Genomic DNA, 144,179 nt, shown 5'->3' with positions numbered 1-144,179 from the left:
TGTGGACTCTGACCGCTGCTGGTTTAACGTCTGTGGACTCTGACCGCTGCTGGTTTAACATTTGTGGACGCTGCTGGTTTAACGTTTGTGGATCCTAAACGCTGCTGGTTGGGACGTTGCGAGCCCAATAAGCCTACAAGCTGCTTTCACAGCGATGCGCCGTCACAGACGTGATCTGGTGTGTCTGCAGCCGGCGTCTGAGTTTCTGTTTCCACGATTACCAACTAGCGTTTAGCCAGTGCAATAATTTACAACAATAAGTCTGTTGTTTTATAGGTGTCCTATAACACTTTTTAACAGACACCCTACAGCAGGGGTGTCCAACTCCGGTCCTCGAGTTTTCATTGTTTCCCTGATCCAACACACCTGACAGAAATTAACGGCTTATGAAGAAGTTGACAAGAAGCTGTTGGATCCATTTGATTTTATTCAGGTGTGTTGGAGCAGGAACATAACTAAAACCTGCAGGATAGTGGCCCTTGAGGACTGGAGTTTGACACCCCTGTCCTACAGCCAGTCAGAATCGAGTATTCACCCAGACCATGGTATAAAGGGAAAATAAATTAGATTTTGGGGTTATTGTTTTTTTTTAGTTATTTTTTTTAAAAGATTTTTGAGTATGGGGAGATGGGGATCATTTTGCCATTAGAGATTCTAACCAAAAATAATTCACACAGTCAATGGCAAAAAATAAATAATACGATGGCTTGGCAGAGGTGTGCGCTCTGAGTGCTTTAGTTGAAGGTAAATTCTTCCTCCTCATCCTCAACGTCTCAGGTTCCAGCCTCATCTCTGGGTAGCAGCCGCTTTGTTTACGTTGCTTCTGATCCAGATGTTTTCACATCCTTTTTAATGCAGGTTGAATCTGGTGTGTTGAGGTTTCAGCTGTTGATGTTCTTGAGGCGATCAGTTATTCAGATGTTCCCCGAAAGTTTTTAGGAAAATTTCAGCCGTCAGTTTTGCTCTTTGTCATTCAGTTTCCTGTGTGCAATTCACAATGCCTTTTTTTTTTTTTATCCAGTTATTTAACCAGACGTGTGTCCACCATAAACTCTGCCTGTTGACTCTATGATGGACAGTGTTAATGCTGCAGTGAGCTGGACGTTCACCCTTATGAAACAGCGTGTACAGAGACGTCTTTTGTTATTTAAACTGTAATGGTGGCTGAAGACGAACTGAAATAAACTTCTGAACTTCCAGGTGGTGTCACATTGGAGTATTTTTATAAACAGTTCTGTTTTCATGTCAGAGTTGTTTCTAAGCCATAGGGCTTAAAAAGAAGAAGAAAAACGTGCCCCTGGTGGTCCATGACTCCATAATATAACAGGCAAAAATACAAGAATTTCCTGCATCCGCCCGCAATGGAAAACCAGTTAAATCTGGTGGAATCCAGTAAAAATTTGAAATACAGCTACTCTTCTTCCAATTGAGATGCTAGCATCAGAGAATGAATGATTTTAATCTGGAATGACTGAGATTTAAAATATGTAGTTTCAATGGAAGTCAATGGGGTGGTTTTAGCCTCAAAGGTCACCAAAGGGAGGATCTGGACCACGTAAAAAATATGAAGGCAATCAAATCAGAGTTGCTGCTAATCTTTGACATATCCATGACTCTAATTACCACCAAAGCTCCATCTCTGTAATATATATTTTATAGAAAATAATTCATGTTTTCTATGTTTTTAACTTAATAATTTAAATAAAAAAATGCATTTAAATAGTTTGAATATTTTGAATATATTGAATCATTTTTGTACATGTACATTTTTGCCACAAAGGTTTCCAGAAGTATCTGACACTACATAAAAAATATTAACACAATCCCATTAGCTTTGCTGCTAATTAGACCCATCTGTATTTATTATACGAAAAATAATAGTTTTTTTTCTTAATAAGGTAATAATAAAAATATTCAAACTGGCATTTAAAAGTTTAAAATCCTAATAATGACTGAGTTGTTGGTATTTTTAATCGAGTGGAAAATAAAAATAAAAGCTAACAATATTGATGTTTGATGATTTCATAGCAGTTTTTGTGCATGGACATTATTGGCCACAAAGGTCATCAGAGGAGGGCACAAGGTTACGTTTTTGTTGGGTTAAGAGGTTTTAGTTAATTATTCAGTCCATCTTCCATCAGTTAGAACACAGACGGCAAGATATGAAGATTTTCATGAACGTTTGAATGCACGACAGAACTTTAGCAGATTTTGTCGTCACCAGGTTACAGGACGACCGCTCTACCCACTGAGCCACATCACACCACATGTGATGCCGAGGCTTCTTGCAGTGTCCCGGAAGAAAAAGTCCCGGTTCCTCAGCAACTGGATGCTGCTGGACAGCGACAGGAGTGTGAATAATACTCGTCACTGCTATCAAATGAGTCCAGATTGTGGAGTTTCAAGGTCGAAAAATTACGTACTGCACCTTTAAGAACATACCTGAACAGTTGGTGATTGTTCAAATTTGTTAGCGCGTGATGATATTCTCTGTTAAATATAAGGAAAAAATAAATTTCTCCTCTGTTTTATTGTATTTTACTCAGGCAAAGTAACAGAAACAACAGGTCCCTGAACGTTGTGGAGACATTCTTCATTTACTTAATTTTCTGATATTAACTGGGATTAAAGGGTTAAACATTTTGATGCTGCAGAAGACTGAAAGGTGTATTAGCGTAGCAGGGAGGTCACAGTGTGATGAAGGTACATGCATGTTTTTATATGTGTGTGTTAAAGCTAATTAAACAGGAGAGAAACAACTCCACTTGTAATTAATGCACTCCCGCCGAGGCGCTTGTATTTGTACTTCCTGTACTCACCCTACAGATAATTATCTTTTTTTTATATTTATTCAACTATAAAGTAACTTGTGGTCTAAAAGCTTCAGAATTCTGCAAGTAGAAGTTATTTATTCAGAGTTCCCCAGAAGCTGCAAAGCTCATTTTTATGCCTTGTTTCTATGGTAACTCAGAACAGACCGCTCGATGTTGCTCCTCCTCTCTGCAGCCAGGTGTCACCAAATCCTACAAACTACTTCTTTATCATTACAGACAGATTTTCTGTTTCTCTGACAAGTAAAACTTAGCTAGTTTTTCAAACCTCTACTGCCTCTTAGGTAATAAATGATGCCTTTAGTAAGACCTCCAGCAACACTGTCAGGGGCCCTTTGCAGGTCCCAGAACCCCAATTTTGACCACCACGGATCAAGATGAATGATGCGTGTAAATTGTGCTCACTGGTAATTTAATGGACGATATATAACAGAGCGTGTATTTATTTCTATGCTTCAGCATCATCAAAAACAGTCACTTAACAGGGCAGGATTTATGGTGTTTGGCTAGCAAATTGGCCATTGATGGTTCCCACGCAGGGCCGGCTGCATCCCTGCGGAGCCTAATGGGGTCTGGTCTAATGGTGCCCCTCAATCATCGCAGCAAATATGAAACATGAGATCACGGGATGACAATTAGTAAAACAACACACAGATGCAGGGGCATGAAATGTGAGGAACGAAGGATTTACAAGGATTTTTCAAACCCGTCTAACAAAAAAAAAGAAAAGCAGGAGTTTTTATTTTTTCCCACCTTCTGTTTCTCTTTCCTCCTTCCAGAGGTGTGTGGTGGGGGTGGAGGGCTGGAGGGGGGGTTAAACTGATGAATTAGACCTCATTTATTGAACAGCAGTTTGAGTCGATACTCAGGGGCCTCTGCTGGGCCGCGTGGACCGGCTCCACAGCCGCTAATTGGTTGGCTGTGTTTGGATGGAGGGGTGTTTGTTGAGGTGGGGGGTGTTTATAGGAGCCGGGGGTCGCAGTTGTCTTGCAGCCGACGTCCACGGCACACGCCATGAAAATGGAGGAGATGAGCGTCTGATCTGACAGCTCGGCCTGAGTCCGGTATGGATTTTTGTGTCTGTTGTTTTGGCTTATTTGTGTGCTTCTTTTACTCAGTCAATCAAATTTAATTGACACTGCTGGGCTATGGCCGGGGGCCCCGCGGCATGCTGGGATGACAGGCATTTAATGCCAACAAGAGGAGAGGAGGTTCTTCTGCCTGTGAAGGATGGAGGGGAGGCGACGGGGGAGGACACTTCCACGGCCCGTCAACAGCATTAATTGATGTAACGGCAGCGATGATGGATACTAATAACACAACCTTTAAGAAAAAAGGTAATTAGATGGCATCCTGAGCAAAGCGCTGACTCTGATAAACACCATTTATCTTCTGCAGAGGTCTTCAGACAGACACGAGCCATCGTTAATATGCAGATCAAACTCTGCATTAGCATCTGGCTGGATCACAGATTCCTGTCAGGAGGACCAAGCCGCCTCCTTCTGGATGGTCCAGATACCAGAACATAAGTCTCATCACTGTCCATCAGATCCTCCACTTAGTTCCAGATTGAAAACAAATCCCACAAATTCTGGTGGTTTCCTCCACTGGCGATGTAAGAGGAGGGCCACTGTGGCCACCCCAGCTCTGATTGGTGGCTTGACCAGTCAATCATCATGGGAACGAAGTGGGCTAAATTCCTGTTGTCTTGTTTTCAATCAATGGCAAGTTGCTTTTATAATTGTCAATGTTTAATCTGTTGTTGAAGTTTTGTTAATCATCACCTTCTTTTGCACTTTCAACTACTATAAGCACTTATTGTATTTTATGTAATTTTATAATAATATGTATTTTACAAAGTGCTGCAATAAATCTCTGGTAAACTCACAACAGGCCAAAATTCTTGCTTCAAATGTTGGAGCCCTGAAACCAGGGATCCTCAGTCCTGGTCCTCGAGGGCCGCCGTCCTGCAGGGTTTAGACGTTTTCCTGCTGCAACACATTTGAATAACATTTATGGGTAATTAGCTGAGTTGTGCAAAGCTTCTGAGTCTGAATCAGGTGTGTTGCAGCAGGTAAACTTCTAAAACCTGCAGGCCACCGGCTGTTGAGAATCCCTGCCTTAAACAATGACACCAGGCAAAGCCTGAAGAAAACGGAGCTTTATTAGGTTTTCAAAAGTCCTTTGAAACTGAGGCGAGTAGAAAGTGTTCCACACTCCAGGACACTTACTGTTCCCAAACCAATCCACGCCAAGCCACAGCGCCAAGCCACAGCGCCAAGCCACAAGCCACAGCGCCAAGCCACAGCGCCAAGCCACAGCGATAGCCACAGCGATAGCCACAGCGCCAAGCCACAGCGCCAAGCCACAGCGATAGCCACAGCGCCAAGCCACAGCGATAGCCACAGCGATAGCCACAGCGCCAAGCCACAGCGATAGCCACAGCGCCAAGCCACAGCGCCAAGCCACAGCGATAGCCACAGCGATAGCCACAGCGATAGCCACAGCGCCCTCTTCTGGAGCCACGGCTAAAAGTCACGTGCAGCTTAAAGAAGCACTACAGAACATTTTCTCAGTGATGTCCCCCATCAACGGTTAATCCAGCATCATCTTCATCTTTCTGTTTAATCCAGCATCATCTTCATCCTTCCGGTTAATCCAGCATCATCTTCATCCTTCCGGTTAATCCAGCATCATCTTCATCCCTCCGGTTAATCCAGCATCATCTTCATCCCTCCGGTTAATCCAGCATCATCTTCATCCTTCCGGTTAATCCAGCATCATCTTCATCCTTCCTGGACTCTCTCCGGCCAGTTAAATGGTCTTATCTGGACTTTTGTTTTTTCTGTTGCTCTGTCGTTTTTTCTTCTCCTCTCTTCATATGATGCCTTCTTTCATTTCTGTTCTGAATCATCCCCACGGTGGCGTTCAGTCGGTGTGTTTATATCCGCTTGCTACGCTTTAAGTTACGTATTACGCCTTAATCCTGGTACACACATAAAGATTTTCGGGCTTTTTTGTCCAGATTTTCTCCTTCCCAACCAAGAACGGCCAACACTGATTATCTTAAGTCTCATAAGATTTTCCTATAAATCGACCCTGTGGTCTGTGTTACGTTAAAAATGTTCAATATTTACGACCAAAAAATCTCGACGTGAGGAAAGCCGACGACTCCTGAGTTGTGACTGTGTGGATGGTGACAATGATGCAGCCAATCAGAGAGCGAGCTGACTGGGGAAGAAGGAAGGATATAAAGTCTGAGTTCATGCCGTCTCAGTATTGGATTTTTTTTTTACTATCATCATGTATGTCTGCCATGCTGGGGGTTGTGTTTTCCAGTTGTTGCCATGGTTGTTCGTTTTTGTTGAACCACGTTTGGTCACGTGACACTTCTGGCTCGGAGGACTAGATTGCAGATCTATGTGGAACAGCATCATTACATGTGTGTTGTTCTGGGCTGAGATTATCGGAGACACCACATACAGCACCATCAACACTTCAACACATCAAAACCTGATTTTATCTTCATGTGTGAGGTCTCTAACAGATAAAAAATCTCTTCAGATTCAGAAAATCCTTATGAGTGGACCAGTTTTACCCTCTCACTTGGACTCAGAACCTCCCACGAACACTTCCCTCCCAGATAAAGATTTATCTCTTTACTCTCCTGACTGGCGAAACACTCATCCATTAATTGTGCACACCTGTGCTCAGGTAAGTCCCACCCAGTCACTTCACCGTACCACATAAATAAAGTTGAGTTGAATTTAGGTTTGACACAGAAATCTGTCTTTTCTGAACGAATGACAGAAGGTGGCAGCAGTTATTAGACATGTTCATGTAGAACAGGGGCGTCGTTGTATGGGTGGCTAAGCAGCGTGTTACTGACGTGTTACTGACGTGTTACTGGATTTGTTACTGGACATGTTACTGCAATGTTACTGACGTGTTGACATGTTACTGACGTGTTAATGACATGTTACTGACGTGTTGACATGTTACTGACATGTTACTGACGTGTTAATGACATGTTACTGGATTTGTCACTGGACATGTTACTGACATGTTACTGACGTGTTGACATGTTACTGACGTGTTAATGACATGTTACTGGATTTGTTACTGGACATGTTACTGCCATGTTACTGACGTGTTGACATGTTACTGACGTGTTGACATGTTACTGACATGTTACTGACGTGTTGACATGTTACTGACGTGTTAATGACATGTTACTGACGTGTTGACATGTTACTGACGTGTTAATGACATGTTACTGACGTGTTGACATGTTACTGACGTGTTACTGACATGCTACTGACGTGTTACTGACATGCTACTGACGTGTTGACATGTTACTGACATGTTACTGACGTGTTAATGACATGTTACTGACGTGTTGACATGTTACTGACATGTTACTGACGTGTTACTGACATGCTATTGACGTGTTGACATGTTACTGACATGTTACTGACATGTTGACATGTTACTGACATGTTACTGACATGTGACTGACGTGTTACTGACATGTTACTGACGTGTTACTGACATGTTACTGACGTGTTGACATGTTACTGACATGTTAGTGATGTGTTAATGACATGTTACTGACATGTTACTGACGTGTTAATGACATGTTACTGACATGTTACTGGACGTGTTACTGACATGTTGACATGTTACTGACATGTTGACGTGTTACTGACGTGTTACTGACATGTTACTGACGTGTTGACATGTTACTGACATGTTAGTGACGTGTTAATGACATGTTACTGACATGTTAGTGACGTGTTAATGTCATGTTACTGACATGTTACTGACATGTTACTGACGTGTTGACATGTTACTGACGTGTTAATGACATGTTACTGGACGTGTTACTGACGAGTTACTGACATGTTACTGACATGTTACTGACGTGTTGACATGTTACTGACATGTTAGTGACGTGCTAATGACATGTTACTGACGTGTTAGTGACGTGTGAATGACATGTTACTGACATGTTAGTGACGTGTTAATGACATGTTACTGACATGTTACTGGCCGTGTTACTGACGAGTTTTTGGGCGTGTTGCTGTGCTGCGCTGTGATTGGCTGATCATTGGTCTTTCTGTGTATTTACATGAATCCTGGTTAAAGCCATTCTCTCTTTGGGAGATCAAGGATTCTTTTGCATATTTAACTAACTGGTATCAAAAACATATAAAGCTCTTATTTAAGGGTTTCCAGACACCAAAGAATCCCTGGATATTCCACACAACAATCCTGCTGGGCTTGTGGTTAGCGATGTCTATGCATCGGCCACCCCGCACTTCTGGTTTATCTTGGCCACCGAGGTAAAAATTCGATCTGAATTTGCCCCTGATTTCCTACACTTACAATATCAATTTGTTCCAAGGTCCCGACTGCTGAGAGATCTCTTCAACCCTCCAGAACTCTTGGATTTCAATTCCCACAAGCAACGAAATCTGACTCTGACAGTTTCCAAACTGTGTTTATTATAAATCTAAAGACCTAAATACAGTTGCATCAGAATTACGAGGAGAAATGTTTTATCTGCTCTGGACGACTTGTTGACGAGCCGATGCTTAAAATAACCTGGAATCAGCAGGTCGGGTGTTTGAGACGGACAGACCTGCAACGATCCTTCAGCTGTGATGCAGATATAAGCCCCACCCACCACGGTGTTTCAGGTGAGTTGTCATCATTGGAAACAGAAAGTAGTAAAAGATTTCCAAAAATGGAACATTCCCAGAGATAACATTTCCAGACATTCCCAGAGACAGAAGAGGGAGTTTTCTATGGATATTAAAAACATCTAGAATAGCTGCAAACCTGCCTGACGGGAAGAAAGCCTGGAATTTCATCAAAGGTTTAGCCAGTCGAGACAACGAGGAGAAACGTGACTGATAGACTACTACAGGATCACCTGGGTAAGGCTGGACTGTTGCTGAGCAGGAACTGGGAATCTGTAACCAGGGTTCCCAGGAATAGCAGGTCAGTTTAGAGAGGACTGTGACGCCTCCTGTTAACACATGAGCTTTCAGTGGCTTCCTGATCTACAAGAGGTCAAATAATCTAAGAAAGTTTAAAGTTTGGTTCTGTTCTGGATTATCTTCCGTGTTTTATTATTAAACTACAAATCCTCCAGATTCTACCCGAGTCTGCTCAGACCACAAAGCTAAAGGTCTATAAGGAGGTCTACTGATGCTCCACGCTGTTTAGAAGAAGTTTCTGTTGAAGACCTTTCAAATGATAAAGTCTACACTAAAAGGTAGATTAACATAGAGTGCCCCATTCTGGATGGGTTGTTTAGTGCAACACACCTTTTTGAAGCAGCAAGTTACAGGAGCTGCAGCAGAAAGTGTTAGAACCATGGACCGATGGATGGATGGACGAATGGATGAACCGATGGATGGACGGACAGATGGATGGACGGATGGATGGATGGATGGATGGATGGATGGATGGACGGACAGATGGATGGACGGATGGATGGATGGATGGATGGATGGACGGACGGACGGATGGATGGATGGATGGAGGGATGGATGAACTGATGGATGGATGGACGGATGGATGGATGGACTGATGGACGGACGGATGGATGGATGGATGGATGGATGGATGGATGAATGGACGGATGAATGGATGGATGGATGGATGATGAATGGATGGATGGACTGATGGATGGATGAATGGATGGATGGATGGACTGATGGATGGATGGATGAATGGATGGACGGACGGATGAATGGATGGACGGATGAATGGATGGATGGACGGATGGATGGACTGATGGATGGACGGACGAATGGATGGATGGACTGATGGATGGATGGACGGATGGATGAATGGACGGACGAATGGATGGATGGATGGATGAAAAGTAATGTGGTTTTGTTTTAGGAGGTTATATTTACATGTTCTGCTGTGTTCCAGGTGAATTTACTCACGGTGACGTTAGCGTGTAGAAATCTCACGTCTCAGCTTCCTGTAGCGATGATCATTTTATCTTGTTGTTGTGAAGATAAACTTCATTTCTTCTGGGTAAACAGGAGGCAGAGAAATGACGAAGAGGTTAACGGTTTTTATCACTGAAGGTTTACAGAAAAGCAGGAGGACCACTAGAACTGTGTCCCTGAACTGTTCTGCAGGAACCGGGTGTGCAGCAGCTCTTTGGGGAAAATCAAACCAGTTCCGTTCTGGTTCTTCATAGAACCAACAGACCCAGCTCTAGCTGCATGCTTGAACCATCTCTTTGTTTAAAAGTTGTAGCAGAACTTTGGTTTTAGTCCAGGAATGTGAACATGTCTGGACGGTTGGAGAAGTTTTTAGACTCTCTGGCTTCACGTGATCCCAGACTGACTCCACCATGGTGGTACCAGTTACTACATATGGATCGCTCTTCATGACTCTGGCTGGTCGTTCTGCTGCAGGATGATTTCAGGGACGAAGATGAGAGCTTCAGGATCACCTGCATGGCTGAAATTATACTTTATTTGCTTCGGATTAGTAGCTCTGCTTCCACTTTGTACAGTTTCTACAAGAAGCAGTGACATCAGAGCAGAGAAGCAGCAGATGAGGTGCCACGAAGAGGAATGAAGTCATTAGTTCTTTGTTGTAACTGGCATTCTGTAATAAAAGAGATAACATAGCTGAGAGGTGTGTGTTTGTTCCTGCTTGGTTCTCTGTGACCTGCAGCTAAAACAGAGACTCTAGAATCCAGGTCTACATATCTGGTCTGCAGGAAAAACGTTGCTGGTCTGATGAGTCTCCATCTCAGGCTCAGAATCTGCTGGAAACATCATGAAAACATAGTTCATCACAGAATGCGCAGTTCCTCAGCTGGGCCAGCAGGGGGCAGCATCACCGTTTTAAAGCCAGGGGCAGCATGCCCTCCAGCAGCAGTAGCAGCTCTGCTCCTCGCAGCCATTTGGCATTTAACTCGTCCGTCACACAGTCGATGGTGTTGATCCTGAGCGAGAAGCAGCAGCGCTGCCTCGTTAAGGAGTTTGTTCAGCCTTCAGACTGTCTGTCCCCGGAGGATCTGAGCGCACACATCAGGAATAACCTGCACTACACCGGCGTTTTAATTTCCCTCCCTCTGTAATTGACAGAAAGAGTTTGGGACTCCGGAGATGAGCTGATGCTTCGGAAAATGCCAGAAAAACACTTAAAAAAATCAATCATATGTTTTTCTTTTACCTCCCATGTTTGTTCAAAGTTCTGTGAGTGGAGGCGAGAGGCTTCCCGCCTTAATGAAGGGCGGCTTTTCCCTCCAAACCTGAAGCACACATCTCCATCCTCACTGTAAGCAGAAAGGTTTGGACACGTCTCTTCAGACCGAACTGGCATCACCTCCAGGAAATCTTCTCTCACTGACATGAAAATCAAACCAGTGAACATAAAAACTGCTGAATGAACCAGCAGAAGAAATCCCTTTACTCCAGTTTTACCTTCTCTTATTGACATTTCTTCTCCATCTCGACTCACTATGATATATATATATATATATATATATATACTATGAGCTACACCTAAACCCGTCAGGTGCTTCCATAGAGGAACAGATGCTGCAGCCAGAAGTTTTCAGGCTCTTCTTTGAGGAACTCTGCCTTTAGGATTCATGGTAAAACCTGGCGTGAGGTGCGGCTCAGGTGGCCCTGAACCACCTTTTTACCTGCGTGATGTTCAGGGTGCTGGGAAATCTGATTTGTTGTTTGTTCTGGTACTTCTGTTCCTGATCTCGGGTTACTGTCCAGTTCTCCTGTTTGTTTTTTTCCTCTAACCTCATTCTACTCGAGGGCTTTTGTTGGAGTTTTCTTGCTGTTAAAATGAAGTTTTTCCTCTTCTTTTTTGGAGCCGTTGAGATATTTTATTCTGGATCTGAGACAGTCGCTAAAATCCACATTTTAATGTCGATGTGCATTAGATCAGTGGTTCTCTACCTGGGGTCCAGGACACCTCCAGGGGATCCCAGAAAGAGCACAGGGGCTCCTGGAGACTTTCAGAGCCATTGTGATTAATATCCACACAATGTCCTCATTTTTTAAAAAGTAAGAGTGTATGTTGTTAATTTAACTTTGGCTCTATCAAAGGACGAGACTCAGCCAGAACACAATGATGAGAATCTGACTTTTGAAAGCATAAAACCGACATGGTTTCAGCACGGCGTGGGTTCCCAACCTCTTTTCCCCCCAAGGAAAAGAGGTTGGGAACCCCTGCGTTAGACCACAAAAACCTCCAGTACTGACAGGCGGTATGTCACAGGCCTAATCCAGCTCTTACTTTCACCTAAACACAGCAACAAAGAGTTCAATCCTATAAATCAGTTTGTGTAAATTAATTAGAAAAACACTGTTTTCTTTAAAAAGAATCTGCCTGTTTAATGACTTCGGTATGAAACGCTGCGAGGCTGTAATAAAACATCCTTCACTACATTTAGGAAAACGAGACTCTGTGGGCTTAATTACAGAGCAGCAGCTTGTGGACGTGAACCAGACGCACCGTTTGTCACCAGCACGTTTCACCGTGGATTTAATCTGATTCAACTGACAGCAAACGTCTTCACGTCATGAAAGTTTGAATGGTGTGGCTCAAACCTCCGATCACTCTTTCTGTCTCTCCATTATCTCTCCCTGAATGGTATAATAGTCAAATAAAACTCCCTCATTTCGCTGAAGGGCCCTCTGGGAGCCTCTTAATGGCCCCTGAGGGTCCCCAGACCTCAGTTTGTGAGCGGTCAGGCAGTCTTACCTTTTCAGACTGCAGTAATGATGCTTGTTTGTCCTGCAGCCTGTAAATCACACAGACATTAGAGATGTTACAGGATCCACTGGAGACCCAGCCGAGTATCATGAACCCCCCAAAAACCTCTGAGATGCTCTCCCCAAAAGAATAAAACCGACCAGAAAAACACAGCAAGCAGCCTGCCGAGAAGAAAGCACCTTAAAATCCACAGAGCATCTTTAACAGGAAAGTCTGAACAGCACAGAAACCAAGACGACACAGAAAATGATTCATTTTTATCCAGGCAGATTTATTTCTGCTGCACAGTTCAGCAACAAACCAGTTAAATGGAATGAAAAAGGAACGAGGAAATCCACGTTTGGATTTTAACATCACAGACTGAAGCCGGGGAAAGATTTTTAACTCTTCTTTCTTTGCACCGAATTCCATAACTGCAGTTTTGTCTTTAAGTGACTCTGGAACATCAAGCGTATTTGTTCAGTGATTGTCTGGAAGAGATTATAATATCCTGGAAATCAGCTGGAAATCGTGATCCTGTATTTAAATAAAATGACTAAAAAAAAAAAAAACAATTATATGCACTGCACTAGCACTACATGACAGCACCTGGGTCCAACTGGACTCAAAAGCGGTCTGACTATCACTTAATTATGACGTCCCATCTTGTTTGAATTCATGCTTGTGTTGTTCTTCCTCTCAAATGTAAGTCGCTTTGGATAAAAGCGTCTGCTAAATGACTGTAGAATAGAATAGAATAGAATAGAATAGCTCACTGTCATGTGTTTAACCACGATTTCATATTGTTTCTGTGGTAGCTGGTACCGTACTGTAGGTGTTGAATAAAAAAGGTCCCGGAACAGAACCCAGAGGAACGTCTCTTATCAGAGGCTCCGACATGGAGCCCTGAGGAACTCCGTCATCATTAGAAAGAAGCTGGTTTACAATTTTCTTTTTCAGTCAGCTTTTCTCTGACTTGAGGGTCAGTTTACAATAAATTTTAGCCAAGCCAGGTATGCTCATCACCCTCAGCAGCAAAGCTATTTAATGGAAACCTGTGAGGTTTGGCAGGGTTGTGGAAGGAAAAGCAGACTCAGCTCTTCAACCCGCTGCTACTTGTCTTCACTAATTTACTCACCAGCAGAACGACAGGTGCCCCTGTTCCAAAGAGCAAATCTCATTAGAAAAATAGTAAAAAATACTAATAACCAAACTACAAAAATCTTCTTTAGGAGCTGTACGATGCCATATCACACATTAGGTGCTTAGCTGTAAATGAATCTTGTGTCTGTAGCTTCGCCTCAGCTTTATACTGGAAGCCCCTCCTACAAGACAAATCGTTAGCTGACTTCACAATTAATGCAAAACGCAGACACACAACGTGGATGTGCATCGACACACCAACTTATTTTAGTCAAGACGATAAAATATTCAAAATGGCTCCATATGTCGGTCCTTCAAAAACAATTAGCTGCCTCAGTAGGAATACCCCTCCAAAGTACCTACACATGGTACATGCCGTGCCACCCTATCTATTAGAAGACATGATCCACACCAGGACACAGCCCTCCAGTGTTACCGAACATGATGTTCTGCCCTGAAACTCCAGACCAGGTGCAGCAGCAGCAACTTATGGTGACAAACAGGAGACTCTGTAGTATCTCTGTGTCCTGGTTTTAGTGATTAAACCGAGACTAGCCTCCTCCCAAAATGTGGCCATGAGTCTTCCCACACACACACTCAGAGCCTTCACACATGCTCAGAGCCTTCACACACACACGCTCAGAGCCTTCACACACACACGCTCAGAGCCTTCACACACGCTCAGAGCCTTCACACACGCTCAGAGCCTTCACACACACACGCTCAGAGCCTTCACACACGCTCAGAGCCTTCACACACACACGCTCAGAGCCTTCACACACGCTCAGAACCTTCACACACACACGCTCAGAGCCTTCACACACGCTCAGAGCCTTCACACACACACGCTCAGAGCCTTCACACACACTCAGAACCTTCACACACACACGCTCAGAGCCTTCACACACACGCTCAGAGCCTTCACACACACATGCTCAGAGCCTTCACACACACATGCTCAGAGCCTTCACACACGCTCAGAACCTTCACACACGCTCAGAGCCTTCACACACACACACGCTCAGAGCCTTCACACACACGCTCAGAGCCTTCACACACACACACGCTCAGAGCCTTCACACACACACACTCTCAGAGCCTTCACACACATGCTCAGAGCCTTCACACACTCTCAGAGCCTTCACACACACACACGCTCAGAGCCTTCACACACACACGCTCAGAGCCTTCACACACACACGCTCAGAGCCTTCACACACACACGCTCAGAGCCTTCACACACACACACGCTCAGAGCCTTCACACACACACACGCTCAGAGCCTTCACACACACTCAGAACCTTCACACACACATGCTCAGAGCCTTCACACACACATGCTCAGAGCCTTCACACACGCTCAGAACCTTCACACACGCTCAGAGCCTTCACACACACACACGCTCAGAGCCTTCACACACACGCTCAGAGCCTTCACACACACACACGCTCAGAGCCTTCACACACACACACTCTCAGAGCCTTCACACACACACACTCTCAGAGCCTTCACACACACGCTCAGAGCCTTCACACACACTCTCAGAGCCTTCACACACACACACGCTCAGAGCCTTCACACACACACGCTCAGAGCCTTCACACACACACGCTCAGAGCCTTCACACACACACGCTCAGAGCCTTCACACACACACACGCTCAGAGCCTTCACACACACACGCTCAGAGCCTTCACACACACACGCTCAGAGCCTTCACACACGCTCAGAACCTTCACACACACACGCTCAGAGCCTTCACACATGCTCAGAGCCTTCACACACGCTCAGAGCCTTCACACACACACACTCTCAGAGCCTTCACACACACACGCTCAGAGCCTTCACACACACACGCTCAGAGCCTTCACACACACACGCTCAGAGCCTTCACACACACACACACGCTCAGAGCCTTCACACACACACGCTCAGAGCCTTCACACACACACGCTCAGAGCCTTCACACACGCTCAGAACCTTCACACACACACGCTCAGAGCCTTCACACACGCTCAGAGCCTTCACACACACACACTCTCAGAGCCTTCACACACACACGCTCAGAGCCTTCACACACGCTCAGAGCCTTCGCACACACGCTCAGAGCCTTCACACACACACTCTCAGAGCCTTCACACACACACGCTCAGAGCCTTCACACACGCTCAGAGCCTTCGCACACACGCTCAGAGCCTTCACACACACACGCTCAGAGCCTTCACACACACACACGCTCAGAGCCTTCACACACACACGCTCAGAGCCTTCACACACACACGCTCAGAGCCTTCACACACGCTCAGAACCTTCACACACACACGCTCAGAGCCTTCACACATGCTCAGAGCCTTCACACACGCTCAGAGCCTTCACACACACACACTCTCAGAGCCTTCACACACACACGCTCAGAGCCTTCACACACGCTCAGAGCCTTCGCACACACGCTCAGAGCCTTCACACACACACGCTCAGAGCCTTCACACACGCTCAGAGCCTTCACACACACACGCTCAGAGCCTTCACACACACACGCTCAGAGCCTTCACACACACACACGCTCAGAGCCTTCACACACACACGCTCAGAGCCTTCACACACACACGCTCAGAGCCTTCACACACGCTCAGAACCTTCACACACACACGCTCAGAGCCTTCACACATGCTCAGAGCCTTCACACACTCTCAGAGCCTTCACACACACACACTCTCAGAGCCTTCACACACACACGCTCAGAGCCTTCACACACGCTCAGAGCCTTCACACACACGCTCAGAGCCTTCACACACACACGCTCAGAGCCTTCACACACGCTCAGAGCCTTCACACACACACACGCTCAGAGCCTTCACACACGCTCAGAGCCTTCACACACGCTCAGAACCTTCACACACGCTCAGAGCCTTCACACACACGCTCAGAGCCTTCACACACGCTCAGAGCCTTCACACATGCTCAGAGCCTTCACACACACGCTCAGATCCTTCGCACACACGCTCAGAGCCTTTTACACACACTCAGTGTCTTCCCACACACACTCTCAGAGCCTTCACACACACACACGCTCAGAGCCTTCACACACACGCTCAGAGCCTTCACACACACACACGCTCAGAGCCTTCACACACACACACTCTCAGAGCCTTCACACACACGCTCAGAGCCTTCACACACTCTCAGAGCCTTCACACACACACACGCTCAGAGCCTTCACACACACACGCTCAGAGCCTTCACACACACACGCTCAGAGCCTTCACACACACACGCTCAGAGCCTTCACACACACACAACGCTCAGAGCCTTCACACACACGCTCAGAGCCTTCACACACACTCAGAACCTTCACACACACATGCTCAGAGCCTTCACACACACATGCTCAGAGCCTTCACACACGCTCAGAACCTTCACACACGCTCAGAGCCTTCACACACACACACGCTCAGAGCCTTCACACACACGCTCAGAGCCTTCACACACACACACGCTCAGAGCCTTCACACACACACACTCTCAGAGCCTTCACACACACACACTCTCAGAGCCTTCACACACACGCTCAGAGCCTTCACACACACGCTCAGAGCCTTCACACACACACACGCTCAGAGCCTTCACACACACACGCTCAGAGCCTTCACACACACACGCTCAGAGCCTTCACACACACACGCTCAGAGCCTTCACACACACACACGCTCAGAGCCTTCACACACACACGCTCAGAGCCTTCACACACACACGCTCAGAGCCTTCACACACGCTCAGAACCTTCACACACACACGCTCAGAGCCTTCACACATGCTCAGAGCCTTCACACACGCTCAGAGCCTTCACACACACACACTCTCAGAGCCTTCACACACACACGCTCAGAGCCTTCACACACACACGCTCAGAGCCTTCACACAGACACACGCTCAGAGCCTTCACACACACACACGCTCAGAGCCTTCACACACACACGCTCAGAGCCTTCACACACACACGCTCAGAGCCTTCACACACGCTCAGAACCTTCACACACACACGCTCAGAGCCTTCACACACGCTCAGAGCCTTCACACACACACACTCTCAGAGCCTTCACACACACACGCTCAGAGCCTTCACACACACACACGCTCAGAGCCTTCACACACACACGCTCAGAGCCTTCACACACGCTCAGAGCCTTCACACACACACACTCTCAGAGCCTTCACACACACACGCTCAGAGCCTTCACACACGCTCAGAGCCTTCGCACACACACGCTCAGAGCCTTCACACACACACTCTCAGAGCCTTCACACACACACGCTCAGAGCCTTCACACACGCTCAGAGCCTTCGCAGACACGCTCAGAGCCTTCACACACACACGCTCAGAGCTTCACACACACACACGCTCAGAGCCTCACACACACACGCTCAGAGCCTTCACACACACACGCTCAGAGCCTTCACACACGCTCAGAACCTTCACACACACAACGCTCAGAAGCCTTCACACATGCTCAGAGCCTTCACACACGCTCAGAGCCTTCACACACACACACTCTCAGAGCCTTCACACACACACGCTCAGAGCCTTCACACACGCTCAGGAGCCTTCGCACACACGCTCAGAGCCTTCCACACACACGCTCAGAGCCTTCACACACGCTCAGAGCCTTCACACACACACGCTCAGAGCCTTCACACACACACGCTCAGAGCCTTCACACACACACACGCTCAGAGCCTTCACACACACACGCTCAGAGCCTTCACACACACACGCTCAGAGCCTTCACACACGCTCAGAACCTTCACACACACACGCTCAGAGCCTTCACACATGCTCAGAGCCTTCACACACGCTCAGAGCCTTCACACACACACACTCTCAGAGCCTTCACACACACACGCTCAGAGCCTTCACACACGCTCAGAGCCTTCGCACACACGCTCAGAGCCTTCACACACACTGGCTCAGAGCCTTCACACACACACACGCTCAGAGCCTTCACACACGCTCAGAGCCTTCACACACGCTCAGAACCTTCACACACGCTCAGAGCCTTCACACACGATCAGAGCCTTCACACACGCTCAGAACCTTCACACACGCTCAGAGCCTTCACACACACGCTCAGAGCCTTCACACACGCTCAGAGCCTTCACACATGCTCAGAGCCTTCACACACACGCTCAGATCCTTCGCACACACGCTCAGAGCCTTTTACACACACTCAGTGTCCTTCCACACACACTCTCAGAGCCTTCACACACACACGCTCAGAGCCTTCACACACGCTCAGAGCCTTCGCACACACGCTCAGAGCCTTCACACACACACGCTCAGAGCCTTCACACACACACACACTCAGAGCCTTCACACACACACGCTCAGAGCCTTCACACACACACGCTCAGAGCCTTCACACACGCTCAGAAACCTTCACACACACACGCTCAGGAGCCTTCACACATGCTCAGAGCCTTCACACACGCTCAGAGCCTTCACACACACACACTCAGAGCCTTCACACACGCTCAGAGCCTTCACACACACACGCTCAGAGCCTTCACACACACGCTCAGAGCCTTCGCACACACGCTCAGAGCCTTCACACACACACGCTCAGAGCCTTCACACACGCTCAGAGCCTTCACACACACACGCTCAGAGCCTTCACACACACACACGCTCAGAGCCTTCACACACACGCTCAGAGCCTTCACACACACACGCTCAGAGCCTTCACACACGCTCAGAACCTTCACACACACACGCTCAGAGCCTTCACACATGCTCAGAGCCTTCACACACGCTCAGAGCCTTCACACACACACACTCTCAGAGCCTTCACACACACACGCTCAGAGCCTTCACACACGCTCAGAGCCTTCGCACACACGCTCAGAGCCTTCACACACACTGGCTCAGAGCCTTCACACACACACACGCTCAGAGCCTTCACACACGCTCAGAGCCTTCACACACGCTCAGAACCTTCACACACGCTCAGAGCCTTCACACACGCTCAGAACCTTCACACACACACGCTCAGAGCCTTCACACACGCTCAGAGCCTTCACACACACACGCTCAGAGCCTTCACACACACTCAGAACCTTCACACACACACGCTCAGAGCCTTCACACACACGCTCAGAGCCTTCACACACACATGCTCAGAGCCTTCACACACACATGCTCAGAGCCTTCACACACGCTCAGAACCTTCACACACGCTCAGAGCCTTCACACACACACACGCTCAGAGCCTTCACACACACGCTCAGAGCCTTCACACACACACACGCTCAGAGCCTTCACACACACACACTCTCAGAGCCTTCACACACATGCTCAGAGCCTTCACAACACTCTCAGAGCCTTCACACACACACACGCTCAGAGCCTTCACACACACACGCTCAGAGCCTTCACACACACACGCTCAGAGCCTTCACACACACACGCTCAGAGCCTTCACACACACACGCTCAGAGCCTTCACACACACACACGCTCAGAGCCTTCACACACACACACGCTCAGAGCCTTCACACACACTCAGAACCTTCACACACACATGCTCAGAGCCTTCACACACACATGCTCAGAGCCTTCACACACGCTCAGAACCTTCACACACGCTCAGAGCCTTCACACACACACACGCTCAGAGCCTTCACACACACGCTCAGAGCCTTCACACACACACACGCTCAGAGCCTTCACACACACACACTCTCAGAGCCTTCACACACACACACTCTCAGAGCCTTCACACACACGCTCAGAGCCTTCACACACACTCTCAGAGCCTTCACACACACACACGCTCAGAGCCTTCACACACACACGCTCAGAGCCTTCACACACACACGCTCAGAGCCTTCACACACACACGCTCAGAGCCTTCACACACACACACACGCTCAGAGCCTTCACACACACACGCTCAGAGCCTTCACACACACACGCTCAGAGCCTTCACACACGCTCAGAACCTTCACACACACACGCTCAGAGCCTTCACACATGCTCAGAGCCTTCACACACGCTCAGAGCCTTCACACACACACACTCTCAGAGCCTTCACACACACACGCTCAGAGCCTTCACACACACACGCTCAGAGCCTTCACACACACACGCTCAGAGCCTTCACACACACACACACGCTCAGAGCCTTCACACACACACGCTCAGAGCCTTCACACACACACGCTCAGAGCCTTCACACACGCTCAGAGCCTTCACACACACACGCTCAGAGCCTTCACACACGCTCAGAGCCTTCACACACACACACTCTCAGAGCCTTCACACACACACGCTCAGAGCCTTCACACACGCTCAGAGCCTTCGCACACACGCTCAGAGCCTTCACACACACACACTCTCAGAGCCATCACACACACACGCTCAGAGCCTTCACACACGCTCAGAGCCTTCGCACACACGCTCAGAGCCTTCACACACACACGCTCAGAGCCTTCACACACACACACGCTCAGAGCCTTCACACACACACGCTCAGAGCCTTCACACACACACGCTCAGAGCCTTCACACACGCTCAGAACCTTCACACACACACGCTCAGAGCCTTCACACATGCTCAGAGCCTTCACACACGCTCAGAGCCTTCACACACACACACTCTCAGAGCCTTCACACACACACGCTCAGAGCCTTCACACACGCTCAGAGCCTTCGCACACACGCTCAGAGCCTTCACACACACACGCTCAGAGCCTTCACACACGCTCAGAGCCTTCACACACACACGCTCAGAGCCTTCACACACACACGCTCAGAGCCTTCACACACACACACTCTCAGAGCCTTCACACACACACGCTCAGAGCCTTCACACACACACGCTCAGAGCCTTCACACACGCTCAGAACCTTCACACACACACGCTCAGAGCCTTCACACATGCTCAGAGCCTTCACACACGCTCAGAGCCTTCACACACACACACTCTCAGAGCCTTCACACACACACGCTCAGAGCCTTCACACACGCTCAGAGCCTTCGCACACACGCTCAGAGCCTTCACACACACACGCTCAGAGCCTTCACACACGCTCAGAGCCTTCACACACACACACGCTCAGAGCCTTCACACACGCTCAGAGCCTTCACACACGCTCAGAACCTTCACACACGCTCAGAGCCTTCACACACACGCTCAGAGCCTTCACACACGCTCAGAGCCTTCACACATGCTCAGAGCCTTCACACACACGCTCAGATCCTTCGCACACACGCTCAGAGCCTTTTACACACACTCAGTGTCTTCCCACACACACTCTCAGAGCCTTCACACACACACACGCTCAGAGCCTTCACACACACGCTCAGAGCCTTCACACACACACACGCTCAGAGCCTTCACACACACACACTCTCAGAGCCTTCACACACACGCTCAGAGCCTTCACACACTCTCAGAGCCTTCACACACACACACGCTCAGAGCCTTCACACACACACGCTCAGAGCCTTCACACACACACGCTCAGAGCCTTCACACACACACGCTCAGAGCCTTCACACACACACACGCTCAGAGCCTTCACACACACGCTCAGAGCCTTCACACACACTCAGAACCTTCACACACACATGCTCAGAGCCTTCACACACACATGCTCAGAGCCTTCACACACGCTCAGAACCTTCACACACGCTCAGAGCCTTCACACACACACACGCTCAGAGCCTTCACACACACGCTCAGAGCCTTCACACACACACACGCTCAGAGCCTTCACACACACACACTCTCAGAGCCTTCACACACACACACTCTCAGAGCCTTCACACACACGCTCAGAGCCTTCACACACACGCTCAGAGCCTTCACACACACACACGCTCAGAGCCTTCACACACACACGCTCAGAGCCTTCACACACACACGCTCAGAGCCTTCACACACACACGCTCAGAGCCTTCACACACACACACGCTCAGAGCCTTCACACACACACGCTCAGAGCCTTCACACACACACGCTCAGAGCCTTCACACACGCTCAGAACCTTCACACACACACGCTCAGAGCCTTCACACATGCTCAGAGCCTTCACACACGCTCAGAGCCTTCACACACACACACTCTCAGAGCCTTCACACACACACGCTCAGAGCCTTCACACACACACGCTCAGAGCCTTCACACAGACACACGCTCAGAGCCTTCACACACACACACGCTCAGAGCCTTCACACACACACGCTCAGAGCCTTCACACACACACGCTCAGAGCCTTCACACACGCTCAGAACCTTCACACACACACGCTCAGAGCCTTCACACACGCTCAGAGCCTTCACACACACACACTCTCAGAGCCTTCACACACACACGCTCAGAGCCTTCACACACACACACGCTCAGAGCCTTCACACACACACGCTCAGAACCTTCACACACGCTCAGAGCCTTCACACACACACACTCTCAGAGCCTTCACACACACACGCTCAGAGCCTTCACACACGCTCAGAGCCTTCGCACACACGCTCAGAGCCTTCACACACACACTCTCAGAGCCTTCACACACACACGCTCAGAGCCTTCACACACGCTCAGAGCCTTCGCAGACACGCTCAGAGCCTTCACACACACACGCTCAGAGCCTTCACACACACACACGCTCAGAGCCTTCACACACACACGCTCAGAGCCTTCACACACACACGCTCAGAGCCTTCACACACGCTCAGAAACCTTCACACACACACGCTCAGAGCCTTCACACATGCTCAGAGCCTTCACACACGCTCAGAGCCTTCACACACACACACTCTCAGAGCCTTCACACACACACGCTCAGAGCCTTCACACACGCTCAGAGCCTTCGCACACACGCTCAGAGCCTTCACACACACACGCTCAGAGCCTTCACACACGCTCAGAGCCTTCACACACACACGCTCAGAGCCTTCACACACACACGCTCAGAGCCTTCACACACACACACGCTCAGAGCCTTCACACACACACGCTCAGAGCCTTCACACACACACGCTCAGAGCCTTCACACACGCTCAGAACCTTCACACACACACGCTCAGAGCCTTCACACATGCTCAGAGCCTTCACACACGCTCAGAGCCTTCACACACACACACTCTCAGAGCCTTCACACACACACGCTCAGAGCCTTCACACACGCTCAGAGCCTTCGCACACACGCTCAGAGCCTTCACACACACTGGCTCAGAGCCTTCACACACACACACGCTCAGAGCCTTCACACACGCTCAGAGCCTTCACACACGCTCAGAACCTTCACACACGCTCAGAGCCTTCACACACGATCAGAGCCTTCACACACGCTCAGAACCTTCACACACGCTCAGAGCCTTCACACACACGCTCAGAGCCTTCACACACGCTCAGAGCCTTCACACATGCTCAGAGCCTTCACACACACGCTCAGATCCTTCGCACACACGCTCAGAGCCTTTTACACACACTCAGTGTCTTCCCACACACACTCTCAGAGCCTTCACACACACACGCTCAGAGCCTTCACACACGCTCAGAGCCTTCGCACACACGCTCAGAGCCTTCACACACACACGCTCAGAGCCTTCACACACACACACGCTCAGAGCCTTCACACACACACGCTCAGAGCCTTCACACACACACGCTCAGAGCCTTCACACACGCTCAGAACCTTCACACACACACGCTCAGAGCCTTCACACATGCTCAGAGCCTTCACACACGCTCAGAGCCTTCACACACACACACTCAGAGCCTTCACACACGCTCAGAGCCTTCACACACACACGCTCAGAGCCTTCACACACGCTCAGAGCCTTCGCACACACGCTCAGAGCCTTCACACACACACGCTCAGAGCCTTCACACACGCTCAGAGCCTTCACACACACACGCTCAGAGCCTTCACACACACACGCTCAGAGCCTTCACACACACACACGCTCAGAGCCTTCACACACACACGCTCAGAGCCTTCACACACACACGCTCAGAGCCTTCACACACGCTCAGAACCTTCACACACACACGCTCAGAGCCTTCACACATGCTCAGAGCCTTCACACACGCTCAGAGCCTTCACACACACACACTCTCAGAGCCTTCACACACACACGCTCAGAGCCTTCACACACGCTCAGAGCCTTCGCACACACGCTCAGAGCCTTCACACACACACGCTCAGAGCCTTCACACACGCTCAGAGCCTTCACACACACACACGCTCAGAGCCTTCACACACGCTCAGAGCCTTCACACACGCTCAGAGCCTTCACACACACGCTCAGAGCCTTCACACACACGCTCAGAGCCTTCACACACGCTCAGAGCCTTCACACATGCTCAGAGCCTTCACACACACGCTCAGATCCTTCGCACACACGCTCAGAGCCTTTTACACACACTCAGTGTCTTCCCACACACACACTCAGAGTCTTCCCACACACACACTCAGAGCCTTCACACATGCTCAGAGCCTTCACACACTCTGAGCCTTCACACACACACGCTCAGAGCCTTCACACACGCTCAGAGCCTTCACACATGCTCAGAGCCTTCACACACACGCTCAGATCCTTCGCACACACGCTCAGAGCCTTTTACACACACTCAGTGTCTTCCCACACACACACTCAGAGTCTTCCCACACACACACTCAGAGCCTTCACACATGCTCAGAGCCTTCACACACACGCTCAGATCCTTCGCACACACGCTCAGAGCCTTTTACACACGCTCAGAGCCTTCACACACACACGCTCAGCTCTGCTTTCTGATATTTACTGGGCCGGACGCCTCCTTTCACCCCATCGAACGCCATCTCTCCTATTAAGGCTTCCTGGGACGTCCACAGGGAGAGTCTGTCTGGGAGAATCTTTAAAAGGTAATAGGTTGTTTCCAGAAGAGGAACGAAAGGACAGCAGCTTTTTATAGACAGAAATTTGTGGAGTTCACTTTTTAATTTTAATTCTTTTAATCGGTTTATTTGAAAACATTTATTATAAACTGAACTAATGTAGGAGGCAGAAACCGATCATGTAACGCTGGAAATTTAAATGTAATAAAACCAATAAGATAAGAATTCAGCAATAATTTAAAACAGCAAACAATCTTATTTAAATAATAACTACAGTTTTATTTATTACATTTTCAACATTTATTTCCAGACAAATAACCAACAAATAGCATAAAAACTTAATTTTATCATTTTTTTTTCATTATTCACTTAAAACTTTTATCCGATTAGTGGCAGGAATATTTTATTATTGGTTGAAGATTTTTATCTGAAGAATCATAACGTTGGCTCAGAATCTTATTACTGGCTGTTTTATTGTTAGCATAAATACTTAATTAATGACTAAAATTATTAAATTTTTGGCTTTAAATTATTTTATTTACGGCTCAAAAATGTTCTGTAATTGGCAGGAAGTTGTAGCTTTATTGTCCCAAATATTTCATTTGACTCAAATTTTACACACTCAGTTTTTATATTGTTGGTTCAGAAAATTGTTTTTGTAAAGAATAAATTAATTTATTGACTCAAATGTAGTTTGACACACACACACACACACACACATATATATATATATATATATATATATGTATATATGTGTATATATATATATACATTTTATTTTAGCTGAAATGTTGGAGAAAGTTATCGTTTCATATTTGATCAAATTGACTCATTTTATTAAATCGTTTTCTATTTTTGTTTTATTTTATATTTATTTATATTTGTTTTAAATTATTGGCTCAGAAATCTCTTTGGGAAGATGTTACTGTATTATTGTCCCAAATATTTTATTAACTAAATTAACTTAATTACTTTAATTAATAAAAAAATTATTTATTTATTTATTACTGGCTAAAGTTATTAATTGACTCAAACTTTATTTTACTGTTGGTCCAAAACTGAATAAATGTTATAACAAAGCTGGTGAAAATCTTCTGGACATTATGGGCTCAGACGTTTTCTTACCGGCTCTGAAATGTTGCTTCGCCTCGACGGTCTGATCGCTGGCTAAGTATCTTTTAAATTGGCACAAATTAAATTGTTTTAAATTAAAATGTAAAGGTGGATCAGGATAAATCCTAGAATTATTTCCCTTAAAGAACTTTATTGTAGAAAACAAACAGGCACGAAGTGGGACGGCCCTTCATACCATCATCATCATCTACATCATGACAGGGAACCACAAACATTCGAAGGTCTGAGCTCCGGCAGGAAGTGGAAACCCTTGCCTCCTGGTCCGGCTCTTCCTTACTTCCCGGGACAGAAGGGGCAGGAGTTGTTCTTGCTGGACTGAAGCCACATCTGGATGCAGTCCTTGTGGATGGTGTGTGAGCAGCTCAGCTGGTGCCGGCTCTCTGGATCCACGTGGTTCTGGCACATGAGGCAGAGTTTTCGGGCTGCGGATGCTGGACCGCCGCCTGCTGCAGCTGTGGCTCTCTGCAGCGGCGGAGTGGGCCTCTGGATGGGCCCCAGAGGCAGAGGCCTCTGGATGGGCCCCGGGGCCGACCTCTCGGCCTGGGCCAGCTTGAAGCCAACCTGCTCGACGACATCCTCCATGGACATTCCCGCCAGCGTTCCGCGGGAACTCTTGACCTGCTGCAGCAGTGACGTCAGCTGAGCCTTGTTGCATTGTGGGAATCTGGTCCCCAGTTTTTCCAGAACTTTGTCCAGTTTTCCAGCGGATGCAGACGGGGCAGCAGCTGGCGCTGCAGGTGGAGGCGGGGAGGGGACCACTGGGTGAACTGGAGGGGACGGGGACAGACTGGGAGGCGGGGTCACCTTCACTGGAGGTCTGACGTGAGGCTGGAACTGGACAGGCTGGAAGTGGAGCGATGGTGGAGGGATGTTGAACAGCTGGGGTAACGGGTGGTGCTGTGGGAGGAAGGAACCTCGGTACTGGGGGTTGTGAGGATGAGGAGGGGGGGTGACGGTGTCGTGGCATGTAATAGTGCGGGTGCCTCTGTGGAGGGAGGGGCTGGTTCACTTGGTTAGGAGGAGGTGAGGGAGGCATAAAGGGGGGTGGAGCCAGAGACTGCATCACCTGGTTGAACCTCAGCTCCGCCTGTCGGACAAAAAAAGGATATGCAAATTTATTTAGGCGTAGGCAGCTCAGCGGGGCATCCGTCTCCCATGCAGGAGACTCGAGTTTGAATCCCAGAGGAGATAAATTCAATGTGGCCAATATTAAAATATTATAAAGACCCTTAATAGCGACTCAGTTACATGTGACACATGTAACTCACTCATGACGGTTTCTATCCGTCTTCATTAAATACTAAAACTCCAAGCAAACTGGACCCAGAAGATCTTAGAAGTCTCGATGCTCATGTGGCATCAGTAGATCAGATCTATATTCTGGACCAGAACCAGTGGAAAGATGGGGGAACTTTCTGGTCTTTGTGAGGACTAGAACAGCAGCATCTGGATTAGTTGCCGGTAAAAACTCCATTACAGTGGTCAAGATGACTAATAATGGATAAAGTTTTTACATCCTATAGGTGGGAGAAAGGCTGATTTGGTTCCTGCGTTAATGTGGATGTTAGATTGTAGCTCCAAACTGAAACCAAGATTTCTGGATTGATCCTCTGGTTTTAACATTGCTAACTGAAGCTGGATGCTAATCTTTGGTTCAAAACAACAGTTTCAGATTTATCTTTAACTTAAGAAGCGTCTGGAACATTTCAGTATTTATTTGACTAAAACACAAAGCTTTGTCCGGGACCAGAGTCCCTGGTGAGACAGTAATATAGAGCTAAGTGTCGTCAGCATAATTATGATCCGATATGTGTTTTGTTTCCATGACCTGAGCTGGTGGGAGCCTGCTGAACAATAGGAGGCCTGACATGGAGCCTTGGGGAACTCCACATGTCATCATTGTTTGAGTAGATCTGTAATTACCAATGGATAGAAAGTAGTTCCTGTCTTTATGTGGGATTCAAACCAATTCAGAACCCAGTTTTCAAGTCGTTCTAATAAATGTTCTGGTCCACTGAGATCTAATAGAACCAGAACTGAACTTGTGCCACCGTCTGTGTTTGGATGGATGTCTTTTCAGGTTTTGTTGCTAAGTACCAAGAATTTGTAAAGCTGTCGAGAAACAGCTTTTTCTATTATTTTACTTAAAAATGGAAAGTTTAGGAGGCCGAGAACCGTAGCTGTATCTCCAGAACCAAAAGTTAAACCAGCAGCATCCGGACCTGAAGCGGATTATCTCACCATGGGAACCTGTGGAAGGGACGGGACGTTGATGCGGGGCAGAGACTCCAACTCCCGACCCTGCTGCAGCTGCTGCAGAACATCCTGGAAGCGGTTCTGGAGCTCGGCTTTGGTTTTCCGAACCAGACCTTCTTTCTTCTCCCACTTGACCTGCTCGTCGTGGTACTGCTGAGGGAACTCCACCCTGAGAGCGTTCAGGTACTGGGCCACCTGCAACAAGACAAGACAACAAACAGATTAGATCTGCAGGAAAGAGCAAAGAGTCCTGGTCCAGTCGGACTCTTTGATCACCAGGAAGGTCTTCAGAACAGTTCTCCAGGCTCCTTGAGAGACTTTCTAAAGCTCTTCTTTGATGTTTCTGCCTTTTGTTCAGTTCTCTGCTTCAATAATGACGAGGTGAACGTGGAAAAAGTGAACTTTGCTGCTAATCTGCAGAAAATTAAACAAAGGAAGGGAAAAATTAAAATTTTCCCACTGGGAACTAAAGAGGCCAGCCTCTCATGTCTACAGACAGGCCTAGTGAAAATGGACGTTTACAGCTCAGTTCGCTCAGTATCTCCCCGTAAGGAGTCTGAGGATGGAACTCTGAGTTCCAGACCGGATTACCTGTGACGAGTCGACCTTGTTGACGACATCTGATGCAGACATACGAACTCTGAAGGTGGACAGGTTTGGCAGTAAAAACAATAAAATGTTTACTCTGGGTTTAGTGGTGCTAAGCTAGGCTAATCTGGTGGTAAACACGGCCCTGTAGTTAGTGAACAGACCCCTGAACAGACCCCATCGCTTTCTAAAGGTTTACCTCTAATCTGTCACACATCATCAGTCCAGTTCTTCAGCCTTTTCCCCCGTTTCCCTAAGTGCTTCCTGACAGCCACGTTTCCATGGAGACCATTTCTGATGAGGCTTCAGCTAACAGTAGATGGATCAGCTGAAGGTCCAGACGCATCTCTCAGGTCCTGGTTCAGGTCTTTGCTGGATTTCAGACCCTGTTCATCTGCTGTAGATGGTTTTTAATCCTGACTCTTCTTCTGTCCTCCACGTGTCCAGTTTGTGCCTCCATGCTGAGATGAGCCAGGTTTCCAGCTACCAACTGTTTGGGAATCACCGTGTTGCTGCTGAAATCCTGTTTTCTGTCAGACTGTTGGATCTTTGCTGGTTTCACACATGAAACTAAACAAATGGGAACAAATAAGGACCCAAACTCAACCAGCTGACCTACCTGAAGCCTGTTTTAAAACACGTTCTTGGTGCTGCAGTCATTGTGGACGCAGCACATCGACACCTGAAACCTGAGCCGTGGTTGGTCGTACCTCCTTCAGCCACGCCTCGATGCGACTCATGGCGTTGTCTCGCTGCTTCTCCACGGCGGTGATCTCATCCTTCAGAGCCTGGAGCTGGGCCTCCTGCGCCTCCTTCCTCACCCGCTCCATCTCCTGTTTCAGCTCCTCCAGCTCCTCCTGCCACCTGCTCTGCTCCTCGCTCTGCTCCTCTGTGAGCGCCGCCAGTTTCCGCTCGCCCTCCTCCGACTCCTTGGCCAGCCTGAAGGCAGGGAGGACAGACGAGCCGGTGAGTGCTTCTGGTTTCACATTTAATCAGTGAAATCCACCAATCTGTCCTGTGCTCATCATTTTTATCCAAACTTAGTTTAATCAAACTTTCTGCTGTTTTTTTTAAGAATTCTTTTGGTTGTTTAAACTTTTGTTTGAACTTCCTACTTTTCTTCTGAAAAGTTTGTTCGTTCTGTTGTAATAATCGGTTCAATATTACATAAAATCTAGACCTTATATAATATCTCTTTTGTGCCAACTATTCCCTGGTCAGGGCCCCCGCCTGGCCCCCATCAAAACGTTTTGTAGACCCGGCCCTGCATATCTGAAGAATCATTCATTTCTACCACCTGTCAGCTGCTATGTTAGTGAAGGGTAGGGATGCACAGAAATGAAAATTCTTGGCCGAAAACTGAAACACGAAAGAAATAATTATGTCAATTATTAGTACCATTGCATTCATGGCTATGAATGTGTAACCTCATTAAAACCAGACATTGCAATTGTATAAATTAATATAACTGTTTCAAAGAATAAATAAATTACAAAATTATGAAAATATTTATTTAGCACATTCCAACAATGTACAATAATAAAGTAATACAAAATAAAATTAAGAATAAAATACTATTTTCTCTGTAGGACTACTAGAACAAAGTGCATTCAGAACAAGTGCAGCAATATAACAGTATTTTTTGTTGGCCTGCGACATAATAGTGTATCAAAACAAAAATTGCAAAACGAAAACTAAAAAGGTTCATTTTAGGCCTTTAACAATAACAAATGCTCCAAGAACTACACATGTGCAAAGTGGAAAACAAATATTTAAACAAGACCCTTCTACTGGTGAGGCTGACGTCCGAGCTCCTGATGTCTGTTGTGAAACTGACTGCTGAAATATTAGCAGCTGTAAGCGAATGGACGTGAGTTGCAACAACATTAAACAACTCAGGAAAACACACGTCTGAGAAATGTCGCCTGCTCAGCATAACGGGGCTCAATGTGCTCGATCAGCCTACAAAATCCCACATCTTCTACGACAGAGAACGGCTGATCATCTAAGGCAATTTCCTCTTTCCTCTTGTGCTGTTTTCAGTTGCAAATCGAGCGCCACTGGCATTGCAGCGCTCTGCTGCAGACTCCTCCCACAGCTGCAGACTCCTCCCACAGCCCCGCTTTGCTTATATAACACCTCACAAGTTAGATTGAAATGTCGTGACTAAATAATCCAGCAGCTCCCAGAGACACAGAGAGATAAACGTTATAAACAAACAACTTTTTTTTTCCTCATCAAAGACCAGCGTTCAGTTAACACAGTGTGTTAGAAAGTCCTGCCTCACCTGTTCCTCTCCTCCTCTGCTCGGCTCTTCTCTGAGCTCATTTCCTGTTTCTTGCTCTGGAAGTTCTTCCTGGTGGCCTTGCAGTTGTTCAGTTGCAGTTTTACTCTCAGGGACTCCAGTTTCTCCAGAAGAGCCTGAAAACACAGTCGGTGAGTCTGGGTCCGAGCCCCCCTGGACATTTCCCCCCCAGCAGGTATCAGTCACCTGGTGCTGACGGGTGGCGTCCTCCTTCCTCTTCTGCAGCTGCTGCTTGTGTTTCTCCTGCACCTCTGCCTCCTCCTCCTGCTTCCTCACCAGACGCTCGTACTCCTCCCTCAGGCTGGAGCTGAGCTCAAACATGGCAGCCACCTGGTCCTCCCAGTCTGGCTGCGTGTTGACGCCGGACTCGCTTGTGTTGTTGTCTGTCTGCACAGCCTGGTCCCGGATCAGGTCTGACAGGAGAGGTAAGGACGGGGGGAAGATGGTCGTGGTGATGAGGAGGAGAAGAAGAAGAATTATAGAAATAAGGCAGGTTTATCTGTACGTCACATTTCATGTACAAGACAATTCAAAGTGCTTTACATGAAACATGAAAGCATCAAGCAGGAAGTAATAACAAGCCGAATAAAAACAAACTTCAACGAAAATTAAACGAAAGCAGAAAGAAAGAAAGATCAAATAAAATAAACTTCCAGTGTGGGGAATTAACACCTGTTAAAAAGCCCGGTCTTAGAGAGGACTGGAGGTCTAGGATCTACTTTCCTGGTCTTAGAGAGGACTGGAGTTCTAGGATCTACTTTCCTGGTCTTAGAGAGGACTGGAGGTCTAGGATCTACTTTCCTGGTCTTAGAGAGGACTGGAGGTCTAGGATCTACTTTCCTGGTCTTAGTGAGGACTGAAGTTCTAGGATCTACTTTCCTGGTCTTAGAGAGGACTGGAGGTCTAGGATCTACTTTCCTGGTCTTAGTGAGGACTGGAGGTCTAGGATCTACTTCCTGGTCTTAGAGAGGACTGGAGTTCTAGGATCTACTTTCCTGGTCTTAGTGAGGACTGGAGTTCTAGGATCTACTTTCCTGGTCTTAGTGAGGACTGGAGGTCTAGGATCTACTTTCCTGGTCTTAGAGAGGACTGGAGTTCTAGGATCTACTTTCCTGGTCTTAGTGAGGACTGGAGTTCTAGGATCTACTTTCCTGGTCTTAGTGAGGACTGGAGGTCTAGGATCTACTTTCCTGGTCTTAGAGAGGACTGGAGTTCTAGGATCTACTTTCCTGGTCTTAGTGAGGACTGGAGTTCTAGGATCTACTTCCTGGTCTTAGTGAGGACTGGAGTTCTAGGATCTACTTTCCTGGTCTTAGTGAGGACTGGAGGTCTAGGATCTACTTTCCTGGTCTTAGAGAGGACTGGAGTTCTAGGATCTACTTTCCTGGTCTTAGTGAGGACTGGAGTTCTAGGATCTACTTCCTGGTCTTAGTGAGGACTGGAGTTCTAGGATCTACCTTCCTGGTCTTAGTGAGGACTGGAGCAGAAGGTTCTGGACTAACTGCAGGTGTATGATGGACTTTTTAGGGAGACCTGTCCATGCATTGATCTACTAAAGATGGACCAGTTCTTCTAAATCCTGCTGAGTCATCAGTCCTTTCATCCTCCAGATGTTCTTTAATTTCTTCCAGACTTCTATCGTCTGACTGCAGCAGCAGGGATGGAGGGATGAAGGAAAAGTGGATAAACTGAGAGACTGAAGGTAAAGTGGGACTGTGTCGACACCGGGACGAAGAATACGAACGTTTTTACGTTAAACTGCAGCCATGAACAGAACCGGAGGCAGAAACAAGCTGCCAGGTGATACGCTGGGTATGTCAGGGACCCATCTGCAGGCTGTGGAGGACCGGTGGCCCAGTGGGCAGAGAGGTGGCTTCGCACCTGGAGGACGCAGGTTCAAACCCCTGAACTGCTGCTGTAATTAATTTAGTCTAAATGCAAAGAATGAATTCTTTATTATTCTGTTCTTTAATCCTCATAAACTCTGTTTAAATGTTCTACATAAATAACCGGATCTTTTCTTTATGATGAACTTTAAATGTCCCCATGTGACTTTTATCAGTCTGAATTATACCAGAACTAGTCTGACTAAACCTGCTGAATGCTGGGACAGGCTGCGGCTTACCGCAAACTGTGTGTGTGTGTGTGTGTGTGTGTGTGTATGTGTGTGAGTAGTCCGACTACATCCAACAATAGATTTTAAGTTGTTACTCAGCTTTACTGACGAATCTAGAGACTTTTTGTTTATTGCAGACTTTTGGAAACTGAGGTAAGAACGTTAACTTCTTCTCAATGAGCAGTGTCCACCCCTCCCCCATCCTCAGGCCCCTCCCCCGTCCTCAGGCCCCTCCCCCGTTTCCTCTGCTCCAGGACCAGACTGGAAGCTGCTCCACAGTCCTCTGTCCTCTCAGCCTGAGATCTGTGGACTCCATGATCTCTTTTAAAAGCAGAGAAAAGCATCTTTTTAAACTTGCTTTTACATTTGTTTGTTTTTGTGTTCTCTGTGTTATTTTGTGTTGTATTTTTATTGTTCAGCACTTTGTGATTTTTATCTTGAAAGGTGCTGTATAAATAAACATTTACCACTGGTTTACCGGCACATGTTAATGAAGCGTGTGGAGGAGAACATGTAGAACGTTAAAGCTCTGGAACATGTTGTCGACTCTGAACTGGTTAAAGGTTAAAATGACACTTTAATTTCAGGTCTGTCCAGGAATATTTTCTATTTCTTTACTGTTTGGAATTGAAATGCAGTTAAATGCATTTTCCAGAAGTTACTAGAGCCGAGTTTACTATGTTCATGTAATTCATTCAGTCGTCCAATAAAATCCATTCAAATTAAAAAATGTAGATTTATGAGGTAAATGTGATTAAAATGTGATTATTTGAGATTAATTAATTACAAAGCCCGTAATGATTTTTTTAAATTGTGCCCCAACCCTTGAAAATACATTAAAAACACAGTTAAAAATGTTTATTTCATAGAAAACTGATAAAAACAAACTTAATATTAGAATATCTAAAAGTTTATTCGTTGGCAAATGGAAAAGTTGGGAACCAGCCTGGATGAGTATTATATCGATCCCAAATTATTCCAAAGAGAAACGTCCGATGTTACAGAAATAAAATCATCTTTATTTACAGATTCGTTTCTATTTCATTTTAAACGCGATCATTTTCACCAACACGAGTGTCACACGGAGGTCCAGGGCGGAGCACGGAGGTCCAGGGCGGAGCACGGTGTGGAGCACGGAGGTCCAGGGCGGAGCACGGAGGTCCAGGGCGGAGCACGGTGTGGAGCACGGAGGTCCAGGGCGGAGCACGGTGTGGAGCACGGAGGTCCAGGGCGGAGCACGGAGGTCCAGGGCGGAGCACGGAGGTCCAGGGCGGAGCACGGTGTGGAGCACGGAGGTCCAGGGCAGAGCATGGAGGTCCAGGGCGGAGCACGGTGTGGAGCACGGAGGTCCAGGGCGGAGCATGGAGGTCCAGGGCGGAGCACGGTGTGGAGCACGGAGGTCCAGGGCGGAGCACGGTGTGGAGCATGGAGGTCCAGGGTGGAGCACGGAGGTCCAGGGCGGAGCACGGTGTGGAGCACGGATGTCCAGGGCGGAGCACGGAGGTCCAGGGCGGAGCACGGAGGTCCAGGGCGGAGCACGGTGCGGAGCACGGTGTGGAGCACGGAGGTCCAGGGCGGAGCACAGAGGTCCAGGGCGGAGCACGGTGTGGAGCACGGAGGTCCAGGGCGGAGCACGGAGGTCCAGGGCGGAGCACGGTGTGGAGCACGGAGGTCCAGGGCGGAGCACGGAGGTCCAGGGCGGAGCACGGTGTGGAGCACGTAGGTTCAGGGCGGAGCACGGAGGTCCAGGGCGGAGCACGGGGTGGAGCACGGAGGTCCAGGGCGGAGCACGGAGGTCCAGGGCGGAGCACGGTGTGGAGCACGGAGGTCCAGGGCGGAGCACGGAGGTCCAGGGAGGAGCACGGGGTGGAGCACGGAGGTCCAGAGCGGAGCACGGTGTGGAGCACGGAGGTCCAGGGCGGAGCACGGAGGTCCAGGGCGGAGCATGGGGTAGAGCACGGGGCGGAGCGTGGAATTACGGGCGTGTCCTCAATGCACACAGAACTCCGTTGTCATGCAGGAGGCTGGACTGGAACAGTGGCTGTCAAACCACGACCTGAAGCTGGCATCGGCTGGTGTTCGCGCCCCACCCCCACGAGATTAGTGATTAATCGTGTGATCAAATGGGTCATCCTGCAGCATCCTCTCAATTTAAGGCTGGAAAACTGTCAGAATCTTGATAAATAAGGAGGATAAGGGTTTTTGGTGGTTGATGAGGCTCCTGCAGGCCCACACCCGGCTCCTCTCTGAGATGATAACCAAAGATTTTTCTTCATTAGGGGTTTAGTTTTAAAGCTCCGGTAAAAACCCAGAATTTACTTGATAAATGTAGGCTTTCTATCTTTTACAATTTCAGGCGACCCCTTGAAATGATCTCGCCCCAGTCTGAGAACCAGTGGACTAGAACCCTGAAACGCATTTCACACGCAGTTGTTTGTCCCTTCGGAGACACCGTAGTTTTTGCTACACACCCATGGATGTATTATAGAACTGGATAACGGACTGAAAATGGGGGCCCATTCATTTCTATGGAAGTTGCTCACCCAGCGCATACGCCGAAAAAGTTCTCAGGCTTCGGGGTTACTTCCGCATATTGGGCCCATAGAGCATGCGCAGTAGTGTCACCTCCCATCATGCTTCACGTCACTGTGAACGAGCAATGCGCAGCCCAGTGACCTGATCCAGCGACGCGCGGTCACGACATTAATCTGCAGTATGAGAGCTGTACAAACTCAGATGATGATTTTCTACGGCACACGATCGGACCTCGATGTAAAGTAATGATATAATATACGTGGAAAAAGTTGTGTAGTAATTGTTAAAATGATGGTTTGTTTTAATCTGATGAATTTCTATATGGGATTCGTAATAGCCCAATATAAGTCAGTCTATATTGTATATTTGTATAATCCCGTGTCAAATTTTCACGATGACTTACAATTCCTACCTTTATTCATGAATAATTTCAGGCACGTCTTTTGTAATAAATGTTAGAAGTCCTTGTTAATGCATTATTTCATTGTGCTACCCATGCATATTCTCTTTATTTTTCTGCTATTCCCTGGATGACACCAAGATTATCAATTGCGTCTCTTAAAATGTTCCTTTCTTGTGTTTTGCCGGATTCCACTTTGTTAAATGCTGCAGTTTTTTAATTGACAAAGGAAAAAAAAACTTTGTTTAAACTGAGGACTATGTTAAGGAAAACTAGGCCACTTGGGTTATCACCATTCTATATTTATTATGTAGTTATGTATTTTATGTATCGTGATTTCCGTTAGGGATTGAAAATGGTTTTGTAGGCTATTTTACCTAACTTGGCGACATTGTGTCGCTGTCATGAAATGGCTCAACACTCCCAAAATATTTAACTGTATATGTATAACAAAATATCACTGACAGCGATGCGTCAAGACTGTTATTCATATTTTATTTGAACTAACGAAAATAGAATAGCAGCTCATAAGACAAAATATTTTAATTAAAAAAAAATTCTATTGCCCTCTGGGTGAACAGTGTGATTAAACTACTTAACAAAAAGTGAACTAATGTGAACCAAAATATAAGAAATTAACAAATAAAAAAAAAAGCCACCCTCACTTTCCCCGATCTATTCATGGGCTGAATCTCTCTTTACATAAAATAAACCAGTAAAACGCACTATCAGGTGGTTTAAACAGGTGGTCGTAACTACAACCTAGAGCTAATTAGGATTTAGGTCACAATACGTTTAAAAACAGGAACTATCATGCATGTAATATCAAACATTAAGAATACAAATGTATTAAGTTACTCGATATCAGAAAAAAGAAACTTAACTTTAACTTAACTTTTACGAACAGCTTTCCCATCATATTGACGTCAACAGCCGTCCTCCTCGCTCCCGACACAGCATGACCGCGCTTCGGCAGTGCATGTGCACAGCCGTGACGTCACCGGAGAAATAGAGACTTTTCTGTGGCTTTTATGGCCTTTTGAAAAATAATTGACGGATTAAATGTCCATGAATTAAAAATATTGAATAGAAAGATTAGTAATTAGCTGTGTTTAAAGCTGAAGACGTCCTGTCAACAGTTTTACAGCCGTGTCTTTTACCATTGTGGCCTATGGGAAAAATGCTTTTTGGGCCCCATGGGATTTTTTGTTGCAGTACCACGAGTGGCCACTGGGAAAAATCGGCGTGCCGCCATTGTTCAGTCCGTTATCCAGTTCTATAATACATCCATGTACACACCTCTGACTTTGCTCCACCTTAAAGCAGGTGTCGATCTTCTCTGTCCTGAACATGAACTGAAGCAGGGTTTTTTTCTAGCAGTTCTCTCACAATTAAGACCAAAGTGTGGCTTCTAACTAACTAAAAACAAACGAAAATAATCATTTTACACATTATAATCAAGTAGAATCACAGGTTGATCAAATCTGATCTACGAACTGAAACAAACAAACAAAAACAATGTTCGCATTAGTTTCGTTTTCAGGGAACTTTTACTCACTAATCACAAGTAAAATAGAAACAATTCCACTCGTTGCCAAAAATCAGGACTTTACCTTCAACTGTCATCTTTGCCAACTCCACGTCTATGTCCAGATCCAGGTCACACTTATCTTCGTCTGTTAGATGTCCAACTTCTGTCATTTCTTCATCAAAAAGCACGTTAGCCGTTTCCCCGCTAGCATCCATGCTAACAGAAATACCAAAATAAGACTGACTGCTCCCGTTTAAGTTTTCTCACGCGACGTTAGCACATGCTGTTAGCTACACGGTAGCTAGACCGCGATGACGTAATGAGTTTTTACCGGCTCCTAAAACGTTTTAAAATAAATATATTTCATATTTATGCTGTTAAACTCCTGTTAACTCTGTGGTAGAGCGGAAATGATGGTGTAACATTCATTATGATCCGGCTGAAACACATCATCATCCAGATGTCCAGAACAAAGATCGTCTATTAAACCATTTAGTTCATAATGCGTCAAGAAAAATGACACGATTATTTTAAATATAAGAAATCTGGGAAAATGGGATTCTCACAATTAAAATTAAATTAATTAAATTACAATTGTAATGTTTACTCTCTGTGTATCTTAAAGCTATGTATAAGTCTGCTATACAGTATGGTCTGTGTTCTGCACGGTTATTTTATTCTGCAATCCTTGGACGGTAGCGATGTCTGTATTGTTAGGACCCATTCTCTCATTACAAACAAAAGTACAGTAAAAAAGGAAATATTTATGGTTACCTTACATAATTAGTATTGTTATAACAGTGTAACTACATCTATAATTTAATATCTTTGTTTTAAAATTGAATTAACTTTTTTAACCAGGAAAATCTTATTATGAAGCTTTTTTTCAAGGCCACACAAATACAGCAGTTACAAAATAATACAGTGATAACACACACACACACACACACACACACACAATTCAGTGGTTTTTACCTTAGTAACTAAGTTTATTAATAAATAAATAAAAACTTCCTCCCCCACCCTCCCATCTCTCCTGGGTGGCTGTTCATCACCAGCTCAGGTCCTCTACCAGAGTCCTGGGAGCTTGAGGGTCCTCCAGTATATTAACTGTTCCTAGGACTGCTCTCTTCTGGATGGAGACGTCTGATGGTTGTCCAGGTATCTGGTGGAGCCACTTCTCCAGTGTGGGGGACACGGCCCCCAGTGCTCTGATGACCACTGGTACTACCGTTACCTTCACCTTCCAGGCTTTCTCCAGCTCTTCTTGAGTCCTTGGTATTTCTCCAGGTTCTCGTGTTCCCTTTTCCTGACATTTCCATCGGTGGGGATGCTACATCCACCACTACAGCTTTCCTTTGCTGCTTATCCATGATCACAATGTCCGGTTGGTTGGCCACCACCATGTTGTCGGTCTGTATCTGGAAGTCCTGCAGGATCTTTGCCCTCTCATTCTCCACCATCTCGGCAGGTGTTTCCATTGTGACCTAGGGTTCTCCAGTCCATGTTCTGCTCAGATGTTTCTGTACACGATGCCGGCTACTTGGTCTTTGCCTGCACCCTGCTGTGAGGTGCTGGATTGTTCCAGCACCCTGTCAGTGCAGGACATAGTGAGACCTCCTGTTTTTTGTCTCCTCTCTGACAGCTGGCAGGTCGCTCGTTGGTCACGTGACAGAACCGGGAACCTCCTGACTCACCGCTCCTCCTCCTCCTCCTCCTCCTCTCTCCCTGTCAGTTGACTGTTTCCTGGCTGTTTTCGGTGTGTGTGTGTGTGTGTGTGTACGTACATGTGTGTGCGCGTGTCTGTTAGCTAGCTTGAAGCCTTCAGCTCGATCGGGCGCAGTAACGACGCGAACATGGCGGACACAGCCAGGGACCCTCCACCCGAGCTCACCGACTTCCATGAGGTGGAGGACGGTGAGGACCTGTTTCCAGAGCCCACGGCCACACAGGAGGTGAGGATGAGGAAGAGGAGGTGATGAGGCCGAACGGGAGCAGGCAGGGCGCGATGCCTCCAAATGACAGCGGAGGAAACTTGGGAGGGGAACGGTGTATTTTCTGAATGAGGTTTGGTGTGTGTGGACGCTTCTGGCTTCATTCAAAACACACGCGTGTCACCTTGAATCACGTGAAAAGTGCGTGTAAAAAACACGGAAAGGTGGCCTTCACAGCCGCAGGTCCCGGTGCCAAACAGGGTCGAAGAAAGACGCAGGAATAGGTGTGTTCGCGTGCGGTCAGGTGACAGTCACACAGGTGCAGATGGTGCTTTCAGGGAACTGCGGAAAAACGGAATTATGGTCCTTGTCTTTATGTGTGAACTAATAGCATAAAAATAGTTCGTTTAGTTTAATTTGTTTTAGTTGTTTTTGCGTTAAACAGAAAAAACAAGCAAAGGAAAGGTGAAATGAAGCTTTTTGGCTCAGACCTTACATTTGGGTCATAATTAAATATGAAGTTTATTTATTTATTAACAGCTGGTTTTTAGAAACATTCCAGCACCGTTTAGAAATACAGACATATACTTATAAATTCAGATATTTCCCACAAACCATCGTTACTGATGGTCGTAAAAAGACGTGAAGTCTGTTAAATCTTCACCTTTGACCCGAAGCTCAAGATCAGCTTTTTATTTTATCGTCATAACAACCTCAGACGCCGTCCCACAGCGAGGCGGAAAAAATCACAATTTCAGTCCAAAGCAAAGTCAGATTCGTTTTATTGATTCGATGTTTTCTCATCGGCTGGGATCCAGAATCAGTGGAAAAACTCAGGAATGATGAACGTGGTTGCCGTGGTAACGGACTCTGATTTCAGATCAGATGATTTAATCTGAACGTAAAATCTTCCAGAGCTGTGATGGTTTCCGTGTCTGTTGCCATGGCGATGTAGCACGTGTTCATCTAGCTTCTAGAGTGGATGAATGAATGAATCCTGCGAGTGAACAGAAAAACTTCGTTACTGTTTCCTGAAGACGATGAAGGGAGAGCAGAACAGGAGCGAGGCAGAGGAGCAGCAGCTGGAGGAAGGTTTAAGATCCGGACCGGATCTACAACGGTTTTACCGGAGCAGAGACCAGAACGTCGTGGCCTCCAGAGACGAACGATTTCAGGGTTTTAGCAGAACTCAGAACAAAAGCTGATACCCAGAACCGGTCCAGGCAGGAGCCGTCTGTACTGGTTCTGGTTCTAATGGAGGTTTTACTTCCTGGTCCTGATGTTTTTCCTGCCTGGTTCTGGTTTCCGTGGCTAGGTCTTGGTTTACATGAACACAGTTATAATAAACTGGACTGATGTGGATCACATGATGGATTTTAACTGGACTTGAAAGAACTGGACTGTGTCTGTAAAAGTTTCTGTAGAGGACCTTGTTGAAACTGGTCTAAACTGGTGGAGAGCCTGATTGGTTGTAGGCCTACATGTGGGACGTGGTTTGGGTGGACCGGATGCGGGGGCTGAACCCCCGCATCCGGTACAGCAGCCAGACCTGGCTGCTGTACCGGATGCGGGGGTCTGAACCAGGCCTGGCTGCTGGACCGGATGCGGGGTCTGAACCAGGTCTGGCTGCTGGACCGGATGCGGGGGCTGAACCAGGTCTGGCTGCTGGACCGGATGCGGGGGCTGAACCAGGTCTGGCTGCTGTACCGGATGCGGGGTCTGAACCAGGTCTGGCTGCTGGACCGGATGCGGGGTCTGAACCAGGTCTGGCTGCTGGACCGGATGCGGGGTCTGAACCAGGTCTGGCTGCTGGACCGGATGCGGGGTCTGAACCAGGTCTGGCTGCTGGACCGGGTGAACACAAACTTCGTCTTCCTGCGAAGGTTCAGGAACCACGCGTAGTCCTGCGTTCCCGTTTTCCTGGAGTTTGTTTCCGGAGGAATTTTAGCAGAAATGATGACATGAAGTCGTTTTTCCGTTCAGAGGACCTGAGATTCCAGGTTTGAAGATCCCTGCTCCGAGGGCCGCCTGCTGGCCTTTCTAGTCTGAATTAAACTTCTGTGGCATGTTTTTTGTTCTGGAGGTTTCAGGCGTGAACTTCTCTCGTTTTCTTTTGTATTGTTTGTTTGTTTGTTTGTTTGTTTGTTTGTTTGTTTGTCTGTTTGTTTGTTGAACTTTGTTCAGCTGTGGTTGTTTTAAATGTGCTCGTGAAGTGAACGGAGGTTTGATTTGTGTTAATCTTGTCAGGTTTGGACTGAGTTGATCTTTGTTCAGTTTTTGTCGAACCTCTTGCAGCGTGGTGAAAGCCGGCTTCCTGTGTGCTGAGTAAGGAGGAAGGAAACTCCTCGTTCTCATCATTTCCTCTTCTCTCCTCCATCCTCTCCTTTTCTGTCCTCTCAGCTAAAATCCCCCTACCTTCCTCCTCCCTCCAGCTGAGTGTGTACAGGTGTGTTTTCATCCGGCGCTCCGTCTTCGTGCCGACCTGAGAGACCTCCACCTGCTGCCCACATTCGCTCCACTTCTTCACTTCTCCCAGTTTTCAGATTTTCTCTCAGAGAAACTGAGAAAAAAGAATAAAGTTAAAATATTATAAACTTAACCTGAAAAGCTGGGAAATTAAACATCTCCATGTTTTTTGGAAACCTGGTTTTGAACTTGTTTTTAATCACTGTTTCCACTGAGAGCAGAATTCCAGAGACTCCAGCATTTTTATTAGTGTTGTTTTCACGTAAAATTCCTGGTTTTTACGCCAACTATATATATATGTGTGTGTATACACACACCTGCGAGTGTCTCTGTTGTCGATCGGTCCGTGACAGAAATCAGCTATTCTTTCTGCTGGTTTTTTAAATGAAACTGTAACTTCTCGTCCCGTCTGGTGGGACCTTCCAGAAGCTTCACGGCAGCAGGAAGCTGTTTTTCCTGGTTTTTCCTCGGTGACTGGAAACTCGGCCGCGTAGCGGGTCGGCGTGGAGCTTCCTGGTATCTGGAGTCCGACCCGTCACGTTATCTGCCTCCATCCTCCTGCTGATCCATCAGTTTTTACCTCCAGTGACCAGAGAAGCTGCTTGTTTCCTCACATGCTCGGAGGAAGCTCCGGATCAACAGGATGGATGACACACTGCTGAAACGTCCTTTTTTTCTTCTTCTCTGGAATATGTTGAGTCTGCACAGCCGCTGTGCAGACGTGGTCGTTGCTCTGCTTCCTGCGGGTGAAATCACTCACGTTGACCTTTGGAAGTGCAGAAGTCACTTTTAATTGTCAAATCTCAACAAATTCGTGGTTAATTTAATTTAATTCTGATGCATTTATAAAAAACAGCCACAAATATTTAACTTCTGTGATGCTTTTAATCATATTTTGACTTTTTATTTAGTTTGTCTTTATCTAGTCAGTAAAATCATTATAAAATCTGTTATATGTATATAATATATAAAATATATGTGTGTCATTTTCTTACCTGTTTTTCTCTGATATCACTAATTTACACACAAACCGAACTATTGCAGAAACAGGTTAAAGTTCCACCTCTGGCTCACGTAATAAATGCAGGATGCTTGTTTTCTATTTTGTGTGAATTTAGCTCAGAAAGAGACGATTGTGTGTTCTTGTGTGTGTGCAGTCGGCCAGTCTGACGGCTGTGGACATCAGCACCAGCTCAAACGGACCCAAACAGGACTCGCTGTTCGACGATGAAACGGAGGATCTGTTCGCAGGTTTGAACTCACACATCATGCAGAAAGCTGGACGTCTGTAGCTTCGGCTCAAACTGGGCTGAGCAGTCGCTGGAACATTTATTACACACACACTTCCTCTTCAGCCAGTTAGCAGCCGGAGCAGGAGCTTTTAAAGGCTGAGTGTTAGGGCGCGGTGGGCGAAACGGCTTCATAGCGACGCATTAACGCCACCAACCGGAGTCTGAACCCGACTTCAGAACACGGGAACAACCTCTGGCCTCAGCGCTGCCCCCTGGTGGATGAACTGACTTCATCCATGACAACGTAAACGATGCATGGAAGTACGAGGGTTTGAAAACAGACGTACTTATTTCCGTACGTAAGGGGGCGTAAATGGGCCTTTGGGGCGCTTTCACACCAGCCCTTCTGATTTGCTCAGGAAGTCCGGTTCGTTTGGGGAGGTGTGAATGCACAACTGAACTCTGCAAATGTTGATCGTGGTTTGCTTCAAGTAAACCAAGTGTAGGAAGCGGACTGCAGCGGAAAGGGTAAAGAAAACCGAGATGTAGAAGGATAGAAACTCGTGGTCGGACGGGAAGAACACGGTAAAGTTCTGATAGAACCAAGACGTCCTGGATCGGATCTCCACGTTTTATTCTGATGGACACAGAAGTTGTCCTGCATTAACCAATAGATGAGCCAGTTTTCTTCTTCGTTGGTTGTCTTCAGTCATTTTTCATGCAGGCACATCACATGTATATGATAACATGATCTTTATTTATCTTTTTCTTTTTGTTCTACGCGGCCACGCTGCTGTAATAAAGCACTTGTATAAGAAATGTGATGTTCAGATGAACTTTGCCGCCTCTGTTCCTCAGTGTAAGGTGGCTTCATGTGTGTGTGTTGTAGAGGCGACGGAGGAGGTGTCGTTGGACAGTCCGGAGAGGGACGTCCTGCTGTCTGACGGCCCGTCACCCGCCATCACCCCCATCACTCCTCCCACCTCTGTCATCACCCCTCGCATCGGCCACGCCCACGACGACATGTTCACACACTCCTCGTTCGATGAGGTAAGTAACACACACACCTCTTCAGCTTGAACACAAGATAAGTCTGAAGAGCAGGAATGTTTCCATGGCGACGGTAGACCTCAGGAAGAAAGCTTTGCAGCAGGAGCACCAGGAGCACACGGAGCACCAGGAGCGGTGGAAGTGGCCGCCTCACTCCAAATATTTCCCAGATTCTACTAGTGGTCCCAATGAACGCGTTCCCAAGAAATCTGGAGTGTATGATGAATAAATAAAAGGCTGGTTCAGGGTCAGCCAAACCAGTTTCTGATCCATGAACCCGTCCCTCTGCCTCCCAGTGTACTTCCAGTACAGTCTGGAACTCTGAGATCTTTAAGAGCCGATGGAGCTTAAGACCAGCACAGAGACGTAGTCCCTCCAGCTCTGCCTTCTCCGGGTCTCCTCCCCGTGGGACGGGCCCACAACACCTCAGGAGGCATCCTGACCAGATCCCTGAGCCACCTAATCTACTCATGAGGGCCCGGCCACCCTGAGGAGGAAACTCATTTCAGCCGCTCGTATCCATGATCTAGTTCTTTTAATCACTTCCCACAACTGGTGACTGGGTGAGGGTAGGAATGTGGATGGACCGGGTTAGGGTTAGAAGAAGGTCTGTAGAATCTGATGAAAAACTTTTTATTCTGGTGAATTAACAGCAGTGTTTATTCATGTGTGGTCTCTTAAAATAAAACCAGGAAGTAAAATAGTTGCTAACTTTATGCAGGGGAAGAATTATCCTCGACGGTCCAGGATCGTCTGTAAACCTTCTCACCCGACTTCCAGCCGTCGGGTTTTACAGAGAACTGATCTGAGATCTGTAAAATCTGAAGATGTTTCCTTTCCTGTCCTACAGATTGAAGAAGAGGAGGGCAGCGATTCTTTCGACATCCACATATCAGTGTCTGACCCCGAGAAAGTTGGTGAGTGCACCCTGATTTCATGTCTCAGTACTCCTGGAATAACCTGGAAAGTCCTTGAGCAAACAAGAAGTTAAAAGTCAGAGAAACGCGACTGACACGAGTCGGTTCCCTTTCTTGGATCTGATTGGATGAAGACAGATGTCAGTCATTCTTTGTCCCAGATGTTTCCCTGCTCACAGCTGATGATTGGTGGGATGGATGGAAACATGATGACATCATCCTGGTTAAAATGAAATCACTTGGAGTTATGCGGACATTTACGCCTTGCAGCTCAGATTTCAGAAAGTATTTCATGTTTCTTCAGGATCCTCCTGTTTGCAGGACCCAGAACCTGTCCCACATGGACCCGGAGTTAAAATATAAAATATAAAATATTCATTATCCATCCATCCATCCATCCATCTATCTATCCATCATCCATCCATCATCTGTCATCCATCCATCCATCCATGCATCCATCATCCATCTATCTATCCATCTGTCCATCCATCCATCCATCCATCCATTCATCATCCATCATCCATCCATCATCTGTCATCCATCCATGCATCCATCCATCATCTGTCATCCATCCATGCATCCATCCATCCATTCATCATCCATCATCCATCCATTCATCATCCATCCACCCATCCATCCATCCATTCATCATCCATCATCCATCCATCCATCCATCCATCCATTCATCATCCATCCACCCATCCATCCATCCATTCATCATCCATCCATCCATCCATCCATCATCCATCCATCCATCCATCCATTCATCATCCATCCACCCATCCATCCATCCATTCATCATCCATCCATCCATCCATCCATCCATCCATCCATTCATCATCCATCATCCATCATCCATCGTCTGCCGCTTAAGTTCAATTTATACAATGTTTTTATTGAACATACAGACTGTATTTAAATTATTACTGATAAGGCTCGCATGGCCTCACTTCTCAACCATCACTTCGTCAATGCGACCCAAGTTTCCCCTGTCTCAGGTCCAGATTTGGCTTCAGCAAGTGAGGTCGACTCAGCCTCATTAGATTCTCAGCCTTCTCCATTGAACAACACACCTTTTTCCTTCTCACCTTTCTCCATCTTAGAAGTGCAGGATGAGCTCACTAAGCTGGATCCAAACAAATCTGCTGGCCTTGATGGTCTTCATCCCAGGTTCTTGAAAGCAGCTGCTCACATTATTGCAGCACCTGTCTCAAGTCTGTTTAATAGGTCCTTACAGTACTCCATCCTCCCCTCCGACTGGAAATCAGCCATGGTTTCTCCACTCTTCAAAGGTGGCTGTGGCACGGATCCAAACTGCTACCGACCTATCTCCATACTTCCGTATTTAGCCAAGGTCTTGGAGAAGCTAGTGCTCAAACAACTAAACTGCTTCCTTGACTCAAACCACATTCTATCTGACCTGCAGTCTGGCTTTCGGCCTGGCCATGGATGTATAACAGCCACCGCGAAGGTCCTGGATGATGTCATCACAGCACTAGACTCCAAGCAGGTTTGCTTAGCCACCTTTATTGACCTTGCCAAGGCATTAGATTTAGTTGACCATAAGATCCTTCTACAAAGGCTCTCCAGTATTGGTCTGTCCATCTCCTGCTGTGACTGGTTCTCCAGCTTCCTTTCTGACCGTGCCCAGTTAGTGAAAGCAGAAAATATCATGTCAGAACCACTCATTATTTCGAAAGGTATGCCTCAAGGGTCTATTTTGGGCCCCACCCTTTTCTCCATTTACATCAATGACATAGATAAAGCTGCTGGCAGCTCTCGGATCCACCTGTACGCCGATGACACCATTCTGTATTCAGTCGGCCCCTCCCCACAAGCTGCTGCAGCGGTTCATCAACTCAGCCTCACTTCAGTAGAGCAGTCCTTCCACAACCTTCACCTTCGCCTCAACTCCATTAAAACAAAGTGCATCCTTTTTAGTCGGAAAACTGGGGCTGACACCCTACCAATACTCACCTGCCTAGACGGCACGGCTTTGGATTATGTCAACTCCTATAAGTACCTGGGCATCTGGCTGGATTCATCTCTGTCATTCGTCACCCACATAAATAATCTCCAAGCCAAAATAAAAGCCAGACTAGCGTTTCTTTTCCGTAATAAAGCCTCTTTCACTCACGCAACCAAATGCATTTTAGTCAAATTGACCTTACTCCCAATTTTTGACTATGGCGACATCATTTATAAAATGGCACCAAGCTCAGCCCTTAAAAAACTAGACACTCTCTACCACTCAGCCATACGCTTTGCCACAAACGCCCCTTTCCACACCCACCACTGTGATCTCTATAAATTGGTGGGCTGGCCCTCCCTTCACACTCGGTGACTCCATTATTGGTTTCTTTTTATTTACAAGTCAATCTTACACAAGACACCTTTCTATCTCTCATCTCTTCTCCACCTCGCTCGCAGCACTTATCACACCAGGTCAACCGAATTTATTAAGCTCATCATTCCCAAAACCACCACTGTTTTCGGCCGTAACGCCTTCCACTTTGCTGCTGCATATGACTGGAATACACTGCAGAACACTCTCAAACTTCCAGCTCTGATATTGTCGTAGATAAATTCTTTATCAAAAGGGCTTGCTGATATTAAGAGTCTGCAGACAGAGGTCTTTAATGATCCTTTATTCGGCCGACCAGGGGGACACCCCCTTCAGGATAAAGACCACGTACATTCATTTCTCCAAGCTTATATAGCCTGCCTGTCACTATTTCTGTATACACACACACAGCCTTTTAGGGCTGACTGGTAATTAGTTGACATCACTTTGATATCATGTTATAATGTCATACTATTAATATTGTGCTGACCAGGGCCACTGCACCTGTTGTTTTTCAACTCTGATGTATTAATATTTCCACATTTCCCCCTTTCAAATATTTCAGAGTAATCGGCCCTAAGACGATACTCTGAAACTTACAATAGGGAAACCTTCTTACGCACACTTGTCCACACACGCAGGTCTCAAGCATAACATAGGAGCCAATCTGAACCTCCCGTACGAGGGCGAAAAAACCCCGAAGGGAGAAAAAATTCCCCCGTGCCCCCCCTCTGGGCGAGCACCGGTAACTTTTGATCTTACTTGACACTCAGGCACGGGTAGGCCAGTGAACCCCTGCATGAGACCTTCTAAGTACTATGACAGAAAGTAACCTTACACACACAACAAAGAAACTCCATTACAATCTGTTTTCACAAGGATAACCTATTACAGAAGATTTCTGACTACAAAAACCACACGTGAATAACACAAGATAGTCTTTTTCCAGTCCGGAGGCAACCAGGAGTGTTGGGTCACCAGCCTTTCGTCACAGGCTGCCGACCCTTTGTCCAACCCCAGTGAGACATTACAGGTCCAATTCAGCACGGACCACTTGGGCAGCCATGATGACAGAGGTCTGTTTCTTGAGACTCGTACTCCATGCTCTCCTCAGGGCGGGAACGATGCACATGCCAAACAAGAAAAGAAGGATCAGAACCAAAGCTGACCCAACTCCCACCTTTATCAATACATTTTTCCAGTCAGCCATTAACTGGTCCAACCAATCAAGGGACCAGTCGCTCTTCCCAGCATGCTCTCGCACCTCCCTTCCCACCCGTATTATCTCATCCATGGCCGATGTAAAGGAACCATCCGGCGCTGTATTAGCTGGAATAAAGGTACAACAGTCTTCCCCGAACATTTGACATATTCCACCCTTATCTGCCAGAAGCCAATCTAGTGCTTGCCGGTTCTGAAGTGCGAGTCTGCTAGTCTCATGCAGCTGTTCTCCTAGAGCACTCAGTCCCTCGATGGTGTGGTTAAACAACCGCTGTTGATTATAATATATATAATTTATCCAGTTAACATTTTTATTCACCGTTATCCATGGTAGTATAGATTCTATGCCGGCCACTACTTCATTTCTGGCCGAAAATTCCACAGGAATCCCTTTAGCAATTCCAATTGCATCCCGATATACCCCATGAGAACCCGAGACCTGACGCCTACTCCTACGCAGCGCGCCCTTGTCTTGTTTTAAGTTAAGAATACTATTTACACCATTGTATACTACCATAGCTGGCACCTTTAAGCGAACAGTAGCACACAACCCCACCCAAGAGGGGGGTAGGGTGCTACGTAGCAGATTATTTCCACATAACCAGAAACTATCAGCGACCGCATGTGATTGGTCTCCGAACCAAAATAGGGTTGGAACCGTGATAGACATATTCTGACAGTCCTGATGTGGGGGCTCCGGGTTTTCAAACCATACTGCTTTAGTTATGAAGAGAGGAGACATACCAGACTCTGGGAACCATGATAATACCCATGTGACATTACATCTTACCGTCGTGTTCCCCACCATTATCCCATTTTGCTGGAGAAATCCTCCGCTGGCAAAACACTCGTATGCGGCGTTATAGTCCACCTCGTAAACCGTGGGAGGGGCCATGGCGGTATTTGCCACCTGGTAAGGTTCACACAATTCCTGGATTTTGTAACCCCTATATTTATTCAAATAACCATGCATCCTCTGGGCCCCATAAAGTAATCTACACTTCATACCACACATCGGGAGCCCGAAGAAAGCATTCGTCGTTGCAGACTTGAACGCTTCTTCTTTACACACTCGGCGTTGTTCCTGGGCACACTCCCAAGAGCTGTACTTATCTGGGACAACAACCGGAGGGGCTCCAGGCGCCTTTGAGCACCATATGCATTCCTCCGATGTCATTTCCTTTACTGACAGCCAAGCCCAGCGATACCAAGTATTGGCCATCGCTTCCTTCCATAAGTAATCTTCACTAGGTCTAAACCCTCGTACTTCCGGTTGCCCTTTTACATCCTCCCCCCCCTCTAAAGTTTTATCATGATAACTATTTACCAAAGTATCTAACCCTTGAGGGGGAAGAGTGAATGACTCAACCACCCCATTGTCTGGTTGGCCATTGATAACCACGGTGGGCTGCGGTTCAGTTATAGAATCAACTTTATTCACAACAGGGGTGTTACCTGTGGTCTGGTATGAACTTACAACCTTTCCAATTTCCAACAGACCTTCCAGCGTGTTCCATGCAGCAGCCCATACCTGGTCAACCATTAAGGATGTTATACGTGCTAAGTGTTCATACCCCAGTCCTCCTGGTACTGACTGATGGTTACCTATTCCGGCCTGTGGGCGTGGAGTAGTGATTGTTACAAGACCAACCTTATCCGGCTCCTGGGCTGGAACCACAGCTAGAGGGGGAGTGGACTCCTCCTCTACAAAGTGAACTCCCCATTTCTTGGCAGCTGCAGCTGTGGTAACATAAACACTTAAGTCTGAGCCCAGAGGGTCTAGCCTGGACCCCAAAGCCTCTCCTCCCTGAGCACCGTGTTCATCATCCATCCCAGGATTCACTGGAATGTTATGCCCCTCTACATCTTGTTCCTTAATTGATCTTACTTTCCGCCTATGTTGTGCCAAAAGGGCAACATCTGTCTGAAATACTGAGTCACGGGTAGTGTGTAGATGTGTGCGGGTGCATGCCGGCAAGAGACCTGACTGATAATGACATTTGGCATGTGAGTCGTACTCCCCTTGGTCACTGAGGTCGCTCCCTCGTTGCGCAGTTGCCCCTCTGTTTCCTTGAGAAGGCCCTGGTGATGGGACGACGTGGTGGCTGCTGCTTCGGGTCCGGATTGGTTGAATTGTCCCTGCCGAGATCCCTGTCCCGCCCAGAAGAAGAAACCAAAGGAATGTCAAACTCAACATCATCGGGCGGCAACTCTGAATCTGCCCTGACAGGACTATCTTCGTCAGCTGCATGCGAGGTGATACTTCCCCTTTTGGGGGACTGGTCATTTGAGAACGCTGTACAATCCGACCAGTCCCCAGGGCCCGTTTTGCAGTTGTTGGTCGTAGGTGCCAACGAACAATGGTTCAGATGATGCCAAGCAACGCTCCCTTCGACCTGGACCGAAGTCGGTGTGGCACGGACCACCGTGTAAGGACCTCGGCGTCTAGGAGTGTTCCACTTTCTTCGAAACTCCTTAATGTACACCTTATCCCCGGGCACCACTGGACCAGATGTCACAGAGACAGGTTTTGGCTCGTTCGCTTTTTCCTGAAAATAAATTGCTTTATGGATAGCAGACAACTGTTTCATATAACTGTGCAGCTCCTTCTCCTACTGCTCCAGCGGGGGCCCCTTAAAAGGACCCCGAAACTGCGGGCCCGGCATGGGACGATCTGTTAACATTTCATGAGGAGACAAATGTGTGACCCGATGAGCTTGCATGCGATAACTCATTAGGGCCAGCGGTAATGCGTCATGCCACCGCAAACCAGTACATGCACAAATCTTATTAATTTTTGCTTTAAGTGTGCCATTCACTCGTTCCACCCCTCCCTGGCTGGAGGGAGTGTAGATACTTCCGTGACGGACTTTGATTCCGAGCTGGCGTAGAACGCCTTTGTAGACCTTGTTGATAAATGCTGGTCCCGAGTCTGATGAAAGGATGGACGGTAAGCCAAACCTAGGGATCACCTCACGGACCAGGAACTTTATGACTGTTCCCGCCCCCATGTCCTTTGATGGAGTGGCCTCCACCCAACGACTGAAATGATCAAAAACCACCAAAAGGTAGCGCTTACCGTGTACCGGGACCAGCATGTCCACAAAATCTAAAATCAGATGACGAAACGGGCCTTCCGGGACAGGTATTCGCGCTGTGGGGGTAACAATACCTTTTCGAACGTTGTTCTGCGAGCATATCTCGCACCGATTAAGCGCATCCGTCACCAATGCCTGCAGGTACGGCGCCCAATAACCCTGTTGTTGTATTCGATGTATCACCTCATCTCGCCCACAGTGGTCTGGTTTGTGACACTCTGGAATTAAAAGAGACAAAAGTGAGATTGGAGCGACAATCAGGCCGGTATGTGACCGCCATAACCCTCGCCCATCTTTTGTAGCACCCCTTTTTTCCCACATGTTTTGTTCACTCGCGCTGGCACGCGCTTGCATTAGTGTAATATCGTCGGGTGTGACAGATGGTTCCAACTCCACAGCTGGGGCCAAGACGGCGACCTTGCAACCTGAAGCGTGCTTTGCAGCTTCGTCTGCCGCGTTGTTTCCCATCGTGGTGATGGAGTTGTCTTTTTGATGAGCAGGACACTTGATAATGGCCAATCGATGTGGAAGCATCATGGCCGAGATTAGCTTCATAATCTGTTTCCCATGCCGAACAGGTTTACCATCTGATTTTTGAAAGCCGCGCAGTTTCCAAACTGCTCCGAACAGGTGACATACTCCGTGAGCGTATGCTGAATCTGTGTAGATATTAGCAGAGGAGTCTTTAGCAAGTTCACAAGCTGCAGTAAGTCCATACAATTCAGCTAATTGTGCAGAGCAAGGTTGTAAACACTTTTCAGCTTTTATTGTCACAAACGTCCCTTCCTTTTGTTGCACCACGGCGTAGCCTGCGTGAGTTCCCATGTGGTCTCGAAAGCATGACCCATCTACATAGTACGTGACCTGTGCGTTGTCCAACGGCTCAGATTCCAAGTCCGGTCTCAGTTTTGTGTACCTCGTGGTCTCAGCGACGCACTCGTGCGTATCACCTTCAAATTCAAAAGGTAACATATTAGCAGGATTTGTGGTCTCACATCTCTTAATTGTTACATCTGGATAGGTGAGCAATGGTAGATACTGAAGGCAACGTGCTGTTGTCAGAACAAGTTTGCTGTGATTGATCAACTCTGTGATTTTATGATGGGTGTAAATAACCACAGGATATGACTTAGTTATTGCAGACGCCTTTTCATACGCCATGTGAACAGCTGCGAGGCCCTGGTAGCAGGGGGGCCACCCTCGTGCTACGTCGTCCAACCTTGCACTGTAGTAAGCGATGGGTTGTTTCCTTCCACCAGCACATGAGTCTTGTGCCAATACAGCCGTTGCGTACATGTTGCATCTGTTTGAAACGTAAAGATAGAAAAGTTTATCATATTCTGGCATTTTCAGCGCTGGGGCATTTTGCAGTTCCTGCTTGAGCACATCAAAAGCCAACAGTGCCTCTGTGGTCCACTCCAAAGACTTCTTTAAAGTCTTGGCTTCAGAGGACTTCAGGAGATCCCTAAGCGGCGCCGTCTTTACTGCGTAGTCCTCCAACCACTCCGCGCTGAATCCTGTGATACCTTAAAAGGTCATTAGTTGCGCGCATGTCTGTGGACGCGGTGCTCGACTTATGCCTTTGAGGTGGTCAGGAGACAGAGCTATTGTTCCATGGGAGATTACTCTGCCAAGGAATTCCACCTGAGGCTGGCAGAATTGCAGTTTTGTCCGAGAAGCTTTGTGTCCACATTCTGCCAGTCTCTGCAGCACTTTGATCGAGTCGCGCTGACAATCTTCAATGGTGTCTGAACAAATCAATATATCGTCTACATACCGGATTAGGACGCCGCTCAAATCCAGCTCCTGTAGATCCTGACTCACCACGCGATCAAACCACGCGGGGCTGCTTGTCAGTCCCTGGGGCATTCTGGCGTAGCTGTATTGTCGACCTCTAAAGGTAAACGAAAACAGATATCGTGACTCTTCTGCCAGAGGGATACTGAAAAATGCTGAACAAAGATCCACTACTGTAAAAAACTTAGCTTTAGTAGGGATGGCATTCAACAGTGTGTGAGGATTTGCGAAGTCTGCAGCGACATCTTCAAGAATGGCATTGATCGCCCTTAGATCATGGACCAGTCGGTACTTTGATTTATCTGCTTTTAGAACTGCAAGAATTGGGGTGTTACAAGGACTAGAAATCTCAATCAGCACTCCTGCTTTTTAAAAAACCATCAATTAGGATTCCAATCCCTTCTTTATCTGCGGGATTAAGTTTGTATTGTGGCCGCCAAGGTAAAACTGCACCTGGTTTTAATTTGACAGTAACTGGGCTGGCTGAAACTACCAGTCCCACATCCGTCTCATGTCTGGACCACAGTTGGTCCGGAACCTGTGTTAAAATATCAGTTTCCAGATCACTGTTAAATCCAAGGGGGTTGGTTTTGCATGTCATCATTATGCTTTTTCCAGGTAGCACCACCATCTGAGGTGTTGCATGTAATGACAGATCACACCTAATCCTTAACATTGATCCATCATCTGAAGGAGAGATTAACGGGTTCTCTGTACTGTTCCATGTCAAGTGTTCTGCGGTTCTTACCATCGGACCGAGGTCCCTGGACTGGTATCCTGGGTTTACCAACAGTGTAATGTGTGGTAAGGATTGAGTAACACAGTACCATTTATCAATAAAGGTATTGTGGTTTACCTTTAATGCTGCGCCTTGGCCTCCAATCAGGATATATGGAGCCTGTATTTTAACCATCACTCCATCCGTCTCCTTTTCCCACTTATCCTGAAAGGTTGAGCTGGCTGATGGATCAAAGAACATTGTACAGTGAGGAGGTAATGTTGGTGGAGAACCTTCCGGGGCCCAGGCCTTTATGCATGTCTTCCATTTCTCCAACTCCGAACCCAGAAGCCCCTCTATGTTCCCCAGCCAATAAACATTTGCTGGTTCTGCTTGGGCATTCATTTGTAGGTTTAATCCACAACTTTCCACATATATTCCCAAAGGGGAACATAAAATTTTGAGGCCCAATTTACAAAGTGCATCTCTTCCTAACAGATTGACAGGAGTTTGGTCCGAAACCAAAATGGGTATTTTTATTTCATCATTTCCTACTTTTATTTTAACGGGAGCAGTAATAGGAACCAATTGACTTTTTCCCGAGAATCCTACTGTCTTCACGAAGTTGTTTGACATGGGAAGGTTCTTGGCAAGGGATCCCTGTATGCATGAATGGGTCGCCCCCGTGTCAATCATCATTTGGACCTGTCGATCCTCAATTTGTACATTTATCATGGGGTCGGTGCGTGTATGCATAATCAATGGGTACGAACCTTTACCCGCAGGATCCTCGGGACCCCCCTAAAACTGAGAGGGTCTTGGTCGTGTGCCACCCAGGGCTCCACCTCCACCTCTTCTAGGGACGCCTCCGTTTCTTCCAGGACCACCTGCTGGGAGGGGCATAAAACGTGGGCAAGCCCTTGCAAAGTGTCTATACATGCCACAATACCAGCAGCGGTTGGATCCCTGCCACGCCCCAGACGAGGGAGTACCAAGCCTTGAGTATGAAGGGCGGAACGGCTGGGGACCCCTAGCGGCCTGTGTTGACTCAGGAACTCCAGCAGTCTGACCCGCACCTGGATCTGTAAACACAACAGCTTGAACCTTTTCTTTCAGCTTGCCTTGCAAATCATTTAGTTGCATCTGTGCCAGCTTCCTTTGAATCTGGAGGTCCTGTTCAGAAGTCTTGGTTAGGTCTTTTCTGTATCGGGTTACTGCATGAATCACATGATCACGGAACTGTTGTGCTGGCATAGATGTTAGACCAACGACATCCTCCAAACGTCTGCTGACATCCTTCGGCATCGAATCGATGACTGCATTTCTGAAAAGAGTGAGCAAAATAGGATCATTTTCCACATCTTTCTGAGACTCTTGACGCCACCTTTTTAACTGTGTATCGATGTATGCTGCTGGGTTCTGGTCGTCCTTCAGAGGTTCCCCTTTCAAAGCATCAACATCAATTTTATTAGGGTACTGTTTGCGTATTCCTTGCCAAATCACCCCCTTATAGGCTGCTAATTCTGTTCCATCTGCCCTTTCACTCAAAATCCAGTCCAGTTCATTGTCTCTGAAAAACTGCTGCATTTTAGACAACCCCAAAACCTGAGCGAGGACAGCTTTGATGTCACCCAGTGAAAGAAATGTTCCAGCCGTGTTTGATTCCAAAGCCTTAATCCACTTGCCTCCTCCTGCGGATATTTGAGGGAGCTCTGAGACCAAACCTGTCAGGTCCCGAGCTGAAAAAGGATGATAATCAGCCCTTGTTCCCCTTATCAGAATTGGGAACTCCCCCCCCCCTCAATCTGTCAGGAGGTCTGATGTTAGGCCTGTATCTTAAATCATATTCATCTCTAGGGACCCCTGCGGACGTGCCGGGTTTCTGCAAGCATGCAGGCATGGAAACTCCGCCCCTCGAGGTCGCCCCCTCCTCCACCTCCTCATTTAAATCATCTATTTCCTGTTCCATCTCAACTATCTGGCTCCGTCCCAACTCACGTTGCAAATCTTGCTGACGTGGTCCTAAGTTCATCCAAAAGCTATCATCTGTCTTACCTTTCCGAGCCAATTCGGTTCGATCCTGGTAACAGTTAATGATTCCAGACTGACGTCGCTGTGTACTACAGTATTTTGGGATTGTCATGTGGGGAGGGGTTTCCTGCCTTTGAGGAGAATGGGCAGAAGCCGGACGCTGTCTGACCTGGGCCTGGGCTTCTCCAGTGTTTGGTGGTAAAGACAGGCTCCTCTGTCTGGAGTTGAGTGGGTCTGGAACAGGAAGTGCTACCTCAGCGACCCTTGAAGCAACAGATGACCTGTCATGAACGTTACTTACGGTTCCCGACACGTCAGCATTAGCTGGTACCCCTGGAAGGCTTTGCTGGTCATCAAGATTAAAGTTTCCATCTATCTTTATTGTTCCTGTTAAGTTTGGGAAAAGTTCTGCGTTAGTACAGTTTTCAGTTTCCCCCGGATTATCCGTAAAAGACACAATCGTTTCGACATTTCTTTTAATTTGCTTGCTATTTTTAAATAAGTTTAAAATTTCCAACTCAAGCTGTCGTTTCTTTTGTCGTTTCTTAGAATTATTTCCAGCTTTATAATCCTCAATGCGATGTTGCATTATTTCACAAAGTTTCTGATCAAAGCTTCCTGTAACAGGCCATGGATCTATCAAATTTTTTGTCCTTCTGCACCATTTCTCAGACATGTGTTGAATCTCTTTCATCCTGTGGGGATAACGGATACAAACAATAGCCTGGGGCGTACTCATCATTATTCTATTCAATCAACTCTGCTTTTTAATACAATATGATAATCATGCAACTCAAATGGAATCCACTTGGGTGTGCTGCAACTCCGTGTCCTATTTCTTGGTGTCAATCCAATGGGAGGAGTCGTGTTCTGTTGGAAGGAAACCAAAAGAGTTCAGCGGTTTTATTTTAACAGCTATAATAATAGTACAGATTACATCCTTGTAGCTGCACAAGAGCAGAGCACTATTTTATTTTTGTCAGTGCTTGTGTCTATGCGCGTTAGCAAGTAGCTTAGTGTCAGATTTTACCAGACCACTATCTTGTGAGTTGGGGGAACGAGTCAATCTATGCACTTCAATTCAGATTATACTCTTTTCAACATGCAACATGCAATATCACTGCAAACAGAGGCCTCTGTCTCATGCATAAGTTTTTCAGTATTCCCAGCAGCTGCTTCGATCTCCAATTACACTGGTCCTTTTTTTTTTTTTTCTTTAGCTCACTCACACATACACACACTCGTCTCAAGTTTCGCTCAGACGCGCCTTACTCACACACTTGGCGGTTTACACACAAAGGAGTCATCAGCTGTTATATTACCCTTAGTAAGAAGGGAAGTGACAGTCAACAACCAGTTTAAAACTTTTTCCTTATTTTTCCACACAGAAGTCACAAGTTTACTTTTTAGCGAGAGAGGTATGGCAATCAAAGGATAGTTACACACTCAGTCAGTCACACATTTCTGTCCGGTGCATCACACACTATCCGCTTCATACACACACTTCAACAGCTGGGCAAATCACCATTAGTCAGAGGAAAATAAAACAGTCAAAACACAGTTTAAAAGTCACAAGTTCGCTCTCAGTGAGCAGTCGAAAAAGAATATGTCAACAGTCAGTTTATAAAGCCTTTTTCCTTCCTTTTTTCTACGTACGTTATTTAATGTTGCAACAAAGTTTTTCACAGCTGTACTGCGCTAAGCCCCTTTTACGCAGATTTCCCGGGTTTACAGAGCTTAAACCTTTCACTACTGGCTCTGTTTAATTTAGGATCAGATTTTTGATCGATCTTTGCACCCTTTTGTCCTTATGATCCTGGTCATAAGCTACTCAAACTCCTTAACTGACCCCCTGTACAAGACCAGCCTATAGCTCGCAATCTTGCGGGCCCTTTATAATAACTCTTTACTAAATTTGAAACTCAAAACGGATCGATCGGTGCATTTTCACATCACTTTCACTTTTTCTTCACTTTCACTACTATTTTTGTTGCCAATTACTTCTTTCGCCGCTATACTGACCCTCCTCTCAAAGTTCCCGGGCGACCGCGTCCAGTAACGCCGAGGTTTTGATAGGGCCCTAAAATATTACCCCTTAAAACTGACCCCCCTCCCACTAATTGGTGGGGTCCTCAACCTACTTAATATCTCCTTAAAACTGACCCCCCTCCCACTAATTGGTGGGGTCCTCAACCTACTTAATATCTCCTTAAAACTGACCCCCCTCCCACTAATTGGTGGGGTCCTCAACCTACTTAATATCTCCTTAAAACTGACCCCCCTCCCACTAATTGGTGGGGTCCCTCATAAACTACTTTATTTGTGTGCACACAAATTTATCTGTCAGCAGAGTCACAGCAGCTGTATAACTAAGTTCAACTTGTAGCCAGGACGGCCCTCCGCTTCGGCTCACTTCACCCAGAAGGATTTAAAATGGGGCTTACCTCCTTAAGTGGTGAGTCGAAGCGGTCCACACGTCCGGCCCCAGCGGTTAACTGGCTGGCTCGCCAAATGTCGTAGATAAATTCTTTATCAAAAGGGCTTGCTGATATTAAGAGTCTGCAGACAGAGGTCTTTAATGATCCTTTATTCGGCCGACCAGGGGGACACCCCCTTCAGGATAAAGACCACGTACATTCATTTCTCCAAGCTTATATAGCCTGCCTGTCACTATTTCTGTATACACACACACAGCCTTTTAGGGCTGACTGGTAATTAGTTGACATCACTTTGATATCATGTTATAATGTCATACTATTAATATTGTGCTGACCAGGGCCACTGCACCTGTTGTTTTTCAACTCTGATGTATTAATATTTCCACAATATCTGTTTCTCTGTTTAGACAGAGACTTCAACAGATTATTGTAGATACTTGTTCCTGCTGACGATGCTGACTCTCCCTTAGATACAAACATTTCTCCACTACTTTTTCTCTCACATAAATCCGTCTTATATACTGTGTTCTACTCCCTTTCCCCCTTTCATTTTTATATATTTGTACTCACTCTGCGTTTTTTTAATTTGTATTGTATTGTTGCATTGTGGTCCTGTGTATGCACAGTTGTCTGTTTATATGTATGTATGTTATTTATTCCTGCTGGGGCGTCTTGGCCAGGTCATGTTTGTAAATGAGAACTGGTTCTCAAACATTTTTTTTACCTGGTTAAATAAAGGTTAAAAAAAAAAAAAATACATATATAAACGCACACAGTCATTCTGATATCCAGACTTTGGCTCCAGAAGTTGTTCTCTAACAGGACCTTTTTAAATTTATATACTAGGGTGCCTGCGAAGAGAAACCTTCTTTTGTTCTGCCCTCTAACACAGCGGTGATGCTTCACACCTGTTTGCTTTATTTTCATACCAAGACGGTTTGCACACCGTTTGGAATTGCAGAGAATTAATCAGTTATTACACGGATGGATTTTGGATCCACCAGTGGAGCCCTCTGGTTGCTCATCAAACATCCAGTTTGTCCTGAAGTTCCTGGGAGCTGAACTTCAGGAGGAATTTCAGAGTTCCTCAACTTAACCCTTCCCTCTGGTGACCTCTGTGCCCAAAACACACTTCGTAAATTAAACAATGTCTGTCCCGCTCAAAAAGACCAAACATTCAGTCATTTTAAGACTTTTGCCATTTAATTGTCAGAATTATTCATTTTCATTATAAATATACCAAACATGCATTATTTTTATAAAATAAATCCTACCAGGACGTGGCTTTGGTGTGAATAGAGGCTTGGATATATCAGAGATCAGTAACAAAAGTGATCTGAGACACAAATGTCTGAGGAGGGCATGTATAGAAGCTCAGAGACTGTAAGTGAAACCAGCCCGACCAGTTTGTTATCTGATCTCCAGGCATCAGTTATTCTGCTATTTAACATGATTCTGTGTGTCCAGGTGACGGGATGAACGCGTACATGGCCTATAAAGTGACCACGAAGGTGAGGATGTTGTCAGCAAATCACTGATCTTTTGTTTTGGTCCAACTAAAACCTGTTTGTCTGTTTCCTAGCAACACAGAAGGATGGATGGGATGGATGAGAGTGTGTTTGGCAGATTTCTGGGACCAGAGAAAACTGGTCCTGTAATCTGGTTACAGGTCGTGGCATCTTCTGAGTTTCCCTGTAGAACAACTTTACATCCATGTAGTCCAGGTTCCACATTCAGAACAATCCGGTCTCCAGTGGGTCGGACCAGCAAAGTAAAAGCATAATAACCTGGAAAAAACAAGTAACAGCACGTTATAAAGACAACCTGTAATTCCTGGAGAAAAATGAGAAGTTTTAACAATATTTTCCTTCAGTTAAATATTGATAGAATTTTATTTTATTTACATATTTTACTTTTTGAGTGGATTTTTTTATTATATAGATTATATATATTCTGTCACGTTTATATTTTTATAAGAGTAAATATAATTAATTTTAAAATGTTAAAATTTTAATTCATATATAAAATTAATTTGATGAATTTATTTAGTATGATAATTCACATATATATAACGCTACGATTTAAACGTAAGATTTATTAATAAAATTGATTATTTCTTTAAATGTTGACTTAATATATATTAGATATATTTTCTAAGATTGGGTCCATTTATTTTCTCTTTAATATTTTTATCTGTATTTATTTATTTTACTTATTTTATTTCCATTTTTAATTTATTTGACATATTTCCATATTTACACATTGATTCCAACGTCCAGAAAACCAGCAAACGATGAATCCCAGACATCCGGAATTCCGGCAGATTGAAAAGTTATTCCTCTTTTTTTCCTACGCCGCCTCATCAGAGAAGCAGTGATCCTGATCAGAGGTCTGATTTTCCTCCATGCTGGAATTTTGTCTTCATCTCCGTCTTGTCTTCCTGTCCCAGACGTCCATGTCCGTCTTCAAGCTGAACGACTTCTCCGTCAAACGCCGTTTCAGCGACTTTCTCGGCCTACACAGTAAACTGGCCTCCAAGTACCTGCACATCGGCTACATCGTCCCCCCCGCCCCGGAGAAAAGCATCGTGGGTAAGTAAATCCACTCCAACTTTATTTATAAAGCACTTTAAAACAACCACAAACCACCACAGTGCTGGACAGAAGACTTAAAGTCTTAAAATATGAAAACAGAAGCAAAAGTCGAGAGTGTAAAAAAGGAAAACGTGAGTTTTAGAAGAGAACTAAAGCTAGGCGAGGAGGAGGAGGCCTGTCGTTCCACAGTCTGGGACCAGGACCAGCAGAGACCGGATCTCCTCGAAGCTCTCACCACCATCAGCAGCTGATCAGCTGATCTCGGAGAGCGTGAAGGTGCGTAAGGGTGAACGGCGTATTTACAAACTAATAAATGATTTTAAAGTGGGCTGTAAGATCAACGGGCGCCAGCGGAGCGACGCCTGTTCGCAGTGGAAAAGCATCAAGTTCCAAACCGTCCGTTACGTACTCCAGCCGCGTGAGCAGCGGATGTTTGTCGGCTGAACGCCGTCTTCAGGACGAGATAAAGACGCAGGATTTATCACCAGCGTTCGTCCGGTGGTAAATCATCCTCAGCTTTCCCGTCACCTACGCTCAGGATCAATCTGTTCAAGTCCATTCAAATTTAAGTTATCCAGTATCGATTCATGAACGCGGAGCTAGTTTTTCTTTTTCTTTTCTTCTTTTCCGGTGACTCTGGCGTGACTTGGGATGCTCGGCGAGATTTTAGCATACTGGAAGGTTTCCTGTCGCCTCCGTCCAAATCGGGTTTTTCTCTCCAAGATAATCCTGCATCCAGATTTTTAACCCTTGAACGCCATGTGTGTCACATTGATACCGTTTCTGAGACCTTCTTCATCACTTCATGGTGGAAACTTTGCTGTTCTTCACAGTGTCGGCAACTATGCCTACTCTGACTGCATGGTCGTTGCCATGGTGATTGTCCTTGCCGGGGCAGTCGGGGCCCTGCGCTGCAGCCCTGTGGTTATGGTGTGGACCCAGTCCGCCCTGATCAGGGTGGTTGCCATGGTGATGACCTCTTTGGAGTGGCTCTTGGTGGGGATGGACCCCCAGGCTATCAATTCCTGGTTCATCTGTGCTGAGACTAAATAAACTGCCTGTGTTACTATCCCAGATTTTCCCAGAGAAGAAAGTATTCCCTGAAGGAGCGCTCTCCATGTCCCTGTTAGGAAGGTTAACTTCTTCTGCCGAGTTACAACCAGTAGAAATGTGGCCTCTACTGCCCCCCTCTGGTGACACAGCCTGGTTTATGGGCTTTACCGCAGTCAGATTGCTTTAATTTCAGCCTGGAAACTCGGCTGCAGACGGTCCTGATGCAGCAGGTCTGTAAAAACTGCAGGACGTCAGTTTAACATAAAATTATTTATAAAACGTTTCACTCAACAAAATAATGAAAACCTAAGATGTTTTTAATCTAATCTGTTAAAAAAGAAACTTCAAAAAGGATGAAACTTTCTTCACATTCAAGAGTTTAATGATTAATATGATGAATAATGTCTTTGTTTGACCTGTGATGGTAAATAATTCAGGGTTCTTACCGCTCGTCTCCTGCAGGGATGACGAAGGTGAAGGTGGGGAAGGAGGACCAGTCGTCCAACGAGTTTGTGGAGAAGAGGAGGTCGGCGCTGGAGCGGTGAGACGAAGAGAAAACACAGCTTATCTTACTCGAACCAGGAGATCATTTATTTAATTAAACATGTAGCTTCTGTTAGCTTCAGGTTTTAAACTGTTTAAGGTAAAAGTTAAATCCTCAAACTTCATCCCAGAAAACTGAATGTTCCTTGTTGACCTCGAACTCATCAATAATTCCTGATGGTCTAACTAGTTCATTAACTAGATTGTCAGCTAACGTATTAATAACTAGAAACATCCACTCAGCAGGATCAGAACTTATTTTATTCATTCTGTCACGTAAAGAGTTAAAATTTCTTTTTACACGGAATCAAAATAGTTTTTAATAAGAAAAACAACAAAGACTCAGCGTCCTCTTCATCAGGACCAGGTTCTAGTACCGGGTCGTCCTCTTCATCAGGACCAGGTTCTACTGCCGGGTCGTCCTCTTCATCAGGACCAGGTTCTAGTACCGGGTCTTCATCGGGACCGCCTTCTATTACCGGGTCTTCCTCTTCATCGGAACCAGGTTCTAGTACCGGGTCGTCCTCTTCATCAGGTCCACCTTCTAGTACCGGGTCGTCCTCTTCATCAGGACCAGGTTCTAGTACCGGGTCGTCCTCTTCATCAGGACCAGGTTCTAGTACCGGGTCGTCCTCTTCATCAGGACTACCTTCTAGTACCGGGTCGTCCTCTTCATCAGGACCGCCTTCTAGTACCGGGTCGTCCTCTTCATCAGGTCCGCCTTCTAGTACCGGGTCGTCCTCTTCATCAGGACCAGGTTCTAGTACCGGGTCGTCCTCTTCATCAGGTCCACCTTCTAGTACCGGGTCGTCCTCTTCATCAGGTCCGCCTTCCAGTACCGGGTCGTCCTCTTCATCAGGACCAGGTTCTAGTACCGGGTCGTCCTCTTCATCAGGACCAGGTTCTAGTACCGGGTCTTCATCGGGACCGCCTTCTATTACCGGGTCTTCCTCTTCATCGGGACCAGGTTCTAGTACCGGGTCGTCCTCTTCATCAGGTCCACCTTCTAGTACCGGGTCGTCCTCTTCATCAGGACCAGGTTCTAGTACCGGGTCGTCCTCTTCATCAGGACCAGGTTCTAGTACCGGGTCGTCCTCTTCATCAGGACTACCTTCTAGTACCGGGTCGTCCTCTTCATCAGGACCGCCTTCTAGTACCCGGGTCGTCCTCTTCATCAGGTCCGCCTTCTAGTACCGGGTCGTCCTCTTCATCAGGACCAGGTTCTAGTACCGGGTCGTCCTCTTCATCAGGTCCACCTTCTAGTACCGGGTCGTCCTCTTCATCAGGTCCGCCTTCCAGTACCGGGTCGTCCTCTTCATCAGGACCAGGTTCTAGTGCCGGGTCTTCCTCTTCATCGGGACCGCCTTCTAGTACCAGGTCGTCCTCTTCATCAGGACTAGGTTCTAGTGCCGGGTCGTCCTCTTCATCGGGTCTGCCTTCTAGTACCGGGTCGTCCTCTTCATCGGGTCTGCCTTCTAGTACCGGGTCGTCCTCTTCATCAGGACCAGGTTCTACTACCGGGCCGTCCTCTTCATCAGGACCAGCTTCTAGTACCGGGTCGTCCTCTTCATTGGGTCCACGTTCTAGTACCGGGTCGTCCTCTTCATCAGGACCAGGTTCTAGTACCAGGTCGTCCTCTTCATCAGGACCAGGTTCTAGTACCTGGTCGTCCTCTTCATCAGGACCGCCTTCTAGTACCGGGTCGTCCTCTTCATCAGGTCCACCTTCTAGTACCGGGTCGTCCTCTTCATCAGGACCACCTTCTAGTGCCGGGTCGTCCTCGTCATCAGGACCAGGTTCTAGTGCCGGGTCTTCCTCTTCATCAGGTCCACCTTCTAGTACCGGGTCGTCCTCTTCATCAGGACCAGGTTCTAGTACCTGGTCGTCCTCTTCATCAGGACCAGGTTCTAGTGCCGGGTTGTCTTCTTCATCGGGTCCACCTTCTAGTACCGGGTCGTCCTCTTCATCAGGACCAGGTTCTAGTACCGGGTCGTCCTCTTCATGAGGTCCACCTTCTAGTACCGGATCGTCCTCTTCATCAGGACCACCTTCTAGTACCGGGTCGTCCTCTTCATCAGGTCCACCTTCTAGTACCGGGTCGGACCTTTTTAATCCTGGTGTGATAGATGAAGCAGGTGGTGGAAACCTTCCTCAGAGGTTTTCTCCATGTTGACATGACAGCATCACACAGTTGCTGCAGGTTTGTCGGCTGCATCCATGATGAGAATCTCCCGTTCCACCACATCCCAAAGCTGCTCTACTGGACTGAGATCTGGTGGCTGTGGAGGCCGTTGGAGTCCAGTGAACTCATCGTCATGTTGTAGAAAGCAGGTGGAGATGATCTGAGCTTTGTGACGTGGTGCATTATCCTGCTGGAAGTGAGTGTGTGTGAATTGTAGCCTCTGGATATTTTCTCTTCTTCAGACCATCTCTGGAAACCCTGGAAATGGTTGTGGGTGGAAATCCCAGTAAACACTCAGACCAACAACAATGCCACAAGTCTCTTAAATCCTCTTTCTTCCTCATCCTGATGCTCAGTTTGAACTTCAGCACGTCGTCTTCACCACGTCTACATGACTCCATGCTGCCGCGTGATTGGCTGGTTAGCAGGAAGGTAATAAAGTGGGCAGTGAGTTTATTTTCTTGTTTTCACTGAAGTTTTTCTTCAAGTGGAAAAAACAAGACTAACAGGAAGTAGAAGAAGGCGACACACAGCTTCACGGAGAAGCTGACGCCATTTTAGTCTAAAGTGCACGTGTGTGTGTGTGCACATTAAAGATCAGCGTGGTCAGAACTTCCAAAAGGTTAAACCTCAAATATTAGATACATCATTATCACAACACACATCCTCGTGTTTGTGTGTGGAAAGGGGCGGGGCTGACATTCTGCTGCCCTTTGCTGATGCTGTTTGATTGACAGGAAGGTCAGCCAATGACAGCTGAGGGATCTCAGAGCTGCAGAACTCCATGCTGATGGACACACACCAGGTTAACAGGAGTAAAATCTTCATTAATGATCACTTACAAAGTTAATTAGACACAAATATTTCTCTCATTTATTTATTGATTCATTATATCATAACGACTGCTTGGTGATTTTCTGTGTTTTATTTCATTAAACTCGTTACAAAAACATGAAAGGAGAAAAAAACGAGTCTCCAGAACTTTTTTCAGTTTTATTATTGATTAAATTCTTTTCATGTTTTTCTTCTCCTCGTCTCATAATTTAACCGATACGCTGAGCTGGTGGACGGGAATTTGAGACATTCGGCGTCTCTAAGTCGTCCACCAGCTCTCAGGAGTTTGTCCACGGTGTCCCCGTCTGCTAAAACAGAACATGCACACAGATGGTTTCCGTAGCTTAGATCACAAACATCAACTCTGGTGTTTTACAGGTTAAAAATGAAGAAGAAAGTATGAAATGTAGAAATAAAAAAGGCTGTAATCAATAAAAAGTTCCTGGAACTTCAAAACTGATTTGGACTCAGATGGTTTTTAGTTCCACGTTAATCAAACTCAGTCATTTATGTTCATAAATTCTTAGTTAAAAGATAAATTAATGAAATGAAAGAAAGAAAGAAGAATTTAAATATAGAAAAAGAAAATAATGAAAAGAAAAAATTAGAAAACAAAAATGAAAATAAAAAGCTCTTTAATAAGAAAATAATAATAAAAAGGAAATGAGCCAATAAAGAAAACTGAAAAAGAATGAAAATAAATAAAACTCGTGCAGTAATCAGTGGTTCGGTTTTTTTAAAACTAAAACTTCTGTCGGCTTTTCAGACTTTTCCTGGTTTTTTCTTTCATCTGCGTTTAGTTTTTTTCCACCAGCTGATCCGTCCTGATCGATCAAATCTGAATGTTTTCAACATGTGTTTTTCTCTTTAACTTAAAATGAGCCAGTTCTCTGATCTGTGGAGGAGATGATTGACAGAAGCTTCTCTAATAATAACCTGAACTGCTGCGTCCTGCATGTCCTCTCCAACATGTCTCCTTACTGGAGGATAAAACCTGGTGGAAACTCAGCTTTGGATCATTTCCCGACCTACAGGTCCCGTTAGATGATGAAGGGAAACTGGTTTCACCAGCCCAGCGTGTCAGGAAGAAGCTGCTTCAGTAACTACCTAATGTAGTCAAACTTGTGGCTGGAGTGGAAACTGGCCCACAAACAAACCAGCGTTTCCTCTGTTTCAGGTATCTGATGAGGACAGTGAAGCATCCCATCCTGCTGAAGGATCCTGACGTCCTGCAGTTCCTGGAGAGCTCGGAGGTAAAAATGACGGCTGTTAAGCTCAGGAGGGTCTGCAGATGTGCTCATTATCATCAGTTTCACCAGCAGCTCTGCAGCCTGCTGCCTCTGTAACGTAACAAACTGTGTGGTTATTTACAAACCGCCTCTGCTGCAACGCTTCGCTGCAGAAAATCAACAAACGGCCAGACCGCACGCCGTCATGTTGCCGTTCTGGACTGAACTCAGCATGCTCAGTAATCAGCTGAACTTATTTATTTACTTCTGTTGAAACAGGTGAAAATGTCCCAACCTTCCTCTGACCACTCCCAGGCTGGAGGAATCCGTTGGGAAAAATGACACTGATGGTGTAATCTGAGCATGCTCAGTAGCAGAACTGCTCGTTATAATCAACATATGCAGGAAAAGTTCCGTGTTCGGCCTAAAACGGCTGCTTCGTGGAGAAGTTACAAGCTAGAGGAGCAAGTTAGGCTGAAGATGCAACAAACACCTTCCCAGAAGCTTTCTAACCTTCATCCAGATATGATGCGGCAGTTAGCACACCCCCAGCTCCACCAAAGATGTAAATAAACACAGAAAAGAAAGATTTATAAATCTCATCACCCCCTTTTTAATTTCAGATAGAACATAAACAACATGTTGTCTCATGTTGCTGAACCTCTGTCCATCTGAGAGACTCTGCCTCTCTGAAATGCTCCAGTCATGTTTCTGACCTTTTCCCAGTTAAACCAGTTAGTTGTCAAATGCTCCTTCAGGTGTTTCTGGTCTGTACCAGTTCGGGGTGTGCAAGGTGTCGTTTACGATATAATATAATATTTTTTAACACAAATAAAAAATGTAATATTGTGATGTCACATGATGACATGTTTCTAGTGTGATGATGTCATTTAACCGCGTCTCAATCCGTGGGGATAACCACAGTCCAACAAAAACTCAGGTCGCTTTTTCCCAACCAGCATCCCAGCAGAGGTCGTCTCTGAAGTTGCCTTAAGCGTTTCCTGTAAAAGCGTTTGGTGCTGTCGTCTCAGCACCCCCCCCCCCCAAACACACACACCCGCGCTGGAGGAGGTGGGATTGTGTCGTGAGGCGGCGGGTCCAGAACAAATGGCTTCATGTCACAGATTTAACAGATGAACCAAGCGTGTCGGGCCGTCCGGCCCGCTTAATGAAACACAACCAGCACAGGGCGGGGGGGCAGGCTGCCAATGAATGCTGTTTTTACCCCCCCTCCCTTCCCCACTCCTACCTCCAGTCACTTACCCTTGTCCCTCCTTCATTGAGGACCCCGGGGACAGAGCCGTCCCCGACTGCCGCCGCTCCTGTTAAATGAGATCAGAGAGGCGGGGGTGGGTTGAGGAGGGGGTGGGGGGGGGGGGGGGGGGGGGGGGGGGGGGGTTGTTAGAGGAAAACCCTGTATGTCTGGAGAAAAGTAAACTTTTCCAAAATGAAGAAAAATGAGGCGGCTTTTAGATGGACGAGCTGGTGGTTCAGCACTGACATCCTCAGGTTTTCTCCGTTAAAGCTGCTCAGCACGTAAAACAGCTGCTTTAATTCTGATTGGAGGAAAACGTGGGGGGCATCCCAATCAGATTGGGGGGGGGGGGGGGCTGGGGCTGGAAGAGGAAAGAAAGAAAGCGAAAACAAAAGAAAGAGAAGACCAGGATCAAGATCAGGTGATCAGCTGATGTTGGTTTGTTTGTTTGTTTGTTTGTTGTACAGCTGCCGCGGGCCGTTAGCACTCAGGCTCTGAGCAGCGCTGGAATCCTGCGGATGGTCAACAAGGCAGCCGACGCCGTCAACAAGATGACCATCAAGATGAACGAGTCCGACGCCGTGAGTGGAGGAAAGATGGAGGGATGGAGGAAGGAACAGGAAGAAGAGATAGGGAGGAGCAGGAAGAGGAGAGAGGATAGAGGGAAGGGGGAGGTGTAGGAAGAGGAGAGAGGATGGAGGGATGGAGGGAGGACCAGGAAGAGGAGAGGATGGAAACAGAAGAAAAAAGCAACCGTAGTGGGAACAAGGATGGATGAAGGGTTAAAAGATGAAGGACAGTAAAGTTGGTTTTCTGGGCGTTTCAGTGGTTCGAGGAGAAGCAGCAGCACTTTGAGAATCTGGACGTCCAGCTGAGGAAGCTTCACGCCAGCGTGGAGTCTCTGGTCTGTCACCGGAAAGGTGAGCTGGACTGACGGGTATTCCTCCTTCTGCAGAAAACACACCTAAATGTCTGGGAGTGGAGAAAAAGATGCTAATATAGGTTTTCCCTCCTCTTCAGAGCTGTCTGTGAACACAGCACAGTTTGCCAAGTCGGCGGCCATGTTGGGGAACAGCGAGGACCACACAGCTCTGTCCCGAGCTCTGTCCCAGCTGGCCGAGGTGGAGGAGAAGATCGACCAGCTGCACCAGGACCAGGCCAACGCCGACTTCTACCTTTTCTCTGAGCTGCTGGGAGACTACGTCCGGCTGATCACTGCTGTGAAGGTAGGAAGCATAGAGGGAATAAACAGACCGCCGAGGAGTTAAATCCCACTGTAGAGGAGTTAAATCCCACCATAGAGGAGTTAAATGCCACTGTAGAGGAGTTAAATCCCACTGTAGAGAAGTTAAATGCCACCGTAGAGGAGTTAAATCCCACCGTAGAGGAGTTAAATCCCACCGTAGAGGAGTTAAATCCCACCGTAGAGGAGTTAAATCACACAGTAGAGGAGTAAAATCCCACCGTTGAGGAGTTAAATCCCACCTTAGAGGTTATAATCCCACCGTAGAGGAGTTATATTCCACCGTAGAGGAGTTAAATCCCACTGTAGAGGTTATAATCCCACCATAGAAGAGTTAAATCCCACCGTCGAGGAGTTAAATCCCACCGTAGAGGAGTTAAATCCCACCTTAGAGGTTATAATCCCACCGTAGAGGAGTTAAATCCCACCGTAGAGGAGTTAAATCCCACTGTAGAGGTTATAATCCCACCATAGAAGAGTTAAATCCCACCGTCGAGAAGTTAAGTCTCACCGCAGAGGAGTTAAATCCCACTGAAGAGGAGTTAAATCCCACCGTAGAGGAGTTAAATCCCACCGTAGAGGAGTTAAATCCCACCATAGAAGAGTTAAATCCCACCGTCGAGAAGTTAAATCCCACCGTAGAGGAGTTAAATCCAACTGTAGAAGAGTTAAATCCCACCGCAGAGGAGTTAAGTCTCACCGCAGAGGAGTTAAATCCCACTGAAGAGGAGTTAAATTCCACCGTTGAGGAGTTAAATCCCACCTTAGAGGTTATAATCCCACCGTAGAGGTTATAATCCCACTGTAGAGGAGTTAAATTCCACCGTAGAGGAGTTAAATCCCACTGTAGAGGTTATAATCCCACCATAGGAGAGTTAAATCCCACCGTCGAGGAGTTAAATCCCACCGTAGAGGAGTTAAATCCCACCTTAGAGGTTATAATCCCACCGTAGAGGAGTTAAATCCCACCGTAGAGGAGTTAAATCCCACTGCAGAGGTTATAATCCCACCACAGAAGAGTTAAATCCCACCGTCGAGAAGTTAAGTCTCACCGCAGAGGAGTTAAATCCCACTGAAGAGGAGTTAAATCCCACCGTAGAGGAGTTAAATCCCACCGTAGAGGAGTTAAATCCCACCATAGAAGAGTTAAATCCCACCGTCGAGAAGTTAAATCCCACCGTAGAGGAGTTAAATCCCACCGCAGAGGAGTTAAGTCTCACCGCAGAGGAGTTAAATCCCACTGAAGAGGAGTTAAATCCCACCGTTGAGGAGTTAAATCCCACCTTAGAGGTTATAATCCCACCGTAGAGGAGTTAAATCCCACCGTAGAGGAGTTAAATCCCACCGTAGAGGAGTTAAATCTCACTGTAGAGGTTATAATCCCACCATAGAAGAGTTAAATCCCACCGTCGAGGAGTTAAATCCCACCGTAGAGGAGTTAAATCCCACTGTAGAGGTTATAATCCCACCATAGGAGAGTTAAATCCCACCGTAGATGAGTTAAATCCCACTGTAGAGGTTATAATCCCACCATAGAGGAGTTAAATCCCACTGTAGAAGAGTTAAATCCCACCGCAGAGGAGTTAAATCTCACCGCAGAGAAGTTAAATCCCACTGAGGAGTTAAATCCCACCAGAGAGGAGTTAAATCCCACTGTAGAGGTTATAATCCCACTGTAGAGGTTATAATCCCACTGTAGAGGAGTGAAATCCCACCGTAGAGGAGTTAAATCCCACCATAGAGGAGTTAAGTCTCACCGCAGAGGAGTTAAATCCCACTGTAGAAGAGTTAAATCCCACCGCAGAGGAGTTAAGTCTCACCGCAGAGGAGTTAAATCCCACTGAAGAGGAGTTAAATCCCACCGTCGAGGAGTTAAATCCCACCGTAGAGGAGTTAAATCCCACTGTAGAGGTTATAATCCCACCATAGGAGAGTTAAATCCCACCGTCGAGGAGTTAAATCCCACCGTAGATGAGTTAAATCCCACTGTAGAGGTTATAATCCCACCATAGAGGAGTTAAATCCCACTGTAGAAGAGTTAAATCCCACCGCAGAGGAGTTAAATCTCACCGCAGAGGAGTTAAATCCCACTGAGGAGTTAAATCCCACCAGAGAGGAGTTAAATCCCACTGTAGAGGTTATAATCCCACTGTAGAGGAGTTAAATCCCACCGCAGAGGAGTTAAATCCCACTGTAGAGGCGTTAAATCCCACCGTGGAGGTTATAATCCCACCGTAGATAAATAAATGAATATTTCCAGAATTAATTAAGTAAATACATAAACAGATAAATAAATAAAAAATAGTAATTAATAAAAAAATTGATAAATAAATATAAACATATGTAAATAAATAAATGTATAAGAAAATAGAATGAACAAAAACAAAAGAAAACAGCAGAAAGCAAGCAAGAAGGCAGCTGTTTGGATGGGATGCCGTGGTGACCTGTCTGTTCTCTTGTGTGCTCCAGGGCGTGTTTGACCACCGCATGAAGACGTGGCAGAAGTGGCAGGACAGCCAGATGCTGCTGCAGAAGAAACGAGAAGCTGAGGCCAAACTGCAGTTCACCAACAAGCCCGACAAGCTGCAGCAGGCCAAAGACGAGATCAAAGAGGTAAGACAACCACGTCGGCCTGGACCTACAGAGAATCCTGCTCAGTCCTTTAACATGTAAAACACCCAGTTATAGGACTAGTTCCACTCAGACAGAGGGGACTGATGCCACTCTAGATCAGGAGGAGAGCTGTGTAGATGGCACTATTAGCGTTGTCATGGTAACTTTCCTTTTTATTCGCCTGTATTACACAAAATCCAAATACTTGCCTACAGCTTACATGATCCTGCATCTGGAAACAAACTGCCTGATGTGAGACTGAACCGAGTCCCCACAGACAGGAAGTTAAAAGGCTGAGAAGAAATGTAGTTTCCAGAAAGAAGTCCAGGTCCTGGAGCCTCTCGTCTGGTTTCTCTGAGAGAAATCCAGAGTTGGGATGTAGGATTGATTTATTCTGCACAGCAGAGCAGATTTAGAAGGAATTTACTTTGTTTCTAGATTATTTTGTTATGTTGGCATCAGACCATCGAATAAATGAAGGTAGAATAATCAGATTATTTTCTGGTAATAATCGACACACTGACCCGCCATGCACGCAGTGTTTCCTCTAAGATTCACGCAGCTGGATGTCGTCTGGTTACCGTGGCGATAACAGGACTGTCATTTATTTATACACTTTCTGAGTCTATATTAAAAATACATTTATCTAGTTAGCGGAATAATTTTTAGTTATTTATTTATGTAATTTGATTTTATGAATAAATAAAATTTATCTTAAAATATTTTAAATATTTCTTAGAAATCTGGTATTTAAAAATAGATTAAAATATAAAAGAAAACAAAGATATTCATTAATTTAAATAAATTTTTTAGAATAATTAATAATGAGGGTATTTAAATAAGAATTAATTTAAATGAATGAATACATACATAGATCAGTTTTATTAAAAATATTAAAATTATTAAAAATCAAACATGTAAGAACACAACAAAGGTATTTATTCAATTAAATAAATCAATTTATTCATTTATTTAAATATTGGAATCATATTTAATAATAAAATTAATATTTAAACGTTTATGTATTTAATTTAAATAAATGATGCATTTGCATAAACAGATCAAATTTGTTTAAAAACATTTTTAATATTGATTAAAAATATAGTATTAAAACTAAGTAAAAAATAAAGAATAAAAAAAGGTATGATTTATTTCCAGAAGTTGTCTGTAGGCAGCGTGGATGCTGAATTAGATCCCGGAGGCTCAGATAACAACATTTGCCGCGTCGACCGAGGCGACCAGAACGGACCTGCCGGGTTTGACTCGGAGGACAAGTATATATACTTGCCATATACATATGTACATATATATATATATATATGTATATATATATATAGATATAGATATATATAGATATATATATATCTATATGTATATATATATATAGATTACGTGCACCTCACAGACACAATATGTGCAGTACAGCTCGGGCAGCGACAACAAAAGCGAAAAAAGTTGTTCACCATAAGCTAAAAAGCGTCTACCACACAGATTTGACTAGACGGTGTTGCCGTATTTCAGCGTCCAAGATGGCCGCCGCGATGCGCATGCGCAGTCGACAAAAATACGAATCTGGCAGAAATACAGATCTGGCAGCCACAGGATGAAAAGGCGGCGTGTTTGATGACGTCTACGCCAGCTAACATTCACCGAGCTCGCAAGCTGCAGCGTGAGGCCGAGCAAGCGGCGAAGCTCAGGAGGCAATTAAAGCCGCGTTACCTGGCACAGGCTGCACACACCTCCATGAAGGGGCGGAGCCAGATGACACCCGGGATAAAGTTATCTTTATGCGAACTTTTAAGTGGAACGGGACTCAACCAATGACGTACGGACGAGTACGCATAACGGCCTGAAGGGAAGAAAGAAATGTAAATATAAAGGAACAAAGTAAAGATACATATTAGAAAAAAATGTGTTTATTTAAATCAGTTTATTTATTTTTATTCATTTAAATATTTATCTGAATAAATTAGTATATAAAAGAATGAATTCAAATTATTTAAACATTTTAAAAGATCAATATTTTATTTAAAAATAAAACTAGAAATGAATACAGTAAAATACAGTAAAGGTTTTCATTTGTTTATTTGTTCGAGTTGTGACGTGAAAGCTTTTAATGTGCGCGTGAGGAAGAGCGCGTGAGGAAGAGCTTGAGATTGGCTTCACGCCGTCTTCATCATCCTCGTCATGGCCTCGGGGGAAACCTGCCGGCCTCCGTCTGCAAACTCTGGCTGAGTCGAGGGAAAACTTTTCTCTCCGTCTGCAGACTGAACGACAAACGAGCAGCAGAGGCGAAAAGTACTTTATTAGAGCGTCTGTTGAAGCTGTCACCACATAAACTCATCCTCAGCTGCCTGTCAGCTTCCAGGCGCTGTGAGTTAGCGTTAGCGTGGTCGGGGGTCTGCGTCGGAGCCGGCCAGCTGTCAGGAGCTGAGGTTTTGGAGGAAGAACGGGGAGTTTTGGAGGGGGGGGGCTGTCAGAGGCTGCAGACGAGAACAGATCGCAGTAGAGTTGCAACCAACATTTATTTGGAGCCGAGCAGCTCGGCTGCCTGTCAGGAGTCGGGTTTTTGTTTCAGGCTTTGACAGAAAACACAGCAGCTTTTTCTGAGCTGGAAACCTGCTGCAGAGTCCGGAGCCAAGATGGAGGCTCGAGGACCCAAACCTGGACCGACGTTAGACCAGAGGAACGGGCTGCGTTAATTAAGCTAATTAAAGCTTAGACATTTACTTCTAGAATCATTTTATCATTTTACTTCTAATTAACGTCCTCCATTCAGTATTTCAGTTATACTGATTTACAGATGAGCTCTAAAATGAAATTGAAGGAGATATTCGTTATTTCCTTTTAATTTTACTTTCTCTCAGTGAGAAAAATATAATTATAAATATTACGTGAATGTGTGAAGACTCCCTGCAGCCTGGTGTTCATTTTATTTATTTTTTTCCAGAATAATTTATTGTTTTTATTTATTCACTTATATTTTTGTATTTATTTTAATATAATTTATTTTGATTATTTATTAAATTCTACTTTATTTATTCCAGATTATTATTATTATAAGATTATTTCCTGTGTTTTATGTTTTTCTATAATTGTGAATAAATCAGGCGTCAGGGGGTTAAGTTTTAATCATGGCTGTCAGAATGATGATCTGTGGAGTCAAAGCTTTATTATTTTACATAAACCGCTTTCTCCCGGCGGTTTTCCAGCCTCATGTAGAGGACGCTGCAGGATGAGCCGTCAGTGTTTCACAGCGTGGCTGGAAGCTTCCAGAACACAGCGTCCGGACGTCCGTCTGTCTCCATCGTTACAGACGAGGGAAAAGTCGGAGCACCAGACCGACGTTAAGCAGCCAAAACTTTTCAGTTTTCAGGATGTCTCGATTGTAGATGTACGATTATTATCAGAGAAATAATCAGATTTTTCCACGTTGATTCACTTCCCAGCAGTTTAAATGTGTAAAGTCACAGCAGCCGTTCGTCCAGGTCTCCAACTTTTTTTATTTCCTTCTGTCGACGCCAAAATAACTAAAAACCAAACAGAGTCTCGTTCCAGCTGAACCTGCTCTGCTGTGGGCAGAATACATCAGTCCTACAGACATGGAAAGGCTCCAGGACCGGGACCTGGACCTGGACTGGGACCTGCACTGGACCTGGACCAGGAACTGGACCTGGACCTGGACCTGGACCAGGACCTGGACCTGGGAGGCTTTTTTCTGGAAAGTACATTATAAAAATGCTTTTAGACATTTCTTTATGTCTAAGAGAGAAAACATGAACGAAGCTCGGGGCACCAGGACGATGCAGCACTTTGATCTGACCGAACTTCCAATCAGAATAAAGACGCATCGTGTCAACATGTCAGCTGACTGAATCAGATCAGAACCACGTCTACGCTCACTCTGATTGGTTCTGCGGTGGCTCGCTCTGAGCATGCTCGAACCAGCCGCAGGTCACGTGACATCATGAGTTTCAGGGAAGACGTGAGAAGTGGCAGCAGCCAATCAGAGCTGGCGGAGTCCGGCTGAAAAAGTTAAAGCATCTGAATGTGGAGCTGAAATGGAGACTCATCAGACCAGCAACGTTTCTCCATCTTCTATTGTCCAGTGTTGGTGAGTGTGTGTGAATTGTAGCCTCAGTTTCCTGTTCTTAGCTGGCAGGAGGAACCCGGTGTGTCTTCTGCTGCTGGTCTGGATGTAGGAGTTCGGTTTTGTTCGTCTCTAACATCAGAACCTGAGTCTGGTTCCGCTCAGCAGACAAGAATCTTTAAAAGAAAGTTTTTCTTATTTTTATTTTGTTTTTACTGTTTTTATGAAAATCTCCTCAGATTCAGTCAGTTCTGATTTTTCTGCATGAAAACATGATTTTTATTTTATTTTACTTGATAATCTGCATGTGAACATATAAAACCAGCTTAATAAGCTTCCTGCAGGGCTGCAGGGCCTCAGTGAGCGCAGCACCACAGCGCCCCCTGTGGCCAGCTCACTGGAACTACAGCCGGCAGGCAGAGACTCTGGTGAAATCAGGATTTCGACTTAGACTTAAAAATCATCCAGACCTGGACATTATATCAGGTTTTTAATGCATTAATTTGAAATTTCAACCATTCAAACAGCTTTTTAATGATATTTCTCTCAGGCCTGCAGCTTTTCTGCTTTTGTGTGAAGTCCAGTTTTAAGTTAATTATCTTAAATTACATAAAAAAAGATTAAACAGAAGGAATTGGATGAATTATTTGGACATGTAAATAGTTTGTTCAGGAAAACAGCTTTTTGGAACGATGAAGGGAAACTATGGGACACACGTGAAAATAGTCTTCACCACGTAGATATTTAAGTATTTCTGTCAGAAAACTGCTGCTTCCGTTGTTTTGCTCATCATATCATATTTCTTTGTTTTTATTATTATTTAGATAATTTTTACTTCGGTTTTCCAGAATCAGAGAAATCAGCCTTTCCAGACATCGGTGGGCTGGTTCAGGTGGTCTTTCTGTCCACGTGGAAATGAAACTTTATTTACAGCTCAGTGGGGGCAGAAACCAAAACAAAGACTTTAACACGGATTTGTTTAAACCGGATCTCCGAACGAAGCTGAAACAGCTGCTGTTAAATGTTTTCCGCATTTCTGATGAAACCATACGGAAGCCCGGAGCGGCCATGATTGTTTTCTAACACCGTTGAAAGAATGACACAAATAAGAAATAAATCATATAAAGAAACTGATCAAATATTTCATATGTACAGTAATGAGTTATACTGGACTTTACTGAGTGTGTTTGTGGTTTACTGGGAGCAGTGCTGGTTTCCAGTCTGGGTGCAGCAGTCTGTCTCTGAAGGAGCTCTGCAGCGCTCGTGGAGGAGAGCTTAGCCATCGTCCTCTCCCCCACCAGCTCCAGCAGGAGGCGTCCCAGTGGAGCTGTTTGGTACTGGGATGCCTCAGCACAGTCAGACCAGCAGCATCAGGCGGAGGATCTTCCATCGCTGATCAATACTTTTTACTTCTATCACTTCTGATAAATTAGCGTGTCTGATAATTAAGTTTTACCATCAGTCATTGACAGAATTACACCGTGACCGTAGCCCTGTAGTGGAAACTTCACACTGAGAATCAAACAAAGTATTTTTATTAAGAGCTGATCAGCAATGAGTCACACAAACAGCTTTGGCTGCGCGCGTCCAAACACACACACATGGGCTCGGTTAGTCCTCAGTACACTCAGAACCTGCTCAAACTGGTTTTTAACACGTTTCTTGATGAGTTACAGAGTTAGTGAAGAACACATAAAGAAAACTAACAGTGATGTGATGAGAAGAAGAAGCTCACTGCCAAATGTTTACAGGGTACAAGTCGTTCTACTCGGTGAAAAGCATGAGGCCATGGATTTAATAGCAAGGGCAAGATTACACGTCTCATCTAAATATCACACAAGTATCAGAGTTATATGTATAATTTTCCATCTCGTTATTGACTAAAACAAGAACAGTAGTGGAACGTGGCCGCTCTCGGCTTCCGTGGTGTCCCGCATGGACCACCTGATCATCTCCGAGCCGCCTCACCGACCCTTGGTTCAGTCTTTCTGCCGTGAATCTGGAAATGGGATCAGATCCCTGATGAAAAGCAGCAGCTCTCCATCTTCGTGTCGGAGCTCTGGTTCCGTAGCGTTGGGAGGGTTTTCCTCCGCTCATGTCGTTGGATCGTCCTCTTTGATTTTGGAAGCTCTCAGCATTTATTTCCAGCCTCTTAAATTTTGTTGCATTTTTCCCGCCATGCCTTCCTGCCACCAGGAGATTGAGGAGGTAGGACCTGCCCCGTCTGTCCGTCTGTCAGCTTCATGCTTCCACCACCTGCTTCATCAGCTTCAGATCTGCTTTTTGTTTGGTTTCCCGTCACATGAACCAGTTTGTCGTTGCACATTAAACTTTCTGACATTAAAAGAGAAATTAAATGGAGCAAAATTCAACCTGAAAATGATTTATCTAGTTAAAACGTGATTTCATGATTTATTCTGGAAAAGCAGACAAACTCCTTGATGTGACGCCCTCCCCCTGATCCACCGACGACTCCAAGCCCGGGAAACTAAGGACGGGATTTAATGATCCGGCCTCGGGCTCAGATGAGCCCAGGATCTCTAAAAGCTTCGAGTCATTGATGTCAGGAAAATATTTATGCTTTAATGAGCTGAATATTTCGTTATGTTCATTCTTTCACATCCATTACTTCAGTTTCTTCATTTGTCGGACTGTTGAAAGCAGTGCTTCTCAAACCTTTTTCACCACCGCCCCCAGAACAAGGATGCAGCTTCATGTAGAACAACCTGCTTCAGCTGAAAAGAAATACTGGATTCTCTCTTCCAGACACCTGCGATGAAATTCACATGTAAATCAGGAAATATGTCAAATTAAATATTTAAGTAAGATAAAAAATAAAACAGGAATGTGTATATTATAAAACATTCAGTATAAGTTTTCTGATAATTTTAAATAAAAATATAAATTATATATATATATATGTGTGTGTGTATATATATATATATATAAGTGTGTGTAATTGAAAATATGTAAATGAGGAACATTAAATTATGTAATTCAGGTTCATAAAGTTTTCTTAAAGAATACTTTATTAAATGTTAACATTTATAATGAACTTGTTTTTAATGTAGGACTTCTTGGTTAAAATAAAATAAAATAAAGTGTTTGTTTTACTTGTAAAAGCAAATAGCCAATAAAAAAAATGATCAAAGGATGAATCACTTAGCTCATGTGGTAGAGCGGGTCATCCATTAATATTAAGGTTGGCAGTTTGATTCCTGCTCCTTGGACAATGTCTGCATTGCTGGTGATCAGAGATGCCGTAGCCACATTTCCACCAGTCTGTGCCAGAGCAGCTCTGGCTACATGTAGCTTATGTGGCTACATGTAGCTTATGTGGCTACATTTAGCTTATGTTGCTACATGTAGCTTATGTGGCTACATTTAGCTTATGTGGCTACATGTAGCTTATGTGGCTACATGTAGCTTATGTGGCTACATTTAGCTTATGTGGCTACATTTAGCTTATGTTGCTACATGTAGCTTATGTGGCTACATTTAGCTTATGTGGCTACATGTAGCTTATGTGGCTACATTTAGCTTATGTGGCTACATTTAGCTTATGTGGCTACATGTAGCTTATGTGGCTACATTTAGCTTATGTGGCTACATGTAGCTTATGTGGCTACATTTAGCTTATGTGGCTACATTTAGCTTATGTGGCTACATGTAGCTTATGTGGCTACATTTAGCTTATGTGGCTACATGTAGCTTATGTGGCTACATGTAGCTTATGTAGCTACATGTAGCTTATGTGGCTACATGTAGCTTATGTGGCTACAGGTAGCTTATGTAGCTACATATAGCTTATGTGGCTACACATAGCTTATGTGGCTACATATAGCTTAAGTGGATATAAGTAAATTAAGTGGCTACATGTAGCTTATGTTGCTACATATAGCTTAAGTGGATATAAGTAAATTAAGTGGCTACATATAGCTTATGTGGCTACATGTAGCTTATGTGGCTACATGCAGCTTATGTAGCTACACGTAGCTTATGTAGCTACAGGTAGCTTATGTAGCTACATATAGCTTATGTGGCTACACGTAGCTTATGTGGCTACATATAGCTTAAGTGGATATAAGTAAATTAAGTAGCTACATATAGCTTATGTGGCTACATATAGCTTATATGGCTACACGCAGCTTATGTAGCTACACGTAGCTTATATGGCTACACGCAGCTTATGTCGCTACACGTAGCTTATGTCGCTACATGTAGCTTATGTAGCTACATGTAGCTTATATGGCTACACACAGCTTATGTGGCTACATGTAGCTTATATGACTACATATAGCTTATATGGCTATACACAGCTTATGTAGCTACATGTAGCTTATATGGCTACATATAGCTTAAGTGGATATAAGTAAATTAAGTGGCTACATATAGCTTATGTGGCTACATGTAGCTTATGGGGCTACATGTAGCTTATGTGGCTACATGTAGCTTATGTGGCTACATATAGCTTAAGTGGATATAAGTAAATTAAGGGGCTACATATAGCTTATGGGGCTACATGTAGCTTATGTGGCTACATGTAGCTTATGTGGCTACATGTAGCTTATGTGGCTACATATAGCTTAAGTGGATATAAGTAAATTAAGTGGCTACATATAGCTTATGGGGCTACATGTAGCTTATGTGGCTACATGTAGCTTATGTGGCTACATATAGCTTAAGTGGATAAAAGTAAATTAAGTGGCTACATATAGCTTATGGGGCTACATGTAGCTTATGTGGCTACATGTAGCTTATGTGGCTACATATAGCTTAAGTGGATAAAAGTAAATTAAGTGGCTACATATAGCTTATGGGGCTACATGTAGCTTATGTGGCTACATATAGCATATGTGGCTACATATAGCTTATGTGGCTACATATAGCTTATATGGCTACACGCAGCTTATGTAGCTACACGTAGCTTATATGGCTACACGCAGCTTATGTCGCTACACGTAGCTTATGTCGCTACATGTAGCTTATGTAGCTACATGTAGCTTATATGGCTACACACAGCTTATGTGGCTACATGTAGCTTATATGACTATATATAGCTTATATGGCTACACACAGCTTATGTAGCTACATGTAGCTTATGTAGCTACATGTAGTTTATATGGCTACATATAGCTTAAGTGGATATAAGTAAATTAAGTGGCTACATATAGCTTATGTGGCTACATGTAGCTTATGTGGCTACATGTAGCTTATGTGGCTACATGTAGCTTATGTGGCTACATATAGCTTAAGTGGATATAAGTAAATTAAGTGGCTACATATAGCTTATGGGGCTACATGTAGCTTATGTGGCTACATGTAGCTTATGTGGCTACATATAGCTTAAGTGGATAAAAGTAAATTAAGTGGCTACATATAGCTTATGGGGCTACATGTAGCTTATGTGGCTACATATAGCATATGTGGCTACATATAGCTTATGTGGCTACATATAGCTTATATGGCTACACGCAGCTTATGTAGCTACACGTAGCTTATATGGCTACACGCAGCTTATGTCGCTACACGTAGCTTATGTCGCTACATGTAGCTTATGTAGCTACATGTAGCTTATATGGCTACACACAGCTTATGTGGCTACATGTAGCTTATATGACTATATATAGCTTATATGGCTACACACAGCTTATGTAGCTACATGTAGCTTATGAAGCTACATGTAGCTTATATGGCTACATATAGCTTAAGTGGATATAAGTAAATTAAGTGGCTACATATAGCTTATGTGGCTACATGTAGCTTATGGGGCTACATGTAGCTTATGTGGCTACATGTAACTTATGTGGCTACATATAGCTTAAGTGGATATAAGTAAATTAAGTGGCTACATATAGCTTATGGGGCTACATGTAGCTTATGTGGCTACATGTAGCTTATGTGGCTACATGTAGCTTATGTGGCTACATATAGCTTAAGTGGATATAAGTAAATTAAGTGGCTACATATAGCTTATGGGGCTACATGTAGCTTATGTGGCTACATGTAGCTTATGTGGCTACATATAGCTTAAGTGGATAAAAGTAAATTAAGTGGCTACATATAGCTTATGGGGCTACATATAGCTTATGGGGCTACATGTAGCTTATGTGGCTACATATAGCATATGTGGCTACATATAGCTTATGGGGCTACATGTAGCTTAGCACCAGGTATGACTGAATAACAGAGACAATGTGAAGCACTTTGGGTGCCCCGCTTTATAAATCTGATCTATTACTAAATTTCATTATGTAATTTTTATTTATTACATCATTTTATGTGTTTTGTATAAACATTTTTTATTTTATTTACATATTTAATGTGACATTTTTACTCATTTACACTTGAATTACAACTTTTAAAGTTCTTCCTTTTTTCATTTTCTGGACCCCCTGGAGTGTCTCCACGTACCCCAACAGGTACCTGCACCCCTGTTTGAGAAACACTGTTTTCACTCAGCATCTGTGTTGGTTCAGTAAATAAATTTTAATGTTCATATAATATATTATACATTAGCTAAAACCATCACTTTCATTATTTATCCACTCATAGGTAGATCATGTAACCCAGTAAGACCAGTTAAAGCAGTGTGGGACCACCGCTGTCAGCTTCCAGTCTGCAGTCCGAGACTCGGCATGAAGAACTTGGTTAGATCATCTAACCCAGTAAAACCAGTTAGGCAGGGAAGAACCTACAGACTCGACTCACATGTGCATTTTCCTTCCACACACGGCTCCGTTTGAAGGGAAACGAACTTTCCAGAACTGTTTCTGCTGGTTTTTAATTATTATTAACGAGGTTTTGATGACCCATTCTTCACGTTTAACTGAAGGAGCAACGTTTAGATGAAATCCAGACGCTGCTCTCTGGTAATCCCAGATCTCCCCAACAGTTAAACTTTGGAGAAATGTTTCTATACAGCTTAAAGTTTAGAATAAAGGAGGTGAATGTTGGATCTCACCCAGAAAACAGGAAGCTGTTTCAGAATAAAAGCTTCATGTCCAGTTAAAGGTTGCAGGTTTGCAGGAGGATGAGGAAACGTCACAGTGCTGATGTGAAGCCAGATGTTGGACTTCTTATCTTGTGCTTGTGTTGCAGCTGGAAGGGAAGGTCCAACAGGGAGAAAGAGACTTTGAGCAAATCTCCAAAACCATCCGGAAAGAAGTCAGCAGGTTCGAGGTGAGACGGGACGGACAATGTTTACATTTAATTACAGGACAGGAACAAAGTCAGACAGAGCAAGAAGGGCTAAATTATTATCATCATTATCATTATTATTATTATTATCATTATCATTATTATTATTATTGTTATTATTATTATTGTTGTTATTGTTGTTGTTATTATTATTGTTATTATTATCATTATTATCATTATTATTATTATTATTATTATTATTATTATTATTATCATTATTATTGTTATTATTATTATTATCATTATTATTATTATTATTATTATTATTATTATTATTGTTATTATTATCATTATTATTATTATTATCATTATTATTGTTATTATTATTGTTATTGTTATTATTATTATTGTGATGGTGGCAATAATTATTTTTTGTTTATTTGCATTGTTATTATTATTTTTGCTCTCATACCAACGAATATTATGATTATATTTTGGTTGTAAATATCAGTTATTTTTGTATTTTGTCTGTTTTTTTTGCATCTGAGTTGAGTTACATTCGGATTGTTGCAACATACAAACATCATTCTGTTATTTCTACTCGACTTTTTGTCCATCTGCTCCTTTTTCTTCTCTCAACAATTTCTATCATGTTTTTACCCAACAGAAGGAGAGAGTGAAGGACTTTAAAATGATCATTATTAAATACCTGGAGTCCCTGGTTCAGACACAACAGCAGGTAAACTACATTACTAATTATTATTGTTATTATTAATATTAATTAAATTATTTTATTTTCATTATATTATGTTACTTTTATTGTACTTTATTTAAAAATTTGTTATTTTGTTATATTAATCCGTAAAGTTTATGGTTGCAGTGTTTGAATAAAAGAGAATCAATTTAAAATGTTCTAATTTTGTGGAAACCTTTAGAACAAATTGTATATATATTTTTCTTCATCCTTTTTTCCCCAACTAAGGGAATAAAATCTGGAATATAGAAAAATAATTAGGATTTGTGGAATTAAATCTCTTTACATATTGAAGCAGAACTTTAAAGCAACATTTAAGTCAAATAATAATAATTTTCTTTCTTTCTACCTGCAGCTGATTAAATACTGGGACGCCTTCTTACCCGAGGCCAAGGCCATCTCATAGTGGCCCTCCTGACTGGCTGCGGTCAAACTACACTACCCATAATCCCCCTGTCCTCTCAGCTCTTCTGCTCCGTCTTCAGTTTCTGCTTTAGCTGAACTTGGTGCTGCGTTCACTTCCCCAGTGATCCTTCAGGTGGAAGAAAACAAAAACATTTAAATAAATGGAATTAGGATGGAAGCTCATAAGGCGGCGTGACCCTGAACGCAGCACGACTTTCAGCTTTACTCCCCACAAACAGGCTCTAACATTCATCCCTTTTACACCCATATTTAAACTTTAAGTTAAATAAATTATCCGGGTCATTGAAGGATGGGGGCAGCTTCTTACCATAAAAGTGAAAATAGAAAAAGATGATAAGTGGCGAACTCATGAACATCGACAGAAATGAGTCAGCTAACAAGAGAGGAAGGAAGCTGCAGAAAACGCTGGAACAAAAAGACAGGAAGTGAACATTAAATTTAGACTCATTCATAAAAACTCCATTTGTAAGCAGCAACTTAAACGCTGATGAATTAAAAGTTATTATTTTGTACTTTAAACCATTTCTCATAGGTGGGTTTAATTTTTCGAGGAGCAGTTTTCCATCCAGTGGTGTGAAAAACGACCCATTTTATTACAGTCAGATTCAACAGATTGGAGATTTTTTTGCTTTTGTACTCCAGTGAAAATATTACGACTATTAAGAGGAAACTAAACGTCTCACTCTGGATCTCGAACCATCTGAGGTTGACCGACTCGCCTACGCTCATTAACCCTTTAACCTCTAATCCAAGAAATAAACAATAATCTGAAGTATTTATTTGGTCCTTTAACAAAATGTAAAAATAAATAAAAATAATTTGCATATGTAGCATTTACTACTGTGTAATATGTCAGAATTAGTGTAGTACGACATACATCCACCAGGGGGCGAAAGACAAGCGTCACATTGTAAACAACAGGTTGTGGAGCAGTTTTTACCATGAAGTGATGAAATAGGTCTCTATTTCTGGATTGAACAGATCCGATACAGAACGAGGTTAAAGGGTTAAATTCCATCATTATTTATCAGACTTTAATATTTTTCCTACGTTTTATGGCAGAATTGTCCTCCATGTTTCTGAATGTGGATTGTGGTTATTAATGAGTTTCATGGCCGTGCACCTCTCTAACTTCACCCTCCTGTTTCCCGCCCAGCAACAGCATCGGACTGCTCTCTGATTGGATGTGGAAGTTTAGATGAAGAATATCCGGTTCTCCGTCTCCTTTTCCGGTTGAACTTGTTTCTTTTCTCCTTTTTTATAGCTGTGTCCCAATTCAGGGTCTGCACACTTCGAAGTGCGCAGACTACGTAGGCTACAGAGTGTCCTCCGTAGGCTACACACTTCGAAGTCTGCTTAACGTTTGTGAAATGGGACAGCCTACCTAGTCTACAAGAATTTCCCATAGCAACAACAAAAGACGTTGAATCACTTAAACCTCTGAAATTACTCGTAGGAAACGTCAGTAGACGCTGAACACGGAGCGGCAACACCGACAGTTAAAAAAAAAGAAAAGAAAGAAAAACACGGTTTTAGGCTCTGTTGTTTTCCAGCCGGTACACACTTCATTAACCCCTTAAAAGTAATTGAATATCAAATATTACCCAATTTTAATGTCACCATTTACCAAACATGCTTTAAATGTACTTGGTTTTGTAACGTTTATACTAAAGTGTAGTTAAAAAAACGAACTTTTTTTTAAATAAAACTTTATTTAAACTTAATACGACTCTTGTGAGGTTGCTGATTCGCCACCGTCTTGTGCGCAATGAATTGTGGGAGAAAAGAGGCCACGAAGGATGCATCACCAGCATCCTTCGTTTGAGGCCAAACGAAGTGCGGATTCGAAGGGTGGATTCGGAGGGTCCTTCAAATTCTGTGAATTGGGACAGTACTTCGCGCACCGCGATGACGTATGTGGCCGACGAATCCGCACTTCGAAGTGTGCAGACCCTGAATTGGGACACACCTTATGTTTTTGGTGGTTCAGTGTTTGAAACCAGAAAAAATGTCACTAAGGAGGACCCTGAACGCCACGCAGCCTTGTCACCAAACAGCTGTGAAGCTGATCTGGAATCAGTGACGAGGACCGTCGGCTGCGCCCATCTTTAGTTGTCCGTCCCGTACTTCCCATCCCCCATTCGGTCCATAGACGTGTATATGTCTGTGTTCGGTCCTCCACCTCCTGTTTTTGTTGCTGCATGATCGACAGTGAAGGCAACATTTTTGTTGGGCGGCCGGACGTTGAGGACGTTCGCTTTGTGCTTCACTTCCTGCAGAAAACATGGATTCCTGATGATTTCCAGCGAGCTTGTACAATGTCTTTGTGGACAAAACTAAATTTGAATGTGTGCATTTCCCTGCAGACTCACCCAAACCTTCTTTTTTTTTATTAAAAAATCATTCTTTTTTTATCTATTAAATGCATATTTTATTCCTGCAGACGCTTGTTAAAACTTTAAGCAGAAAAGCGGCTCTCTGCCGCCTCTGCAGAAGGAGATGAAATGAGTTTATCCGTCCTGAGTTCAGCCTCCAACTGTGAGCTTTTTTATTTAAATGCTTCTAAACCGTAAATCCTGTCAAACCTGAGCTTCATTTATTTTATATTTGGTTCAAAGCAGATTTTCTAAAAACCATCCTGATACTTGTAGACCTGAAATTAAAACTTGAACTATTTCTGATTTTTTTTTTTTTGTTTTTTTGTTTTTTTTCTTCAGTCTTAAATCGGAAAACTCGGCTTTAACTCCGACCTGATGGATTTAAAGAAGATTTGATTCTTGCTTTGAATGATGTGCAATGATTAAAATGTTTGAATTGATTTGGTTTTTTATATTATTGATGATAAAGTGCTTCATTTTAATCATTTCTTTGGTTTTGATGTGATATTCCGGCAGAGTGGCAGAGAGGAGGTTTTCGGTACTTTAATTACAATAAAGGAATGTATCTCACCCATGACTGGGCTGTCTTCATACTACATAATGTTTATTTTACTAATAGGTGTGTGTGTGTGTGTGTATATATGTAAGTAAGTATATGTATATTACATCTACAGACCTGACGCTACACCCGGAAACCAGATGTTAACCCTTAACTCCCGGTAGCGGAGGCTGCAGGTGCAGAGGTGAAGCTAAACAGTCAAACTAAGAATGAAAGTTTAGAGAAATTATATCCAGAAATGTGGATAATGAAGCAGTGAAGGTGCATGGATGGAAGTTATTGTGCATATTGTGAATATTTCTCTCTCCTCACCATCTAGAAGCTGTGAGATTCTCATCCTGCTTTCTGTCTGTTCACCTGATGCTGATATTCATCACATATTGTTCCTTCTGTGTTTAGAAGGAAGCAGCTTCACAGCTTTAAATTCATCCTGCTGACTTTTTACCTTTTAGTTAGTAAATCCTGAACATTTCATCCTTCTTTCTCATAAATATGTGATTTTATATATGAAGAAATATTTTAACTGCTGCTGTTTAAAGAGAAAACTGCTGCTAAACCTGTTTATGTGTTTAGTGCAGGGGTCTGCAGCCTTTCCAATCCAAAGAGCCATTTTTCCCTCAGACAGCTAAATAAAACTCCTTTAGAGACGCAGATGTTACCAGATCTTTGGAAAAAAGACAACTTATCATTTATGATAAATATCTACTAGAGGACATTTGTTGTTAGTTTTAAGAACCACATGTTTATTTCTATTTTTAGGTTTTAAAATAAAAAAAAACTTTTGTAAAGAGGACAGTTTCTTCTATGGGATGTAGATATTTGTGGAAAATTATGTAAACAATAAAAAGTTCATAGTTTCCAACCTAATGACAAGAAAAATAAATAAAAATAAACGTAATGGCACCATGTTCTGCCCAGCTTCATGGGTTTTGATGTTGATTATTTTTCTTTCCTAATTGCCAGACAGAAAACATTTTAATCAACCCGCTTGTTCCAGAGCGAAGAGAGAAATGAGACCCAGTGTCTCCGGTCTCAGCCAGCGAGGCCTGTTGTTACTGAGCAGCGTACCTGTCCTGTCACTGTAATCACCTGTATGTTGTCCTTGTCATCCAGCTCTGTATTTTATACATTTATTTTTCCTTAAACATTTGTCTTAGCAGCTGGATTTGATAATCAGCCATGAAAGACTTCCTGCAGCCTGTCAGGAGGCCTGGCTTCAGCGCTACAACGGAGCATATCGGTGTCAGAAAGCGGCCGCCGCTGCGGTATTTTACATCGTAGCTGTCACAGAATTGACTAGCTGTCACATTCAGGCTGCATGTTTCTACAGAAGGCAACAAATTCACATCTGACTTTATTCAGAAACTCCACAGCAGTATTTACATCCAGCGGTTTGTATCTGTGAAAACATCTTTGATATAAACCCTGTTCAGCAGCCGGTATTTGTAGTTTCTGGAAGGTTTACCTGTGTTTTGAATGTTGACTCGTTTATCAGAAATCAGCTCTCGTGTTTTTCTAGTCAGTTAAAAGTGGATTTCTTTAATTAAATTTTAAACACAACATTTACGTTTTTGTCAGCTTGGTCACTTTTAGTTTTTAGTGGATCATTTTACGTGGTGGCCCTGCGATGGACTGGTGACCTGTCCAGTGTACCTGCCTCTCACCTGCTACATGCTGCTCCAGCTTGTAGCTGGACCCTGTAGCGTAACCCTTCATTGACCGAGCTGTGGAGTACAACAGGGTTCTCTTATGGGGCCCAAACTTTTTACAGTTCCTGTGTGAAAATATAAATGCATCATGTGACCCGTACCATGAAGGAAGCAGACCAGGGTTGGTTCAGGGATTCACACAGATGCTGTCTGGTCTGCTTTAAATGAACCCGGGTCCACTTCAGTGAATAAACTAAGGTCCATTTGGAGTGGTGTGAAGGATCTCACCTTCTTTTCTGTTTGAACACCAGGGTCTCCTGGTTGGGTTCTCTTCCAGTGTTAAAGCAAACAGTGTCAGTTTTACTAACCCGAACCCGTTAGGATGACTACCCGTTACCCACACATACAATAAATTGCCAAAAGGATTCACTCACCCATCCAAATACTGAAGTCAGATGTTCCAACCACGTCCATGGCTACAGGTGTATAAAACCAGGCACTGAGGCATGCAGAAGGAACGGGTCGCTCTCAGGAGCTGAGTGGACTCTAGCTTGGTTCTGTGATACGATGCCATCTGTGCAACATGTCCAGTCATGAAATTTCCTCCCTCCTAAATATTCCACAGTCAGTGGGACCATAACAAAGTGGAAGTGATTGGGAACGACAGCAACTCAAACACAAAGTGGTCGGTCCCGTAAAATGACTGAGCTGGTCGGCGGACGCTGATGCGTTTAGTGTGCAAACGTCGGCAGCTTTCTGCAGAGCTGATCGCTACGGACCTCCAGACTTTATGTGGCCTTCAGATCAGCTCTAGAACAGAAGAGAGCTTCATGGTTCGGGTTTCCACGGCAGCAGCTGCATCCAGGCCATCATCACCAGAAGCAATGCAGGGCGTCGGATGCAGCGGTGGAGAGAACGCTGCCACTGGGTTCTGGATCCGTGGAGACCCGTTCTCTGGGGGGACAAATCGCGCTTCACCATCTGCCAATCTGATGGAGGGGGATCATGGTTTGGGGTTGTTTTTCTGGAGCTTGTCATGGTCTGCGTGTTTTTTGTTTAGTTTTACAGTCTTGTGGGTTCATTGTTTAGTTGTGGTTTCCAGTTCATCCCCCTTGTGTTTGGTGGTCTGTTCTGCTTCCTGTTCATTAGCTCACCTGGTTTGATTTTCTCATTCTCTTCACCTGTTCCTTGTTAGTTCAACCTCAGTGTTTTTATACCTCTTGGTTTCAGTTGTACTCTGTCAGATCATCCACCTTGTTTCCCCGTCGTGTCTCTCGTGTGGTCCATGTAAGTGCTTTAGAATTAAAACATTTATTCCTGCACCCATCTGCCTCCTGCCTCTGAGTCCTGCATTTGGGTCCACTTCTTCACCTCCGCCGCATCATGAGAGAATGATCTGACCAGACATGGACCCAGCAGGCTACTGGCCTTATGAGCGCATTAGCGCAAGCGAACTGGTGGGAATGCAGCTGGGGCTGGATCCACGGCCGGGCAGCACTCTGGTGGAATCACCATTCTAGGGGACTAACTTGGCATTACAGACAACGGTGTTTGGTGACTCAGGGTCTCATACGTCTGCATGGACAGCTGCGGTGGCCAGAAGGAGGCAAGGCTTGAGGAAACCTTGCCTCACACCACCATCTTCAGCTCCACGGCCCACGTCTTCGGTGTCGCCGCCAGCACTTCAGGATCCCACACTGGTGCCCAGGTCCCATCCAGGGCTTCACTGCCTATGTCCCAGCCCTGGTCCACGTCACCTCTGAAGGTTCCTGTCTTTGAAGGGATCCCAGGTTGGGACGCTCCTTCTCTGCCTCTGGTTCCTGCGCCTGACGGGGTCACTCCTCCTCCGCCTTTAATGCCAGGACCTGTCTTTGGGCGGATCCTGCTGGACCTACCAAAGGGGTTCCAGCTCGTGACATCACGGCCTCCTGGCCGTCCTCCTGAACTCAGTCATTCCCAGAATCGTTCCCAGCATCCTTCCCAGGAATCAGTCCCAGCATTGTTCCCAGTGTCATTCCCAGAATCAATCCTAGTATCATTCCCAGCATCGTTCCCAGCATTGTTCCCAGAATCGTTGCTAAATCTCCTTTGGTCTGATGTTGAATGGCTCCAGAGAAATAAATATGTTTGGGTTGCATCCTGTGATGCGGCTCAGTGATGGACAGGGAATGTCCAACCTGAAGGGGACCAAAACCAGCTGGATATTCTCAGAAATGGTCGATATAACGTTGCTCAGGTAACGCTAACCCTGCAGGTTTCAGCATCTGATCAGAAAGGAAGTCATTGGTCAGATCAGGTGATGAGGCTCACAGAGGAGCGCAAAGTTTGAAATATTATTTGAAAACATCAGATCAATGACGATCAGCTCCCACCAGTCATTCACAGGTGTCTGAAGTTTAGAAACCAATGAAGCCTCATGTCTGTTTACCTAATTAGAAATCTTCTAGAAAAATAATAAAGAAGCTGAGACTATTTCAGAAATAATGCAGTTTCAAGTTCTTGCACTAGATTCTGAGCGTACGTAGCTGCTCTGATATTTCTCAGATGATAACTTCACACTAAATATGCCCAAATCTGTGCATAAGAACTGTTGATATGCGAGGATCCTGGTCAGGTTGGCAGTCTATCGCAGGGCTTAGACAAAACATACATTAATTCATCGCTATTGATTAGAGGATGGGGAATTTCGCCCCCTAGTGAGCATTGGTTGTAACTGCATAATGTTATCCAATCAAACCAAGTCCCCTGACTGTCCTGGTGTGAATGTGTGTGAGCACGTCATAATTATGTTTGAAACATTTTGGTTGGGTTATCTTTCCTGTGGAACACACAGGATCATTTCCATGGCCTCCAGTCACTCTCAGGTTGAGAATAATAAGGTAAACTGGCATCCTGAACCCCACACTATCACTTTAGGTCAAGAATAATGGTGCATACAGTTTTCCAGCTTCACCTCCGCCTCTGAAAATTTCCCTTTGACTTCAAAATAATGCCTCTGTATCTGTTTTCCTGGCTCACTCTAACCTCTTGCTCTCACTACTCCAAAATAATGTAGATGCATTTATTTTTACACTCTTAGCCTCGACCCCCCCGTCACAATCAATCTGGCTTTAGAATAATGTAGGCGCATCTGTTCTCCTCACCCTTCTAACCCCTCAATTTCCCCACTATTTCAGTATAATGTAGGTGCATCTATTATCTCTGCTCTCACCAGCGCTGCTGTCTGCAGCCTGTTGTTAGAATAATGTAGGTGTATTACAACAACAACCCCCCCCCCCCCGACCTCACCTTATCTGGCTGGGTGGGGGAAATAAATAAAAGCACCTTGCAAATAACCTGTAAATGCATCATTTCTCCTTAAAGCTTTCTTAATCATGCAGATAAAACGATTATTTCTGCTCATGGGTTCTGTTAATGATGAAACGTTTGCAGGTTCCCAGGTTCCCTCCATCTGATACTTTAGCTTTCTCTTTCTTTCTCTGCACACACCAACACAGACGAGGAGCGAAGGAACAAAAAGCACCAAGAAGCTGATAAGACTGCTGCTGCTGCGTAACCCTCACTTTTTATTTATCATATCTCCAAATGGTGCTGTAGCTGTTGCACTGTGGTCAGGATACAGTGACCTTAGTTGATCAACTACCCCCCTCAGCAGCCTGATAAGAGGGCTAATAAAACAGCGAGCGAGGGGGGAACTGTAATTATTCTGTGCTGTCAGAGGGGGAATGGACCACGGCCCCCCTGCCGATTCAAATCTGAGTGGAAACTGAGAAGAAGAGGAGGAAGGAAGGCCACAGCAACTACAGCAGTGAGACATAATCAGCCAGGCGCTGCGACATGCCTGAAATTGGACCAGTTTGTCACGGCGGCGCACGCATTCATCCAAGGGGCTACGGTACCGATGGGCTCAGAAAATATGCACAGGTGGAAGACGTGTGGGAAACATGAGCCAGATATTACAGGTTTTCCATCCCAGTGGTTGGAGTACATGCAGAGTGTACTTCTACGTTCATTTACTAACGCGGCTGATCGGTGTAGTTTTTAAAGATTTGCTGCAAATTCAAATATGAGACTTGAACTCTGGTCTGAAGCTGCAGAAATGCAGGATTCTTTCATGTTGTTTGATCCAAATAGCATTTATTACTGTGTGAAAACATCCGTACTTTAAGGCCGGAAAACTGTCGGGATCTTTATGAATATGGAGGATAACATGGATTTTGTGGAGTGACGAGGTACCAGCATGCCCAAATTCAGCGTCTCTCACTGAGATGATGCCAGGATCCGATTTTGTGGTGTTAGTAACAACTTTGTTTTTTATACATTCATTTGTGAAAAGATAATATATTAATTAGCATTAACACATTCATTTTAATGCCTCAGCATCTCCTCCTCTCTCTGAAATGCAGCTTTGATTCGGTCACCTGACAACATGTGTACATTAGTTCTTGCTAAGGGAACAGAGTTATTTACAGTTTTTATCACCATTATTTATGACTAAATCTCAGCTGAGTAAATCATTTCTTTGTGATGTAAACTTTTATGTTGACTCGTTCCTTTCATTTCTTAGCTGCTGAAGTTCGGAGTGGAGAGAGAGAGGCAGGTGGAGACCGTTAGCATCGCTCTCTGCGTTAGCTAGCACCACCAGCACTTTCTACAGAGTGACAGCAAGGACAACCAATCACGTTAGCAAGTAACAAGCTCGGAGCCAATCATATCAGCTGAAATTAGCTATAAGGCGGGATTTGTACCTAATGAAATAGTTCACACATGATCCCAGATGGAAACTGACGATATTGAAGGATCTTTACGATGAATTAATCGTGAGCTGAACGGTGACAGACCAGCTGTTTACAGCCTTAGCGGTGCTGTCTGCAGCAGGCTGCTTTTAGTTGTTATAAATGGGATTTACGCGGCATTCCATGAAATTCCTCCAATTTAGTTTGACCTTGAAGCTGCTGCAGCAGATTATTCTGGAGAAACTTTTTAAAAAGTGTCAATTGCGGCTTATTGTGAATCCCGGAGGATGTATGGGCCGGCGTCTCCCGGTGATCGATGACGTGATATGCCGCTTTCCTGATTTCGCAAATTTCTATGAAATGTGTTCTGAGTTCATGAAGGCGAGCGAGATAAGAGGGTGGAAGATGCTCGCCGGCCAATAGGATTAATCTGTTTCTGCTTCTTATCTGCTGATAGAGAACAACCCTTTTTACTCCTCTTTCTTCCCTCCTCTCCTTTTGCTTCTTCATCACTTTCCTTTTCCTCTTCCCTTCTCTGCTGTTTCTCTTCATCTCTTCTTTGTCACTGATCTTTTCTTTTTTTTATCGTACTCTCATATTCTGTGTTTCTCCACATCTCACCTCTTCGTTTCTAGTTTTCATGTAGCGCCCAGGAAAGATCAGGGAATTAATTTAGTCCTTTACTAAGTTGATCAATATTAAAGATTAAAAATCAATATAAGATGTAAAGTTAATGTCTGACACGGGTTTAAACGAGATGGGAATTAAATGTGTCAATCAATTAATCAAAGTTTATTTCTATAGCACGTTAAAACATAAAAACAAATAAATACACATTAAAACAAAGGAAATAGAACAGAAAGCGGTAAAAGCACAAAAGCCATTAAAACTAATAGATCACACGGAAAGTACTAAAAGTATAAAACACATTAAAACAAAATACTACAAGCCAAAGGCTTTTTAAAATAAATAGGTCTTAAGTTTGGCCTTGGACAGAGGCAGGTCAGAGTGGGAGCATAGCTCGTGGGGAAGAATATTCCAAAGTGTCGGACCGTCCTGGACAACACCGATCCCACAACGCTTGCACCTGGATGGACGATCCTCTACCAGATGCTGCCCAGCAGAACGTAAAGCTGAGCTGGTGGACTTTCTACAGCTCTGAAAAGTCAGGAGGTGTGAAGCCATCCAGTCCGTTAAAAACAAACAGCAATAACTTCTACTGGATCCTGAACCAAACCGGGACCCAGAGCAGAGCGACCAGGATCGGAGGGATGTGTTCCTGCTTCCGAGTGCTGGTCAGGAGACGAGAGGAAGCTGTAAACGATGCAGGATTGATTGGTCCCGACGATTAAAGCTTTGCAGTAGTCGAGTCAAATGTGTGAAGTCAGAAAACAACCCATATCAATGTGTGATTAATGGAGTAAATGCAGAATAGAGTGTGTAAGTTAATTTGATTTTGTTTCTCTTTGTTCTGTAATGCTTTAAATTTGGGATTTGGGAATACCCCTCTTGTGTGACGGCTCAATGTTTTACCGTCGCCAAGAGAGCAAAAAAGGGAACTTAAAAGGCAGCGAGACCAGGCCATAAACAAAGAAAAACATGGAGCTAGCCTTCCTCGGGCAGAAGGAGCTCCAGAAGGAGACAGATTTTAAAAGTGATGTTGCAGCTTTCTCCTCGACTAGTAAGTCAACGGTGCTGCTTAAATGAGTCTAAAGCTAACTTTTCTCATTGCGTTTTGTTATACAGTGTTGCTTGTTACCGTGGTTACCATGGCAGCACAACAGTAGTTTCTGTTAAAATACACCAGCCTGGTTGGTACAGAAGTTTATGTTTACATGGTTTCAGTGACTTTCATAGTCACGATAAACAGCAGCCTTCAGTCGCAGTAAAGCTGGACTAAAACCTGGAGGGAAGGCTTTATGAGCTGGTTTTACTGGGACTAGAAGCCGGAGGGAAGGCTTTACACGCTGGTTTTACTGGGACTAGAAGCCAGAGGGAAGGCTTTACGAGCTGGTTTTACTGGGACTAGAAGCCGGAGGGAAGGCTTTACGAGCTGGTTTTACTGGGACTAGAAGCCGGATGGAAGGCTTTATGAGCTGGTTTTACTGGGATTAAAAGTCGGAGGGAAGGCTTTATGAGCTGGTTTTACTGGGATTAAAAGTAGGAGGGAAGGCTTTATGAGCTGGTTTTACTGGGACTAGAAGCCGGCGGGAAGGCTTTATGAGCTGGTTTTACTGGGACTAGAAGCCGGAGGGAAGGCTTTATGAGCTGGTTTTACTGGGACTAGAAGCCGGCGGGAAGGCTTTATGAGCTGGTTTTACCGGGACTAGAAGCCGGAGGGAAGGCTTTACGAGCTGGTTTTACCGGGACTAGAAGCCGGAGGGAAGGCTTTATGAGCTGGTTTTACTGGGACTAGAAGCCGGAGGGAAGGCTTTACGAGCTGGTTTTACCGGGACTAGAAGCCGGAGGGAAGGCTTTATGAGCTGGTTTTATTGGGATTAAAAGTCGGAGGGAAGGCTCTATGAGCTGGTTTTACTGGGACTAGAAGCCGGAGGGAAGGCTTTATGAGCTGGTTTTACTGGGACTAGAAGCCGAAGGGAAGGCTTTATGAGCTGGTTTTACTGGGACTAGAAGCCGGAGGGAAGGCTTTATGAGCTGGTTTTACTGGGACTAGAAGCCGGAGGGAAGGCTTTACGAGCTGGTTTTACTGGGACTAGAAGCCGGAGGGAAGGCTTTATGAGCTGGTTTTACTGGGATTAAAAGTCGGAGGGAAGGATTTATGAGCTGGTTTTACTGGGATTAAAAGTAGGAGGGAAGGCTTTATGAGCTGGTTTTACTGGGACTAGAAGCCGGAGGGAAGGCTTTATGAGCTGGTTTTACTGGGACTAGAAGCCGGCGGGAAGGCTTTATGAGCTGGTTTTACTGGGACTAGAAGCCAGAGGGAAGGCTTTATGAGCTGGTTTTACCGGGACTAGAAGCCGGAGGGAAGGCTTTATGAGCTGGTTTTACCGGGACTAGAAGCCGGAGGGAAGGCTTTATGAGCTGGTTTTACCGGGACTAGAAGCCGGAGGGAAGGCTTTATGAGCTGGTTTTACTGGGACTAAAAGTCGGAGGGAAGGCTTTACGAGCTGGTTTTACTGGGACTAGAAGCCGGAGGGAAGGCTTTATGAGCTGGTTTTACTGGGACTAGAAGCCGGAGGGAAGGCTTTATGAGCTGGTTTTACTGGGACTAGAAGCCGGAGGGAAGGCTTTATGAGCTGGTTTTACTGGGACTAGAAGCCGGAGGGAAGGCTTTATGAGCTGGTTTTACTGGGACTAGAAGCCGGAGGGAAGGCTTTATGAGCTGGTTTTACTGGGACTAGAAGCCGGAGGGAAGGCTTTACGAGCTGGTTTTACTGGGACTAGAAGCCGGAGGGAAGGCTTTACGAGCTGGTTTTACCGGGACTAGAAGCCGGAGGGAAGGCTTTATGAGCTGGTTTTATTGGGATTAAAAGTCGGAGGGAAGGCTTTATGAGCTGGTTTTACTGGGACTAGAAGCCGGCGGGAAGGCTTTATGAGCTGGTTTTACCGGGACTAGAAGCCGGAGGGAAGGCTTTATGAGCTGGTTTTATTGGGATTAAAAGTAGGAGGGAAGGCTTTATGAGCTGGTTTTACTGGGACTAGAAGCCGGAGGGAAGGCTTTATGAGCTGGTTTTACTGGGACTAGAAGCCGGAGGGAAGGCTTTATGAGCTGGTTTTATTGGGATTAAAAGTAGGAGGGAAGGCTTTATGAGCTGGTTTTACTGGGACTAGAAGCCGGAGGGAAGGCTTTATGAGCTGGTTTTATTGGGATTAAAAGTAGGAGGGAAGGCTTTATGAGCTGGTTTTACTGGGACTAGAAGCCGGAGGGAAGGCTTTATGAGCTGGTTTTACTGGGACTAGAAGCCGGCGGGAAGGCTTTATGAGCTGGTTTTACCGGGACTAGAAGCCGGAGGGAAGGCTTTATGAGCTGGTTTTACCGGGACTAGAAGCCGGAGGGAAGGCTTTATGAGCTGGTTTTACTGGGACTAGAAGCCGGAGGGAAGGCTTTATGAGCTGGTTTTACCGGGACTAGAAGCCGGAGGGAAGGCTTTATGAGCTGGTTTTACCGGGACTAGAAGCCGGAGGGAAGGCTTTATGAGCTGGTTTTACTGGGACTAGAAGCCGGAGGGAAGGCTTTATGAGCTGGTTTTACCGGGACTAGAAGCCGGAGGGAAGGCTTTATGAGCTGGTTTTACCGGGACTAGAAGCCGGCGGGAAGGCTTTATGAGCTGGTTTTACCGGGACTAGAAGCCGGCGGGAAGGCTTTATGAGCTGGTTTTACCGGGACTAGAAGCCGGAGGGAAGGCTTTATGAGCTGGTTTTACCGGGACTAGAAGCCGGAGGGAAGGCTTTATGAGCTGGTTTTACCGGGACTAGAAGCCGGAGGGAAGGCTTTATGAGCTGGTTTTACTGGGACTAGAAGTCGGCACGTGAAGAAGCTCATAGTCAGCGATGCAGCGACAGAGGAAGCAGCAACATATCCCAACACTTTTAACTGTTAATGAAGAACTTTCTCAACTATCAGTTGATTCTGGAGGGAATATTTGCCTCCTGAGGATGATGATGGTCATCCAGCGACAGTGAATGTGATGTTTCTGGTAGAAATTACTGTGCATGATAACAACGTACGTGAAGCAGTGGGCGAGCTGTCTGATTCGCACGGTGAGAAGACAGAGCACTACGAAGACAAAGCCACCAAGACGCTTAAAATGCTGCTAGGATAGTTTATACTTGATGTTCGCGATATAGCCATTTTATATATCCTGCGTAAAACATCTCGGGTTACATCGAGTACTCGATATATCGCCCAGCTCTAGTTTACAACGTGCCTTAACATTACATGATATTTTCTTTCATACTCTGGCGCCTAAAGGGTTAAATCTTAATAGGTCAGAAGCTCTTCAGAGTATTTGGAAAAGCTCACAATGACTTTTTTCCTGAAAACAAACAAACAAAAACTGGTTGAAACTGTCTCTAAAAACCTGTGAAGCTCCTGCAGCTTCCGGTAAAACTGCCGGCGCTGCTGTTCGTTGGGACAAGACACTAAATCTTCTTTAAGACACCTCCAGTCTTTTTTCTGTCCTTTTCTTTTTTAAGTCTCTTTAAAACAACATGGATTGTTTCCCAGAATGACTTTCTGCCGCGCTGCTAATGATTATGCAGATGTGGCACAACCTTTCCGTTTGATGGGCGGCTCCCAGGAGGCAGCGACATGGCAGCCGTTACCAACACACTCCCTCCTTCCCCATCCCACCCGCCCCCCCGTCCCCTCCCGCCTCGTCCCCTCTCCTTGTGCTCAGCGTGCTGTATAGGAGGAGGTGATGGAGAATCCAAATACTTGTGCAGCCAACTAAACCTGAAAACCTGATATTAAAACAGTATCAACCTTCTCATTATGTAATACTGACAGTTCGACAGGATTTAAATGAGCGAATGATCAGAGAGGAAAGTCGGCCAAGGTCACCCGGAGCGAGGAAGGTCACCTCCTGACTGAAATATGAGGTTTTAAAGATGTTACGATAAAAAGATTTAAATAATGAGTCCAGAAATATTTAATTTTTATGCATTATTGATTATTTAGATACACTCGGACGCTAGCCTTATAAAATAGATTTTTAATGAAATTCAAAAGATTTTAAAAAACGACAACAAGTAAAATAAATTTAAATGTATACGACTAATATAGACAAATAAAAATACACTTATAAAAATATGCTACATTTATGCAAAATACAAAGAAGTAAACAAGTTTAACAGATCTGTCCAATGAGTTTATGATTAAAGAAATTAAAGAATGAAATATTTATTTGTTCTTGATATAATATAATATAATATAGCTAATATGTGAGAAGCTTTGTAAAAAATGTTTGCACAGATTTTTGGTTTAATTAGTTTGATGACTTCTTTTTTTTTATTTATTTCTTAATCTTACAAAATGATCAGAACAATTTAAAAATGGACATTAAACAAACCAAAAATAAATGTTGGCAGAAATGCCCTGAATTTATGTTGTTAATTTATTCTGCATAAATAACGTAAAAATAAAATTATTTAGATTTTATTCCTTGTGAATTCATTATCTAACTAAATATCCCCGCGGGCATCGTGTGCTGTGACAAATCTCCATTTAGATGTTTTTTGGTATAATTTTAACATATGAAGCTTTTTGTGTTTAAATGGTTGTAAATCATTTTGGATGCTTTATTTTCATTGCCAAATTGCCATTTTAAAAATAAATACAGCAGTCACAACTTACTAATTATACAAACTAATAAATAAGAGTTTTATAATTTATTAAATGATTTTTTACTGCACGCTTCGTCAATTCAGCATTTGTATTAAAATACTTTGTTTTTTTCAAACTTTCCATGTTTCTAATATTAATTATAAATCATTTCCCTTTGAGGGACAGACGTGAGTTTAATCAGATTCCTGTAAAACGAGGAAACTCGGGATTAAATGAAACATCTGACACGTTTCCAGTGGAAATGATGCGACTGTAAAACCTCCCAGCTTCCCGTCTCCTCCTGACAGCCCTGCACTGATTTATTCTCTCTGATGATTGGCCATCTCCTCAACAGCAAGCCTTCTTCATCATATCTCCTCTATTCCTCCTCTTCTTCAAATCATTTTTCCGTTCATATCAAGTTTTTCCCCCCTGCTCCCTCTGCTCTGCTGCTGGATTGTATTTGACAGGAAATATTCCAGGCGATGTGGCGTGGTTGTAGATCTCGGCCCGTGGCAGACGGTATTGATCGGGATGATTTGCATACATAAATCTATTGGCTATCTGACACTTGCCAATATTCTGGGCAGCAGGGAGCGGCGGTGCTGAGTCGGCCGGGTCACATTATCATTGGTGATGGAGCTTTGATGAAGTGTGACAGCCTGCACGGCTGCTGACGCCCGTCTGAGAGGCTGCACTGTAAAAAATGACACGTCATGTAAAACTGCAGTCTGTGGCCTTTTATTATTAAAGGGTGTCACACTGTGTTCATACTTACTTTTACACATTTTCACACATGCATCACAGAAAGTAACACCCACCCAGCAGTGTGTCTGGATTTTGTTGGTGAAAGTTGCTCAGCATCCAAACGTACTGTATGATACTATATGTCACTACTATTATATTATAAAATATAATTACTTATATATTAGAAAACTGCACACTGAGACCATATCTGTCGACCAGAATGATCACGTGCTCAAAAATTAATGTAATTCCTCATCATGTTGATCATATTTACACACGGATCCCTGATTTTCTTTTTCTTTTTTCTCCTGTCAGTCTTTTTAAAAGCTGTTTGATCCTTCAGAGCCACCATACTAAGACAGGTCATTATCCAGGATTTCTCTGAAACACACCCAGAAACAAGGTCACCTGGACGACATCAAGTTAAAAACCTCCATAGAAAGCTGAAGTTGTTTTGTGTGGAAGCTAATTGTCGCTTCTCAGTTTTCGTTGTGCCACTAAGGTTCCAATAAAAACTCAAGTCTAATTAAATTATGACCAATATTTCTGAATAATTCCCACCAACAGAGTGAATATTGGTGGGTTGTGTAAGTTTGAATTCTGATACAAATCTGGCCTTATAATTGCTTCCAGTGATTATTTCCTTGATGAAAATGAGTTACTTCTTTACTCTAAAGAAATAAAATAAAACAAAAAGATAAGAACAAGCCAGTCTTTTGAATGGCTCATAAACTTTGATTTAATCCTGATTAGATTAAAATGTCCTCTATTAGTCCAGATTTTAAAAGAAAAGAGAGCTAATAAAGATGAAACTGTCTGATCGTGGGATGAATTCAGACTAAAACATGCTCATTATTTTAACTTCTTGAGACTTAAACTGATGTAAAACGTTGGTTTGTAGGAGCTTCTCTGCTTCACTCTTTATTGTTTGAGTGTGCATGTGTGTGCACGTGCAGCGCACACACCGGTCTGTAAATTCTTTGTTTCTGTGGAGGAAAAGGTCAAAGCAGCAGAGAGAATAAATTGAAGCGTGACAGAGCTGCAGCTTCCAGGCCGGTTAGTGTGTGTTGCTTTGCATCTGTACCAGTTGTGCGCTTGCCTTCATGTTTGTAAGAACACCTGATTTTGTGGACGAATTTCAGGTGTGATAGTTGAATTTATTTGATCTTATGCTAGTTTTTTTTTAAAATCATAATTACTGCTTACCTGGATAAATGATCTTGTACGGGTGCAGGTGGTGAGCCACAGTTGCAGACAGATGGTTTTTCTGTAAGAGAAGCTGATTTGGGGTATATAGGTGCCTTGTCACAGCCATGAACCGAAACCACCTAAAACCACTTTATCCTACTTATTTATGAAGATTAGGACTGTTTTCCAGCCTTACATTTAGAGGATATTGCAGGAAGACCCTTTATCACACTATAGGTGTGTCCGAATTCAGGGTCTGCACATTTCAAAGTGCGCAGACTACGTAGGCTACAGAGTGTCCTCCGTAGCCTACACACTTCGAAGTCTGCTTAACGTTCGTGAAATGGGACAGCCTACCTAGTCTACAAGAATTTCCCATAGCAACAACACAGGACGTTGAATCATTTAAACCTCTATAATTACTCATAGGACACTTCAGTGGACGCTGAACACGGAGCGGCAACACCGACAGTAAAAAACAAAAAAAAAAAACGGTTTGAGTCTCTGTTGTTTTCCAGCCGGTACACACTTCAGTAACCCCTTAAGAGTCCTTGAATATCAAATATTACCAAATTTTAATGTCACCATTTAACAAACATGCTTTAAATGTACTTGATTTTGTAACGTTTATACTAAAGTGTAGTTAAAAAAAGTGTACTGTTTTTAAAATAAAACTTAAATATTTAAATTTAAACTTAATACGACTCTTCTGAGGTTGCTGATTCGCCACCGTCTTGTGCGCAATGAATTCTGGGAGAAAAGAGGCCGTGAAGGATGCATCACCAGCAGCCTTCGTTTGAGGCCAAACGAAGTGCGGATTCAAAGGGTGGATTCGGCTGGGCCTTCAAATTCTGTGAATTGGGACAGTACTTCGCGCACCGCGATGACGTATGTGGCCGACAAATCCGCACTTCGAAGTGTGCAGACCTTGAATTTGGACATAGCTAATAAATCACACAATCAACCACACCCCCTCTGATATTGTGATCACACTTCCTACCAGTAGGTGGCGGTAATACGGCAATCGTTGCATGCCTACCACCAAGAAAACAAGAAGTTGTTGCATTAATGTCTAGTAGTTACCGAGCCGGATGGAGGAAGGCTGCTTTAAAAGTGATTTTCCAAACACATTAAGTATCGTATCGAATCGGTATCGCAGATACCTGTTGGAATGTTACTTGGTATTAGACTGAGAATGAAATCAGTGGTATCACACGTCGCTACAGCTTATGATTCAGATGGCTGTGATGCAGTTATAAAACCATTACTGATACATCTTTTCCCCAAATCATTACAACTAAAGCGATCATCTGATGTAAAAAAAAAAAAAAAAAAGAAGAAGAAGAAGAATGAAGAAAAAGGACTTTTAGGACTTTTATCACCACTGCGACTTACACTTCAATAATAAAAAGAAAAAATGGACTATTATTGACAATTTCTCATAATCAGGTTACTGCTACTGAGCCTGTTTACATGCACACCAAAAATCTGATCATTACCTGGCTTCTGGAGTTATCAGATAATTCAAATAGTCATGTAAACAGCATAATCTCACTATGTTTTATCAGATTACTCCCATTTTCTGATTATAAGAAGTCAGATTAACACAGCTAGATTTCTTCCCAATATATAAATGTCTTCTATCATGTAGACCCATTTATCTGATTTGTTTCGTGTTTTTACAGCTGTGCATGTGCAAAAATCACCACCACCACCACTTTTCACCACCATGTGCAAAATCATCACCACTTTAATCAAAAAGCTCAAAGTGAAGGTTGGTTTTTATTTTAGACACAGATCTTGCTTTACTTTCAGGGCAAAGAAAAAACTTGTGAATGCTACTTTTCTGTCTGTGATTGATTATGGTGATACCTTGTATATGCATGCAGCCTCATCAATTTTGCATAAACTCGATTCACTGTATCATGCATCATTACGATTTATAACAAATGCAAAATCCCTCACTCTCAACTGCGCTCTTTATGATCTGGTCGGTTGGACATCACTAACCACTCGCAGAAAACATCACTGGTATTTTTTCATCTATAAAGCAATATTGGGAAAACTTCCAGGATATCTTTGTGACCTACTCTGTGTCAGTTCTGGGAGTTACCGGCTCCGCTCTTCGAATCGCTTGCTTTTCACTGTTCCCCGGTCGCTCACAGAGATGGGGAAAACAGCCTTTTCCTATTCTGCACCATGGACATGGAACAATTTACAAAGACATCTTAAATTGGAATCATTTATTTCAGTGGATACATTTAAGGCAATCATAAAGCGTGTGGTAAAGGAGACATGTGTTTGTTTTTCTTGAGAGGCTCACTGTGTTTTTAAATAGTTGTTCTAAATCTTAATGTGTTTATTTTGTTTTATCTTTATGTATTTGTAAACTGTATTTGGCTGCTACATTGGCCAGGTCTCTCTTGTAAAAGAGATTCTGAATCTCAGTGGGACTTCCTGGTTAAATAAAGGTATAAATAAAAAAAAATAAATAAATAAAAAAAAATTGCATAGCTTCCGTTTGAACAACTTCTGTTAAAAAACGAAGCAACGTCACAATGTGAACAGACCTGTTGTGCAGCACCAGGATGTCATGAGCTTCACATTAGCAACTAACGCTATGACCGTGGGCTTCACATTAGCAGCTAACACTGAGACTGCAGGCTTCACATTAGCAGCTAACACTGAGATCGCGGGCTTCACATTAGCAGCTAACACTGAGACCGCGGGCTTCACATTAGCAGCTAACACTGAGACTGCGGGCTTCACATTAGCAGTTAACACTGAGACTGCGGGCTTCACATTAGCAGTTAACACTGAGACTGCGGGCTTCACATTAGCAGTTAACACTGAGACTGCGGGCTTCACATTAGCAGCTAACACTGAGACTGCGGGCTTCACATTAGCAGCTAACACTGAGACTGCGGGCTTCACGTTAACAGCCAACACTGAGACTGCGGGCTTCACATTAGCAGCTAACACTGAGACTGCGGGCTTCACGTTAGCAGTTAATACTGAGACTGCGGGCTTCACATTAGCAGCTAACACTGAGACTGCGGGCTTCACATTAGCAGCTAACACTGAGACTGCGGGCTTCACATTAGCAGTTAATACTGAGACTGCAGGCTTCACATTAGCAGTTAATACTGAGACAGCGGGCTTCACATTAACAGTTAACACTGAGACTGCGGGCTTCACATTAGCAGCTAACACTGAGACTGCGGGCTTCACATTAACAGCTAACACTGAGACTGCGGGCTTCACATTAGCAGCTAACACTGAGACTGCGGGCTTCACATTAACATCTAACACTGAGACTGCGGGCTTCACATTAGCAGCTAACACTGAGACTGCGGGCTTCACATTAACAGCTAACACTGAGACTGCGGGCTTCACATTAGCAGCTAACACTGAGACTGCGGGCTTCACATTAGCAGCTAACACTGAGACTGCGGGCTTCACATTAGCAGTTAACACTGAGACTGCGGGCTTAACATTAGCAGTTAACACTGAGACAGCGGGCTTCACATTAACAGCTAACACTGAGACTGCGGGCTTCACATTAGCAGTTAACACTGAGACTGCGGGCTTCACATTAGCAGTTAACACTGAGACTGCGGGCTTCACATTAGCAGCTAACACTGAGACTGCGGGCTTCACATTAACAGCTAACACTGAGACTGCGGGCTTCACATTAGCAGCTAACACTGAGACTGCGGGCTTCACATTAGCAGCTAACACTGAGACTGCGGGCTTCACATTAGCAGTTAACACTGAGACTGCGGGCTTCACATTAGCAGTTAATACTGAGACTGCGGGCTTCACATTAACAGCTAACACTGAGACTGCGGGCTTCACATTAGCAGCTAACACTGAGACTGCGGGCTTCACATTAGCAGCTAACACTGAGACTGCGGGCTTCACATTAGCAGCTAACACTGAGACTGCGGGCTTCACGTTAGCAGTTAACACTGAGACTGCGGGCTTCACATTAGCAGCTAACACTGAGACTGCGGGCTTCACGTTAGCAGCTAACACTGAGACTGCGGGCTTCACGTTAACAGCTAACACTGAGACTGCGGGCTTCACATTAGCAGCTAACACTGAGACTGCGGGCTTCACATTAGCAGTTAACACTGAGACTGCGGGCTTCACATTAGCAGTTAATACTGAGACTGCGGGCTTCACATTAGCAGTTAATACTGAGACTGCGGGCTCCCACGTTAGCAGTTAATACTGAGACAGCGGGCTTCACATTAACAGTTAACACAGAGACTGCGGGCTTCACATTAGCAGTTAATACTGAGACTGCGGGCTTCACATTAGCAGCTAACACTGAGACTGCGGGCTTCACATTAGCAGCTAACACTGAGACTGCGGGCTTCCCATTAGCAGTTAATACTGAGACTGCGGGCTTCACATTAGCAGCTAACACTGAGACTGCGGGCTTCACGTTAACAGCTAACACTGAGACTGCGGGCTTCACATTAGCAGCTACCACTGAGACTGCGGGCTTCACGTTAGCAGTTAATACTGAGACTGCGGGCTTCACATTAGCAGCTAACACTGAGACTGCGGGCTTCACATTAGCAGCTAACACTGAGACTGCGGGCTTCACATTAGCAGTTAATACTGAGACTGCGGGCTTCACATTAGCAGTTAATACTGAGACTGCGGGCTTAACATTAGCAGCTAACACTGAGACTGCGGGCTTCACATTAGCAGCTAACACTGAGACTGCAGGCTTCACGTTAACAGGTAACACTGAGACTGCGGGCTTCACGTTAGCAGCTAACACTGAGACTGCGGGCTTCACATTAGCAGTTAAAACTGAGACTGCGGGCTTCACGTTAGCAGCTAACACTGAGACTGCGGGCTTCACATTAGCAGCTAACACTGAGACTGCGGGCTTCACGTTAACAGCTAACACTGAGACTGCGGGCTTCACATTAGCAGCTAACACTGAGACTGCGGGCTTCACATTAGCAGTTAATACTGAGACTGCGGGCTTCACATTAGCAGTTAATACTGAGACTGCGGGCTTCACATTAGCAGTTAACACTGAGACTGCGGGCTTCACATTAGCAGCTAACACTGAGACTGCGGGCTTCACATTAGCAGTTAATACTGAGACTGCTGGCTTCACGTTAGCAGTTAATACTGAGACTGCGGGCTTCACGTTAGCAGTTAACACTGAGACTGCGGGCTTCACGTTAGCAGCTAACACTGAGACTGCGGGCTTCACGTTAGCAGCTAACACTGAGACTGCGGGCTTCACGTTAACAGCTAACACTGAGACTGCGGGCTTCATATTAGCAGCTAACACTGAGACTGCGGGCTTCACATTAGCAGTTAACACTGAGACTGCGGGCTTCACATTAGCAGTTAATACTGAGACTGCGGGCTTCACATTAGCAGTTAATACTGAGACTGCGGGCTCCCACGTTAGCAGTTAATACTGAGACAGCGGGCTTCACATTAACAGTTAACACAGAGACTGCGGGCTTCACATTAGCAGTTAATACTGAGACTGCGGGCTTCACATTAGCAGCTAACACTGAGACTGCGGGCTTCACATTAGCAGCTAACACTGAGACAGCGGGCTTCACATTAGCAGTTAATACTGAGACTGCGGGTTTCACATTAGCAGCTAACACTGAGACTGCGGGCTTCACGTTAACAGCCAACACTGAGACTGCGGGCTTCACATTAGCAGCTAACACTGAGACTGCGGGCTTCACGTTAGCAGTTAATACTGAGACTGCGGGCTTCACATTAGCAGCTAACACTGAGACTGCGGGCTTCACATTAGCAGCTAACACTGAGACTGCGGGCTTCACATTAGCAGTTAATACTGAGACTGCGGGCTTCACATTAGCAGTTAATACTGAGACTGCGGGCTTAACATTAGCAGCTAACACTGAGACTGCGGGCTTCACATTAGCAGCTAACACTGAGACTGCAGGCTTCACGTTAACAGGTAACACTGAGACTGCGGGCTTCACGTTAGCAGCTAACACTGAGATTGCGGGCTTCACATTAGCAGTTAAAACTGAGACTGCGGGCTTCACGTTAGCAGCTAACACTGAGACTGCGGGCTTCACATTAGCAGCTAACACTGAGACTGCGGGCTTCACGTCAACAGCTAACACTGAGACTGCAGGCTTCACATTAGCAGCTAACACTGAGACTGCGGGCTTCACATTAGCAGTTAATACTGAGACTGCGGGCTTCACATTAGCAGTTAATACTGAGACTGCGGGCTTCACATTAGCAGTTAACACTGAGACTGCGGGCTTCACATTAGCAGCTAACACTGAGACTGCGGGCTTCACATTAGCAGTTAATACTGAGACTGCTGGCTTCACGTTAGCAGTTAATACTGAGACTGCGGGCTTCACGTTAGCAGTTAACACTGAGAGTGCGGGCTTCACGTTAGCAGCTAACACTGAGACTGCGGGCTTCACGTTAGCAGCTAACACTGAGACTGCGGGCTTCACGTCAACAGCTAACACTGAGACTGCGGGCTTCACATTAGCAGCTAACACTGAGACTGCGGGCTTCACATTAGCAGTTAACACTGAGACTGCGGGCTTCACATTAGCAGTTAATACTGAGACTGCGGGCTTCACATTAGCAGTTAATACTGAGACTGCGGGCTCCCACGTTAGCAGTTAATACTGAGACAGCGGGCTTCACATTAACAGTTAACACAGAGACTGCGGGCTTCACATTAGCAGTTAATACTGAGACTGCGGGCTTCACATTAGCAGCTAACACTGAGACTGCGGGCTTCACATTAGCAGCTAACACTGAGACAGCGGGCTTCACATTAGCAGTTAATACTGAGACTGCGGGCTTCCCATTAGCAGCTAACACTGTGACTGCGGGTTTCACATTAGCAGCTAACACTGAGACTGCGGGCTTCACATTAGCAGCTAACACTGAGACTGCAGGCTTCACGTTAACAGGTAACACTGAGACTGCGGGCTTCACGTTAGCAGCTAACACTGAGACTGCGGGCTTCACATTAGCAGTTAAAACTGAGACTGCGGGCTTCACGTTAGCAGCTAACACTGAGACTGCGGGCTTCACGTTAGCAGCTAACATTGAGACTGCGGGCTTCACGTTAACAGCTAACACTGAGACTGCGGGCTTCACATTAGCAGCTAACACTGAGACTGCGGGCTTCACATTAGCAGTTAATACTGAGACTGCGGGCTTCACATTAGCAGTTAATACTGAGACTGCGGGCTTCACATTAGCAGTTAACACTGAGACTGCGGGCTTCACATTAGCAGCTAACACTGAGACTGCGGGCTTCACGTTAGCAGTTAATACTGAGACTGCTGGCTTCACGTTAGCAGTTAATACTGAGACTGCGGGCTTCACGTTAGCAGTTAACACTGAGAGTGCGGGCTTCACGTTAGCAGCTAACACTGAGACTGCGGGCTTCACGTTAGCAGCTAACACTGAGACTGCGGGCTTCACGTTAACAGCTAACACTGAGACTGCGGGCTTCACAATAGCAGCTAACACTGAGACTGCGGGCTTCACATTAGCAGTTAACACTGAGACTGCGGGCTTCACATTAGCAGTTAATACTGAGACTGCGGGCTTCACATTAGCAGTTAATACTGAGACTGCGGGCTCCCACGTTAGGAGCTAACACTAGCTGCGTTTCCATTACAGTTTTTTTGCAAAATAAAAGTGATATTTCTAAACCTTTGACAAAAATTGCAGGTGTTTCCATGAAATGTTGTTTAGCACACAAGCTGTAATTCTTGTAAAATCTCGTCCTGCGAGACTCCACTTTGAGGGGGATGGAGATTTCTAATTCCATCCTTTAATGCCGCATCTTTGCTTCAAATGAACTGGTTACGTGACCCCCTACGTCACGTCTGGTGACATGTAAATGAGGAAAAAGTGTTTCCATTATACTTTTGCAATATATTTCTATATGGACACGTCTGAAAATCTACCTCACGAATGTATATAAACGTAGTAGACTGAAAAATGTAGACAGTTTTTTGAAAACTGCATTTCAGAAGTGCATCAGATCAGATAACTGTAATCTGATTACTCCCAGATATCTGTAAAAATGTGCAATAAATAAATTATTGTGTGAGGCTCACTCTGTCACTTTCACAGGTATTTCTGGTTGATTTTGTAGATTTAGCGTATTAGCTTTTATTTTCTTCTTCAACAGCTATAATTGATTTAATGTTATAAAAGACAAGAACTTTTATGTGTGTGTGCTCCTTTGCTTTTCCCAGTATTTTCTGTTTTCTCATGTGTGTTTCTGTTTATGTGCGTTCCAATCTGAGCGAGCCCTCATTATCTGGCTGTGTTCCCGGTGTTGTCGTCATGGGAACACGCCGTGACAACCTGCTGCTTTCGTATGCAGGAGAACAGCGCCGATGCCGGAGCCCAGTTAATAGCTCTTCTGTGGGAAAGCTCTGATCCTTCAGTGCCCCCCACACTCATCACCCCCCTCCACGAGCTGATACAAAGACCGAGTGGCACAATTTAATGAAGTTCTGTTCTTTAAAACAAGTGGTGGTTTGCAGGGAAGGAGAGACGGAGTGGAGGTATGAGCAGCCTTCTGCTCCTTCAGCTTATCTGTTTCTTTGAATAGTTTCCACGAGCCAATCGATGCGCCGGTTTTCTCCTGGCCTTTCTGCGCTGTCACCCATCATTGAGGGATGCAAATTCACGTCAGAAACTGGCCTGACACTTATCCTGTCGGGTCTGGCTCGAAAAAACGCTGCAGCTCAGCAATAAACGGGGTGAAGGCCTCATTTCTCAGAAGGCCGACAGAGAGAGGGAGACCTTTTCCATCAAAGTTTTCTATCTTCGTCCTGACAAGACGAGAATGTGAAAGGACACTTGGTAAAGTTCATCTGTTTCCAGGTGGAGAAGCAGCAAACCGGAGAAACGAGAGACGATCTGCTGCTGCTGATTGTTAAGGTGAGAAATGAAAGAATTATATGAAGGAACCTGAGACTTCTGATCTTCCATTTTCATCGGTCTAAAGGTTTAGAGCCGCTATCTGTTTCCATCTGTAAACAAACACACAAAGAAACATTTTACATCTAAAGAAAAAGAAAACAAACACGGCATCTTCACAAAAGAGACCAGGTTCAGTTCAGCAAATAGAAAACCTCCACCAGGACCAGAACCAGGAAGGAAAACCTCCATCAGGACCAGAACCAGGAAGGAAAACCTTCACCAGGACCAGAACCAGGAAGGACGGCCATCTTCCTGGACAGGGTCGGAGTGGAGAGGACAGGAAAGAGGGTCAACCGGCAGCAGAACTCAGGGATTCCTGCTGAGAAAGAGGAAGAGAAACACATCAATGAACAAAGTCAGATATTTCTACATGGCAGAGCAGAGAGGAGCCCAGTGCATCATGGGACGTCCCCCAGCATCCTCGGCGTCTAGCAGCAGGACTAAAGGATGGATCAGGGTCACCAAGCCGGACCTGCTATAAGATTTATCAGGGAGGAAAGTTTGAAGATGATCTGAAGGTAGAGAGGGTCTGATACCTGAAGCCAGACTGGGAGCCGGTTCCACAGAGAACCTCTCCTCTTACCTCCTCACCCTCCTCTCCTCTCCTCTCCTCTCCTCTCCTTCGGCTTATTAAGATTTCAAACCTACAAATGGCGGTGAGCTGATTGCTTTCAGGGAATCTGCCTTTAATAATTACAGATGGAGAAGCTCGGGGTAGCGTTGTCGGGGCAGAGACTAATGGAAAACTAGATTTTTTTCTCTGAAATAGAGGGAAGGGGGGAGGGGGGATCTATATATTGACAAGCCATCATGGGACCACAGATCAGGAGAAGTACTTCAGACTTGTTGGAGGACGAAGCAAACGGGCTCTGACGCTGCAAGGCGTCTGGAGGATCAAACCGGCCTTCATCTCCTGAATCAGAGGGACGAGGCTGCAGAGTTAACCTTTTTCATTCTGATGACTCCCTCCTCGTCTCATCCAGAGCCTGAATCAAAATGTAAATGCTGGAACCTCTGAGAGAAGAGGGGCTCTGGGATCCGCTCATATCGATTATACGAAGTGAGTCGGAGTCGCTCTGTTCAGCAACCAGATGTGTTTTCCCTGGATGCAGGTGACAGGGTTGCCGTTCCGTGCTGCTGCCGCCATTTTTCAGTCTTTCCTGAAACTCAAACCAAAGAAAAAAATAATGGGGCTCATGAGTAATCATAATCATAATATCTGAAGGCCGGATGTTACACTGGGACCTTCATGAACGTCACAAACGTTGCGTCCTTCACATGAACTTCATGTTCATGGCAGGACCTTCACGTCCATGGCGGGACCTTCACATCCATGGTGGGATCTTGACATCCATGGCGGGACCTTCACATCCATGGTGGGACCTTGACATCCATGGAGGGACCTTGACGTCCATGGCGGGACCTTCACATCCATGGTGGGACCTTGACGTCCATGGCGGGACCTTCACATCCATGGCGGGACCATTGTAGGAATTTAAGTCTTAAAATGGATCTGTCTTCTTTGTAGGTTTTGTTAACGTGAACATGTTATCTGAGATCTGAACTCTGAATATTTAGAGCGACTCCACTTGAAACGCTTTCATCAGGAACTTTAAAAAGTGAAACTATTCTCCGTTCTGTGTTTTTATCAGGACATTTCTGGCTGTGAACCTGGAGGAATCACTGACTGGTAAATGTAGGCAACCATCTTTGGAATATCGTATACCGGAAGTTCATGTAAACGTGTCAGATCAGGTTATTACAGTAATCTGATTACTCCCAGATATCAAATTTTGGTGGTTGTGTAAACAGGCTCAGTGTTTTATATCAATAGTGATCCGAGAATCTTTTAACATTTTAGAGTAATTACTTTTGTCTCATAAACATCTGTAAATGAGTCGAGACTGAATTGAATCGAATTGTTTCAGGAAGTTAGTCGTGGTACTCGGATTAACTTTATTTAAATCTGAACAACGCTAAACTTAACTCAGACATTTTTGGCTGCTAAGCAACCTTTAGAGATGTTGTTTCTTGTTGATGAGTAGAAACCCTTCTGTGTTTGTTTTCTGCGTCGAACATGGCGGCGTTGTGTCATAGAGGATCTTGTGTATTTCAGGGAGGTTTGACGGCATGCGACACCCTAAGAATGAGGCTGTGACCCATTAAACAGAACTTGGCTTGAAATGGACCCTTCCTCCATCAGAAACAAATGTTTTTCTAAGCAGTGAAACTGAAACCCTGTCTGTTAGAGCTGCTGCTGTAAAAACCCTTCAGCCTCCATTAAAGCTGAGTTTGCGGAGCAGCGGGCCGTCTGACCTCCTCAGGAGTTCATGTATTCGACTATAAACACGGCGTTAAAGCCAGACTTTCACGCTTTCTGTGGGATTTTTGCTTTCCATCACCTTAGCGGAAATTAAACGTTCACGCTTGCTGTCGCACAGTAAACACACCCCATGCAGGACCTGGACTTGCTGTAAATCTGTGTGTGTGTTTCCTGCTAAAGCTCTGGACTTTTCCTAATATTTTTGGGGCAACATGGTGTGTTGTATTGAAGAGTGTGTGCTGTGGTGAAGTGATCCATCCATCATTGGCTCGACGTCTCTCTGCTGTGTTCTCCTCAAACTGGGTTTTTGTTTGGAGACCATCCATCATATTCCTGAGCATGACACACCGGCCAGAAGACGACCCAACCGTTGCTCCGTGCTGGTTGGCTCTAATGTAGCTAAACTAAGATTAAATTAAATTATAAACTCAAAACATCAGTAAAAGGTTCTTTGGGTACTTGCTTCATTGTAATTTAGTATTGGTAAAGACTTTAGGTTTAACTCTTAAAACGTCACTAGATCGCCTCCAGCACCATCACTTCCATCATCACCAGTGTCTCAGGAGCGGTGGTGTGTAGCTCTGTGGGGTAAATGTGATGGATATTTTACCCTTTAGCTGATCTACGGAAGTTTTCCAGCATTTCTATCCCGTCCAGGAGGTTTACAATCCAGCCACTAAATGTAGTTTTATTCAGAGACTATCTGGTAAATCCACAATGATCCATGATAACAGCATTATTTATCACATTTCACCATAAAAACATCACCATCACTACTATGTTGCTAAGAGACCTCTATTTAGACCTGGACATGATGATGAAGCCACTTCCTGTCAGACTTTATATAATGTATGTATGTATGTATATATTGTAATTAGAGCTGTCAAATTATTAAAAATTTTAATCAGATTAATCACAGCTTAAAAATTAATCACGATTAATGACAGTTCGCGACTCTGCCTGAAATCTGCCTGTTTTTACTGCATCGTATCACCAGAACGAGCAGATAATACAAATATTTACTGTTAACTGAGTTTATCTTGGGTAAGCGTCAGATGTCCAAGGGTCAGTAAATACAGCATGTAATGACCTTCTATATGTTGTTCTACATCATCTCCACCATGTTCTAGATCAGAATTCATACATCATCGTCTCACCAACCGTCTCCATGGTGATCATTTCTGTCCTAAAAGCAGCAGATGTGACGACTGAAGTTAAACAGCCGACACTGATGAAGAAACTTTGATAAAACTGATGATCTGGATAAAAACAGCTTTTTCTTTTTATCATTGAAGTGTGTTTGTGCAGCAGTGATAAAAGTCCTACAGCAGCTTCACCCAAAGTAAAACCTGCTGATAAAACACATCATTGGCTGCTTGTTTCACTAGTTTTTATTCACTTTTTTACATCAGATGATCACTTTAGTTGTAATAATCAGTTCAATATTTAATAAAATCTAGACCTAAAAAAGGTCTCATCTGTGCCCCCTTTTCCTGGTCAGTGCTCCTGGCCCCCCATCAGATCTTTTCTAGACCCGCCCCTGCATAGCTGGAGTATAAACCCTGTCTACCACCAGCAGTTACTGTTAGAGAAGGTCCTGCCAACAGCAAGACTTTGGGGTAAATATGTGACGGCGTGAACATGAAAGCTAGTTTCCTCCTTCTCAGCTGATCCATAAACACAAGCACCAAGAGAGAAAAGCCGATCAGCTGATCACCGACAGCCGCCATGATTCACGGAGCAACGTGAGAGGAGACGCAGCACTGACAGAGAGGACAGAGATGCGAGTACAGCAGTGACATTTGTTCAGAAAGCTGGGAAAGATTTTTTAAAAGATGCGGGGAAAGTGGGGGTGTCCTCTTCTTCCATCTTACCTCTTCATCACTTCAATGTGTCGGCGTTGGAAATGACGGATGTTTGGAGCTTGTCGTGCTGCGTATGCCTTACATGTGGTAAAAATATGCATCAATCAGTCAATTCCATGAATTAGTTACAGCTGTTAAGGCCTTATTTTTGACAGCCTTAATTTTAATATAATATCTATGTTGGCTGGTATCGAAGGGTTGAGATTCTACATGCAGTTATATAGTTATAAAAAACACAGGTGGACCAGAAATAGCAAATAAATTGCTTGAAGTTTTAATGGTTAAAAATCTTAGTGAGGATCAGTTGAAACTACACCTGCGGTATGATGTATTATAACTTTACCTCTTCTGACAAGGGCCGTTTGGTGACTGTACAACTGTCTCTGTCAACTGATTTAATTTGATAAATATAATCATCTTTGCCTGGATTGTTTGATTATACTTGTTGCCTGATATGTTGAATGTCCTTCTGTCTCAAGAGTTTAACTGGTGATAATGATCAGATAACCGTTCCATAAATTCTCTCAAGCAGCTGATTAACTGTGACAATTAATTAAACTCATAGTCTTTAAATAAGCAGTACAACTAAACATAATCAGCATAAATTTGATATCAAACAGTTTACAATCTGTCCTGAAGGAGGATAACAGCCCAGAATAAAACCTGGGGGGACCCCTTATAACAGTCTCATGTAATCTTATTTGTACATATGTAAACTGAATTTACATTTCACACATTTAACTCTGAGCTATGAATCATTCAGGTGGAAAAAAAGGCTCCTAACTCAAGCGATGAACCAGAGTTGTGTCGACACATAACAGCAACTTAGCAAAGAACCAGTTTAAACTGGATCTTTAGGCTCTTTGTCTCACACACGCATCATTTGTTCCCATATTTTCAGTTTCATCTGTGAAAAGCAGCAAAGACGAGACAGTCTGACAGACAGGATTTCGTAAAGAGCCGGTAGCTGGGTAGCGAAAAGGCTGAGGTAGGTCACATGACTGAATAACTGGACTGGAGATCAGTGGAAACAGGTCCGATGGAGGGACGGATCCTCCCCAGAACCCGGATCAAGATGGGTCAGATGGAGGGACGGATCCTCCCCACAACCCGGACCACGATGGGTCCGATGGAGGGACGGATCCTCCCCACAACCCGGACCACGATGGGTCAGATGGAGGGACGGATCTTCCCCAGAATCCGGACCATGATGGGTCTGATGGAGGGACGGATCCTCCCCACAACCCGGACCTCTGCAGTACTGAAGCAGTATTGGATCATCTGGACATGCAAAGAAGAGCTTTGGAAAGTCCTTCAAAGATCCTGGAGAACTTTTCCTGAAGACTACGTATTGATGTGACATTTAGCTTCTCTAAGAAGGTTCAGACTTTGATGAAGAGTAGAAATATTGATTTCAGAGCTCCTTAGAACGGGACCGACTAACTGTTTGACCTATTTCCCCATTTATGGAGGAAATCATCAGAAGATGGTTGTAGAACAGCACCACTTAAAAGACTAGAGATTCTGGTTCAAGTCCCGAGCAGGAATGCTGATCAATCAACTCCCCTGAGGAGATTAATTAATGAGTATATTTGGTCTGTTTGTGTGCAGTGTTACGCCTCCATGAATGGTTCCAGCAGAAAAGCCTGAAGGTTTGTGGTTCATTCAGCAGGAGAAGGGAAAGAAACTGAAAAATGGAACAGAAATTCAGATGCTGCAATTAGTTTTTTAGGAGAAGACAGGCCATAAGTCTTTATCTAGGTCTCTCTGTGTAAGGTTGGCTGGCTTTCCTGCACATCTGTGGACTCAAACCTACAAATGACGTGATTATGATATATCATGTAACGGAGAAAGTCTCTTTGTTTCTGCTGTAAGCTGAAACAAAAAAAAAGAAAGAAATCAATACCGGGGTGGTGTGAAGCCTTGAGGGGCCACAGCGTCTTCTTTGGACTGACCAGGTAGGGGTTAGGCCCAGCCGGAGGTTTGGCCAGCTCAGAAATGCTGATTCTACATTTAGCCTGACAGTGATGCATGCCCCAGCCTCCACGTCCAGTTAGCCCGGTACCTGAGGGCCCGGTCGAGGAAGATCAGCTGCAGACCAGGGCGAGGTTAAGGATGAAGATTGGAGGAGGAGCAGGGGGAGGGAGGAGGCAAGAAACACTTATTTATAGAACCAGCAAAGTCTGGGAGGGAGGAGAGGTGGAGCAGACGGTGGGACTATTTTTTACGAGGGTGGGTGATGGGGGAGTTGAAGAGGGAAGAGAAACTGTGATAAATCTGATTTCAAACTAAAGTCTGCTGAAGTTTTATCATTTTTTGGAGGAGGTGACACTTTTTATAATTATCTTTTAATTATTCTTTTTTTTTACTTTTAGCTATTTAAACATTTTTTTTTCACTTCTCATTTCTCACAATGTCAGAAATAAAAAAGTCCCAATAAACTAAAAGTGAAACATTAAAAGGGGAAAAAACGTTCCTGCAGATAATTAATGCAAAGAAAAGAAAATAACATGAGGAGTCCACCGTGGTGCAGAAAACATCTCCAACGTCTAAAACACAGTTTGTTGTCTCAAGAAAATTATGCCCTAAAATACAGTTTTAATTCTGAGAGTGTGTGTTTAACTTGCATTTAAATACATTATGTTCTTCTTAGAAGTGTGCACACACATTATTATTGGTGTCAGAGGTCAGAGGAGAATGGGCAGACTGGTTGGAGATGATAGAAAAGCAACAGGTAGTCCAAAAAACACTGGTTCTATCCAAGGTCTGCAGAACAACACATCCAACTGGAATGACTGGACGTGTTGTGTGTTCTGCTGAAGACACACCGGGTGCCTCCTGCCAGCTAAGAACAGGAAACTGAGGCTACAATTCACACACACTCACCAACACTGGACAATAGAAGATGGAGAAACGTTGCTGGTCTGATGAGTCTCCATTTCAGCTCCACATTCAGATGCTCGGCTCAGAATCTGCTGGAAACATCATGAAAACATGGATCCATCCTGCCTTGGATCAACGCTTCAGGCTGCTGCTGGTGTAATGGTGGGGGGAGATTTTCTTGTCCCACTTTGGGCCCCTTAGTCCCAACGTGTCCTGGTTTAACCAGCACAGCCTACCTGTGTATTGTTGCTGACCATGTCCATCCCTTTATGACCACAGTGGAGCATCTTCTGATGCTACTTCCAGCAGGATAATGCACCATGTCACAAAGCTCAGATCATCTCCACCTGCTTTCTAGAACATGACGATGAGTTCACTGGACTCCAACGGCCTCCACAGCCACCAGATCTCAGTCCAGTAGAGCAGCTTTGGGATGTGGTGGAACGGGAGATTCTCATCATGGATGCAGCCGACAAACCTGCAGCAACTGTGTGATGCTGTCATGTTAATATGGAGAAAACCTCTGAGGAAGGTTTCCACCACCTGCTTCATCTATCACACCAGGATTAAAAACTCACTTCAGGCTGCTGCTCTAGAACATGACAATGGGTTCACTGGACTCCAACGGCCTCCACAGTCACCAGATTGCAGCAGCTAACTTCAGGGTTAGCACCCTTCACTTTACCCAGCAGTGGTGAAACAGACACGAGACTGTGCTGGAACTAGCAGAGCTGGGTGGTGTTTATTGCTAAAGCTGGTAGCAAGACATTTACCACTTAACAGGAAGTTTCTCACAGCTAACTTCCTCTGCTCCTACGACCATCCCGACCAGCTGACATGCTCTATCTCACACCCTCAATCACCCTTAAAGGGGCCACGCTGTTTTATTAATGTCGCTGTGAACGGCGCTGCATCTCTGCATGATCAGACATAACCCTCCTCCAAACAAAGGAGGAGGAACCGTTTTGACTTGTCATGCACATCCCTAGTAGTTACCTCCTTTTATAGTTTTAGCATCGTTCCGTTGGCTAAAATCAAACCTGAAACCACTTTCTTCACATTCTGTTTTCATCTGAGAGAGAAAGAAGATTTCAACTATAAATATCCACATCTTCTCTCTTTCTCTTCATTCTTCACAAAGAACATGAACAAGTCTTTATAGATTGATGTTTTTCCTTCAGACTGTATTTTTCAGCAGATGAACCTCCTGAAGTTGACAGACTTTTTACAGTTTTATCCTCTGGGATCAGGGTAGGAATACCCCCCGTCTGCATCTGATGTTGAACTCTCCCTTCTGAACTCTCGGTGGAGGGTGTGGAGGATCATCATTAGATGGTCCAGAGCTGGAGGGAGAAACCTCCCACATTCTCCAGACGGAGGGTTACATGGACACAGAGGGTCCATTTCTGGGAACAAGCTCTCACATGCAAACCCCACACATGAAGATTTAACTGGGTTTCTGTGCTGAGCAAACGTTTGGTTGCAGTGTTTGCTTCAAATGTACCACTGTTATCAAAACATTTCTTATCAAATATGCTGAGACTTGAAATGACTTTATTTTAGACGGTTAAATAATCACAATAAAAAGATCTGATTCATGTCCAGAGTCTCTACAGAGGAACATCCATGCACATGACGACGTTCTCTGTGTAGTAATGGTAGATAAAGTTTCATGATACGGAATCAGAGGTTGGCGTTTTAGACATGAAGTGGATGCTGCAATTCTTCAGTTCAACTCTGCTTTATTTGTATGATCTCAGGGTCCTTTACAACCAATTCAAGCCAATTCATCGTGACCCAATCGGTATTCATACAACCCATTGCATAATAAATAAAAGCCTAGCTCAGGAAACCAATAGATCCAGTAGAAACCAATGCATCCTGAGCTGCACAGAGCAACAGCGGAAAGAAAAGCTTCCAGCAGAACATGAAGAGATAAGGAGCAGAGACATGAAAAGGAAAACAGACAGAAAACACACCAAGAGATTTAAGAGTGAACTGAAACTGATCTGATCTGGGTCTTCAGAAGAGATCTGATGGTTTTAACCTCCCAGCTGGTCTGGAATCCGTTTTAAATCCTGGTCCCTGCTGATTGTCTACCAGGCTGCAGGGGGCGGAGCCTCTGAGTGAGTCCACTGTCCGTCAGAGACAGGACATGGTAGAAATTCTCTGTTGGAGTCAGGCTCCGGTTTGCCATCTGTCAGCTCTGATGGCCCTGCTATCGATCCAATGCCGGGGTCATGCCAGGACCCTGACCCCCCACATCACTGTCTGACACACACAAAGACAGCGGCAGGTGTAGGTGTGTGACAGTAATGTGACAGTCACTCCTCCACCCTGACCTGTTCTTAGTGGGGGGGCTGAATAATTTAAAAAGCCTTAATGTTTTAATATATTTCTTACAAGCATCTGTAATGCCTACATGTGGCTGCATTCAGCTCTCAGAGTTCAATTCCGAATTAGAAAAACCAGTTTGGTGGTTCAGAAATCCTTCCTGCAGCAGTGAGGAGAAGCAGGAATCGAACTGGAATTGATACTCAATCAGGAGTTTCCTTAAAAAGCAGAAAAGCATCTTTTTTTCTTCTCTCCATTTATCACAAGCAGCAGCTCGTTAGTTCAAATTTATCCACCAGCCTGAGAAGGAATGTTGTCTCTGTCTCGTCCATCTTCAGGCGTGCCAGGTTTGATCCCTGCCATCCATCCTCGTTCGCCAGCGCTCCAGACGTCCCTGACAGGTGGTGGTTTACCTGGAGTACAAGGCCGCTCAGAGCAGGTCAGGTGTTTATGATGCTAAATCAAGTTTATTTACAGTAAATAGCACAGATCGCACCAAAGAGCTTCACAGTTAATAAAAATAAAGAATTTGCAACTGATATCAAGGTAAAGTTATGGAGGGCCTGGGGGGGGGGGGGGGGGGGGGGCCCTGGGGTGTCTAACGGAGATTGGGGTGGGGGCTGACCCAAACTGGGTGGCCGTCCAGGGTGGCCTGGTCCTCCTGGGAGTCGGACTCTGCCTGGGGAGGGGGGACCTGCGCTCTGCCTGCCTCTCGGTGATCGGCTCTTGGTCGAGATTCAGGCTTTGGGGTGGCTGCTGGTCGCCTGGGTCCTGGGCCCCCTGGGCTATCTCTGATCTTTGGAGGGGCCCTGTTAGAGTTGGACTGATTATTGATCACTATTCATTACTGATATGTTGCCCCCACGTCCACTAAGCTGCTGAGACGGTTTCGTCCGGTGGGTTTAATCACCAACAACTTCACTAATGTTCATGATTTTTCTTTGTGCTGCTGATGTTTTTGTTGTGATTTATGATTTTTTTTTTTTCTTTGCAGTTTTTATCTTTTTATAGCTGGATGCTGGGATAGACTCCAGCTTCCCCGCATCCCTTTGGAATAAACAGTATAGAAAATGAATGAATGAATTATTTTCTAAAAATCTGGACTGGTTTCATGCAGAGACATGTATGGGGTAGCTTTCTTAGAAGCAGCACTGTGGTGTCCTGAAGCCATGAACACATCATACTTGAGATGGCTGGTAGGTGGGGCACTTCCTCCAATTTGAGTTAAAGAGCTTCAGCTGGTAGGAAGAGGCAAGACTAACGGAAGCCACCAGAGTTTGGGAAAGAGTGTGAGTCAAGTGTATTCCACTTTATGAGAAACCAGCACAGTCTTGCTTTCAAGAATCCCGTCTTTTTAAATAAAAACATCAACTACAACAACACTGACTGGGCTCGCCGCCTTGGAGGCCAAGAGCTGGACTTCTGCTGCTGGACTACCAACAAGCAGGTTAGCAACCATATCACTAACCCCTTCATAAAACCAGTACCAGTCACCTTCTGCTTTCCATATTTTCTCTAGTTGTCCGTGTCAAATGTTCCCATATGTTGGCATGGTTGTTAGACAATACATCCACTAGTGGGCAGAGTTCACTTCTGAGCTCTGACAACAGTTCCAGGTGACGGAGGAAGAGATCATGTGATGATCATTCTCAGAAAGAGGCATGGAAAGAGGCCATGCAGAGAGACTTGGTGGTTGTTAAGCCATTAAATACGTCACAGCTTGTTCTTCTTTGTTCCTTTCACTGGTTGCATGTCAGATATATTGCTCAACAGTGTCCCCCTGTGCTCCAGCAGGGGGTGTGGTTGTTCAGGAGCGGCACTAAATAAGAAGTAGCCTGTAGAGGTTGGTGCATGGATGGGGTGAGGCTTACGATGAGCCAGGAGGCAGACCAGTGCAGGAATGAGGGTTTATTGATAACGCCGCCGCTTAACCAGGAAACACAACAAGTACATAACACGAAGACTAAAAAAACCTAAATCAAAACCCACAGATCAAGACATTAGCCAAGTGATTTAAAACTTTAAAGTCAGCAGTAAATCTTTAAAATCCATTCGGAAACTAACAGGTCACCAGAAAGCGATGCCAAGACCAGAGTTGTATGTTCATGCTTTTTTACCAGATAAAAGTAGACGGGGCATCACAATAGTCCAGTTAAGATGCTATTAAAGCACAAATAACTTTCCCCCGTTCTTCAGAGGGAGGTATGCTTTCACTTTGACATCCATCCTAAGCTGTAAAAAGCTGCCTTTATGAGAGTTTAAGTTTTTTTCTTTAAACCTGATTTTTCCGTCTTAAAAGAGCCGATGAAGATTAAACCCAAATTTTTCACTTAAGAACCAGTTTATAGAGCCAAGGGGCCAAGAAGTGGGTTAGATCTCCCAAACCAAATCATTTCTCTTTTACTTGCATCCAAGTTCAGAAAGTTTGACGTTGACGTGGATTTTAGGCCTCGTAGACAGGGAAACGATGATTGTAGTGAATCTGTAATGATGAGATATGTGGAAATGTCCTGATTCAGACATTCGGCATCTCAGTGGGGATGTGGACAGATCTGTGCTGATAATAATAATCAGGACTGAAATAAGATCAATAACTGGTGAGTTTCTGGGCTTCGTGGAACAACAACGGATGCTTCATGTCATTACGCATGTTTACTACACACACGTCTTATTTAGCACTAATTTTACCATGTAAAAGTTTACGGCCACATTTGTGATTGTCCACATACAGCCCACAGGTCCTTCAGGTGGGTGGACCTGACTTTGCTCCGACTCTGCTGCCCTCCGTAGACCGACATCTGACCGGCCCTGAAAGATACGGTAACACAATGTTTTACTTGTTCTGCTTGGACGATTATGTGAAACATTCACATGAGCCGAGTGAAAATATCTCAACTGTCTTCTCTTTGAGTCCTGCTTCAGTTTCAGGGGATAGACAGGGACTGCCTCTATATTTATAATTCTGTTATTCTGCCTCTTAATTCATTTTTATACTGGTCCTATTCAATGGTGAAGCAATGTTGGAAAAACTATAGTGTTTTAGAGGAACGTGTTATCACTGACTAATGAGCCGAATGCGAAGCAAAAACAGAAAATGTAGAAGTAAAAACATATGATCTACTAATACTAAATCCTCTAGTTTATAAACAGGCCCTTTCAGGCTTCCAGTTGGAGCTCAGATGGTGGTTCCTTGGATTCATTGCTTCGGGTTTTAGCTCCTCTCTTCTGCTTCTGGGAGATCCTGTGGAACATACTGCCTCACTGGTTATGTTGAGGATGCATTCTATCATCATCTACACTCACCGTCCACTTTATTAGAAGGAAAAAAACCCACAAATATCTAACCAGCCAATCACATGGCAGCATGCAGACACGGTAAAGACGACTTGCTTCAAACTGAGCATCAGAATGAGGAAGAAAGAGGATTTAAGAGACTTTGAACGTGGCATGGTTGTTGGTCTGAATATTTACTGGGATTTTCACCCACAACCATCTCCAGGGTTTCCAGAGATGGTCTGAAGAAGAGAAAATATCCAGAGCAGCAGTTGTCTGGACCAGAATTCAGTTGTCCTGCAACATCTGGCCATAAAAACAGCTCGTTCCGGGGTAGTGGAAACACCATGACTCAGAAACCGTCCTCATCTTCAGTGCAGCGCAGCACAATGAGGTGAACGATGTAAAACTAATTATCTGGACGGGGACATTTCGAGCTGGTCTTCAGGTTTGTCCTTCTTTCTTTTGTCCTAAGAATGATGAACTTTTTGCTAAAAAAGACCACACTGTGAACAAAGTTGCATCCAGAAGACCTGATCTGTGTGTTTCATCCTCCAGCTGAGGACGAAGCAGCAGGAAGCCACCGCTTTTTCTTCTTCATTAGTTTGTCCCTGCAGGTGTTAAATAATATTAATGACCCGGAGCATCATTACTTACCTCTGCGCTAGGCCTCGCCTCAAGTGATTTTATCGACTCTCCGCTCCTCGGCCAGTTTGTGTGTTTTGGAGTGGGTGTGGAGATTATTCTGCGGCGATATTATCAGCAGCTTTAATAAGTTGATTAGCAGCGAAGCACTATCTGCTAACTGGATCTAGATGATGATGTTGATTGGACGGAGCAGAGCGCCATCCATCTTTCTGATTGGCTAATAACTGAAATCCATCACTGTTTCCCTGCTTTGTGCTGCGACGTTCATGTGTGTCACTGTGTGTGTGTTTTATTCCCTCCACTTTATCTGCTCTGGTTCATTTTCTTTTTCTTGCTCTTTTTTGCAGCTCTACGTTTGTTCATTTCACCTTTCTCCCTCCGTCTGCCCTCCATGTTTAGCTGGAGGTCTCCTTCCCCCGTCTGTCTTCTCCTGTTTTGTTCCCTTTCTGTTAGCACCCTGAAAACTATTTTCTATTCTTTTAACTTTTTCTTTTTAACGTTTGGAGACCAGAACCTTTAACAACAAACTCCTCTAGAAAGTGAAAATAGGGCAAAGAGTTTGACTTGCTTCAGTTTGTATCAGTAAAAACAGCATCAGAGGGAAGAAACGAAGGGATAGGAAAGGAAAAAAAAACTATGGTTAGGAGGAAAGGAATAAACATTTAGATTAAGTGGAAGACAAACTCTTTAATTCACTGATCATCCAGAACAAAGGACAGAAACAGAAAAAGGTGTGTGGCTGTGTATTGATAGTCAGGCTCACTGAAGCCTGCAGCTTTGTTCAGAATAAAACACATTTAAATGAGTGTTCTGACCCAGATCTACAGGACTGTAAAAGGCTTAAACCTTCCTTCATTTCATCATCTTTGACTTTGTTGTAATCTCTTAAAATGGTGTTTATCAATAGTTTCTTTTTCCAAAAAAAGGCTCATAATTAAAGAAATGAACAGTTTCTAATCTGGAGGATATATAACAAGAACAGTAGTGGGCCCAGAATAAAACCCTGAGGGACTCCATATGACAATATATAGTCCCTATATAGTCAGTCTGATTTATATGTATGTAATCTGAATTTACATTTCACACACTTAACTCTGACCTATGAATCATTCAGGTAGAAAAGAGGCTCCAAACTCTGGGATGAGCCAGAGTTGTGTTGATTCATAACAGAAAACTCAGCAGAGTACTGGTTTAAACTGGATCTTTAGACTCTTTGTCACAAAGACGCATCATTTGTTCCCATTTGTTTAGTTTCATTGTATGAAAACCAGCAAAGATCAGACAGTCTGACAGACAGAAAACAGGATTTGAGGTTCCTATTTCCGAGGGGGCCCCGGGTTGGGATGCTCCTCCGTCTCCTGTGGTTCACAGATAAAAATTACATGTGGAGTTCCCCAAGGTTCCATCCTGGGGCCTCTTCTGTTTAACATCTACATGCTCCCATTGGCACAAGTTATAAAGAAAAACAAAATTAGTTACCATAGCTACACAGCTGACACACAGGTATATATTACAATGTCACCAGGAGACCGAGGCCCCGTACAGGCTGTTGGTAAATGCATTGAGGAGATTAATGACTGGATGTGTCTAAACTTTCTTCAGTTAAACAAAAACTAAACTGAGGTGATGGTTTTTGGAGTGAAAGAGAAACGATTAAAGGTCACCACAGAGCTTCAGTCTATACACCTAAAAACCACCAACCAGGCCAGAAATCTGGGTCTAGTGATGGACTCAGACCTTAATTTTGAAAAACACATGAAGGGAGCCACAAAGTCAGCCTACTTTTAAGCTGGAATCATGTTTTAATATTGTCTTTCCCCACACTGGAACTTGCATTTTATCTATTTTATTTTATTTTATCATCTTCATTCTATTTTTATTTTATTAATTGCATTTCTTTTAATCTTTGTTTTTTTTTCCTAATACACATGTATTGCTTTCTGCACCCTGCTGAAATGTTTTATGTAAAGCACTTTGAATTGTCTTGTACATGAAATGAGCCTTGCCTTGCCTTCACGTTTCCAAGGGGGTCCTGGGTCAGGACGCTCCTCCTTTCTCTTGTAGTTCCTGCGCCTGAGGGTGACGCCCCTCCTCCCACATTAACACCAGGGTCTGTATTTGGGCGGATCTTGCTGGACTCTCCAGAGATCTTGCTCCTGTCCTTGCAGCCTCCAGGCCGTCCTCCTGAGCCTAGTCTTCAGTCGTTGTGGTTAGGCCGTCCTCCAGGGCCCAGTCTTCTGGACAGTTTATTCTGGCTTGGTCCCTCTTTCAGTCCCCCTCTGCCCAGTCAGCTTTGGAGTATTTGGGCCGTCTGGTAACGGTCCCTTGAGGGAGGGGTTCTGTCATGTGTTGTCTGTGTTTTTTTGTTGGGTTTTTTACTGTCCTGTGTTCATTCTCATGTCTGGTTTCCTGTTTTATTTTGGTAGTTCCTTCTCTGGTTTGTTGCATTTTATTTTCCTGTACTTTAGCTCACCTGGTTCTCATTGGTAACTCACTCCACCTGCGTCTCGTTAGTTGTGTTCCTGTTATATACCCCTTGCTTTAAGCCGGTGTTAGTCAGATCCTTGTGGTATTTCCCTGTCATGTTTTCATGTTCCCTGTCAAATTTGTTCCTGGGTCCTCACCTCTGCTGCACCGTGACATACTGGTACTGTTAGTGTCATTATATTGTGGAAATTAAGTGCAGTTACTCCATGAAAAAAAACTAAAAAATTGCTAAAAACTTGCGTTTGTTATTATATCTGTATTTGAGACATTAGTTCTTTAGCATGATTAGCCATGTATTCAGAGCCATCGTGGAAGGCCCAGAGACCCACTTGCTGCTCCAGAACCACAGGTTGAACACCCCTGATTTAGTGTTAGAATTTACTGCATTTCCTTTCGTATAGCAGTAGGCCTTCTTTTAAAGGAGAAGGACATTTTGCTTGTAACGATGCGATTAATCGTGATTAATCACATTTCAGGCGATTAATCGAGTGCCCAGAAATGAGTGCCTAGCACAAATTTATGTCTGTGTGTGTGTGTGTGTGTGTGTGTGTGTGTGTGTATTCTTGTGTGTGTCTGTGGGAGTGCAGCCACCACGTCACTCTAAATAATTAGTCCTAGAGCTCAGTAGAGAACCAATATGCTGCTTTTCCAGCAGCCGACACTCCTGAGACTCGCGCACACACACAGCGGCAGATTAGATTAATGTGTGTTGTGTTTGTCGTCCCGAAGGAAAGCAGCTCACTTAATAAAGAAAAATAATTCCTTTCCTCTTTCCCTGGATTCGCTTCAATTACTAGAAGCTTGGTGTGTGTGTGTGTGTGTTTGTTTATCTTTGTTTTGCTATTTGAAAAAATGTTCTCCTGTTAATATTTTTGGATCAACTAGTTTTAGATGATTTGAGTTTTACTCGGCTTGCTGGATCATACTTCGATCTGCAAGGACCTTTCATGATCTCTGACTTTGAAAAGAAAACAAGCTGTTTAGGGCTGATTAGGGTTTAAAGAAATAATATATTTAAAATTAAATATTATTAAATGACTGAAGCTACGTTCTGGTCTAGAAATGTATATTTCCTTTTTTTTTAATGATTTGGAAGTATTTTAGGTTTTTCTTTTATGTATTTATAACAAGTTTGCCACTGTTTTCCCAGTTTTTATGTTTTAAAATCTGTTAAATGGGTCATTTTCTGCTCGGTGGGAATTTCTGCTGAATTGAGGAGAAAAGTAGTAATTTCACATTTTTTTCCCCCACTGTAGCTCAGAAGGAATAAAGTTGAAGACCAGATTTGATTTGTATAAAAGGGTTTATTCCTTAATTTAACCACAGCTGTAGGTGGTGTTTTCTGCTTCCACACTGCAGGTTTTCATTTTTTGGTTTTCCTTTTTTTTTTTCTTTTTTTTCTGTTTTTTTTTTTTGTAATCATCATCAGAGATCATCTTTCTCCAGTTTCATCTTCTCTTCATCGTCTTCCTGTTAAATCCAGAAGAGAATTTAAATTCTTCTCCTCACATATAAAACTCTCAGTGACCAAGATCCACAGAACTTATAGATCTCAGAGTTCCAGATATTCCCATCAGAGCTTCATTCTCAGCAGCAGGTTTACTGGTTCCTAGAGGTTCAGAGGCAGAAGGTTCTGATGGAGGTTTTTCTTCCTGCCTCTGGTTCTGATGGAGGTTTCTCTTTCTGGTCCTGATGGAGGTTTTTCTTCCTGCCTCTGGTTCTGATGGAGGTTTTTCTTTCTGGTCCTGATGGAGGTTTCTCTTTCTGCTTCTGGTCCTGATGGAGGTTTTTCTTTCTGGTCCTGATGGAGGTTTTTCTTCCTGCCTCTGGTTCTGATGGAGGTTTTTCTTTCTGGTCCTGATGGAGGTTTTTCTTTCTGGTCCTGATGGAGGTTTCTCTTTCTGCTTCTGGTCCTGATGGAGGTTTTTCTTTCTGGTCCTGATGGAGGTTTCTCTTTCTGCTTCTGGTTCTGATGGGGGTTTCTCTTTCTGGTCCTGATGGAGGTTTCTCTTTCTGCTTCTGGTCCTGATGGAGGTTTCTCTTTCTGCTTCTGGTCCTGATGGAGGTTTTTCTTTCTGGTCCTGATGGAGGTTTCTCTTTCTGCTTCTGGTCCTGATGGAGGTTTTTCTTTCTGGTCCTGATGGAGGTTTCTCTTTCTGCTTCTGGTTCTGATGGGGGTTTTCCTTCCCGGTTGTGGTCCTGATGGGGGTTTTCCTTCCTGCCTCTGGTTCTGATGGAGGTTTTTCTTTCTGGTCCTGATGGAGGTTTCTCTTTCTGCTTCTGGTCCTGATGGAGGTTTTTCTTTCTGCCTCTGGTCCTGATGAAGGTTTTCCTTCCTGCTTCTGGTCCTGATGGTGGTTTTCCTTCCTGCCTCTGGTTCTGATGGAGGTTTTTCTTTCTGGTCCTGATGGAGGTTTCTCTTTCTGCTTCTGGTCCTGATGAAGGTTTTCCTTCCTGGTTCTGGTCCTGATGGAGGGTTTCCTTCCTGGTTGTGGTCCTGATGGTGGTTTTCCTTCCTGGTTCTGGTCCTGATGGAGGTGTTCCTGCCTGACTGAATCAAACTGGAAGGGCTGGGTTGAAAAAAAATGATTCATAGAATTCAATCGATTTCAAATCAAATAAATCCAATATCAACTCTAAACATGGAAGTTTTAATATGTTCTCATTTCCGGTAACGCGACCCTACTCTAACGTGACGTACAGAGACTTGAAGAGATCTTAGCATAAATACACACACCTGGTTTCCTGTGTCACCCCCATCCAATCAGCTTCTCTTGCCGAGGTGATGTCACATTTAGATGTTTTCATTCACCAGTGCCGATTACATCCACCTAGAAAGTCTTTTTCAGCGTATAACCGCTCACATTAGCAACTAACGGTAAGACCGCAGGTGTCGTCACGTTCCACAACAGGAATTGATGTCACCAAGCACGTGTGCAGTTTGAAATAAATCCGATTTGGTCATTTAAAGCAATATCTCCTCCAGAAGAAATTTACACTTCATCCTTTTATCAAACAGGAAACAGTCAGATGCTATTTATCTGTTTCCATGGTGACATGTCATAGCTGCTCTCTGTGTGCACGGCAGTCAGCACACACACGTGCACGCTCACACAGGTTTCCATCAGAGGACAGAGTGCATGTGTCGGAAAACACGTCAACCAGCTGGAAATCAGACAGAAACATGAGTTTTCTACTTTCTCCTAGCAGGTGGAGGTTGAAGCATGTCACTGCAGGGAAGAGCAGATGGAGGATTTCTCCTGCTCCGTGTTACTCGATAGCCTCATGGTTGTCATGACAACGCGCACAGCTGATCAAGCTGATAGTCGTATTCCGGCTTTAAATGGATACAGTTTTCTTTGTAGGTTTTGTTAGCATCAACACGAGATGTGAACTTTAATAATAATAATAATAATGGATTAGATTTATATAGCGCTTTTCAAGGCACCCAAAGCGCTTTACATTGTGAATCCATTATTCATCCACTCCTCACTCATACCTGGTGATGGTAAGCTACGTGTGTAGCCACAGCTGCCCTGGGGCAGGCTGACGGAAACGTGGCTGCCAGTCTGCGCCTACGGCCTCTCCGACCACCCCCGAACATTCATTCACACATTCATACACCAGCGATGCCAACACTGGAGGCAAGGAGGGTTAAGTGTCTTGCCCAAGGACACAACGACAGATGACTGCGGGAGTGGGAATCAAACCGCCGACCTTCCGATCATTGGACGACCTGCTCTACTGCCTGAGCCACTGCCGCCCCTTTAGGAACATTTAGAGCGACGCCGCTGGATGAAGCTTCATCAGGACATTTAAAAAGTCCTGAGTGTTTCCATCACAACGGTCCTGGCTGGGAATCTGGGAAACACCGGATTGTTCTGGTGGTTCAGAAATGCATGTAGATGTATCAGATTATTAGAGTAATCTGATTACTCCCAGATAACTGAGTTCAAAGTAAATGCACTCGTGTTTATTAAACATATTTAACTGAAAACGTCTTAAATATTCAAGGAGAATAGCTGGTGTTACGAAATTAGCTGGAAATGAATCGATAATGAATCTAGTTGGATTTTTTTCTTTTTTTTCTTTTTTTTTTTCTACCTTGTCCTGTCTAGCACGGTGGCGACAGAATGATGGTCTGGCTGCTATGTTGTGCCAAACAAATTTGCTTTGCCAAGAGGAGCTTTATGGTATAAGGCTCCTCTTCATCATTTTTTTTTTTATTCCTTTATTTGTTTAAATATGTTGTTATCTTTTTTATTTGGTATTATGGAATTTATGTAATCTTGCTGGACTTGACCAGAGAGGACAGAAAAAAGGACAGTAATGAAGAGAAGTAAAAAGGAAAGTGGAAAAAATGAAGAGGAGACAAGGAAAAAAAAGAAGCTGCAACCTTCAATCCAACCTAACAGCAGACAAGCAGCTGCTACACCTGTACAGAAACAGAGAATTTCCTACAGCTTTTACAGGTAAACTAAGCAGACAATCATCAGGAGTTCCTAAAAAATAACCAAGACAACAACAACATGTATCACAACAAAGAACCAGAAACACACACACCTGAACCAAAGCATCTCTTAGTGTATAAACACACTGGACGCCTCAGTGCTGAGTCAGCATGCAGAGGATGAGGAAGGAGGAGGATCAGAGATGAGGCCACGCCCCCACGGAGGCTAGAGGCAGACTAGGGCGGCCCAGAGACCTGGGCCATCAGCAGCAATCCTGGAGCACAAAGACAAGTCCCCCCACCATGAAGACCACCCTGAACCCACCATGAGGGCGGCACAGGAAGGCCCCAGCCAGAGCAACCCCTCCCCCCCAAGGCAGAGGGTTCACACCATGTCCAGGAGAACCAGGCCCTCCCAAGACAGGCCACTCCAAGGACAGGCCCAGTAGCAGCCGTTGCCCATGACTAAGACACACACGGCCAATGAGCCGCGGTCACCCACCCACCACATGCCTAGGGGGGACGGAGAAGCGGGGGAGGAGGAGGATAGCAAGAGAGCCCAGATCCACCCAGGCCTCCCCCACAGGTACACCTATGTCCCACTCATGTTGACACATGTACACACACACACACACACCATCCTCTCAATCACACCCTTAACCATGCCCCAGTGTCTTCAATGTATCCCAGTGAATCCAGCTGGATTAATGAAAACAGAATAAAATGGGCTGCTGTGAATCGAGTGGATTCAGGAGGTTAGTGACGATACCCGATAAAACTGGACTGATGTGGATCATATGCTAGATGACTTTTCATTTGCTATAATTAGACTACAGTGAATGGAGTGAATGGGGCTGAAGGTTGTGGATAAGATGCAGATTTGTTTTTAGCCTGGTGATCAGACCTGGCTGCAGGATTCAATCCACAAAGCAACTAAAAATGAAACCGACAGAACAAAAAAATACCAGATTAATGGTGGAGAAGCTTCAAAAGAGAAGGAATAATTACAGAGATAATAGGGGGTAGAATAGAGAAAAAGAGGTGAAGAAAGGTGGAGGCAGGGCTGATTTACCCTTTCTCCAACCATTTGACAAATGATCAAAATCAACAGTAGCTGCACAGGATCTATCACTGCTGAAACACACACACAGGGGGGCTTAGAAATAACCACTTTCTGCTAATAAACCCAACTAGCATGCCAGGACACATTACTCTGTCATAGGCCACACACACACACATCCATCTTCTGCAGAGGAGGGGGTGCAGATGGAGCTTTACTACACCGGCAGGACTGATGGGGACATTTGTTAAGGATGCAGTCCATTCAATAGCAGTCATAGACCACCGCCGTCACTTTAAAGCCTCATCCATCTCCTCGTTCCCACTTCTTCTTTTTTCCTGAAGTCTCTGAGAGGAAATATGACATCCTGGTTTTATAGTTCCATCATTTGGAAAAAAGCTGCCCACTAACCACCTCAGGGATGCCTTCTCTGTATAAATCATAAGAGCCACAAGGCGTGGACGAGGCTTCGCCACAATCGAGTGGATCTGAAGCCGATCGCAGGTCAGGACTGGATCTGAGAACCCGATCCATCCCGACTCGGAGCTGAGAGCCGCGCTAATGAACGGAGGTTTAGAGGTGTAGGTGTGTGTGTGTGTGTGTGTATATATGTATATATATATATATATATATATATATATATATATATATATATATATATATATATATATATATATATATATAATTAGTAATAGTGAAAATGTAATATTTAAAATCCTTCATATATTTGTTTATTTACTGGTTTCTTTCTGGTAAACGTAGTTTATTATATCTTTTATGGTGCAGGAGAGTAGAACAAGTTTTCAACCATGTAAATGTGATCATTTGATGGTTTTTAGAAAGAAAGAAGAAACTTTTCCAAACAACGTGAATCTGATGCTTCTCAGGAAGCTGGCTAACACCACAGTTAAACTGGTTTTCTACTGGGCCATGTGGTTTCTTGTTGGTGGTTATGTGGGGTCACTGGTTCAGAGGGTTTTACTGGTTTTTCTGTTGGTTTGTGTAACGAGCTCTCAGGCACATCCATCACTGCTCGCGCTCGCTGCACAGCTAGCGTTAGCAATCTACCACTAACACGCCCTCACAACACAAGGTCAATTAGCTTGACCCGGCTAATTACAGACCGGTTACCTGACACACACACACGCACACACACTCAAAGTTCCATTAGCAAGGTGTGTTGGTCCAAATGAAGACCAATGAGCAGACGGCTTTAATCTGCTGCTTCTAATGAGGAAACACAAGAAATAAAACCAGGTTAAATGATGATGCAACTAGACTCAGAAAAACATTCAGCAAATGTCATCTGAGACGTTTCTGTGCAGCGACCACCGAGCAAACGATGAGCGAGGGTTTGATGCCCCTCTGCTGGGATAAATGGAGCTTTACTGATTATGTCCTTCCTACATTTCAGATGTAGATAAAAACAATTTAAACAATCACGAGTCGACTACAGTAACTTATCACTGATCAAACTTTTCCTCTGGTCAGTTTTTAAATTCACACTATAAATAAACTCTAAATAATAATTAAATTGTGTCATAATAAATATACCAGCGTCTGGTCTGAGGGAAGCTTAAACTTACCGCCTGCTCAAAGTAATTATGTAAGGACGAACGTCTCACTGGAGTCCATTTTTAATACATTTCCTTTTATTCATGAATGCCTAAGTTCATATAGTAAACAGATTGGTCCAGTTTCATTCATTTCTATTGTGGTGAGGAGGAGGAGGAGGAGGAGACGAAGAAGGAGGGAATGTAAAGGACGGATGGAGAGAAAACATCCGAAAAAGGAAAAAAGAAAACGGGCGAGACAGAGTGGAAGAGGGTTACACGGAGAGAAGATAAGAAGTAATGGACTGAAACAATCCATCCATCCCTTCATCCATCCATCCATCCATCCACCCATCCATCCACCCATCCCTTCATTCATCCATCCATCCATCCATCCATCCATCCATCCACCCACCCACCCATCCATCCCTCCATTCATCCATCCATTCATCCATCCATCCACCCATCCAACCATCCATCCACCCATCCATCCCTTCATTCATCCATTCATCCATCCATCCCTTCATCCATCCATCCACCCATCCAACCATCCACCCATCAATCCATCCACCCACCCACCCATCCATCCCTCCATTCATCCATCCCTTCATCCATCCCTTCATCCATCCACCCACCCATCAATCCATCCCTCCCTCCCTCCGAGCTTGTGGAAATAAGGGCCTCCTTGTTGTCAGCTTGTTATTTTTCCCTCCTCCTCTGTTCATCCCTCCATCCTGTCCTCCGCCGACGTCCTGTCATGTGTGAAGGTATCGATTTGCCAGCGTTTTAACCATCAAACTGCAGCTTCGCTTTTTAAAGCATATCTGACGGACAGGGAGGGGGTGGAGGCAGGAAACCAGGAGAGGAAGATGAAAAAGAGGAAATAATTCATCTTCTAACGTTGATCAAAGGCAAAGAAACAAAGACGGAAAATAAAAGAAAAATGGAAGAAAATGTGAGAAAATATAGAAAAAGTTTTGTTTCCTCTTTTTCTGCAAAATGTTGCTGCATGAGAAGAATTAAAACAGCTGATCAGACCGGAAAATAATCAGGTGGAGGAAAAGGAAACGAGCTCCTCTTCCTCAGTGGTTTCCTCTCTGAGGATGAACAGAGTCATCAAAGCAGAACAGAGAGAAAAACAAAATGAGGGAAAATAAGAGGGATGGAGGAATAAAATGAGATTAAAACGAGAGTAAAAAGTGATCAACCTGTAATAATCAGATAAATAACTGGTAATTATAAAGAAGAAGAAGAGCATGTAAACTCTTGGACTGATTATAAACCTTTTACTTTATTTAAATCCTGCTACAGGAAATCTTTGAAATCTGCCCGATAAGTTAAATAAAGGCCCTCACTTTTCATAAATTCATTCAAGGCAAGAAATAATTCCAGTTTGGCATTTTAGTAGTTTTATATTTTTCTTATTAACCTAATTAATCACTCTTTATTCAGGTTATTAATAAAACTCTTCAACTCTGTCTGTCTCCATTATAAAAGCACTAAATTATTAATTCTTTGGCTCATTAGTCAGTTTAAAGCATCATTATTTAAACTTTGGAAAACACTTGCATTGATAACTGAAGCAGGAAAAGGAAAGATGAGGAGATTAAAGCAAAAACAGAGAGAAGCATTCGTCCTCCTCACTTTGTTTAAGCAGGGTTTAGCTTCACTGATCAGCTGCATTGATCACTGCGTTTTTACAAGATGCACAAACAATATGAACCATTGTAAACGTTCATGAGGAAGTGGAGACCACCGCCATGAGAGAAGAGCTGCAGATCAGAGTTATCTAAGCACACACACCGCGAGACACACCGAGGTCCGCGGGGGTTGCAGCCGCTCAGTGGAGCATCTCGTCCTACTGGGGTGTGGAAACAATAAGAGAGACGGAGGAAGACGAAAAATCCATCCGTCCCACTGAGAGAGGGAGAGAGAGCTCCATCACCCTACAGAAAACCTTCCCTCTCTCCGTAGGAGGTCTCAGTTTTAACAAGCGTGAGTCCAAACAGCTGAGATCTCATGAAGAGCTCATTAAAACAAGAAAAACTGAAGATCAGCTTCCTCTAAACACAACAACAGCAGAGTCAGCTGTTTGTTTAACATGTCTAACAGCTGGAGAACCCACCGAAGGGGAAGTTAGTCACCCAGAGACCCTGCAGACCCCTCCATCTCATATATATATATATATATATATATATATATATATCTCAAAAGGAAAGACTTAAACAACACGTCTAAGATCTTCATTAATTAAATATTCTAGATGATCTTTATTTATACATATTGGGATGTGTTGAGAACAAAATTACATCAGAATGATGACTGGAAATGAGAATCATGAATCTATGGAGATCTGCATTCAGACTCCCAAGATCAGATCCCAGCCTGAGACAACTTCTGTGGAAAATCCTCCTGTGTGTGAGGCCTCCACAGAGGTTCTCCTCCAGACCAGGATCAGGACATCAGTCAACCCCTGGACAGTCTGTGGTGGTGATGGATGGAACGAGACACGATGTCCCAGAGGTGCTGGACTGGATTCAGGTGTGGTGAACAAGCAGACCGGTCCACAGCATTGATGCCTTCATCATGCAGGAACTACTGACTCTCTGCAACCACATCAGGCCGAACATGGTCCTGCATCAGAAGGATCCAGATCCCACTGCAGCAGCATCTGGTCTGACATGGGACATCTCATCCCGGTACCTAATGGCAGTCAGGTACCTCTGGCTAGCAAGTTGAGGTCATGTGGCCCTCCCTAGACAGTAACTGACCCACTGACCCACATCCCCTGGTATACTGGTCCAACTCCTGGTATTCTGGTCTGTCTCCTGGTATACTGGTCCATCTCTTGGTATACTGGTCTGTTTCCTGGTATACTGGTCCATCTCTTGGTATACTGGTCTGTTTCCTGGTATACTGGTCCATCTCTTGGTATTCTGGTCCATCTCCTGGTATTCTGGTCATCTCCTGGTACACTGGTCCGTCTCCTGGTACACTGGTCCGTCTCCTGGTACACTGGTCCGTCTCCTGGTATACTGGTCCGTCTCCTGGTATCTCCTCCATGCTCTCCACACTGTGCTGGGAGACACAGCAAACCTTCTTACCAGCAGCACTGATGTTCCATCCTGGATGAGCTGCTCTACCTGAGCAGATTCTGTGGGTTTCAGACACGCCTCATGGTCCCTCTAGAGCTGAGGACACTGGCTACATGCTAATGTGAGCAAAAACCAGCCAGAAAAAATGAAGACAGGGAAATGGTAATTTTTCTGAGCATTAAAAATTTAATATAGTTGTACAGAAATGTTTTCTGTAATTTGGAACGTAGTTTTGCAAAACATGTTGAAAGTTAAAAATCTGTGTTTTCATGAATAATGGAGCTGTGTTCAGGATTTTTGGTGCATTTCCATGATGGTTAGACATAAAGGATACAAGGTTCCCTGCATACCTGCTCAAAGAGCCGAAGCTGCAGGAGAACCTCCAGTCAGGTTCGGTGGATTAGATATGTACGGTGCCGAATCCTTGCAGCCTGAAACTAGCAACGCAAAGTTCGCAGGTACTGGATTTATCAGAGTTTATTTCTTTTAGTGTAATTTTCAACACCTGCAGATCATGGATCACTTAATCCGATCCAGAGGTCCAAGTTCCAGTTTATTACATATTTACGGTCAAACTGGATTCCAGTTATCATCAGATAGCCTTTACAACCCAACCAGGGGTGAAATATCGGCATTTAGTCAAAGCCTGTTGCTTATAAACACATTTCCTCGTCAGTGGTTGCTTACCTTTGCTTTCCCTCTCACCTTTTGGTTCAGTTTACTCCAACTTCACCGTCATCACATCCTTGTTGACTCTACGTTTCTCTGACAAGACTCAGACTCAGACAGGTTTCTCTCTACCATCATGATGATTGTAGAATCCTCCAGTACAGAACCGGCAGCTTCTCCATTATGACAACAAAACTCAACAGAAGGTCTCCTCAACTTAAATCCAAAGTCTACTGTCTTTCCTTAACACATCGCAGGCTCTTCTCTGACATGTTTGCTCTTTATTTAATTTCCTTCTTTTTCCAGCTTTTTTCTCTCATGTTGCCTGGTCCTGTTGCTCTGTCTTTGGTCTTCTACATACTTATATTTATATATGGATATGAGTCACGCATTTACGTGCATGAGTCCTTGGTCCTGACCTGTCCAGGTGTATCTGCCTCTCACCTGCTAAATGCTGGGATAGACTCCAGCTTCCCCGCGACCCTTCATTGGACGAAGCGGTAGAGATAATGGGTGGATATCCTCGGTCCTTGCTGGAGCATCTGCAGGAGCTGTGAGAAGCAGTAAACAGAGGTAACATGGTGTTACATTTACGGTTTAGATTAAAAATGGGTGAAATGAGTCGACGTTGCTGAAATTTAAGATGTTCTTGCTCCTCAGGATAAACCGTAGTAATCTTTTTAATTCACTCTCATCCGCCATGTTTTCTGTGCTTATTACCCTCAAACATATCATCCTGATATGGACCCTTTAATCTACTTTTAGTATATTTTTCTCATCCTCCTCTGGTTTCTCAGCCCTCCTCTTGTTCTTCATGTCTTCCTGCCTTGCTCCTCCCTCTGCTCCGGCCTTCACTGCTAATTAGTTTCAGAGGGAGAGAACCGAGGGAAAGAGGGGAAAAGTACAGATGAGGAAGAGAGGGAGAACGAGGAGAGCAGGACAAAGAGAAAATAGGGAGTTAAGATTAAGAGCCTCTGACTGGAGCTGAATCTGTATAACTGTAGATGCTGTTACTTCTGTAAATGTGATGATTATTGGAACACAGTTTGAACTTGAACTTGCTGGTTCTGTAAATCAGGGTTGGTCCTGGCTTGTGTTGCACCCTGGGCGAAAGTCATGCCTCAGGATCTCCCCGAGGAAAAGTTATGTATATAGATCAGAGAGCATCAGTTTATATTAGACGGTATTTAACTTTTTGGGGTCAAAACGCATCTAGATGGCATTTCCGACTTAAGACGACGTAGCATCAAGACGCAGCAACGCAGAGTCTCCATCAACAGAGCAGATTAAAAACTGGTTTATAGTCTGCAAACTGTTGATAAACCAGAAAGACCAGCTTTGATAAAAAATGTACTACATACTTTTCTTGTGTATGTTACCGTCACATCTGGTGCAGGAAGAAATGGTAAAAACGACCGATTCTAAGGAAAGGGCTTCAAGTAATAAAAAAAAAAAAAAAAAATCTCCTTTTCTATTGGTGGAAAAATGCACCACATCAACCAATCAGAAAATAATATGACAATGCGATGCATCTGGTTGGAAGAGGAGATGTTTTGGGAGGGACCAAAATCTACCAAAAACAGATTGACGTGCTGCCTCCTGGTGGACAGGAGGACTAACACACCCTGAATGTCTTAAACTGTGACGTCATTTTTTTTCTTTTTTTCCCCTTTTTTTTCCTAACTTGTCCTGTCCAGCATGGTAGCAGCAGAATGATGGTCTGACTGCTGTGTTGTGCTGACCAATTTTGTTTTGGAAGGCTCCCCTTGATAATCTGATTAATTTATCAGATACACCTCACTGTGCAACTGGCTGCTGGACTTCCTTACCGGGAGACCACAGGCAGCTGAGGTTAGCAGGAGCACATCCAGCATCACCACACTGAACACGGGGTCCCTCAAGGATGTGTTCTGAGCCCCCTCCTCTTTTTACTCTGCTGACCCACGACTGCTCACCGTCACACAGCTCCAACCTTCTCATCCAGTCTGTAGATGACACGACTGTGGTGGGTCTCATCAGCAACATGGATGAGCCAGACTACAGGAGCGAGGTGGACCTCCTGGCCTTGTGGTGCAAACACAACAATCTCTCTGAACGTGGAGAAGATGAAGGAGATGTTTGTGGACTTCAGGAGACCACGCCCCCAGCATGCACCTCTGACCATCAATGGTGCTACGGTGGAGAGAGCAGCACCAAGTTCCTGGGTGTACACGTCACAGAGGACCTCGCCTGGACCACTGACACCACATCACTGGCCCAGGAAGCCAACCAGCGCCTCTACTTTCTCTGCAACCTGAGGAAAGCTGGAGCCCCGCCCCCATCATTTACACCTTCTACAGAGGCATCATAGAGAGCATCCTGACCAGGGGCACCACCGTGTGGTACGACACCTGCTCCACGTCCTGCAGGAAAACCCTCCAACTCACCGTGAGAGCAGCTGAGAAGATTGTCGGTGCCTCTCCCCTCCCTGCAAACATCTCTACCTCTTCTCACCCGTAAAGCCCTCTGCATGGAGAGAGATTCGCCCACCCATCACACAGCTTCTTCAGCCTGCTGCCATCAGGAAGGAGACTGCAGAGCCTGCGGGACCAGGACCAGGACCAGGATCAGCAGATTGAGGGACAGCTTGGTCCACCAGGCTGTCAGGATGCTGAAATCTTTCCCTGCTCTGCCCCCCTTCTACCCACCCTGGACTCTGATGCCCCCCATCAACACCTGAACTTTTACACCCTCAGGAACAAGAACACAGCCACTTTAACCAGTTTAACCCGTTTAACCAGACCAGAAGCTAACTCAGTCTGCTGTTGCTCTATAACCAGAAACATATTACACTGGCTGGAATCTGCCCCGTCTGTTGATTATCCTGTTTTATTTATTGATAGAACTTGTTTTGTTTGTTTGTTTATTGGCTTCATTCTTGTATTTCATACACCGACGTTTTAAAAACCATAATTTCAATTCTCTGTTTGTCCTGTAAATACTGCAGAACTGACAATAAAGCCGACTTTGAGTATGGCTTTGAGGTATCGCTGGCTTAGAGTTATGCTCCTTGTTGGCCTCTCTCTCCTCTCCCCCCAACCAGTCCAGGAAGATGGCTGTTCTTCCTGGTTCAGTTCTAATGGAGGTTTTCTCGGCTCCAGATGCTGATCTGGATCTCCCCCCAAATCTAATCACTTGTTCTTTTATTCCATTTCTGAGATTTCCTGAGAATTTCATCAAATCCATCCATAGCTTTTTGACTTGCAAACAGGCAGGCGGAGCTTTTCATAGCAATTTCAGTTGTATGAGATCTGGAGGTTCAGAATCTCGTGCAGCTTAATTTAACATCCATCATCACAAAGAATAATCATGTAATTTCTGTACATTTTAAACTATGTAAAAGAATCATACATTTAAATATCTTAAGGACAATTATTCCAAAGATTTTCTTTCAGAACAGAAACACAGCGACATTTAATGTTGGTTCTTACTGGGTTTCTAAGAAATTAAATTATATTTTTTCCCTTATTCCCAACAGCTCCTGGATAAAAGCTTATTGTTTGTTTTTAGCTTTGTACATATTTGGATTAATTTATAAACTACTAATTCGCTCCATTTGAGTTTGTCTAAGCGAATAACAGATTATTTCACGATAAGGTCCATAAGTTTAGTGGTAAAAAAATTACATTTGTGTTTTTTACTGTTTCTCCAAACCTAGGCACAGTAAATTATACTTTGTGCGATGAGTAAAAAATTTAATATAAAGAATGATTTCTGACATAAAAGTCTTCAGTTTTATAGCAATGCAGCTGATTTAGATATTTAATTTTTGACAGTTTATGTGATTTTAACAACAATGACTCCTAAGAATTAGGTTTCAAAAACTGTTTCTTGCAGGTAAAGAAAACCACGCCCACCAACACGTATGAAGAGATGTGTGCTTATCTGGTGTAGATCTGCTAGTTTCAGACTTCTGTTCTTTCACAGAGTTTCTGATGAAATCTTCCTGCAATGGGATGGATTTGTGCTTCTGAGGGTGTAAAAGTAAAACCGGACTTTATTCTTTACCTGCTGATCCTTATCTGGCGACAGACAGCAGCTCTCATCGTAGCAGCAGCAACTTCCAGCAGCAACTTCCTGCAGCTGCTACAACCTGCCGCGAGTCTCCACAGCTTTCCAGAACTGCTGGAGCTGCTGACAGGCAGCTAACAGCTAACAGCGCTAACGGCTCACACTGATACGTTCAGGACCACCTGGTTCATGTGTAGCTGAGCAGATTCAGGAGGGGAAAGTCTTCCTCATCAAAGACGCTCTGTGGCGTAGCTGCGAATCTCACTTTGCATCTTGCCAGTTAGCTGAGCTGCTGCCTGTCAATCATTTCTACCTGTGTATCCCGACCTGCCCACTCTCCACCACCTGGCCACCCCACACCTCCCACCCAACCCTGCAGTTTCTGGCATTTTTCAAATTTGGCAGTGGGTGGAGTTACGCAGAAGGTGTGGGGTGGAGTTAATTAGATTTTTCTGTGATTATTTTTTTTCGTATTCGAAATATAATGCACTTAGTTTTTCCAAGATGAAAGTTTCAAGCCAGTTACTAACTATTCTAAATTCTACTACATCCTGAAGCTGTTTCAGATTGTCCCCACTGCAAATGCAAAGTTATCTCACCAAATAAGATGCATTTTAGTAAATAAGAAAAATAAATAATTTATACTTCTTATAAACAACAATGGCCCAAGTACAGAACCTTGTGGCACGCCACATGTAACCTTCAACTGCCCGGATGTTATCTAAGTAGCTGCTCAGTCCACAGATATCAGACTTTCATCATTTATTCATGAGAAATTAATGATCAACAGTGTAAAAAACACTGAGTCCAGTTCTGAAAGGAAAATATAACTGAAATCATGTTTTAAACTGTCCCAACTCCAAACATCCAGAATAGAAAAGCTCAGGGAAATAAATAGTTGGACTTAAACGGCTGTGACGGAGGAAACTCCCCTCTTTCTCTTCTCAGTTAGAACTCTAATTGGACGATGAGACGGGCCCGCTGAGGCCGCTCGGTGTGTGCGTTGCCAGCATATCTGTGTGTGAACACTTCGATTTCTTGCACTGTCCCTCTCTTTTCTTGCTTGTTGTAGTGAGGAAGAGGAGGCGAGGAAGGAGGAGGTGTCACCACGGCTACAGTTGCCGTCTGTGACAGGACAGCTGCTCTCTCTCTCCTCCTCATCAGTCCGGATGAACGAAACTCAGGGGAAATCATCACTATGTTTACTCTGACCCCCCTCCCCCACTTCCTACACCACCCACCATCTTTGTCCCATA

The 144,179-nt window shown here is 44.7% G+C and overlaps 3 protein-coding genes across 6 annotated transcripts; 1 reads left to right on the top strand and 2 right to left on the bottom strand.

The window, feature by feature from the left end:
- Positions 1–25,849: 25,849 nt before the first annotated feature.
- On the bottom strand, positions 25,850–38,943 carry LOC121648657 (RING finger protein 214-like). The gene is given in 7 exon segments (XM_041998906.1): positions 25,850–27,687; positions 27,689–27,832; positions 28,987–29,196; positions 30,300–30,528; positions 31,877–32,010; positions 32,081–32,307; positions 38,559–38,943. Coding segments are annotated over 7 exon segments (1,746 nt in total). The 5' UTR covers positions 38,692–38,943; the 3' UTR covers positions 25,850–27,018.
- A 1,236-nt stretch (positions 38,944–40,179) lies between these two features.
- On the top strand, positions 40,180–86,936 carry snx2 (sorting nexin 2). 2 transcript variants are annotated; one of them, XM_041998915.1, is made up of 16 exons: positions 40,180–40,431; positions 44,034–44,127; positions 44,998–45,158; positions 46,009–46,075; positions 61,190–61,233; positions 62,172–62,313; positions 63,832–63,910; positions 68,106–68,181; positions 69,880–69,993; positions 70,239–70,332; positions 70,433–70,638; positions 73,125–73,268; positions 79,555–79,566; positions 84,460–84,540; positions 85,166–85,237; positions 85,608–86,936. In XM_041998915.1, exons 1-16 carry the CDS (start codon positions 40,333–40,335, stop codon positions 85,656–85,658), a joined length of 1,536 nt encoding a protein of 511 aa, XP_041854849.1. In that variant the 5' UTR covers positions 40,180–40,332; the 3' UTR covers positions 85,659–86,936. The 2 variants fall into 2 exon arrangements, with proteins under 2 accessions (XP_041854849.1, XP_041854850.1); XM_041998916.1 differs by lacking the exon at positions 79,555–79,566 and having other exon boundaries at positions 40,181–40,431.
- Positions 52,159–54,455, bottom strand: LOC121648678. 3 transcript variants are annotated; one of them, XR_006012011.1, is made up of 3 exons: positions 53,156–54,455; positions 52,813–52,956; positions 52,159–52,189 (listed from the first exon to the last, which is right to left on the bottom strand). XR_006012011.1 is itself a non-coding variant. In XM_041998942.1 (2 exons), the coding sequence occupies exons 1-2, from the start codon at positions 54,083–54,085 to the stop codon at positions 52,918–52,920; spliced, it is 969 nt and encodes a 322-aa protein (XP_041854876.1). In that variant the 5' UTR covers positions 54,086–54,455; the 3' UTR covers positions 52,812–52,917. The 3 variants fall into 3 exon arrangements, 1 of the variants encoding a protein (XP_041854876.1); XR_006012012.1 differs by lacking the exon at positions 52,159–52,189 and adding an exon at positions 52,554–52,572; XM_041998942.1 differs by lacking the exon at positions 52,159–52,189 and having other exon boundaries at positions 52,812–52,956.
- Positions 86,937–144,179: the final 57,243 nt, after the last annotated feature.

The sequence above is a fragment of the Melanotaenia boesemani genome, chromosome 11, assembly GCF_017639745.1.
Source record: "Melanotaenia boesemani isolate fMelBoe1 chromosome 11, fMelBoe1.pri, whole genome shotgun sequence".
In the NCBI taxonomy this organism is placed as follows: Eukaryota; Metazoa; Chordata; class Actinopteri; order Atheriniformes; family Melanotaeniidae; genus Melanotaenia; species Melanotaenia boesemani.
This window is presented reverse-complemented; position numbering and strand designations above follow the sequence as displayed.

Excerpts from the sequence above, each read along its gene's own strand:
- LOC121648678 (XM_041998942.1), bottom strand. The coding sequence starts at position 54,085 with ATGCCAGAATATGATAAACTTTTCTATCTTTACGTTTCAAACAGATGC. Across the intron at positions 52,957-53,155 it reads AGCACGCTTCAGGTTGCAAG|AGTGTCACAAACCAGACCAC; the intron begins GTCGCCGTCTTG and ends TTTTAATTCCAG.
- snx2 (XM_041998915.1), top strand. The coding sequence starts at position 40,333 with ATGGCGGACACAGCCAGGGACCCTCCACCCGAGCTCACCGACTTCCAT. Across the intron at positions 63,911-68,105 it reads AGGAGGTCGGCGCTGGAGCG|GTATCTGATGAGGACAGTGA; the intron begins GTGAGACGAAGA and ends CCTCTGTTTCAG. Across the intron at positions 84,541-85,165 it reads AAGAAGTCAGCAGGTTCGAG|AAGGAGAGAGTGAAGGACTT; the intron begins GTGAGACGGGAC and ends TTTACCCAACAG.